The sequence below is a fragment of the Hydractinia symbiolongicarpus genome, chromosome 5 (assembly GCF_029227915.1).
Source record: "Hydractinia symbiolongicarpus strain clone_291-10 chromosome 5, HSymV2.1, whole genome shotgun sequence".
Lineage (NCBI taxonomy): Eukaryota > Metazoa > Cnidaria > Hydrozoa > Anthoathecata > Hydractiniidae > Hydractinia > Hydractinia symbiolongicarpus.
The window spans coordinates 9,826,663-9,970,841 of NC_079879.1; the positions used below are offsets into that span (position 1 = coordinate 9,826,663).

Sequence of the window (144,179 nt, forward strand, 5' to 3'; positions counted from 1 at the left end):
ACAAGACTACGTAAAATAAGCCAAATGACGTCGGAACTTACTTGCTTACTGGTAAAAAGAATATTATGTCAAATTAATTTAATTTTGTTTATCTGTTTCAGCAGAAATGACAATGAAGTTTGATAAACTGAAAGATTTTCTGCTGACAAATGCAATTCCACATTCAGGTAATTTCACTTATTTTACTTGTTTATACAGATTACGAAAGTTAGCCCATATTGAGCCAGCAATCTTTTGCAATCTGATTTAATTTTTCTTCCCGCAGACATTAAAGGGGATAAAAAACGAGATGTTAATCTCTGACTTTGGTGACTTACACAAAAGTCAGACAAAACAACATCATCTTGGATATTATATTGACGTCCGAATATACCTGAAGATGACAGAAAAGTACCTTATTTACCTAATTTATTTTACATAAGCATCCTTCTTCTATTTCACGTTTTATGGTAATAGAAACTTTCAACTTTTTGATCAGGCTCATTAGCTAGCTATTATTCTCTAACTTCTGCGCTAAAACGTGCAAAATTATTACATATAAAGGCAACAACAATGACTTTAAAATAATTTTAGAGGTATTAATTGGCTTCTCTCTGTATAAGGCTTTTAATATAGCATTTTTAAAAACGAGCCGAAAATTGATTAGCAAAAACAAAATAAAAGCGAAGACGTGATTATCAATCCGTAAAAAATTATTTTCGCTTGAATCATGTGTTCTTCTTTCTCTCTTTTTTAATCAATGGGTGGCGAAAGGCATGGCCCTAAAGAGTGTTAAGTCAAATAATCCATAGGTGCCGAGAAATAGGTGTGGGTGGCGGTCGAAAAATCTATGTGTAGCGGAGTTAAAGGGCAAGCAAAGTAAAAGTCAACAAGGTGCATGATATGTATCCAGTGAACAGAAAGGGAGCAGAATGTATGTATATATATGCGTATGAACAGTAGAGTATGACACTGATAATCTAGATATACATTCCAAAACATATGATAAAATCCTATCATATATCTAAAATAGTATTATCACGTAGCCACGAACGAAAATCATCATCAACAGTTCCGATATTTCCTCGGATATCAATTCTTTGGCATGTCAGTACATGTTGTGGGGTTTGAATTTCACCACAGACGCAATTTGGGCTATCAACTAATCCAATTCTATGCATGAAGTTAGCATATCTTCCGTAGCCTGAGCGGATACGATTTAGCAGCACCCAATGTCGGCGCTCGAGGTCGTGAACATTAGGCTTATCCGACGGATCTGGTATGAATTGTTTGAGTCGAAAGTTCGATTCTCGCCACCGTGTTTTCCAAGTTGCTGCAGCCCATGATTTTGAAGAACTCGAATCGTTTTCAAGGGCTAGTGAGTGCATTCGGGTTGATAGCGGTATTCTACTCATTAACCTGTTGTCCAACAATGGTTGTGTTCTTATGTCGGCAATCATATGACCGTCAGAAAGGGTACGTTTGTGGAGTTCAAGAATGTTTCTGTCTCTTCTTATGTCTGCAGGTTCAATTCCACACAGTATCGGTAGAAGTTCTGTCGGTGTGGCTTTTATGCAGCCACTTACAAGTCTGAGACACTCGTTCAATGAGGTGTCGATCTTGTTGCAGTGATGACTTTGACTCCAAACAGGGGAGCAATATTCTGCAACAGAATAGCATAGGGCTAGGGCAGACGTTCTCAGCGTTGAAAAATCTGCACCCCATTTGTTGCTGGCAAGTGTTTTCAGTAGGCTGTTCCTTTTGGAGACTTTAGAGGAAACTTCCATCAGATGCTGTTTGTAGGTCAGGGTTCGATCCAGTGTGACTCCAAGATATTTTGGAGTTTTGTCGAATTTCAGTCTCTCGCCATGGCTTACAACATTCAATTCGTAATATGCCTTACGATTCGCTAGATGAAACGTGCTCGAAACAGTTTTTGACATGTTGAGCTTCAGTCTCCAGTCGGTAAAATAGTCTCTAAGGGTATCAGTGTCTTGCTCCTTAGGTAAGAAAGACTCAGCAATCGGTTGAATGCGATTGTAGATCAGACGTTCGTAAAGTTTGTAAGGGACGCAAAGTAGACTAACAGGTCTGTAGCTGCTTGCAAGATTTGCTGGCTTCTTCGGCTTGAGTACGGCCACAACTTTCGCTAACTTCCATATCTTTGGAACTTTCGTTGTCTTTAAGCAGATGTTGAAGAATTCTCGAAGCCATTTTGTACAAGACTCGTCCATGTGGAGGAAGAACTCTGGGTGTAAGTTGTCGACACCTGGTGCTTTTCCGGCTTTGAGTGTTTTAATTGCGGTCGTAACTTCTTCTAGTGTAAAATCACAACATAGATTCAGATCTGCCGACGGAGCATTCCATGCCTCTTTCAGTTGGCGATTTACTTCCCTTGTGAATGGTTTGTTCGGGTTTTTGAACTTGCCGTTGCTTAGTAAGCACGATGCAACTGCATTGGGACTCATTGTATTGGTATTAGGAGAAACATTCTTACGACCAGTGAGTTTGTTTAATGTTGACCAAGCTCTCCTGCTTGAACGTTTCATGTCGATGTTTTCAACAGTATCGATCCATTGTTCTTTTCGCTTGGAGTTTAATTGTTCAATCAAGCGATTTTGATGCATGAAGCTTTTCTTCAGATGTCTGAGCTTCTTCCAACTGGGAAGAAAGATCATCACAGGTTGCGTCCCATTTCGGAATGTATTTCTTACGGAAGCCTCTCGGTATTGTCTCTTCTGCCTTTAAAAGTTTCTTTTGGAATGCTGTGAAGCAAGCATTGATGTCAGGTTCAAGTGGAGGAAGATCGTCAAACATGTTCGTTGTGGCTGTACGGAACTCCTCCCAATTGGCTTTGCTAAAGTTCCAACGAGGAATTGGTGTTGTTGGAGTATATTCGATCAGCGCAGGGTGATGTATGACCGTAGGTCGGTGCTGAGACTTCGGAAAGTTCCCAATAACGTTGTGAACCGGGTATGGTAACGGACTGTTGATGTCATGTGTGAAGAACGTTAAGTCCGGGTTCGTGAAAGTATTCCATGCTGCCGAGTGAAATGTTTTTCGTTGGTTTGGGTCATAGAGTAACTTTAGGTCAATCGTATTTGACCATTCGTGTAGAGCTTCACCGTCAGGGTTATTTCGAGCGTAACCCCAGGTTGTGTGATGGCAGTTGAAGTCTCCCGAGTATATAGCTGGGTGTTCATATCGAGAAGGTGGTTCGAAAGGAGCGTTTGGTGGCTTGTAGAAATCCGAATGGAAATTTCACCGTTTATTGAGATAGTAATCCATTCAGTCTCGCTACCGTCTCTGCTTCGTCCAATCGGAGTAGCGGGCAGATCGCTTCGAAAAAGTGTGGCGATTCCATGTTTTGCGTGGTTAATAGAGTCAATAAGAGTGTAGCCATAGATCTTTAATTTCTCGTTGCTGGTTGCACGAGATTCCTGGAGTAAAATAACAGATATCGAATTGTCTGTTGCAATTTTCTGGATGACTTCGCATTTCGGTCTCGTAAGGCCTTCAACATTGATTTGAAGGATAGCAGGACCAGATGGTTCGTGTAGCTTTGGACTATCAGATGGACTCTGCTGTTCTGGATTTGGCATTAGTTTCCAAGTAAAGTACCGGTACTTACAGGGTGGACCACGAGAAGGTTGCCAATACCCACCCCAAGAGCAGAATGTAAAATAGTAGAACAGAAGAAGGACATTGTTGTTCTCTTCCCATTATGTAGTACTTGGCAATGAGGATAAGGATTTTTTTGGTGCAGTTAGTAGGGCGTTGTTTATGGTTTGCTTCAAATTTTTCTTCTTCTTTGTTATTCCACAAGAGTTTGTTTTTGTTGTTGTTTTGATTGAAAATGGTGAATAACATTCTTGGCTCTATAGAACAGTTTGACGTTAAAGTAGAAGATTCGCATGCATATGCTGAAAAAATAAAGAAATACTTCCCGTCTAACGACATTGCTGATGAAAAAAAACAAAAAAACGCGGTATAATTATATCATGCTGAGGGTACAAAATATATTTAATAAACCTTTTTTTTCAATTATCGCGCATATAGAGGGAAAGTTATAAGAGGGTGAAATTTGCCATCAGGATGACAATGTAGGCCTTAGCTCATTTGAAACATTTGAAACAAGCAAAACATTCAACAGTTGATTGTTAATTAATTTAGTATCGAATAAACATTTACTGAGAGTTTAGGCTGTTCATTTTTAGTTCATTTTTTCCAAGTTACGTCGACGATACGACAGCATACAACCAGGTAAATCAGTGTTGACAACATTGATCTAAAAACACACTTCTTTCCTACAACATGACGGGACAACTTCCAACATACGAGATCGACAGTTGTCAACATCATTTTATGTACATACTGATGTAGGAAACTATAGTTTTTCCGAAATAACAGTACAACTTTTCGATGAAATATTCGATAAAAAGCGCACAAGACGTAATTTGAAGATTAACTGCACATTGCTGTATTCGACATGTACGCCATATCTCAAAAAACGCTTTAAAAGACTTTCGGATATGAGTATTAGTTAATGTTACGCCTTACAGCAAACGAAATACGAAAGATATTTCTAAACTGTTTAGGATTCCATGTCTACAATATTCCAGTAAAGTTCTTTTTATGTAACATGCAAGTGGTTGCATACTATTCTATTTTCAGTATCGCGCGTCATCAAAATATTGCAAGGTTTTCTAATCATGCCAAGATTTTTTTCTGCTTAACCTTACTGAAGTAAACGATGTGCCGCAGTGAATAGGCCACGATGTGAGTATTGTTACGAAATGACCTGCTGAACGGAAACAGATCGTTGGAGCGAGCGTAACACGGGAGTGCTGATATGCGACCACGAGTCGAAATTGTCTGCTCCGCGCAATAAGCTTTACCACGAAAGTTAATAGACTATGAGAACGCAGAGGAATTAAAATGAACAAATATGGCAAGAAATTTTAGATAATCAAAAAGATTAAATTAACCTCATAATTACATTTAACAGTTCATTTGATTTTACACTGATTTGCACAAATTCCAGGTATGAAAGTGTGTGAGATCAAGACCACCTAAATACAGTGTAGCAGGCCATTAGGTGGCCTGCCATCATAAATGCCATCAATTTATTGGGTTAATTTTTCACCAAAGAATACAAGCCTTAAGTTTGGATGAAGAAGGAGAATGTTTTTAAGAGCACTCCAGGAAGCTAAGTGGCAGTTTCGGTTTTACAATTAGCTAGCTGGTTATTAATTAAACTTAGAAAAAAAAAACCAAATAAAGCCTTATGAATGCTTTGAACAATGATTACTGTCACACTTTTGTGCTAAATGTCATATTTTAAACGCATGGAGAACAGTCTCACAAAAAGATGAAATAATCTAAGTTACAATATAAATTGCGTATTTCATTTCACAAGCATACAAAAATAAAAAATGTACATTATCAAAATTCGTTACAAAGTCTTCCAATAAAAGCTATTTAATGTGCATATTTGTGGTTGCAACAAGCATCCCAAAGGATTGAAACCATAAAAGAAGTAATCCATAAAGTGTTATTCACGCCACATGGAACCTAAAAAAAATATGACAGTGGATTTTTATTATTTACATTAACTTAACAGGATAAATTTTGAAATAAAAATATTATTACTGTGGAAAGTTTATCATTTCTTGAACATAATAGTTTAGTAGGCGACGTTTCGGGAGATCCTTCTCCCATCATCGGGCAAAGTAAAATGATGTTGCGCATGTTTTTATATAATTGCAGAGGATCGAAATTCATAAAAATTAACCAATCAGAAACGAGCTGATAATTACAGTTAATTACGGTAATTAACATTTTCGGACCTGGATGTAGGTAACTACTTCTTCTGTAGGGCTGGTAACCAAATCTCAGGAAGTTGATACGAGATGCTGTTTATGTGTTTGTTACGTTCTACACTGTTGATGGTTTCTTTAATCTTCCTGGCCGTTGTTCTGGATTCTCTGTCAATGATTTTCTTCTCATCCCAATTAAACTGATGACTTCTGCTCCAGCTGTGGTCCGCAATTTCGTTTTTCTTCACATCTCCGTTTCTCACTGCGCGCATATGTTCTTGTACTCGTTGCTTAAACTTTCTTTTTGTTTCGCCTATATACACTGCATCACAATCTTTACACGGGATTTCGTAAACAACATTGTTTTGCTCTTCCAGGTTTATTTTGTCTTTTGGTTTAGACAAAGTGCTTCTTAGGGTGTCTTTAGAGGTAAGAATGCATTTGATCTTGGGTTGCCTTAAAACTCGACGAAGGATCTCGCTGGTACCTGGTACGAAGGGTAGGAATGCTGATGCGATAAATTCCTCTGATGTTTCCTTGTTGTCTCCGTTGCATCTTCTTTTCATTTTATTTTCTACTTGCGTGATGACTTTATAACTGTATCCATTTGTGATTAATGCATTTCTTACACGTCGAATTTTATTTTCCTCTCCTGTTTGTCACTGACTACACTGTTGGCACGATTCAGTAATGAAGATATGACACTTTCTTTGCAAGATTTCTGATGGTTTGATTCGAAGTTAAGGTACTGGTCAGTGTGTGTTGGTTTACGATACACTGAAACTGAAATGGAACCATTCTTGCGTTTTACCAAAGTGTCCAGGAAAGCGATACTTCCATCGTGTTCAAGCTCAACAGTGAATTTGATTTGTCGATGTAGGCCGTTGATGTGTTCATGGATTGGTCGAATTGGATTTCCCTGTTTATGAATTTTGGGTACTATATTCATAAACAGGGAAATCCAATTCGACCAATAGTTTCCTGCACTGGAACACCGTTATACAATCTATCAAAATTTGTTGCTTCCATCCTCAGCAAATTCACAGCAAGTGACCACAGCAAAAACTCAAAAGAATTTTCGGAATACATCAGAGAAATAAAGATAGCAGACGACGAATGCATGGTATCATTTGATGTCACATCACTCTACACAAATGTTCCCATAAAAGACACCTTAAACATCATTAAAGACATTATCGAAAACGATGCTGCATTCGGTGAAAAGACAAAGATTCCAGTACCGGATTTTCTGCGTTTGGTCGAACTTGTTCTAACCAAAACATGGTATCTGTTTAATAAGAACTTCTACACTCAAACAGACGGAGTTGCCATGGGAGGCCCTGCATCATCAGTAGTCGCAGAAATATACATGCAAGCACACGAGACAACAGCATTAGTCACATCAGACAGACGTCCAAAGGTTTGGAAAAGATTTGTTGACGACGTATTCGCCATAATCAAAAGATCTCATCTAGAAGAGTTCCATGAACACATCAACGGCCTACATCGACAAATCAAATTCACTGTTGAGCTTGAACACGATGGAAGTATCGCTTTCCTGGACACTTTGGTAAAACGCAAGAATGGTTCCATTTCAGTTTCAGTGTATCGTAAACCAACACACACTGACCAGTACCTTAACTTCGAATCAAACCATCAGAAATCTTGCAAAGAAAGTGTCATATCTTCATTACTGAATCGTGCCAACAGTGTAGTCAGTGACAAACAGGAGAGGAAAATAAAATTCGACGTGTAAGAAATGCATTAATCACAAATGGATACAGTCATAAAGTCATCACGCAAGTAGAAAATAAAATGAAAAGAAGATGCAACGGAGACAACAAGGAAACATCAGAGGAATTTATCGCATCAGCATTCCTACCCTTCGTACCAGGTACCAGCGAGATCCTTCGTCGAGTTTTAAGGCAACCCAAGATCAAATGCATTCTTACCTCTAAAGACACCCTAAGAAGCACTTTGTCTAAACCAAAAGACAAAATAAACCTGGAAGAGCAAAACAATGTTGTTTACGAAATCCCGTGTAAAGATTGTGATGCAGTGTATATAGGCGAAACAAAAAGAAAGTTTAAGCAACGAGTACAAGAACATATGCGCGCAGTGAGAAACGGAGATGTAAAGAAAAACGAAATTGCGGACCACAGCTGGAGCAGAAGTCATCAGTTTAATTGGGATGAGAAGAAAATCATTGACAGAGAATCCAGAACAACGGCCAGGAAGATTAAAGAAACCATCAACAGTGTAGAACGTAACAAACACATAAACAGCATCTCGTATCAACTTCCTGAGATTTGGTTACCAGCCCTACAGAAGAAGTAGTTACCTACATCCAGGTCCGAAAATGTTAATTACCGTAATTAACTGTAATTATCAGCTCGTTTCTGATTGGTTAATTTTTTATGAATTTCGATCCTCTGCAATTATATAAATACATGCGCAACATCATTTTACTTTGCCCGATGATGGGAGAAGGATCTCCCGAAACGTCGCCTACTAAACTATTATGTTCAAGAAATGATAAACTTTCCACAGTAATATGAATACTGAACAGACAAACCGAAATAATATCTTCAATAAAAATATTATGTCTTGGATTTTTTTTAATGTATTTCATAGAAATTTCATAATGACTGGAATGTTAAGCTTTTGCAGGTAAAAAAGGACGCCCATAAAAACTGAACCTACTTGGTGGTCCTTTTCGTCACAAAAAATACTCGAACCTGATTGGTTGCATTATTACAAGACGACATTACAAGACGTTGCCCCAACAACAGAAACGGCATCGATGTCGCTTTGATCAAATTGCCGGACGAAGAAAAAAAGAAAAAGGTGGAAAATCAACTAGTTTTAACTGTTTAATGAAAGGAAAAAAATCTGTAAAACGGTAAAATTCCATACCAAAAATTCAGAGGTACTCCAAAAAAATGACAATAGAAATTATTAAAATCTCAACAGAATGTGAATTCAGCAATTAAAACGGCTATAATTTATATTACAATAACTTTTGTTCGCAACAATTTTTATCCTTACGTAGTACCTGTGAACGATACAGGGAGATTAACCTATCCAAACCCTTCACGAAGAAGATGAACAAGCATGTGCCATTAGTGTGACTCACGTGGTGATGTACCGGTTTCAATGAAGACTTACCGCACAAGGTTCAAAAGGCGGACACTGTTGATCTTGAAACGTTGCCTTTGTTTGAAGAAGACTCTAAATCAAGACTTTTCTTGGTACTTAGCGTTAAAGCGAAGGCACAGAAAACGTTTGAAATAACATGACAAAAACAAATTCCAGTTATTCACAATGAAAGTTGTCAAAAAGTCAACTCTTCTCTACAAACGTTTCAAATACCCTCACCCTACCCACCTAAATTATAGAAAGCTCTCATGAACGCGCGGTCTCGAATAAATGCTTTCGTCTCTCTATAAGAAGGGTCGTTCGTTGAGTTTTCCTCATGTAAACAACGTACAGGGGAATTGATTAACTATTAGGTTAACTACATTTCAAGTTAGTGAAATTATAAAAATGAGGAATAAGCCGTCTAAAACGGACATTATTTAAAGCGGACACCATCTGTACCGGATAGCTTTATAAGACGGATAGTAGTACTTAAAACGGATAGATCAAAGGCTAAACTGTTAAGCCAATGTCCCTATAAAGCAGACGGTTATAAAGCGGACACTCGAAAAAAACGGACAATTTCTTCGCATTAAATAAAATTTATCACTTTAAAATGCTCCCTATAAAATTGAAATTATAAAAATAGAATGGTGACAAAAATGTTTATCAATGCTTTTATATATTTACATTTCAGACATTTTTTATATATTTCATATTTCATACTTAATTTCAATCAATAAAAGTTTTTCTTTGCCTAACAAGTAGTTGTAAATCGGCATTCTTTTTTTTGGTAATACAAATAGGGTCATCGCAAAATTCATAAATTCTGTCATTATTAGACAGATCAAGATAACATCATGTAAAATTTCTATTTCGAAAGCGTGATTTAACGTTTGTTACACTGTTTAATTTTTTCTACAAAATGTTAACCAGTCACAGTAACGAGAGAAAAATGTTTTTTTTCAAACCTAGCTTCTCAGATTTATTCAAAAAAATAAAATGCTAAGTGAATTTGTAACTTTTGCAGATAAATTAAAAAAAAAAGCAGCATTGAAAATAAGTGATAATGACTTAGCGTTTTAACAATCTAACTTATGGTGCTAATTTTTCGTGCTTTGTGCGGAATGTGCCTAAAACTGCGAAAGATTAGATTTTTCCAATGCGCTAAATAATACCTACAAAAATTAGTAGTATTAAGGTAATAAATACAGATATTTCACAGTTCTAACATTTGTTAAAAATACATAGAAAATGAATATTCCTATTGTTTCTAATATGGTGATTAAAAAATAATGATATTAATACTTACGTATGCTAGTTTTCGCGCATTTTCGCAAAATGTTTATTTGTGCGAGAGATATAGCACATTAATTTGCCATAACTTTCGCGCAAAAATTAACACACGCGAAAGTATACTTTCCGAAACATTTTACAATTTATCTTGACGATGACTATGTCTTATTCAATTAGTGCTTCAGTTCGACTTTCTTTTTTATAATTTACAGTATTCGGAAATGTACCAACAAATACAGCAATAAGTAATCCCAAAATGGCCAACAAGTAGAAGGCAAAATATTGGTTGAATGGAAACCCAAGTGGATGTTTGTTTTCTTCGACATTCGCAACGTTTTTTAACGACCAGGAGAATATACTCCCAAATAATGGTGGACCGGCCATCCTAAAACAAACAAAACGAATCTTGTTTGCGTCATAATCTCCAAACGCATGCATACATTTTCAAAATTATTTTTAAAACCTTATAGTCATCATAAATATCAGTTGTATTAAAATGGAAAAATCCACGTATTCGCGTGTGAGCAAAGTCGCCCCTGCTTTGCTGCTATTTTCAATACACAAATACAAAATATTATCATAGACACTAATATTAAATTATTGTATTGTATTGTATTGCATTGTAATGCAATGCAATGCATTGCATTATATTGCATTGTATTGTAAATTATTCAGTGGCCCGTAAATAAATCCTCGGGTCCGCCTGTTCTTTATTTACCGCATTTTGTGGGTCTCGTTACTGCAGTTACATCTTTGCTTGACGCAGGCGTATACGGATATTATAGTATAGATTGTTGTTATGCTGTATCGTATATGATGTTATACTAGCGGGGATCCGTCATTGTAATCTAGATGTAGCCAAAAAGCATAACCCTATTGGTGCCCTTTTAGTTGGTCGCTAACTTATTTACAGCATATATTTTCTTGAACAATAGTCAAGCGGTTAACATATATAAAAGACAGTGGTTATTATATAAAAGACAAAAAATAATTTCACTGGTTTAACCGTAGTGGTCATATAGCCATTATTAATGAGCTGGTTATTGAATGAGCAGTTCAGGTACATCTCAGATCATCTCAAGACATATAGCATGTACAACAAAGCTGTTGTGGGTATACTCTAGATGTTCAGGTATGTTCCAGATCATCTCAAGAACTAACATATATCAAAGATGAACTGGCACCCTACATGCTCGAGTATGTCCCAGACCATCTTAAGACCCAAGTGCAATAACGCGTTGAGAAAGATCTTGAGGCTCGCATATGTTCCGGTTAGATTTATGAATCAATCCATGTGCAGCAGCTTCTTGAAGAGCATCCACCTGCGCTCTGGTTTGTTGCTGATCAATAAAAGTGCCAAAAAATGAGCTGGCGGTCTACACGCTCGAGTATGTCCTAGATCATCTCAAGACCCATGACATGTACAACAAACATGTTGAGCTGATCCCCTGGTTGCTCAGGTATGTCCCGGACTGGTTCGTTACAACTTATGTACCGAAGAAATGTGTGCTAGATGATTGGTACGACGAGTATCCTCAGCGAAAAGCGCAGAAAGCGCAAATAAGAGACGAACCACCACCAGTAGCCATCCCGACAGAGTTCTAGTTATTTACTTTTCTGGAGATAAAAAGAGAAGTCTTGAATAGTTATGGTAGTCATGGCAGTATTTGGTAGTTAATGTCATAATACTTCTCGCCGCTGAATGAGAGGGGGATTAACGACATTTCATACAATAATCGAAAGACTCTCGGATAGGATTCGTGGTCTAGAGGAGTGGTGACACTACGCAGGATATTTTTTTTCTCAGGGGACATAAGATAAAGCGATGAAACAACAATGGGATGACTGTGAAGGTATACTTGTTGAGTATGATAGATGTAAGTGTTTGTGAAGAGTTATAGTGAAGTATAAAATGATGTGCTGGTCTTGTTATCAGGAGCATATCACTTAAATGGAGATGGCCGTGCATGCAACGATCTAGGTCTGTCCATGACTTGATGCTGGTTGGACCCTGAAACCCATCGAATTAAGAATACTTAAATTTGAACATAAGACCGTCAAGACAAAAGATTTTTACAGTGATGTCACTGCGTAGAATATCAAGGATGTGAATATTGAAAACCTGGTCCTATGATACTATTCCTGCAAGACTCAATCCTTGAAATATTGGGAAGAATCAGAACCAAATCCAGGAAAAAAGGTACCTCAGGATCTTGTGAATGTACGGCAATCATCAAACTCGCAAGTGTTTATAAGCAAGGGCGTAACTACTATGCACAGAGTCATCTCAAAAAGCGCAAGTACAAAGAGTTCCCTAGTAACCTCGGCAACTCTGACGATGACGACGAATGTTTCCCTAAGCTGTAGTAGGGCAACAGAAGTTATGTAGTAGTTTGTGTAGGCTCCAGAGACATACACAAAAACACATAGAACAGACAAAATGCTTGCAATGTAAAGCTTGTAAGTTGGAAGAACAATCGTTTAAGAAACATAAAAATTCTGAAGAAGGAAGCGGCGAGCTTACGTATAAAAGGAAGATCAAGGGTGTTTAGGTTTGAACAGAAGAGTACCATCTGAAAATCCAAGATTAAGGATGCTGCAACACAAACTGATAAATTGACCATACTACATACCCTATGTAAAAAGTTGACACGAAGCAACGTACTGAAAGAGCAAAACGCATAGTCCATGATGCAGATCTACTAAGCTATTTAACTACAGGTTAAGCGATTGGTTCAGGAATTGGAACATGGTAGCTTGTCTAAAGAGTTCAGTAAGTTGTTGAGGCTAACAAAAAAACATCTAAGAGACCAAAATATGCACGATTTGGGGGTCAAGATTCGCCAATACTGTTCGACAATACTGTTTTCTATGTTTTAAGAGATTTTGACTAAGAGGTTTTGACTCTTTTGTGCCTTCAGACTTAGTCGTCCACAAGCATTTTGTCAAGCCTGCTTGGTCTAGACCTATATCTAGTGCAATGCCTGGCAGAGCTATGTGGAGTAGTGTCCCCAAAGCTGTTGTTAGTTGTTAGTCCAGCAAGTACGCATCAATGATTGTTACACCTAGTAGAGCATTGTCTCTACTTGACACATGACATACGTCGTTACCCTTTTTGCAAGTCCATCACGCTCTTTAATCTGTTTATCTCTTCCATCTTTCCCAGAATTTATACCTGACGTTTATCCTGCATGCTATCGTCCCCAGGCACAGTAGGTGAAAATGTCAGATGCAGCTTTATACTATCCGCCTTTAACAGATTTCATTTTGACAGACTCAAGTCAAATTCGCAGCGCATTGTGCTACTACAACATTAAGCATCTGTGCCAAGTATCTGTTACTCCCTACTGCTCATCAACAGTATTTCATGGCTACTATCATATGCAATATTCGGAAATATGTACCTATTCCTTTCGGTGATGGTTTAAGTTGGTACAACAGCCTCCACTTGGCGTGCAAGTTTAGAGATGTATGTTGCTACGTTAACCACCCGGGAATTCAGGCCACAAGTGGATGGGGAGTATACCAAGTTCATCATGGCTACAAGTCATGGTCTTACATCGCAAGGCTTGAAAAATCTTAGCGAGTCCGTAAGAGTGCACGCAGTGCTTATCCTCGGCACAAAAGCACAGAAAAACTGAACACTCAATATTCTCGGATTAAAAATTGGTCTTTGATTGGAATAAAAATACAGGCTGTCAATGAGCACAATAACTTGCCGTTGATTAAACAGTTTGTGTATCTAATATATAACACCCGTATACGTCTGATTTTGACGTAAAATGGTACTGCATGTAGCAACACGCATGCAATGCGGTATGAAAAGGACAGGAGAACCCGTGGATTTTCCTACGGGCCACCAACTAGTTCTTTTAAATTGCTATACAAATTTAATTTTACACTCCAGAGTGAGAGTAAAACACACTTGAATAAAAAAACCATCCAGGAAGACTTGGTAGCTAGCTAGGTATTCTCAGCTTTAAATAAGATGGGGATAAATATTTGCGTGGAATAAATTACGTGGTTTCGCGAATTTCGGCCAAACTCGCAAAATTAACAAAAAATTTTAGAATGTGAAATTCGCGAAATCAAATCCTCGCGAAATGCGTTTTTTGACCTCGCAAATTTAAGTCGTAATATATTTGCTAGCGTTATTCGAGAACATCAAACGACGGTACCTACAGCTTGGTAGACAAAAAATCATGTTAAATTATACAACGAAAATTTGTCCACCTTACCTTCCGAAACATGATAATGTTAAACCAATGCCATTAATTGTACCAATTGAATCTGCACTTGCAGAATTGTTCATAATCAAGACAGCTGTTATTACCGTACCTTCTATGCAAACTCTTATGATGATTAATACCAGGATTAACAGAATCCAGAATAATTTTCTAAAACATAGGGGTACAATATAATAATACAAGAAAACTTCTCCTTAAAAAAATTATTATGATTACTTCAAAACGTTATGAACCGTGGCTAAAATTGACCACTAGTTTGCCGCTTTATTCAATCAATTTTTCACCGAATAAAATTTCACCGTATTAAAATCACCGAATAAATTTTACCTGAATAACCTTTTATCGAATAGTAAGATATGTTATAATTGAATGAAATTATTACATAATTGAATGGGATTATTGCCTGATCGAATAAAATTATCACAATCGCAGCTATTTAGCGCATAATTAAATTGACGAATTAATAATTTTTAGCAAAATTGTAGGAACGGCGTTAAGATTGAAAGATTGAAGAATGCAAACTGGTGTAAAAATCATCACCTAAGGTGTCGTTGCTTAAGCAACCTAATTCCATTGACAGACAGGTAACTAAGTTTGCAGAAAAAAATACTTAGATGAAACCTGAGAAAAAACGCTTTATATCAATGATAGGATACAAATTTTTATGTTTTTTTGCTTATATTCCCATGCTAGCAAATTCCAAGATGAGCATACTCTGTCTAATTTCATTTTAAATGTTCTTGTAGGGTATTTTCTTATAAAAAAGCGAGTAAAAATTCAAAAAATATATCAGATATTCTTCTCCGCACTGTGCGATAACTATATAGACTGACCATTGGGTTAAAAAAACCCAATAATATGCTGCGAAAAACAAACATGGGAAGACACCATATTACGGAATAATAATAAATAGGATATTGAAGCCATTGCAGGTTTTTATAATATTATTTTGCATTTTATATAATTATTAATTTTATAAAATAAAACATAGAAGAACGTAAACATTTTACGTGGAAGGATCACAATACTGCTAAAAAGTTGACATTATAGGACAACACTTTGTCCCACTTTCCCTTCCCTCAGATAACATAGGGCTACCGTTGTAGTAATTGACCTCTGTTAGAGAGCGAGGCTTCTTAGTAGAATACTTATATATATGAGTACTTACGTGTTGTAAACAACTTTTGCCAACATTACTGGTACAGGAAATAATAATGATTGAAATATGGCACAATAGATGAAGACCTAAAAATGAAAAAGATATCAAATGTGCCAATTTCGTAGCATTTGAAAACAAATCCATTATTAGAAAGAAAAATGAATTAACTCACTTTCTTTGCACCGTATCTAACAATAAGCTAAAAAAAATAAATCTATATTATAATATACGTCTGTCTATACGCAAAATAATGAACGCATTAGCAGTAGTAGAGACACACAAAATGCGGTAAAAGAACGGCCGTCCATGTAGATTTATCCACGAGCCACCGTCTAGTTGTTATGTATTGCATTATTAATTATCTGATCCTTTTATACATATAATTTTTACTTACTTTTGAAAATAAAGATATTACAGCAAATATGCTAATAATTGAAACGGTCACCAACGCCACCCCAATGTTTGATGTACTAAAGCCGTATCCTCCTGCGTATAAGAAAACACTGCTATAAAGATGGAGTACAACTATTTTAAATTGTATACAATTTGAAAAACGATTACTTTAAGATCGAAACTTTAGATATGCATAACCGTCGCGAAATTCTTAATAGAAACTTTTTAAAAAATTCGCGAATTTGTTGATTTTTAATTTTTTGCGAAAATTAACTTATGAGTATAACTAATTAGTCCAAACAATGCAAAATCACGAAACTTTTTTCGTTATAGTTTCTACCTTATAACTATTATCTTACCGTATTTTCTTGAGGTTGCAGCAAAAACAGGAAACAGTTCGTCAAACACGGTACAGACTGGAGGATAAATGGTGTACAAAATGCTGGCTAAAATACACTCCTTTTGGCTGTAAAAGAGTGGAAAGATAATTTTAGGATTTTAGGCTTTGTTACTTTTAATTTCTTTGTTTAGCATCTAATAATGTCTAGTTTCTGCAATAACTAGAAAATGAAAGTACGAACTAGAAACTGCGTTTATAACTGACACTGAAGTTCATATCCTAGAGAAGATCGACATCTAAAGTTGATTCATAAAACTTGAACTTAAAGAGTGTTTTGACTACTTAAATAATTTGGAAAAAACTAATATCTCTTTCTTAATAGCCGTCGTTTGTCTGTCTGTGTGTCCGCGAAAGCCGTGTCCCGTAACGGAAACACGAAATATTTAAAATGCGCATCAATACCAAATGCGATATATTTCTGTCCACTTTGTTGCAACGGGTTAATTTAAAGGACGGGCGACACCGTGGATTTTTCCACGGGCTAACGACTAGTCTATATTATAATGCCCGTATACGTCTGTCTGTCTGTCATGCAAAATAGTAGCTTAGCTGTGCAAGTAACGAGACGCACGCAATGCGGTATAAAAAGGACAGGCGACCCCGTGGATTTTTCCACGGGCTAACGACTAGTCAATAAAAGTTTGATAACATAAGCTAATGATTATTCTATGTCTCTTTTTTAATATTATCGTTACAACGAAAAGTTAGAAAATAACGTCAAGTATACAGTTTATCAATGATTTCGCAAATAATAATTTTAAGGATAAAAGGAAAATTGCTTGATACAAATAAAACCATTTTTCTGTAAAAACAAATTTAATTAAAATAATGCGCAACGCTTCTTCGAGAATAAAAAACCAAACAAGTTTATCTTCAAATATTTCTGAATAGATTAAGATACATGTAAATCAGTTCGGCAAATCAAAAATTTGAGATTTCATAATAAATTTGAAAGCAAAGAACATTCTACAAGAGATTTCTAAATCGATATATTTAGACAGATAGCAAACTCAATAAAGCTTTCTGCCCAATGTTTTCTAACCTAAAATCAGGCTATGTTAAATGTATAAGTAGGCTGGATTAGGTAAAGCCCCGTAAATACTTTTATGAGGCCCGAAATGATAATTGAGCTCTACTAGTGTTTGGCAAAAGATTATATAAGTTTGTAAATGAAACAGTTCGTTAAAAAGGTTGAAATATTAAAATTTTAAACAAGATATACATTATCGTAATATGTTTGCATAAAAAAAGTATTCATTGTCGGTAAAATTTTGAAACTAAGAAGCAGATAGGTGAAAATTTCTACCAATAGTATCATTTTTAAAAATGTTATTTTGTTTTCAGTTTTTAATAAAAACAAAAAACGCTTTTGATGAATTTCGATCAACAAACGGTATTAGCCTCGCGTTAAAAACCATTCATTGTGAAATTTTAGTACACACTAAAGCTGGCGATAAAAAGTCAAAGTTTTGGTTGATTTCTAACATGCATGCTTCTTTCTACAATGTGCTAAATGTTGTTGAAAAGGTTTTCCTGTTTCTGCACCAAGTTGAACCTCAGTGTATTAGGTTACTAGGTAAGACTCATATGTTGATTATCATAATTGACTTTCTTAATTTGTGGTTTGTGTAATTCATATTCCTAGATTGCGAATTTCCTTGTAAACATTACTCTGTTCTAATTGATCTTGTGATTGAAGTGTTTTTAAGATATCAATTGAATATCGCTGAAAGGAGCCCAAAAAAAGATGATTTAGGTATGAGAGCGGATTATGCTTTTCTAAGAATGTTACTAATTTTCATCCAACACCGCCCATTTAGCAATAGCGTACTTTGCTTTCCATCGTAAGGATTCTTAAATTCTGACCCTGCTGCAACAAAATACACCATTTAAGTTTATTATTGTTAACCGTGATGCGGCTGCAGTGGTGGTCAGAACAGCATCTCTTATGGGTAACGTAAATTAGCGCACAATCAAAGCACATATACCAAACAGACGATAAATTCCATGTTGTTTAACAATTGTTTTAGTTACTTACTTACAAACTATACTGCATCCAGTATAGTAGGATTAGAAACGTAAATATCAATTAGTATTGAAGTAAAGTCTAGGTTATACACTTTCCTTTCTTCACGTTTTTCGATAGCAAAGCAATAATGCTTGCCTACTCTTAAAATTAAAAAAACGCCAGCGGTAACTGACTATCAGTGTTTCGTCATTTATTATTCAAATTAAAGACATGATGCGAAAACAAAAAAATTGTAACAGAATTTAATGGTATTGACACCTACCTCAGTACCTTCATGATCTTTGATTCTTTGAAGAGATTCCAACTAAACGAAACAGCTTTCTTAGAGTTTTTTTCTAGAAGAAAAAAAATCAATTCCTCCATTTAATTCAGTGTATTGTACAAACACCCCCTCTTCCCCTTATATTTTAGGGGAAATTTTTCGGACACGTAGATTTACTTAGCAAGAATCACACAAAACATACGAAAACCTTATAATTTAATTTAACCATTTGTGTATTTAAGTGTAATCGCTATGTGGACGCTGCTGTGATAGACAACGCACATCCTAACTGGATGGAAATCCAACTTGACATAAGTTTTATCAATATCTATACCTTCCTTCTTTTGAATAAGTTCATCAATTTCACTGTTTTTTGCATCTTTAATAACATCGACTGTCTTCTTTCTATTAATAAATCGTTTATTTTAACAAAACAAAAACAAAACAAAAACAAAACAAAAAAAAAATGAATATTGCTGTCAAACTACCAAACTACCAAAGAGATAGTGATGAGGACTACAACATTATTATAGTTTATTTATAAATCAAATGAAATTCGTTAAGCTAACAGTTTCAAGCCAAGAAATCAAAAGGAAGACAAGTCCTTAATCAAAGTACTAGTTATCAATAAAATCAAAATTAATTTGAAATCACTGTGAACTGTAACTAAGTTAGCACTAGTTAATTCGTGCAAATCCACGGTAATTCATCCATTTGGAAAATGCATGTACACACTGTCGAATGTTTCTAAACTTAAAATAAATTATGCTCCTTAGCCTTTTTTTTCCTTTCTTTTGTGAATAATAAGAGTTCAAAAAGGTCGGTGGAAAAAGTCCTTCTTTTTTAATTCTCACAGAAAATAAATTTGCCAAACACCATCTTAAATGCAGATATCTTTATAAACTGTGTATTTTTTAGGGAATAAATTCGCGAGTTTTAGTTCCCGCGAAACTTATTAGGAAAGGGTTTGTTAGTAAAATTCGCAAAAACGTAGCCTAGATATCTTATACCCTTAAAAAGCGGTATAAATCGAGAAGAGGAAAAAAATGCATAAAAAATACCGTTTCGCAAAATATAACTTTCGCAATATATTTGGACTTGACTGGCGAGAAGATTAATTCTCAAGGTATTTCTGTACATATTATCATCAAGTTGTAGGCTTGCCAGAATGTGTGAATTGACTGTGGCTGGTAGCGGTTGTAAAAGAAAGAAAGAATATTATAAATGTTCACTTTAATTTTTTTTTATACATATTACCTTCTTTTAGATGGGAGGGTGCAAACTGCTAGAGAAGTTGCTACAACAAAAGATACCACCAAAACAAGATTTGGAAGAAGGACTTGAAATCGTCCAAATAGAGAGTCTACAATAAATAAATATTCATTCTCCCAAATCGAATAACACAGCAATCAATATTTTTTTATTTGTCTGCATTTACGTTTTAATTTCATTAAATATATACCTCTATTTAACAAAGGATAAATGGCGAGGTTAAATTAATACGAATAATGTCTAGGACGTAGTATCATCCATACCTGCCTAACATTTACCTAAAAAACCTGTTGCAGCATTATTCTAAGATGACACAAAATCAGTTAGTTAAAGGTTTAGGGCCATTCGGTTAACTTCTCTAAGGTTACATGAGGTAAAACATTTTTAACGTACCTTTTGAAAACACTTTTGGATACTGTATTGTGGGAAATGCTAGGAATGCTGAAAAAAATAAATGTACATAAAACTATTACAAGATGTCAATTATTGTAATTTAAAAAAATAATTATTATTGCAAAAACCTCCGATACTTGGTCCAAGAACGATTCCAGTGGCGTATGAGCATGTTAATATTGTCATTCCTAACGCCTAACAATATGAAAAAGTGCTTTAGTTTAATTCAAGGTCTCTAACTAATATAGAACGCTGGCCGTAAGCATTTAGGTTCGTACCCCCGAATCTGGGGACAAATGTACCTTGACTTCTTTTAATACTTTCTAGGATGCTTATCACGATTTTAAATGTTACCAAAGCACAAAACCCGAATTTTTTCAATATAAATACCACCTATTTAAGTGGTAGGTATAGAATGGACGTTTTATTATTGTTGTAGATATGCTGAAGGAATTAATCAACTGAGGATATAAAGGTGGATGCAAAAAAAATGCAAATGTTTGAAAAACGAAGTGCACAAATTTATATCATTGCATGAAATGCAAGAATAGAAAAGTTTACAACTCAGAAACAAGCGATACCTGTTTATTTAAGAATCAAACGCTAACAGTCATGTAATATTGATGTTCTTTTAACAGAGTATCAATAACACATGATACGCTTTTGTGATAGCTCATTTTACTTATAATTTGCTGACACGATTGTTTTATTTTTGATGCTCAATTTCTCAAAAACTTCCAGGCTTGCGACATTTATATTTAAATTCAACATGTTTAAAATCGCTAAATTAATGTCCCGAGATATAGCCCAGGAATGTAAAGACAATCCTTGCCCCGTATAATTCGTTTTTTAGGAGGGGCCTGAGTTTAGGATAGTAGGGGTTCAAGAATGAAAGCATTGTTTTTATATTGTTAGGTACAGATAAATTTTTTTGTTTTACTTGGTTAGAATCATCACAAACGTCAGCCATCAAAGCCTTTGTCACCACATTTACTCCTAAATCACAATAAAAATGTTGTATTAATCCATTGGAAAGTCAACTTCTAATGCAGCAAAATAAATGACCACGAAGATTTTAAATTCTAGTACACTTTATAAGTGGTCATTGTAATATGTTCATGACCGACAATTTCAAGAAGTAAAGATAATTACCCATGAAGAATCCTTGTAGAAACCGCGTCACCAATGCCCATTTATAAAATGTGCTAAATCCAAATGCTAACGTAGCAATTGTTAAAGATAAAGAGGATAAGATGGTTGCAAATTTAGCTCCTTTCACATCAGCTAAATATCCCCACAAAATGCTACATTAAAAAAGAAAAAAAAATTATTTTAAGATTCGCAGCACTATTTATTCGTAACATTTTTAGTAGACATGTGTATACTAACTTTAATTTTGTTAAAGCATTAAATTAGATCAAAATTTGTACGGAATTGTCAAAAAAGAATAATGTGTCACGATGTTTGCCCGAACTTTTAATGCAGGTTCCACCTATATAAAGACTTTTTTTAACATTTAGTGCTGGATTTGCGACATGTGACGTGTCCATAATAAGTTTTCAAAACTTAATTCCTCAAATTAGTTTCGGAATGGACTGGTTAATGACGTTATCAAAAATTTACTAAATCCGTTTTCCCTAACTGCTCGTCAAAAATACATGACCCTTGCATTTCCTTGATCAGAGTTTTAAGATCTATGCGATGAAAGCAAGGTAATATGGTGTATTTTTGCTAACTTTAGATAGATTTTTTTTTACTGAAGAAAATTTAGTGTATTAACAGGTCCTTTTTGACGTCATCTTTTTATACGGACTTTATTGACTAGTTGCTATTTTTTCTTTGTGAATTTATGTAGCTTCATGATATCCTTTTATTTCATTTTTGGTATATATTAAAAATAATGTTAATTATATGCAATTACATCGTATAAAAAAATGTAAAAACATATATTCACACATATAATTGGAGTAACTATCTATATTATAATACCCGTATACGTCTGTCCGTCCGTCTGTCTGTCATGCAAAATGGTAGCCTAGCTGCGCAAGTAGCGAGACGCACGCAATGCGGTATAAAAAGGACGGGCGAACCCATGGATTTTTCCACGGGCTAACGACTAGTATGATCATAAAAAGTCAAATATGTATGCACAGCTGATGAGAGAATTTGTTTTTGCTTAGTTATTCTGTAGTTTAGTACAAATTGCTTATTAACTCTAATATTAATATTTATAACAAATACAGCATATAGTGTTTTTTATACTACCTTGAAAATGCAAGCCCAGAATACAATGATGCAGCAATTATGCCGGCATAATGACCTAAAGAATAAAAATTATTTACTTTAACTACTCAAGCTACCTAATTTGCACTCCACAGTTACGTTGATGAAACACAAATATGTAATACAATAAGTTTTGTAAATTAAAAAAGAGTCGAAACAATTAATTGCATTGATATTCCTAAAGTTTTAATAATTTATAGAAAGAGAACATTTTTTATGACAGTTCAAACCAACAATGACGTTTTAATTTTTGCGATATTTTAATATCATCTGCAGGTAAAAATACAATAGGAGAAAAGTTATAAAATGTTAAAAAATAAAACAAAATTTCAGACTAGGCACACACACACAGTTACGTTATTACCAGTAAAATCACAGTTTTCACTATTACAGTCTCATTTTGTTAATTTACGGAGCTTTCAGAGTCATCAAATATGATACTGATCGGATTGTCGATGCAATTATTTTAACATTATCAAAAGTTAATTAATTCACTGTTGCATGCATTGGTTTGTGTGTATATACAATCTTGGTCATAACATGTTAAGATCATTCAGCTTAATTTCGACGTAATTGCGTTGTCTATTTCTGTAATAGATTCGCACATTTCGAATTTGTCAATGCATATAATAAATAGTTGCTTTCACCAATAGTTTATAAGCTGTGTTCAATAAGAAAAAATTCCATCTCGCCTTGCCGAGATCTCGGTAGGAACAACCGATGCATGGCTAGGCAGACTGGCTTGCTTCTTATATGAACACATGCATTTTTATAAGGTTTTCTGAAGCATGGCGAGATCTTGCCAAGTGAAGCAGCCCGGTCAATCAGGCAAGCTTGCCTCCATAGGAACAGCTCATTAGCGAATTCTTGAATAAATTAAATTGAATAACAGTAGGACTGAATTAGCCAATCACAATTCGCTTTCTAACAATCAAACTAACTTTCCAGGCGTAAATTTAAATATGAGTCCGTTTACTTTGAATGCGCCACCTTTTTTTGCATCACGCATGATTTTAATAGCTATACAGAAGATATATCTCCTTGTCCTTTATACTTCCGTGATCTTACGTATCAATAAAAAACTCACCAACTTCCACTTCTGTTATACCAAATGACTAAATAAACAAAATAGCAGATGCAGTAATTCTGTATTTCTACAAATGCACTAAAAGTAAGTAGAATATTTCTTTAACCTTTATTAACTGTGGTAGGAATGAAAACACCATTGTTATTGACATAGAACCAAGAAGCTAAATATAAAAACATTAAAACATAATAAACTGACTCTTGATTTGTACTAAAAGATATTACGCTGCTAAGATATTACGCTGCTCCTCAAAAATGTATTCTTAACAATTGAACATTTTTTATCTTCAAAGTCAACGCAAATATCGAAGGGCTTCGTTGAGAATAAACAAACTGATGTGCCGTGATAAAGAATCACTTATATACACACACCATCAGAATTAACTATCGGCGCATCACTAGCACATTACTGCACAAAGTGTAGTGGTTTCGTCTGCGGCTCCCAGTTTTGAGGACCGCGGATCAAATCCCGCTTACTGCCAGGCCATATGTTAATGATGCGCAAAGTAGTTCTTTTTCGGTATGATTGAAAGACTCGTTTATACGTGTATGTAAATCCTAAGAACACAAAAAGTTGCCTATAAATCTATAATTAGTGTTCCAGAGTTCAATGTAGTGGTAATATCAAAAAGGAAGGTGTTTGTATCATAGCAGAATGTTGTCTGGAAAGAATGTGGTGCATAAGGGAGTGTAAGAAACTTACAGATAATATAAACAGAGTAGCTGTAATGCCAGTTGACAGTGGTGTTGTTTTATTGCCATATATCGCGGTGTTAACTTTCGACCTTAGATTCATTTTCAACGGTGTAAACTAGAAAAAAAAAAGTGCGGAATTTATATTTCAAGTATTTCCTCAATTATAAATAACCTGTGTTTGTTTGTAAGACTAGTTAATAACCCCTCCTTATGTTTCAATATAAAAATATTGAGTGCAGATGTAATGATTGTGAAATTCTAAAAAGACAGTGACCCACAATAAAGTAAATTATTGTTATTATTATTATTACTATTATTTACCCAGGATAGCCTCTTCAGTTCCTATTGGCACTGCTATCAACGAGGGTCCTGCGAAGGGGGTCCTAGCGCATTTAAAGCTCCCATTTGAGCTACGAAAGTCGTGCAAGCACAGCAATCGCTCAACTAGACAACCGCCTAAGATATCAATCCTATTTTCATGCTGAGCGCTAAGCAGAAAGGATAGATTCACACTTTTATAGTCTCTGGCATGACTCGGCTGGGGTTTGAACCCAAGACCTCCCGCACTGAAAGCGAACGCTCTACCACAAGGCTATCAGTCGGCTAAATGTATATCTACACCACGAAATAAAATAATCGACTTTCAAGTTCACTTTTCAATTAGAGCCTGAAATATTTTACGTAGATTGAAGTTAAAATTACCCTTCATGACGTCAACTTACTAGTCACATAATGGGTAGGTTGAACCAGTTTTAGGTACTTGGACCAATTTTAATCTGAGGAAGTCACTAGTGCCCACGCTGGGATGAAGTAACCTAAGTTATTTGATCACAAACTTATAAGTGAATTGGCAAATTGTAGTACAACGACTTGTCTTGTCACTGTAATTACTTCATCAAATCCAAACTAACGACGTCAATTTTATATCATTTGACCTTACGACATCGTGTTGTAAAGTTTAATGACGTAAAAAAGACAATACTAATTGGACTAGTGATAAATAAAAAAATGCGTGTTAGTCATCTTATTGGTCTTCTCGTTAATATAAGTTTATTATGTCTACTTTAAAATGGGTCATTTGTAGTCATTGGAAATGTTTTTGTACTACGCATGACGTTTTGAAAACCAATTTTCTAGACAAAAACTAAACGATTATTCTTTTTTTTTTTTAAAGTCGTCGTCAAAGGTAACTAACTTAAATTGTCTCTTGACAAAGCATCTAACTTAATTAGTTTTTTTGATTCATTGCATTCAATTGTAAAAAACATGATTTATTAACTTTTTACATAACATAAACAAGGATTTAATATGCCGAAATGTGGATGCTATTATAAATCTCCTCTTCTCAAAACAACTAGTTTTTATTCTTTCAGGTCTTTCAACATGCGGTTGTGATAACAATAGGAAATTTTAGGTTCATATTGGACCAAAAAAAGCGAAATCAATAATTTCTTTTAATGCAATGTTATAATTTAAGTAGCTATCGTATGTTACTGTTACCACTGCTTTATTTTTGCCTAAGTAATTAAAAAATCAAGAATTTTGAAAACTTAGCTTTTAAAACTTGCTAACAAAAATGTTTGTTTTTGTATAAATGTACCAATCTTAAAAGACGAATACCTAAATTTTTTCATATAAAGGTTTATTTTGTTTATTCCTTACGAAAGGATGGTTATTGTAATATACAGCATTATGAAATGAAAAAGAAAGTTTTGTTGTGCTTATTCACACACGTTAAATGTGTGAATGTGTGTGCATTTTGCATGTAAGGTTGACTGTCTACTACAACAAGGCCGATAAGACGTATCCTGTGAAACTTAGAAAAAAAACACCGGATAATACATTCTATGTGTCAATGTGTCATGTGACAGATGCATTAACCCTTCATTGATACTCGATGCTGCTCATATCCGAAAAACAAAGAAATTGCATACAGCAAGTATGCAAGTATGCAATTTCTATGAGTAGGCTACAAATACACTTATTTGGTGCCTGAGCAAGTAAATACTACAATCAAACCTAGGCTCTCCTACAGCAGAATTTATCTCTACTCTTCCAACACAAGTCTTCTCAAGGATCCCTATAAATTTACAACACTACAATGGAAAGTACCAAGCATGCATGCATCACATGGAACTAAATTATAATGTGTTCATTATACTTCAACAAAGTAATTTTTTTCGCACAACTTCTACTTCTTCAGTACTTCAGCATTCATTTTATGTTGCAATACATAATTTAGGCGTAAACACATTATTTCATAGTATGTAAACCTGAGCGACAGAAATAAATCTATTTTTGCATCATAGTTGAAAATGTTTTTTAAAAAAACGTACTTACAATATGTATAAAATAATCTTCAGGATACGAACAAAAATCCTTTCCAAACAAATGTCCTTGATTTTTTTAATTAAGTTCAATTTAAAATACTCAACTAGATATCTTTTCTTAATATTTTTATTATATACGATAATAGATTACAAAAGCAAGCATAATTCTCTGTCCGTAGTAAACAAGAGAGAGTAGAATGAGATAGACAGCCAAAGTAAGCGTAGTTTGTAAAATAATAAATGTAAAGTTATTTTATAACCAAGAACTGTTTAAGCATTAAATTAAATTAATTATTTCTAATTAAACAAGATGCAGGGGCTGCATAAACTATCTCGCATGGCAACATCAATTACACATCACTGCAACAAAATATTTTTAATTCATTAACGAGCTCATTTCACAAAACGCAACGGTCGGTCGGTCGGTCGGTCGGTCGGTGTTTGAGAAAACATATTTCGTAAAAGAGGCAGGGACAAACCGAAAGGGTATACACATTTATTTTGTAGGCCTCATACAATAGTTGTATAACAGAGACAAGTAAGCTCCTACCAGCGCACGTTGATGCACACTTATGAGCAGGTGGCATGCCACGCCCGCTTTGAAAGGCACTGTTCCGATTATTTTTAGCATTTTGGTATATTGATATTATAATGCACTTAAAATGTTAACGTTCAGGTTTTTATGTCGTAATTTGTCCAAATAACTTGCGCCCTTCGTTTTTACCGCCCTTTGGCACCCGCTGGCGTTATTTTTTAATTTTAGGTAACGCCCACACACGCCCTTTTTCTACTCTTTTTTTGTTTTTTGTTTTAGTTTTCACCGAAATTTTGATATCTGTGTTGCTTGGCAATATACACTCAATATAGAAAACAAAAAAAAACAGTTTCCCAAAAATTTAAATGGTCTTAAACTAACCCAAAATAGCTAAAATGTTTTATTAATCATTAAAACCAACATTATTTTCAATATTTACAAAAAAAATAAAAAATAAAGATCCATCATGAAGCTACACAAATGCTGACGTCAGCAAAAAATGCAGCATTTGAGGCATGATTCTTAATTTAAGACTGACATCATCCGTACTAAGTTTTTAAGTTAATTCCTAATACAGGGGAAGTTTTCTCCCCCCCCCCCCCCCACCCGCGGACTACACTCGCCCCCCTATACCCCGGCCGGATTAGGGTAAACACCTATGTCGAGTACCCATGCACAATTATAAACATAGTGCATCCATCGATGTTTAAAACACTGCGGCTCTCCCCAAACACTTTCTTCAAATACTCTCCCCAAACCCGTTGCTCATCGTCTCCATCGACGCACACGTGTATATCAACGAATCTTCCGTTCAAAAAATGCTACGACCGTTTATCCTTCTTCAATTTTTGGCGCAGTTCCATGAACATCGATGAACATCCTCGCTCCAAACTCGCTGCTTATAATCTCTATCATGAGTATCATAGGCTATCACAAAGTACACTTGTAAATACAGCTAGTCATGAGCACTGTTCTGTGGTCAGTTGGGGGTTCAACTCGTACAAGTCCCCGCTAAAAAGGTTCGCCTGAGAACCCCCTCTAGGAGAAAAGTTATCCACTGAATTTACTCTTCCAGTATACCTGGGAGATCCTCCAAACCAAGCAAAACCGCCTACTTTGCACCATCTGCGCATGCGCAAAAAATGACGTCATTATGCGCAAGGTGTCAATTTCTTTCCGTGTCAAAATGTCTTGACCAATAAAATTTTAATAAATAAAATGAGATGGTTTCAAAATGTTCCTATCAAGACACAGAAAATGTGCAATTGTGTGTTAAAGAGAACCCGAGCATGTTCCGGAGCATCTAAAAACACAGGACATGTGCACCGGAGGCTATGGCATGTGTTCCACAACACCCGGAGTGGATCCCAGACTGGTTTGTTACTCCGGATATATGTAGGAAGGCCATGTTTGAATCTGAACTGTTTGACGCCCATCGCCAGCGTAAAGCCCAGAAGGTTCAAATTAAGAAATTGCTGCTTGCGATAACATGGATCAAATTACTATAATAAATGTGCATCAACCATAAATCAAAATTGTGTGCTTGATGAATATGATAGATGCAAATGTGGGAGGAAATTTACGGTGCAAGTTAACATATTATGTTGGCATTGTTATCATGAATATACGTTGCATAATGGTGGTTTTTGTAGCTGCTTGACGAAGAAAAAAGATTTTTTTTATATAAATAAAACAGCATGTTTACATTTGGAAACCAAATGATTAATCGAAAAGATTTTACAGTAATGTAACACCGTACAAAATCGAAGATATGAAAATTCCTGGAAACAAAAGCAAAGATGAAAGGTTTGTGATTGCATATCATGACCAAGACGGCAACCTATCCCCGTTACTGATAAAAAAACCATTACAAAATCTACTCCCAGGGTTTCTTTAAATATAGTCAGAAATCAACGTTCACTATGTCGTTTGATCTTGGTGATTATCCTGAATTTTTAGAAAAAAATAAGGAGATCTAAAAAAGGTGGAGTGGGAAAGTGGGGCTTGCTTCACCAACCTAGGTGTGAAAAAAGATCGTTATCAACCCTAAACTCAAGGAATTTGAGGGTGAAATTAGAACCAATTTTCATAAGAATATATATATACCGCATATATACCGCATAAAGGTTGTGAATGTGCCGCCATCATAAAAATACGAAGTACTTATAAACAAGGGTGCAACTATTACATTATTTGGACGTATTTGGAAGAGTGTAAATATAAAGAAGTTGATAGGTATGGCGCTTACTTGAGTGAATCTGAGTATGATGATGATGAGAGCTTAACTATGCTATAAAGGTTTTATATAGTTGATGAGGAATTATATAAAAATAAATGGACGTATTTCGAAAAAAAGCAAAATTTATGAAAATTATTTTACACTAAAATAAGGAAGATCTTGTTTGTGCAATCCACAAAGCTAAATACAAGGATATTTCAACACAAACAGACGGTCCTTATTGTAAAGCTTGTTTGCAAGATCTCGTTAGAAAATCGCATCGTATAGTACATGATGGGAATCTACGGATCAATGCTGATCTGGTGATGTGATCGGTTGCGAGGTCGATTATACATGCAGCATGTAGTTTTGTAAGAATATATTTCCTATAAAACTTTATATCGAATCGGCAGGCGGGGAATCTAAGTGCCGCCTGCAAACAGTACAGATTGAATTTTTTTTAAAAATCCATCCTTTCTATTCTGTCTACCTTTTGCCTGTGGGCACGTTCTTTTTTATTGACATTATTAACAATACCCTTAACTTGTTGTCGTATTTGCTCTTTTAGCACCATATATCGCTGTTTTTCTTGCATGGTTAGACTGAATTTATAGTCACTGATAACGTCGTCACTGATTGCTTTCGAAATGAGTTTAATGACAGAATTCAATTTTGATTTAGCAAGCAATCTAATGCTTTCATGTTATTGTAATTTTGCGCTTAATCTTTTTGAAGCAATCCTCGGGCTGGCCTACCCGACTCCCATAGCTATTGCAATTCCTCCCATGGCAATGCATAAGGGAGCACCAAATCCTGTTGTTAACGTACCAATTTAACCCCTGTAGTGATGACATTTACACTTAATAGTCCATGGTCACAGTAGCGAACCCGAGTGCCATGCATCTTGAACTTTTTCGCGAGTCCATCCAGCTCTTTATTACCTTTTGAAAGTACTGTTCGATTTCTTCAATCCTCTGGTGCTGACTTTCACTATACTGCGGTGCGACTGGTGGTAAGGTAGGATATAATTTCAAACTATCATCCATGCCCTTTTATTTATTCTATGAGCAACTGCATTATGATTCCCGTAAAGGCAACATATTTTTCAGGTTGATACTGATCGGTCAGCAGGAAGGCAAGTTGATCCGTCGACCCTTTCAATGGAAGGTGGATTGGTGTTTCAAATTCCAGGTGAGCATTATTGTATACATCATAATTCCCCGTCATATAGTACTTTACACCTTTGGGTAGATCAGCTAAACCGATGAAGTTTTTGAAGTTCCTCATTACTGCTAACTTTAAAGCTATTACTCACACGAAGTCGGTAGTACCCATTATTTAATATAATTAACATGACCATTAGCCTGTTTCTTAATAAAAGCTGCCAGATCCTTGATTTTGTACAACCCTTTCACGGTAAAGATCCAGGTGTCGGCATCAGGAGATTCCGATTTCTCTTTCCATATAATATTCTCATTATCATTCCAAAGATTAAGCCAGCCGCCTCTAATACTGATGGATTTTAAAGCAATCCTCGTCTCCTGGCCCAGGTAATCATCAAAAATTGTAGGGTTTCTGATATCAGTGATGTACAATTGTTTGATGTTTCTTATAAGAAACGACGAATATTTTTTCGTATAAATAGAAGGCTAAGTATGCACCAAAAGGGCGATGACCTTACATTGCAGAATATCGTTATTGATAATAAAGATAATCACTGTAAAGTTTCCAGACATATTTGTCCATTATGAATTCCATTCTGGCACAAGCTCACTAATGAAGGAATGGAAGATCCACCCCTTTCGCCTCTGGTCTATGCAACTTAATTTTGCTGTCTACTGTGCAACATCTGGCTGCCGTATTTTCATGCAACATCTAATCTCCGAGTTGCCTGTAGTTCGTGCCGTATATCAATTCCATACCTTCTTTCAAATCCGTAAAAGTTTATCGGAGCTCGACATTTTAATACCAGGCTCAGAAATATTTCGATATTTAAACAACCCAATCAAGCAACAAAAACTCCAGCAATTGGTGAATGAATTTGGAGTATCTAGCTCTGAAAAAAATTGGAGGAACGAAAGCACTTGGACTAGTTAGAAACTCTATCGCAAGGATTATCCTGGTTCGGGTCCAGGCTATTTAAATGAAAGCTCGTGGAGTTGCTGGATTATTAAGAAAAGCCGAGCATTGACTCGTGTCGGTATCGAACGATTATCGCAAAGTGTGAGATTTTATGCTCATTAAATTCTCAATAACCAGGCAAAAGCAAGATCCGAGATAATTGGAAATCAAGTCAGTGCAATTGATGCTCAATGCTTGTATCTGACAACGTTTGAGGATCTGATAATCAAGGATAGCGATACAGGCAAAAAAATTGCTCAATTCCAAAATGTGTTGAAATATGCGCGATCCAAGGTGGATTTTAGTGTTGCTCATGAAGTTTATATGATCCCAAGTGATATGAAACTTCACATTGGAAATATTATGTATTTCACAAATAAAATTATGAATAGTAAGGATTACTTCTCTATTGGTGTCAATCCAAATATTAAGAAGGTTGAGAAGACCCCGAAGCCGCCAAAGGCGCGTCACACATCAGGGTCACGGAATGTGACGGCAACACCTCCCAAGCATGAAAAGCACGGAGTAATAGAGGCGGAACAACATGCAAATACTAAGGCCGCGTTGATTACAACTTGAATAGGTGTTTTTGTACTGTACATTTGGTTAAAGAAAGAAGAATAGTCTAGTGTGTTTCATCAACAAATTAGAATAACATTTTACGAGAAATTGCCATTATTCCTACCCATATAACCTACAACAAGAGCCACAGCGGCAGCAATTGCCATGTATAGATGCTTAGCCACAAAATCGTCAAGAAGGATACTACAGTGCCAGTGATTCCGGGTAATGCTGCACCTGCTTTTTTCTGCCAAATATTTTAATAATTTTCCCAATTTTTCCAGTTGTTTTTGTACAAAGTTTTTACTACCACCGCCAGTTCCTGCTGCAGCACCCGCTCCTCCTCACTCTCCTGTCACTGCCAGCATAATGGTAGATATCAACAATCCAAAAGCTGACACAATTCTATAGTAATCCCCTACTCCTTGATTAATATCTTAAGTTTTCCAAGCAGGGATGTGTCGTCTCCCGCGATTTTCATTAATGTGTCTTTAATTGCCCTCGGTTGTCTCTAAATCGTGGATGATAATTCACCATGAGCCTCTAATGTTGCTGCTTTTCTATCGGTCAAATTTTTAACTTTTGCAATATCGTTGTCCCAAATCTGTATCTCATCCTCAGACATCCCAGGCAGTGCTTTCTTCCCCTCCAGTTCCTTCACATTGGCCTCTAGTCTCCCTACCTCAGTATCATAAGAAGTAATTTATTTGATAATGATTTTAAATTCCCCCTTATAGTTTGAAGTTCACGATCGAGTCCCTTTCTTTCACGCTCCGTAAAAACTTCTTTGCCGCCAAAGAAAGTTTCCAGAAGGCTTGTCGTTTCATTAACAACATCCTCAAGTAATGACATCATTTCGATATCATCTGCATTCTCCACCATGAACAATCTCGTTCAGGATGTTTTGAGCCACGGTTTTGCTGCCTTTGTTGGCGTAGTATAGTCGGTAAACCTCATGGCTTCCAAGGGATTTGCGCCCAACTTCCTTTTTATCTACTCAGAAGATCGCAACTCGCCATTCTTTTTCTCTATACCATCATAAAGAAGCTAATTCCCTCGCATCCGGATTCCCCAGCTCCTTCTCAAAATGTCTATAAAGGGAATCGATCTTCGACCTTTCAACCCGTTCCTTCTGGGTTAGTTTCAGCGCACCCGCCTGTCGTTCTTCTGGTGCCGGCGTTGCACTGGTGCCAGGCCGTGCAAGGTCCCCAGGTCCAGTAAAAGATCCATTATCATTATTATCAATATCATCCTCATGTGAAAATTCCCCGTCTGGGTCATATGTTGGATTATCCATTTTATTTTAACAAAAAAAAACAACTAACAATAAACTAGCAATGAATGATAATATATATGGAAAAACGGTAGATCCATACGCCAATTTTAAAATAATGTTCACAATGAAAACGAAAAGGCAACGCGTCAAGGTGAGCCATATCCCATCTACGATTATTTAGAACGAAGATTTGTATGTGGATATTCTCAATATGGGACAGAACGATGTCATTTTTCCAGGGAGTCTTCAATTATTATTTGATCTGGAACTGACTGGTACCAATACGAAACGTACCATCATTTTAGATATCGGCAAGTGTCTGGTACAGAATCTGAAAATCGTACTCAATGGTAATGAAATTCAAAGCATTAACGCCTACAGAGTGTTACACGATAGGATTCAATTCGTTATACATTTTGCAAAGTATAAATATGTTATCAAGATAGAGGTACAGAGGCCTCAGGGTCTACGGCGGCAAAAGCGGCGGATGCTGCCTATAAAATTACTAACATTTGACTGGAATTCGACAAGGTGAATACTGAAGGCCTTGCAAGTGCTATGGTATCACGGTACAGTCAATTTCCCCTGCCCTTTGAGAGATTATTGCGCAGCAAGGTGATTACAATGAAAAAGGAGGATACCAGTTATAATTTACAAATCGACACCTCAGCAAAAAGTCTGAAGAGCGTTTTACTGCTCTTTGTAGGTCCGTCGAAAGTTACAAATTACTCGGGATGAACAACCCCAAAATTGAAAAAATAGCAATCACTGTCGAGGGCGTTGATTTTAGATCATCTCCTGATCATACTCTGCATGGTTCTGGAAGATTTTTACAGAGATTCAGTGATGGTATTACTCTGCATATAACTAAGAAAGAGAATGGAACCGGAAATATTCTCTGTTATATATATATTTGTTGAACATCTTAAGCGGGCCCTTTCACAGTGTGGAATATTGAACTAAATGAATTTAAACGTTGTTTTACAACCGCACACATCCATCTTTACAAGCCTGACAAGTTGTGGAAAAACTCAACGTGTTCTGGACCTTCTCGAAGGCGAATACAAGAAGCATTTTTACAACATTATTCTCCTCTGCCCAACCATACGATGGAACAGCACTTACCTCGAGAGATCCTCGCTTTGGCAAGATAACTATGTATTCCTTATTAATCCCAAGGATCAACTTTTTGAATGTATTGAAAAATTATAGCTGGTGAAAACACGCTGTTTATTATCGATGATATGATTGTTGGTGAAAATCTGGATAAGAAACGACAATCTTTGCTTGAATTAGCGATTTCAGGTAGACATCGAAAGCATATAGTCTATGGATGTTAACACAATCCTATACCGCTTTACCTAAAAATCTTCGGAGGTAGAAAAACAGTTGTTTCTGTGGTATCCGCACAAAAGGTCAGATATGAAATTTATTGATGATGAAACTAATTTGATCGGTGACTTGGAGGATATTAGGGATCAATTGAAAAAATCAAAACATGATTGTTGGTATGTGAGATTGGAGTATCCTAGAAGCTATAAAATTTTCGAATATTCATCAAATTTTAAATAAATATACATAATAAATAAATGCTCAACAACATTGTACTATTATTAGTTATTGTCTTACTCTGCGGGACACCGAGAAACGCTGCGGCACACCGAGAAGAATTGGATGAATTTAGGCATTGCGAATTACGAATTCGTAGGCTACCTGCCGTTGACCACCTGTCCATCAGCGGAACCAAGCACTTGTTTAGCGGTGAACAGGTTCGTAGGCATCCTTCAACGACTTGTTCCTAGATGCGGATAGGTGACGCTTAAAATCCTCGAGCGAATGATGTTTTGATTTGATCCACAAAACGATATGATGTTTATTAAAAAAATCAATAAGATATTTGATCGTATACGAACCCGAATGCAAGAAAAAATAGTTATTTTGGATCCATGACAAATATCAAATTTTTTATTAGGCAACGCCTCGCCCAAATGTACATCCAGCTCCCTTGCCCTATGTTGGGAATTGACCTGAAAATTTCCAAATTTTTTTTCTTAAATATATTGATAGTTTATCCTTACTCATTTGAAACCACAGCAAAGCAAAGTTTTTCATCATGCACCATACATCATGCGATACGATGTGACTTTTGATTCGGTCGAGGAAAAAAATTGTCGTTTATTTTACAAAAAAATCACAAGACGGTACCTATGTGATGACACTATGCCAGTACATGGATTCCTACGCTGATCTTGTTGATCCCAATATACGTTTCATATGCATCGCGAAGGGGCCGCTGAGTTGTGTATAGATTATTTGTCCATTCAAAAAATTCGGTTTTCAAAAAAAACTAACAAGATAAAAATGTCTTCTCAGCTTACCCTGTTAAATGCTGTACCTGATACTCCGCTCGATCAGCATTTACGACCTCTGTTCAAGCGTGCCGATCTCGGTAGATTATTAGGGATCGGTCATATAAAAGCAGCATACAGAGACGTGAAAACCACACCTGGTCGTGATATCCTGGGTGGTGACTCCATCGCATCCCTCAAGCAAGGTCAAAATTGGCACGATACCTTCATCACATTCGACGATATTTTAGAGATTGTGCGTCGTTTTAAAACACTGATGGCTATACAACTCACCATATGGCTTACTAAAAAAGGTGTTGAAAAATATCAAGATAAGGTGAGGAAACAGCGCAAGCTTATCGAAGAAAAAGATACGTCTCTGGCACTTCTCGTGGATGATCTAGATGACAGAGATAAACAAATTATGGTGCTGAAGGATGACATTGAGAATAAGGAGTGACAACTTGCAGCACAGGCCAAAGAAAATGCAAGGCTTCGAGAAAGGTATGTACCACGTCCACAAAGTCCCGGAAAAGATAACACGATTATGATCTACCGCAAGCATACCATACAGGACGACGACTTTCATCACTATCATCTACCATACCATTGTGCACGTATTCAGAGAAATGCCATCCCAAGAAAACAACGATGGTTCCGTTGAAGCTTTCTATAATCTGAAGAAATTGCTATTATAGAAAATCTTAATGGTATGCACGCCTGCAATAGATTTGAAGAAAAAACGCATGTGGAGCGAAATTAATGTCACTTCAGACTTATCGATCTTACTTGGGATGATTTGTATTTCATTTTTGTATAGATTCGTCGATACAAAAAAAGTTCGATTCCCAAAAAAATACCAAAGATAAAAAATGTCTCTTACTGTGCTACGTGTAATCGAGAAGAATGATCCTCATGAGGATGAAAAAGCTGGTAAACATAAAATTATATGAGCCGATGTCAGCGTAAACAGCTCACCGCGAGACTAAATTCTAAGAGTGAGGTACCCTAATATGATCGAGAAAACCAGATTATGACGATCCTAGGGCTGTTCAAGTCTGGTGCAGGTTTAAACAGGATGCTGTTGACAAGGGCGACCTTTTTCGCAACCACTTTACACTGCCTGACAATGATACGTGGGAATTTTATGGAGGGTTGTTTGGCATCGATATGGCATAAGCAGGTGATAATATTGTGACTCACAACGAGTCATAAAAATAATTAAAAATTGACCACTATGAAGAATTCAAAAATCAATTGAAATATCGAAACAAAATATGGAAGCATACGTACAACAATTACAATTTAACAATATCTACAATATCTACAAATTTTTACAAATAATTTCAATATCTCTGTACCTCGACTACAATTTTGTATCAAAGGAACGTCAGTTACTGGCCCGCAATGCTTGGAAAATTCTAGGTTTCGAAATGGAATATACTACGAAGGATTTGAGTAGACGGACCCAATTGATGAAGATAAACAGCTTTTAAACAGAGTAGCAGCAGGCGAAAAAGCATGGGCAACATTCGCATGACATGATATCGACATGGAGTTAGAGAGTGATATTACACGTCTAAGGCTGCATATGGTTTGTGCGGATGTAAATAAATATGATGTTATCTATTACGAAGTAATCAAAAATAAAGAAGCATGGCTATCAGATCTAGCTGATTTGAAAAAGATAAGCTGGATCCTAGACTTTCTTATAGCAGATGGGCGGTTGGTTGACATCAACAAAGTGAGCGAAATGTTATTAAAGGAATCGTCTATGGATATCCGTTCTATACCTTACATCCTTATGATTATTTGCGAGATCTGGCTGAAGATGATCCAGATGACGCTGATACAGATGATGATTGGGTTGAAGATGATCAATGAGGGCTTAAATATTTTTTTTGGCTTATCAAAGCCACAAAATTAATTAAAAATCTACCATTCTTTCACATATTCAGGAGGTATTTAACATCCTCTGGAATCAACAATAATTCCTCTGCGACAAAACTTCGATGAGGCCCGTCTTTCAAATAATACAGCACGCGACTATTTTCTTCTGCTACAATGCAAGCCGGCCTATATGTTTTCTTGCTCCACCATGCATCAGTCGCGCGTCTTTTGTGATTACCATGTTCTTCTCCTGATTGAAGAAGATAGATGTACAACTCATCTTCACGCAAAGGTGTTTCCTCTGCGTATTCTTCACTTTACGCAAGTGGGACATCATCCAACTTGATGGCTTTTGACGGTTTCATACCAATCATTGCAGTCTTGGTGTTGTTGAGGCCTTTCACTATAGTTTACAGGTGTTTCACCCATGTACTACTAGTTTCCTTACTGATCAACCCTTGTGCATAATGGTGCTTAAATAGTCTTTCTGCAAGGATCTTGTTGTACAATTGTACAAAGGTCGTAAAGGTATGATGATACTTGGTGGGGGCTCGTTTAATCTCAAACTCTTTACCCTCTAACAATTTTGTCACCTCAGATTTACATTCTGAACCATCATCACATTGAAGAATTGTAGGATAGCGTAGAGGACCCGCCTTTTAAATATCTTTAATCATGTCTGCAACCTTGCTGGCTTTTTTCGTGCGTAAAGGCCTCGCCACCTTGTAACGTGAAGCCGCATCAATTCCCGTTAGAATATATTTGTGCGTATTTCCATACAACTTCTTGTGTGGCATGTACAACAGAGAAAACTGATGCATTTGGTTCAGTTTTGTAATTGCAAAATGTGGATAGTCAATCTTTTTTGGCCCTCGAATATGGCGAAGCCGTAGGAGATGCCTGGATAACCAATGTACGACTCTTTTATGTGGTAATTTGCTCTCCTCAACCAATAGTTTAATGGCTTTTCTTCCAACCTAAAGATGTTTAGTCTGATTATAAATACTTCTTAATTTTTCTGCATCCTGCTCTGTTACGATATGTTGTTTTGGGATATTTATTATATATCAAAACGTATGTTGTTTATAAATACTTATACACCGCAAAACCTAGAAGTGCTAGAGAGTCAACGATGAACGCTAACGCACTGTCCTGCTGATGTTTGAAAGTTGTGTAAAAATCAGACAATTTTGGAGCTTTTTTGATCGTTGCAATGTAGTATTCTCGCATAAACTTACAGACTCCTTCAAATACTCACCGGCTTGCCTTTTCAACTGTCGTTGTTTATTGTACCAGTCGATCTTTGCCTTCCTCTCGCGCACCCATTTGGCCTGAGCGACTTGTAGTTATTCGATAGCTTTATCATACTTTTTACGTTTTACCTCACCATGCCCGGAAAGTTTACTGAATAAGAAATTACTGCCTGAAAAAACCAGGGCATTAATTGCTGCATTAGTTGCTTTTTTTATTTATACTTAACGGTTTCCTTTTCCAATAACGCCCGATGCACATTTTATTCTGTTGCCCATTGAACTTGAAATTGTCTAAGGGATAATAGTTTACATTGCGTGCATTTTTACTTTCTTCCATGTTCTTTTGTGTTGTGTTTGTCATATAGGCAAAGGCAAATTTCGCTGGATAATCATTATATATATTTTTAAGCACGATACTCACGGGAATCCACCCTTTTTCACCGCCATCTAACGACTTGCTACTATATTATCGCTCAATTGCTCATCGGTGATTTTCTCCACAAAGTGTTTTTTGATCAGGGTAAGATCATATTTTCCATAATTAAATCCAAATACAGGCACCTGATTTAATCATTCTCCCCATGCTTTTTGAACTTCATTTGGCAACATGTCAAAATCATCAGGATTTGCATACATTTTTTCTACTTCTGCTACAATCAATTGCTGCCTGCGTTCAAGATCGTCGACAAATTGACCGATCCAGATATTTGGATCTTCGTGCTCGATAAACGTAGGTTTACCATTAAAACTATCATGAGCCGCAACACATAACTAAATGCTGACTTTTGACCATAAAAATCCTTATCTGATTTGTTGAGCTGATGTGTAAATTTCTTCCCGTAGCAAATGATTTTCGTTTTATCTCCAGTGTATGTATCATCGACCATATGCCTGATTAGACTTTTGTTCTGTGTCAATAACCCTTGCACAGAACATACATATTTTTTAAATAAAAACAGTGGCCTGTATGTTTTCCTAGGTTGATTGTGTCTAATCCTTGTCGGTGTTGGTTTTGCCCATATATCAACCACCATGGTGCCTTTTCTGAGCTTGTTTTTGGCTCGTAAATCCTAATGTTTATCTTGAATTTTCTAAAAATACCTTCAATATCTACTAACTGCGTTGCAAGCACGTCTTTTCGTGTAAGCTTGTCATTTTCTCGCATCTGTCAATAAAACCTTTGATCTCATTGATGGTTGACAGCGACTTCTAGCCCTTGGTGTCATAATGGGTTGCCGTTTCGCCTCCTCCTTTGTGTACCATGCATTCAAAACTATAAACTACATTGGTTCTCATGTTAATGTATGGTGTAATTTTTCCCATAATTAGCTCTGTCAGTTGTCTTTTCAAGTTCTTGTTTATTCTCCAAGTTTTGACTTGCGTTTCATCCTCCAACATCTTCATGTCATTCTCATCAAATATGTGTTGGATATCGTCGAGACCTTTTTCGGTATTTGCGGTCTTTTTCGGAAATAGATGCTTGATGCCTTCAACTCCAGTGTAGTTTTCTTGGTTGTCTTCGATATGATAGTCCTCCTTTGCTTCAGCTTCAATTTCATCATGTAGGTTAAGTCGTTTTTTTGTTTCGTCCTTTATTTTGTTGTTATAATCGCTAACGGTATCCCGCATACTCTGCAATCAAGCGGTAAGAGCATTGGTAGTGGATGCTACTGATGCTGATACAGCATTGTATATTGCGTTGATTGCATCTCCAAAAGAACGCATTTTGTCCTTTTATTATATATTTTTTTATCAATAATTTTTTTTTAAATGGACAGATATTGACATTTTGCGCATGATGACGTCACACTCCGTTGAAGTTTATGCACATGCGCAGATGTTTGTCGGATGACGTCAATTTTTTGCACATGCGCAGATTGGGGAAAGCAGGCGATTTTGCTTGGTTAGGGGGAGGTATACTAGGAGAGTAAATTCAGTGATTAGCTTTTTTTCCTGGAGGGGTTCTCAGGCAGACCTTTTTTGCGGGGACTTGTACGAGTTGAACCCCCAACTGACATAACTGCACTCATAATTAGATAATACTCGATGCATACACCTTTGTGAAAGTATCATCAAAAGTCGTAAACGCGCATGCGCATATCTATCACCCAAAATCTTTTGAGTATAAGAAAATTCCCTTACTCAGAAATATTTTGTCCACTAAGAAAAATATTACTAGTTGATGGTGAATATATATGAGGTAAGTGCGATTTCGAAATTAGAGATTTTTGAGCTCATTCTAAAATGGGCTCAAAGAAATCTATAGCTTAAGCCGTTTTAATACAGCGCTTACTTGAAAAAAGGGCTAAGATTGGCAAAAATGATGCTTGCTGTAGAGTCACCGCCTACAAAGTTAAACGGAGTCTACAGGTTAAAAGGTACCCTTCGACAAAATAGATATGGAAATAGGTGCATGCAGGCAATTTCTGTCGCGTTTCTAACATTTTCTTGGTCGTTATGGATTTCGGGTTACAGGAACAATACAATTATTAAGAAAGAGACCGGAATTTTACAGGAGAGGATACGATAGGTTTAAAATTTTAAGAATTTACACTCTCTATTTATATGCCTTGCTCAATAAGAAAAGAAGCTCTGGGATCGAGGTGAGAAAGGGAGATTAAAGGTATTACGTAATCCACCATGCATCTTAAGTGTCGCTGTAACTACACTGTAATAACAGCGACACATATAAAAGTATTATAATAATTATAATAATTATAATAATTATAATAATGTTATGTTATCTGTTATTTAGCTGATGTGTTTAACGTTTTAACGTTTTTAGCAACAATTATAGCTGTCGACAGCGAGGTTCGTCCAGTATTTTACCCATTGTTTACGGTTCTGGGGTAAAAAAAATAAAAGTCTTACCTTCGCGAACTAGATTGTAAACAAAGGCAGATTACCAGGAAAAGTTTTACTGACGTCAACAGTGCAAAATGCTTTTTAAAAAGATTAATGTGAAAGTAATGTTTACGGTCATTTGTTTTCGAATTAAAGGGATTTAAAAGTTTGTTACTGACGTCATTAACCCGTTGACACCGAAACGGGTAGGTCGACCAATCTTTGAAATATGGGTTAAATTTTTGTGCAAACAGATCCTTAGTTGCCCAACCAATTTATTTGGCCTTAAAGTTATAAGCACAATACAATGGTTTCACTAATTTAAAAAACGCTAGTCGCCTCAGTCCATTGTATCGACTTGAAATTAATAACTTTAAGTGAAAAAACCATTAGTTAACATCGAATTTGCAAATGTTAAACAAACGTATTATTGCAGTGCTACAATGTTGATAGCAGGTTGATAGCCGGTTTATTAAAAGGCTTCAAAAATATTTCCCATTTTTTTTAAATGCACCATTATTGACCAATGCTTACTTGCAGTCGCTTTTATTTTGTTTTTGTTATTTTAAATTTGCACTTCTTTTGTCAACATATCTCGTCTACAACAGCAGTTACTCTGCTACCCTTTTTATATGTTTTTTATTTTAATTTTACTTACCTTGATTGATTAGTAGTAGATTTAACAAACTGTACTTTTACATTTCCTTTATGCTATTTAGATCAACTCTTTGCTTGCATTATTATTCTTATTCTTATTATTATGTTATGTATATGGAAACAAGGAAACTTGTTGTGCAAATGTGATGAGGTTTCTTACGGACTTCTGAAAGCGCTATTTATAAGCAAAAATTAATCATGACATGATTATTTTATAAACAGAAAAGGAAAAGATAATTTCTTGGATTATTTTATTCTTTGATTTTTGTATAACCGATAACAAAGTACATTCTTTTCAAATTTTATCATTTCAGTACTAATAGGAATTATTGTTAAAAGTTATTTTGTGGCCATCAAAAACACCTAATTAGGCATGATGTTTTCAGTTTAATTACATACATAATATGTTTCTGCAAACAGGTAATTTTGTCATTATCTACATCATATTACTCATACATAATTTACATATAAAAACCTACAAAAAATTGTCTGATAAAATTATTATTCATTTTGGTTATTTCCTGCCCTGTCATTTGATTAAAGAACACTATCTGTGCGCTGAACTTTCAGCTATGGAAATACAATAACACTGATTATATGCTACACTTTGATTTGAATGATAACATAGCTGCATTTTTTATTATTTTAATAATCTTGCAAATGACTATACCATAGCTAGTTAATGATATGCAAATAATGCTCATTTCCACTGGTTTTACGTGGTCTGGTTTTTGGCATTCTGACAGCATATCTGAGAGCTGTAATATTTTCTTCTTCCCTATCAGCAGTATTTAAACTTGTGCCATCAGCAATTTCTTCTGTAAGACATCTAGAGATATTGTTCACATTTACATCTGTACTGCTGCTACCACGTGATGCTGTGGTACAATCTTGGTCATTTACTTCCAGTGATCTGGCTTTATTTTTGAATTGTGACTTCACATGTTCTGCTGTGCTTACAGCAGGGCTGAAATATTTTCTCGTCTTAAACTGATTCGTATATTGACTCACTTTAGAAGAAGAAACCTAAATATGAAAATTTAAATAAAAAATCATATGCTTTATTCGTTTTCTCCCACCTATAGGAAAGTATTCTTTTTTTATTGATAATTTTTGTTGCCTACCTGATTAGTATACTGTTCTTTTAATTGTAACTTTTTTTGTGGGGAATTTGCTTCTTTTTGTTCTGACTGCTGTTGCTGTTGTCGTTGTTGTTGTTGTTGTTGTTGATACATTTGTTGCTGTTGTTGTTGTTGTTGTTGTTGTTGTTGCGGTTGTTGTTGTTGTTGTTGTTGTTGCGGTTGTTGTTGTTGTTGTTGCCTCTGAATGTGAAAGCCATTCTTACGAACATAGTTGCGATGTCTTTAATATTCATAAATATATTATATATTAAATTTATATTATTATATTTAGAAAATAAGAAAACTTTACACAACCGTAAAAGTACCTGTAAATACAGAGTGAAACAGTTGTTATAGCAACAATTACTATTAAAGCAACAACCAATCCAATTAATATTTTACCAGCAAGCAATGCATTGCTGTTGGATTCGTCAGTGTTTGTTGCTGGTGTTATTATTGTTGATAATGTTGGTTTGTCGGTGATGGTTATAAAAACTACAAATGAAATGGAATGAGAAAAAAATACTGTAGTAAGATAACAAAGAAAAAATACATTGGTAAGAAACAACAGATTTTAAAGTTTGGTATCTGACTTGCATCCCAGATGTTTTTTTTCGTGCACAGTTCTATTATCTGCGAAGTCTTGGCAGCTAATGTACTATTAAATTTATCATCTCTCCAAAAAAAATTTAATTGAATACATTACTAATTTAATCAAATGCTTGTCTGGTGGAACGGTTGCTTTTTTGGTTGATATCCTGGAGATGTAGTTGGTGCCAGTGTAAATGCCTTCCACCTTGCTTTTACATTGATATAACTGTTATCTTATTGATGTAAATTTGCTTAAATCTTTTTTGAATTTTTGAGTAAACCATACAAAGAAGTTGGTTAAAGTAGTATCAAGAAACATGTAACTGTTGTTTGGTTCGTTGATTTCACACAAATAAATGTGCTGGAACCTCTCTTACAGAAAAAGAAAATTGTTCCAAGCATAGACAGTAAAATGTAAGATTTACTTACCACTGTGAAAAAATTATTGGAATAGTATCATAACGTATGCTACATAAAAGCCTACTGTTAATGACTTTAACCACATTCTAATGTGCTGAAGCCTCTTTTTGCAGAAACAAAGTTTGTCCAGAAAATGGTTAGTAAAATGAATACTCACCATTGGAAAAGACAATAAAAATCAAGTAAAATTTGATAAAATACATCTTTAAATAATTCATGTTTTTGTTTCGTTTCGTTTTGTTTCTGATGTGATATACTGGCATGCCTTTTTAATAACAAATATTTAGCTTTTATTACCAGTTATGATGTAAAGCACATTTGGTAAATTATTTTGTCATTAAGTCTAATGGCCTTGAATTTTTCTACCAAGGTTCAGTTTTCTTTTTAAACAATATTTAGTTTTTGTTTACAGCAATATCATTAGCCTTAAATTAGCCTTAATATTTTCAGTAGTCCACCAACAGCCTGTTACTACTTTCATTATATGTCCGCCAAATAACAGGGAATATTAGGGAAAGTGGGTAATTTTCTTAGGCAAATCATGTGGAAGGAATTTTTTATGCTATTGGATGCGAGAGTGACAGTGTGGTAACATTTCTGAGAGAATATTGTCAATATTTATGTTTGCTTTTCTTCTAGATTGAGCGTTCCAAGGTTATCCGAGAACACTTTTGGTAAATTATCTTTATTAGGAGTGGGAAAGGTAGGGGAATTGGAGACAAGTTTTCTGCAGCAGTCCAGAAATTTCGTGCGGTTACCACTGACTTTATAGGAATCACAAAAAAAATCTTTATTAGAATTTCAATAGTTTTCACCAATTCTATTTTGTGAAAACACAATAGTCAAATGTCTGTATGCTTCTCAACAAGGTATCAACGCCTATGAAAAAAGTTCTATTTCGTGACCAAATGGTTACAGTAGTTACTGCAGTAGCTTCACCAGAAACTCTTGTAATAGCCAATGACCAATGGACATGTTGGAATACATATCCAGGGTCATTATTGTTGATGTGGTTATAGAATACGGAATCAGGAGGGAATGAGAATACTAGGTCTTTGTGCTACTACAGATTTGCTATGACAAGCATATTCTTCAAAATGAAAAAAACTAATTACATACAACTCAAAAGGTGTCCAACCGAAGTAGATTACATTCTATTCAAACAAAACAAACTTGAAGTTTATTATTGTTAAAGTCATAGGCCGTGGGGCTATGCAACAATATCGTTTAGTTTCGTTGTGCAAGTATGGTGACAGAAATTTTTTTCCAAATGTTCGAAAAACAATGTTCTATATGAGAAAAAATGATGTTACCAATTCTGTGAACCCGCAGTTTTTTTGAAAAATCCAATTATAATGACAAGTTTTTTCCACGATCTGCCACGTCTTTCTCCGCCCTATTTAGCAGTTTGCTCTGATGTAAGAACCACCTGCTACAATACGGAATGGCCGAAAATCTTTTATGCCCACTGCAATTTTCAGTTTGTAAAATATCATTTTGAAAAAAATGCTGACCACCCGATTGACAAAGTAAACAAATTTGAATAAGCGCGAAAGAGAAATGGAAAGCGAAAGCGTTTGCTTTATTCATTCGGATTGTGTAGTAAATGAAACCTTCGTACGTTGTAGTAGTGCAGGATATTAAGTACAATTATAGAATTTAAGAAAGAGTGGATCAAATTAAATAACGTAGAGTGTGCAATTGCCCAAACTTCTTACGATGTATTTCCTAAGAGTGAAGAAAAGAAACTAGAAAACAAGGAATTCCAGCCTCTGTGTTATCACAGAAAATGTTATCAGTTGTTTACCAACATCATTAAATTAAAACGAACGAAAGATAAAAAACAAAAGGAACTTGAAATTTCTAAGGTATGTGATGTTAAAGATTTCAGCTGCAGTGTTAGTTTAATTGTGTATAGCTATACTTTATACGTATTTTTTCTGTAATTCGATTTCTTCATAGAATTGTGCAGTTAAAAAACAAAAGATGATATTGTATCTCCTGCAAGAAAAATTTGAAGAATTTCCCAGCCTATGAAATTTTCTGAAAGATCGAAGCATGTTCTGGCCTCGGAATGTGTTATTTGTGAAAAGAATATCATTTATAAAACTGAAAAAGTAAGAACATTTATTTATAGCACATTAATTGAATGGAATAATATTCGAAACAAAGTCGCTCAAATCTCTTTATTCTCTATTTTTAGATTAGTGGCAAGCGAGACACTGACATGCGGTTAGTTGAAGGCTGAGGCCGAATTTAAAAATGACGAACGAATCTTGACAGTTCTGAGAGAGAAATATTGTTTTGCGCTCGAAGTACAATATCATAAACCCTGCTATAAGCTTTATGTTAAAAATCAACAAAAGAACTTGACGCAGTACGAGTCTTGCTATAAGGTGTTTTGTGAAACTATGTCAAAATGAAGTTGATAGAAGAAAAAAGATTGTCAATATGACTACTCTAGTTAGAAAATTTACATATATATTGCTGCTAGACAGGGTAGCATTACTTCCAATTATAAAGCTTCTAGACTGCGGTTAAGGTTACAAAAAAGACTTCCCTGAACTCGTCTTTTATCGCCCAAAATTTCGCAGAAATGGCTACATTGTCCATCTAAAAGAATATGAGGCAGGAGAAGTGGTAGAATCTGAAAATCAGAAAATAACGGAAAGTGGAGGTACAACATCAGAGAGTTCTTCCAGACACGAAAGTTAGTGGGGTGATAACCCGACGCGAGGGATTTCGAACAACTATCTCTACCATGCAACATTTTACTTGCACAATGTCATCAAGGCGTCAGAATCGTTCATCGTAAAATGGCCGCCCACTTCTTCTGATTTTAATAAAAGAGATGTTCGAGAATTTGTTCCTCCAGTACCGTACAATTTCACGGCCTGGCTACTCAATATGAGTGACGAACCTAATTTTGGGACACGCCTTAACATCAAGAACATGAAAGACGATCGAACCATTTTGTAGCACAAGATCTGATTTTAAGCGTGACAAATGGAAGAACAATTACACCTAAATCAACGAACTAACTGGTAGCTCCGAATGTTATATCCTATCTCCTAGTGCGGATGAAATTTTATTCTACTTCGTTGGTTCCTCAGCTTATGTGTAATCACAAAGAAGTGGATACTAAGTTGGTATTACATACTATCTTTGCATACTGATACACACTCTTGATACAGATGTCGTTATTATGGCTATTGCATCAGCTAAAGATTTTTATCATTGTTTTTATGTTGAAACTGGCGTTGGCGAACAAAATCGATTCTCGATATCCATAACGAAAACCAAGCCACTGTTCATGGATTTTTTTTCAACTTTCGGAGATACAGATGTTATTGAAAAAGAGAGCTATAATGAAGCTGCTGTCTTTGTGTGCATCTTATACGGTTCTCAGACAGTATCGTCGACAATCAATAGTACAAGGTTGTACCTTTTCACTCGTGAAAAATACAGCAAAGATCTTTTGCCACCAACAGACGATGTCTTGCGCTACCATATTTAAGAGCTATATACCAAGCTTTTATCTGGAAACGTCGCACTGTTCAGTTCATTCTGTTCAGTTCATTCCGACGTTGAATAACAGCTCGCTTGTAATAAAATGTTTCGATCAAAAACTTGCAACACAGGCATTACTATAAACAACAACATGCAAATTCATGCACCAGTAATGCTTGTGGCTACAGAAAAATCAGTCTTGAGTGTTCCCGTTTATGTACAAGTAGCGAATCATCTGATGACAACTCAGAGAGCGATGAGGACATATATTTTAACGTTTTTAATATATTAGAAGCAGCATTTTATTTTATTTTATCGGGTAGCATTAAGATCTTTGCTATGATCTTCTGTGACTTAACATTCTTACTAATATACTTTCTAACAATCATAAAAGTTTTAGGCAAGAATGTGATAACTAATAGCGGCAAAATTTTGTCCATTAACAGCTGAAATGTTGCTTTTTCATGTTATCAAGTATCGATACATAACAATATCACACGAGAAAGGAATAATCGTATGTTAAATGTAGTTTTTGAAAATATTTTTGCATTTAGTGAGTTAGTTGTACGTACTTTTTAAAAAATAAAAGTTTTGGCGTTGTTCTGATGTTATTATTAGTGAAAAACGCGTAAAATCGATAATGCACTATATCACACTATAACACATTTTTAAACCCTTAATAACACGAAAACTGCATGGTATTGAACTTGGTAACATCAATAATATAAATCAGTACAAACCAAAACTCTGATTTAATCAAAAAAATATTGGTCACCAAATAAGGGCAACGAAATTTATTTAAGAGAGCTTTTTTTAAACATATGCATGGAAAAGCTTGGCATTATTAATGATGACATCAGCAAGAAAATATGCTAATTTATTCCGTTTGCCTCATACTACAATTGTGGCAAGCTTTATGTTATAGCTATAACTCTGTCAAAAGTTATGAACAGCGGGCACTTTATTTCCCCCAATATTGTCGAGGCCTAAAAAACCCATACCAAATATGATTAATTACTAAGATGGCGTAGAAAGGGTGTGCTTCACAACCTGGGAGTTTGTGGTATTTTTGTGGTGCATGTCAAAAGTAACATAGTGACGAGTGTTTCCTAAAAATTTCAGCTTCTTAAACTAAAAGTTAAAGATTTAGCATTGCAACATTTATGGCAATAAAACTGGAATAATAGTTGTATTTTAAAAGACAGTGTATACTTTAAAAATTTAGCATATACACCGCTTATCGTATTTCTAGTTTCATTATGAGAATTTCAAGATATCTCTTGTGCCAAAAACACAAACACACCTTGTTTTAAGAGAAGAATTTACTCAATTTTAGCTAAGTTAAAAAACGGATATGGTTACTAACAATATGGACACTGAAGTTGTACAATAACCTATCGCTATTTGTATTGCATCCGGCATACAGTAGCTGATTATATAACACTAGTTAAAAAAACCATGTGTGAATAATAAAGTGGACTCTCTTGGTCTTTCCATCTCGAAAAAAATCCTGGTCCCTTGCAACTGTTTCTTTTTTTTTATCTGGAACTGTTTTGTGTCTAAGAGTTTATCTACACAGCAAATAGAACGAAACGTTTAAGAAATGAAAATTCGAATGCACTCAAAACATTCGAAATATGAAACTTGGATATAAACATTTATTTGTTTTCAAAAAACTTTAAAAAAACAATGATTTTTTAAACGTTCGAATCTGCTACATTGACATTCTTTTTTTAAAATCTAGTAAAGAAACACGCCATACGCTACGCCAATTAAATGTTTTATTTTTTTTCATTTCCCTAAAGCAGAGAAATTACAAATTACAGACTGATTGCAATGTAATGAACTGCTATTTTTCTTAGAAGTTAACAAAATCAGTCCTTTAATTATAAGTTTGATCACTATCCGTATAACTGAAAAATTCTGGTTCATTTAATATATTGATGTATTATTGTTTTTGCTTGACATTTCAGTTTGAAGTTGCTAGCTATAACAGGGTTATTTAATGGAAAGTCAATATTTACACCCTAAGAAAAGCCAGGAAAAAGATTATACGAATAAATCAAGTTTTGTTGTATATTCATTGTCAACTCGTCATTTCAGTTTTCTAAAAAAACTTCTCCAGAGTGTTTCAGGCATTATCTATGACTATGTTCATATATTGCGGATAGATGTCGTTCCGAAATGATTTTTGTTGCGGGTAGGTCTCGCGTTCACACGGTTTGGAAGCTATCCGATATGCGAAACGGGATGATTCCGTTCAGCTATAAATAGCGAAATGATTCCGCTCCTCTGTTTTTCGTAAAACATGTTCACATGTCATTCCGGAACAAAACGATTCTGAAATGAAACCTATCCTCAATGTGTGAACATAGTCTATGTGATTTTAAAGTATAAAGTACAAATATTCGACAACTTTGTCCACAGGAATTTAGAAAAATGCTAATTAGTATGACGAAAAATCCCCGCCCTCTTACTTGTGTCACAGCTTGTTTTTTTTATTTTGACTTGTTTTTCTCCGCCATTGGGATAACTATATTCTCGTATTTACTTGCTTGGTTGGGCTAATTTGATTAAACTTTTAAACACGTTTTTTGTTTGAAAGTTACATAAATTTTTGTCTCAGGACTGCTTTTTTGCTCTTCTTTTTCTTTAACTTATTTACCCACTTCATCCTGAGCTGTTGCTGACAAATGGTTTTATTTTTAAAATTGTTTTGGAAGCTTAAGAAACAAAATATTAGTTCCGCAGGATTTGCATGCTATGCTTTTGCTCAAACACATAAAAAATATTTTGATTACGTAAAAAATTGACAAACGTTCTGTTTATAAAGAAATCAATACAGCCTCTTTAAGATTCTTGTTGAAACATCCGATTAAAGTCTAATCTGAATTTAACACACTAATTTAACGCTGCTCCATAAAAATGCAAGTAATAGAATAACAAGTTTTGTTATAAGATTATTTGTGTCTACTCATAACACAACTTCATATTCATAATTATCCAAATCATTATTTTGCATACTTGCATCTTCTCCCAGTGAAACTTCGTATGCTGTGTTAAGTCCTGCTCGTGTAATGGAGTTTTGCAAACTTGCATTTTTCTCCACTGGAACCTCGTATGCTGTGTTAAATCCCGCTTCTGTTGAGTAGTCATGCAGACTTGTATCTTGCTCTGGTCTTGCTTGTGTAAGGGAATTCTGCATATCCGAATCATCCTCGCGTGGAACTTCATATGTAGTGTTAAGATTTCCTTGTGTAGGGGAATTTTGCGTATCTAAATCTTTCTCTAGTGGAATCTCATTAGCATTAAGTCTTGCTTCTGTTAAGGAGCTCCTCTGCAAATTTGCATCTTCTTCCAATGGAACTTCATAAGCAGTGCTATGTCCTCCTTGTGTATAAGAGGGTACTACATATGGAGCGTCTCGTGTATACTGACGATCCAAAGACTCGTACAAATGATATGATAAATTTTCGTCCTAAAAAAGTTAAGTTTTTATTTTTTTTAAATTCAAATTTAGCATTCCCTATTTTATAGGAGATTATCTTATTACCTGGACTTGTTGTTGTTGCTGTTGTTGCTGTTGTTGTTGTTGTTGTTTTGGTTTTTGTTGTTGTTGTTTTTGTTGTTTTGTTCTTTCCCTTTTTAATCTAAGGTTAAAACTACTTTTTATTTTATCATGCAACGCAATACAACACGGTTTCCACAATGTATACTTTTCTATACTATCAGTTACTATTGTTTAAAATAGATTACTTACTTTTTTCTGTGCATATAAAATAAGTAAATGGTTGAAATTGCAATCAAAATTATGATCAAAGTTGACAGACACATAACAATTATTAATGTACTGTTATTATTTGATGAATTTTTATTCACGTCAGCGTTTGTGTTTGAGGGTGGAACTTCAGTTATCTGTCCTAATTAGATAAGAAAAATGGTTGAAATTGCAATCAAAATTATGATCAAAGTTGACAGACACATAACAATTATTAATGTACTGTTATTATTTGATGAATTTTTATTCACGTCAGCGTTTGTGTTTGAGGGTGGAACTTCAGTTATCTGTCCTAATTAGATAAAAAAACGTATTATGACAATTAATTTATGCCGCATTTTAAACGACGTGTTTAGAAATACCTTTGCTAGGGTCATTGCACAAATCAGTTCGACAACATGTAGCCTGAAAAAAAAAACATTTACTTTGGATTATAAAAATGCTGTTAAGGTGTAGATATTTGTATGTCATTTCCAGTGGTTCATCTTTCTCTGTTTTTTACTTGCAAACAAAAAACTTACTTTACAGCTTGATAGTTCTCCATTTGTCCCATGCGCGTTGCAGATTTCGTTGCAGGTGCCTTTTACCTGTTGACATGCCATGGTTATCTGACGAGTTGTTGTAGTGAACAACTTCGCATCTGATACAACTAATGTACATATTCCAACATCACACGTAGTTGCACTTTTTGTTATTGGAATGTTCAAAAAATTTGGCTGTATTGTTTCACCACGATAACATTTCAATGTTGCTACTGAAAAGGAAAAATGTATTTGCACTTCTAACGCTACCACCCCTTGTTACCATTTTTTATTGTTGGAGTTTCTGTTGTCTTTCTTTTTTAACTTAGACATAACTTTAACTTAAATCTCTTTTCTTATTTCTAATGCGTGTACTCACCTGTCTTTATTGATATTAGGCACGGAAAAATATATTTGGAGAGGTCGCGTGGACTAAATCTTTTGTAATAGCATTTATTACAAGCTCGTGAGCTTGTTACAAGCTCGTGAGCTTGTATTAAAACGCAAATGTGTCCTACAAGAATGAAAATTTTGCCTCTCTGAGCACCGACACGGGAGTAGTCGTGTGTTCGAATCTCATCTTGGTAACTATTTTTACTTTTTTTTTCTTTTTATTATCTCGCCCGCGAGGACGTGTTTACAGACTGACCTAACGAAAATTGAAATTTCGAGAAATTTTCTATCAATATTATTGCCTATCCGAATAGCAAAATATGTCGTGTCTAACTTCAGCTTTTTATACACTTTTTTGGCGAGGTTGTTTGCGTATACCATACGTCTTGTTTACTTTAATTTAATGAATATACAATTGTTCATGGCGTAACAGTTAATGAAGCCTAATAAGATTTTTAATTTCTCGGTAAGCAGACACGCATCACTCGCATAATTTATGCATAATAATGCATCATTTTATGCATTAGTACTAATATTATGCATGAAAAATAACTTCTGGGAATTGTTTACTTGTTGTTTTTTATAATATTTATAACGTTTTCCTATTATTTATTGTTGTCATATGTTTCTTGTTAAACTTCCTAGTGATTATCTTATACTTCTTAGACAAAACCCTCCATTCTTTCTAAACATAATAAACTTGCGTAAATAAATCTCTAAAATTCATTTAAAGTCAGTTATAACCCATTAGGACTGTGTGTTTATTAGGCAAAAAATAGGACATTTTTGTCACAGAGATTGTTGTAACAGAAAAAAATAACTTTTGAGACAAAAATTCTAGGATTTGATTTCGTGTTATTGTTGTTCTTCTTTATGTTTTGTCTTACCATGCCTCCTCAAAAATAGACTTTTTTAAAACTTTCTCCTTAAATCTCCTCATTTTTACTGTTACGTTATATGGCTTGCCAAATATTTTTATTCTCAAAATGCATAGAAATGCTACATGGGTACAGAAAAAATTTGTCCTTTACTTGTGACGTTGCCTTTAAAATCTTCTCAATTTCTATTGGATAATATGAAAATCTGCTCAAATCTTTTTAAAATGTTTTTACGAAAAGACCGTCATCTTACGAAAATGCCGTCATTTTACGAAAATACCGACATCTTACGAAAATACCGTCATCTTACGAAAATACCGTCATCTTGCGAAAATACCGTCTTCTTACGAAAATACCGTCATCTTACGAAAATACCGTCATCTTACGAAAATACCGTCATCTTCTCAAAAAAAGTAGCAACCTTTTTATAGGATGTACAATTCAGATTCATTTCCATATTTTGTATTTAGTAAGTTGGGGTTCTTACTATCTGTTTCACATCTGTCATTTGTTCTTACCTGTCAGCAGTATTTGTACTTGTGTCTCTCACACATAATTTTGACAGCCAAACAGAAGGAACTTGATCAGAATAATCAACACTCTCCAACGGCAAAGCTTATCTCATTCTGTCATTAAACTTCATTTAAATGCACGAGAACCTTTTCAATAGAATAGGCTATCCTAAGTTCATTATTAATGTACAAGAAGTATATAAATTACTTACTTCTTGAGATGAAAAGAAACGCCAAGTAAACTTTGATACAATACATCTTTCTATATTTGCAGATGGTATGGTTTTCTTAAGCGTGACTTGTTTTTCTTTAAACTGTAATTGGTCATATTACACTAAGCAAATTTTAAACTGTTTGTTTTTCCTTTTTGCATGACAACAACGACACCTCTTTTGGGCGAATAAATATTTCTTAGCGATAAGGATTTTATTTATACTGTTGTGCCAACATTATCTACCACAGACGCTAGACATGAAATGTCAAACAGAAAATATATATTTTATTGCACAAACTTTTACATTTAAACATCGAGTTTTAAATATGGAACTATCAAAGAATTAATTTTGACTATAATAGCTCCATTGTCTCTTATATTAAAAACCGTATTATGTCTTTGCGCGATTTTATAGCCGTGCTACGGACACACGAAATGCGATATGTCAAGAACGAGTAAACCTGAAAGTTACAATTTATAAGTCGTCAAGTTAAAAAATGGCTGCCGAGACATTTGGAAATTATTTTTTATCTTTTGTGGTTTACAAATTGACTTTCTTAATGTTAACCGGTTTGTTCATGTTAGTGTTAGACTTCCTAGTTTTTCTTTCTTTTGCAATTAACGTTATGTAACTAGAAAGTGTTTCAATTTGTAGTATCTAATTATTATAAATATTTAAATTTTGTTGGCTATGAACTACTAAAATTCGAAACAAAAAAAAAAATTTAATTAGAGAAGTTAGGACCTCAAAATTTATTTTTAAGTGCGTTTTAGCTATTAAAAGTAAACTGCTAGTACTTTGAACCACATCGGGTAAAAAATGTTGCTGTATGTTGATATTTTTTTGCATATTTTTCCTGTCAAGTTTTATGTTAGAATTCTCTACAGGCTACTGTTACCTTTTTGAATCTTCATTTCTAATGCTGACTTGGGAGCTCATTGCCAATGCTGACTTGGGACCTCATATCGAATACTGACTTTGAACTTCATTCCCAATGCTCACTCGGGACCTCATTTTAAATGCTCACTTGGGGACTGTATGAAGCCTACTGAATTTATTATTAGTATTAATCTTAGTAATATCTTATACTGTTTTTTTGTGTGTCTGTTGTAGTGGTATTTCTTATCCTGTAAAGTTAAGCCTTTATTTATGTGTTTTAGTTTTTTTGAGCTTCCTGTGTGGTTTGAACTGACAATGAGCTTTAACTACAACCGGTTAATCATAAATAAACTTTTCCTTGTGTTGTTTTTAATTCTTCCAGTAGTTTTCATCTAAAATCATCTCACACCAACAGGTTTTCAAGAAACAGTATTGCAAGAGATACAAAGATTTATGTTGTAATTGTGAACATTCCACAGAACTTCAACGAATCAAAAATGTGTGTACGTACATTTTCAAAAAATAATTTGTTGACATGAGGAAATCAAGTGGGTTTTTTTTTTCGCTCATTTTATTTTCTCCTGATAAAATATTTAATTCTTTATAAGTAAAAAAATAGGCGTGAATCAGGTTAACAGAATAGTAAAGAAAACTACCCTAAATCTCACCAGGTTTTGTTTATATCTATGAAGTATTTGGACCAACATATGCGAATATGAATTCCAATGTACAACATAAACACTTAAACTAACGTATTCTAAACCTTTTAATGGAATTTGCCTGGACGGGGGTTATTTCTATGATTATAGGGGTAATTATAATAGAGTTTTTGATAACAAACATCCGGTACACAGACCCACGGATAGACAGCGAGTATTATAATATGGACTAGACGTTAGCCCCCCGTAGACAATCCATTAACCTGTCGTATTTGTTATTTAACCTTTAGATTATTTGCAACTTAATGATTTCGTGTGTGATTCAGCATGACCCGGTTTTGGCCGACATACAGACTGTGGACCAATCTCGGGTTCGCCGGTCCATTATATATTGCATTTCGTGTTTCTCGACGTTTTTTTTTCCTTTGCAGATGGACAGAAAAAAAAAGCTATCAGGGATTTTTGTGGCAAAAAAAATTGTAAGTACACCCAAATGCAAGTTGAGGTAAGATACTATATTTAAAAACAATTGTAATTAATGGTAATAAACCGGGCTTTATTATCACAATAAACATGCGCGGGTTGAAGAAAATTGATTAAGCATTTAGTTTTAATGGTTGTGTCATTAGACTTAAATAGATTTCTAGCTGACCGTTCTGTATAATAATCTGTCACATATGTAGCTCTATGGATATCGCTGAGATATTTGAATGAGAATTCAAAACCTAGGAGCACAAAAGCTGTACAAAGCTATACAAAACTAAAAAAGTCTGACTAAATTTATTTGCAAAGCAAAAATTACACCATTTGAAATTTTCTTTGGATCCCCCACCCTAGTTACAGAAGGAAAATTTTCCTTTAAATTCCAAGAATCCTTCCACCCAATGGAACTCAAAAGTATTCCTACTGTTGAGATCCCATACCCCGTTGTTAGCTAAACTTTGAAGAGGAAAAAATACAAACTTCACATACACAGAAAGAACACACAACAACAACAATATAAACAACGGACTATAAAAACAGCGAAAATTACATGCAACCAAATATTTACAACAGTTTTAAAAAGACAGGCACCTTTCAAGTTCAAGAAATTAAACAGGGATAATTTTCTTTTCTAACTTTATCTGCTCGTTTTTAGCGCTAAACAAAGATTTTAACATAAAGTTTAAATGGATTATAGTTTGCCAGACGGACGGGGCATGGTACAGGCCAATAATACCACGTCACCAGGCTCCCTGTGCCAAATTTCAGGTCTGTAGCTATTATCTCGGCGTTGGCACAATGTTAGATAGATGGCATGCTTTTTGCGGAAAAATAATTTTTTTCGAATTTTATGTGTTCTGTTCGATTAAAGTATTCGAAATACCTAGCACACATATGAAACATATTTATTTTATTATAAAGAAGAAAGGTAGATTGTTCTAATATTTTTTATTTCAGTAAAACTAAAATATTACAAAAAAGTTACAATATATAATTTAAAAAATGATAAAAAAAAATTTAAAAAATTGTGGAAGTCATTTTAATTTAGTCCACGGTTTGACCATAGCGGAACAGCCATACCATGCTTAAACACCTGCTTAATTGTCTTGGTTACTCAGTAAAAACACACTTATTAATAAAGAATATTATATTATGACACATTTTTAGCATACAACATTATACGCATGGAACGCAATTTGTAAATTTGGGGAATGGATCGGGATGCCAGGTAAGAAAAATAATTGAAGTAAGGCAGGACAGATAACGCATATAACGCGTCATCCTAGCAATCTTAACAAGGTAAAACACATCAAAATGCTTGCCCAAGGCAAAGAGGGTAATTACCTAAGAGTATGTACGTTTTGGTTGCCCCTCAAAAGATTATGTCCTCATGGATCATATATTGTGAATGGTTTCCAAGGCATGACCCATATCTCCTCATGCATGAAATACATTCTTATTTCTTCTGTTCACGTACATTTTACAACTAATTCATTCTGCTAATTTATTTATTATTCTATCATTAATTATTTAATTCATTAATTATTTACTAATTTATATAATAATTTATTATCATATCTTTCCTCTTCAATCATGAAGGTACACTTTCACTTCACTATAAACAGATAATCACATGGTGCCTTTCTGCACACAATAAACATGTGCTATCAAATAATTATAAGTTTAAAAGAATCATGCACAAGCTGGTCCAGTATTAGCTCAGCGTGTGTTACCACATAATAATAATACTATCAGGATTCATAAAAGGGTGTGTCTCACCGTACTGATAATAAGCCATAATAATATCAAGTAATAATAAAAGTACACAAGCCTAATACACGCATCTGTCCTAATTTTTTGACTGACGTAAGAAGATCGACATCCCTAAATTTTCCCCAGATTAGTGTAGGTATTTTGTAGGAAAAGTCGTAATTGTCATTAGGCGTACCAGTTTATATGTGTAAACAACATACACACAGAGCACTTGAAGTATATATGGACTGAATGTCCCACAACTTATGCACGTCATTGAGGTTGGCCATTTTGGAACACCATTGTGTTAGAACTTTATTTGAAAGAAGGATATAATCTATGATAGCAGTCGCTAGACCGTCTGCCTAACATCTTAATGGCAGAGTCTGAAATACCGCAAGATGCTGCGGCAGATGCCCCACCAATCCTAGGGATATGTGTATTGAGATCAGGCCAATTTTTTAAACTCGCTTTAACAGAGGCAGAGACTAATTTCCTAGTAACAAATTCGTCATTTGAAAACCAAGGGCCATGATGAGTACCTCGGTACACAAGAAATTGTAAGAAAGCCTTGACAGGGCATGAATCACACTTAAAATTTCCCAAAACTTAATTCAAATGTTTTCCTGAAGAATTCAGTCCTAGGGCTTTTGATAGTTATGTAAAGAATGTTGTTGCAAGGTGAAAAGCTAAAATCAGATGGGGACAAATTAATATTTTGATCAAAATTAATTTTTGAAGGGCAAACATATTCGGAAACCCTTAAAAGGTTAAAAAAGACAAAAAAATAAGCCATCGCTACATTAGCTGTGTCGCATAAGAAAAAACATGAATTGGTGATGAATCTTAACATTTCTTGTATGTGGGAGGACGTGATGGGTATGGTACAATTTGCCTATGTCAGATATCTTTTCAGAATAACCGCAGATTAAACATTGATACCGTATTCCGCACATGTAGACTCTGATAATGGCGTATTTGGCAGGCGTTGGCATAAAATTAACATAAAGGTTAGATTCAACGAGCGATAACATTTGGAATAAAATCGTGGTGATAAAACATTATGGAGAATGAGGATACTGAACGGTAGGTAGGTGAATCTCGTGTTGGTGACAAAGCAGCATCGAAGAAGAAATTCGTGGTCACACTGAGCAATTGGAGATTGATGAGAGGATAGGAGTAGGGAGCTGCTCGGCGTATTGGCACTGCTATTTGACCTTTTCGACCAGACTGTGTTGCGGACGAGCAGCATGGTTCACTGGGCGTATCGGTTGTTGGTACTTTGGTGTCATTTCAAGAAGGTTGTTTATATTTAGGTGCCATGTTGTTAATCAAACAAGATAGAAACGACTTAAAATCTGAGGACCTTTGGTCTCCAACAACCTCGGTTTCAGAGGCATATTGACATAAAGGTTATAACTCGACTTATAAGTTATAACTCGAATTATAACTAAAAACGAGCTAAAAATTGATATAAGTTGATATTCAGAGGCCCTGATATTGGCCATTACTCGAAACTACCCCTAAAAATCTCAATGAAATATTTATAATGGGGAAAACTTAATAACTGCTGTTAGGATTATCTTTAAAAATTCAAACTTGCAACACAACTTTGTTACATTAAAAAGAATCATTGTGCATATTTTGTACACATGATTAATCCGATTCCCGATTTTGTCGGGTTTTACCCGAAAATCGAAAAAAACGGATATTCGGGCAATCTTTGGCACTTTTTTATGCGATCCACGTATAAACCGGAAAATATCTTAAGTAACATTTACTTAGCTTTTAGAAACTTCAAACAGAATGCAAAAATTCGCTCTGGAACAAAAGTAATTAAAATTTAAGCAGATGGTGGCATTTATAACAAATTTCAAGCTTTTGATGACGTCACAGAAAATGTGCTGACGCAAGCAATATTGCTGCCATTTTGTTTCTTTTATGACGTACTATAAGTGTGCCAAGTTTGATTCGCCGCCCCCAGTCATAGTATATTCAAAGAACCCCGGACCGAATAGGATTAAGAGAGGTAGCTAAAACCTGTGGCAAGACTTGTTATCATAGATTACACAAAGCTGATCTTATCGCTTTATTAGAGACACACTTTGGTCAAGATCAATAGAAGAAGATCAACAGAAAATCAATAAGAACAAGAGATTGGAAAAGCCAACGTTGACGGGTGTATTGTCATGGTGAGAAATACAGCTGTTCGTGTGAATAAGGTGGAAAAAGAGGGTAGTGTCGGTCATCTTATCTCTCGTCACTTTACTCTGGAGGAAACGGAGGAAGCGGAAGATCTGGAGGGAGAGATCCTCGGGTGGGTATGTAAGGGTCAGCAAGTCCTTTTAGAACAATCTTACTTTCATATGTATATGATGTGATAGATAACGTATTCGCAAAGAGAATCGAGCTTTGTCAACTAACTCTGTATAACGGGCAAAAAAACTTTTTATTCGTGACAAGGAAAACTACCACCATTATAGGTGATGTGTTCATGATAGCAGGAACAGCAGAGTACTTTGGCCTGTATAGAAACCTACGCCCGGATACACCTTTCCTATGCACAGAAAGAGGAATCCTTATAAAACCAAGTCCTCAAAATACTCTCAATGTTATCTAAAACACATGTTGGGACAAAAGTAAATACCGGTCGTGTACATTTTGCAAATTGTTGTTGTGAAGTATTAAAATATAACGATGTGTGGTGTTGATCCTTTAAGTTGGTGCATCATTCCCTCCTCGATACGGCGAAAGGGTTTAAAATAGTATCACAAAATTGTGTATTTTGCTATTTGTAATGCTTATCATGAATGGATAAAGTTAAATGATTCGAAAGATACTCAATTCATGCTTGGACAAAACTTGATCAAAATGATTGTGATGTATCATATACCTCATTATCCGAGTACTAACAGAAATGGAATTGGATAACTCACTAATAATATACACAACCCATTGCGTCTTATCGAAAGGTATTTCATGTCACAAAAGATCACAGATTGTCGCAGGTGCAATCTTCCGTTGTCTGTGATTCCTTGCTTTGAGATATATGTCTCAGAATTATCAGAAGAATGCAAAGATGAACTTTAGAAGAATGTGTATACGACAAAGCATCAAAAAGTTATAATTAACCTCGGATATTTTTAGACCTGTGTGTATATTATGGTCTTTTTATAGACGACAAGTTGTTTTTTTTCTATTTTGAACTTCTTGAGTTACTGGTTTTGCTTTAAAAATTCCAAATCATCCAAAATGATCATCATGTTTCTACAAACAATTAGGAATTTGAAAAAAGGAGATTTTTTATAGATTTTCGTCATATTACTGTTTCTGATCAAGGAGTGTATTTCTATTTTATACACTTTTCCAATGTATCTTTGGATTTTACAGAAAATAATATGTACATGATGCTATTTAGCTTATGTCTGCATCTAAAAACTTTCCACCATTTTTTTAAAAAAAATCCAAGTTAAGCGAAAAAATTGATTTTTTAAAAGAATCAAATTTTTCGGATTTTTCAACTGTCGAAATATTTTTTGTGAATAACTTTTACAACTACCCATTCTCATTTCCTTGCGATAAAATTTGAAAGTTTCAAGAAGATCTAGGAATGAGAATGAACAACTACTCATTGCACCACTATAAAATATAGCTATTGCTCTTTCTAACATGTGTTTAACAAAGTCTGTAGCTTAAATCGTTTTCCAACAGCGTTTACTTGAAAAAGTGTCCAAAAAGGCAAAAATGCTGCCCGCAGTAGAGTCACCACCTACAAAATGAAGCGAAATCTAAAGGTTAAAATATACGCCTAGTTTTCATTTACTGAAAAATAAATATAAAAAAAGGTGTATTAATTCAAACTCTCGCTTTTCCAACTTTTTCCCGGTCGTTATAAATAATAAATCGGAAGACAATTTTCGGCGATTTTTGTACCCGCAAAGCTTAAAATTTAGCCCCCAGCTGCTAAATTCAAGACTTAGTCTTGACTAAGTCTTGAAAAGTCTGGATCCGTCCCTGGACGACTTAAAATTTTAAGAAATTGAGCTCTGTAATTATATGGCTGGATCAAGAAAAAATAAGTTGTGGGATAGAGGTAATATACTGTCATCTCTCAGAGAGGGGAGGGGGGGGGGGTAATAGTATTACGTAAACCACCATGCGCCTTTAGTGTCGCTGAATATACTATATAAATTATAATAATTTCATTAGACTGTTAAGGCTACGATGAGATGAACTGAAATTTTTTTTAAAAGCTTTTGAAATGACCTTCTGACGGTTTTAATTAATTTGTACCGGATAATAACAGTAATTATCTGTTGCTAACTGCAGAGTTAAAACTAAGCCTGTTGAAGATTTATATTAGATAAGCTGATCTAGAGAAAATTAAGTATCTTATGTCTGCATAATTATTGGCAACAAAGTAATTTGTACATGAAACGTGTTGAAAAACAACACTGAAAGAACTACTGATGGTGAGAGAGGAAACTCCTGACTCGTCACCTAGCTACATCATGTTTATGTAATGGTATACCAATACCAACTGAAGTAATTGTTACTTCAACTTCTTTGTTGAGATCAACCTTGAATTTATACTACAATCTCAAAGCCATTGATGTATCTGTTTAACGACGTTACGTATTCTGGATTGCAGTCAAATATAGTCAATTGACGTATCATTCTCATCACATCAATTAATTTTAAAATTCTTATTATCGGCGAAGCGATCTATATTTAATTTGCAAAGCTTGGACACAACAAGAAACATACGTTTTTTCTTTTCTAGATCAAAGGACAATGAACACAAGGAATTCTTAATGGTGCGTGTGTCAAATTAAATTATAGGAGAAATCGTAAGAATATGGGCCTGGGTACCTAGCTGATCGTAATAACTGGCTTATTCTTTATTTAAAACTAGTCGATAAGGCCCGTGGAAAAATCCACTTAGGCAGAAGGACAATGGAAAAATAGGTTGTTTTAGATTTTTTGCTGACGTCAGTAGTGCAATTACAAAAATTTTTGGCGAAATTTAGTTGATTCGTTGACTGTACTGTGCAGAGGTTAAAACGCTGACCAAGATGTCTTTTTGATAGGCGGTTAATGATATAAGGGTTAATGATATAAGGGTTTTAAAATTTTGCTGCCGTCAGCAATGGCCAGTCAAACCCCAAAAAATTTTTTTTAGAAATTTTTATACCTGCTGCCTTCCTCGTATAGATCTTGAAACGCTGATCAAGAAAATGTATAGGATCATGTACTTTTGACAAACGGATGCAGAGATATTAGGGTTTGGAGGTTCTTCGTGACGTCTTCAACCCGTCTATTCCCGAAACGGATTCGGGGACCCAGGTTTGGAAAACTTACCCAAATTGGTCCCAAGTGGTCCCTAGTTACCACACGGTGAAAAATCATTGACCTCGTTTCCAAGTTATTTGGCCTCAAAGTTTTAAGTGCACTGTAATGGCTTCACTAATCTTAATTAACTTTCCTTTGACGTCAATACTATTTAAACGTTAAAGTTTGGTACATTACAGAACAATTTTATAGGCGATGTTTTATAGAATTTGTTAAAGAAAATTGTAAAAAATATAATCCACTTTGCAAAAGTCACAGACAGAACTGGCGTATTATTATATAGATGATTAAAAGCGATTATATATACATTCACCACGTAACGTGTCAACACTGAAAACTTACTTAAAGCTTTTAAAAAGTAAAGAAACATTTCAACATGATGTGTGGCAGGCTATCAAAGTTCTATTCGTTAGCTCTTCGAAAAAATGGAAGGGTAAGTATATAATTTTCTTTTGACTTGGAAATCCAGTTAGCTTATTAAAGCACAACTAACGAAAAATATATATTTTTATTTTTTTATCTCTTATAATAATACGGAGAGTGTGTCTGTTTGTGTGTCTGTAACAGGCAAAGTGGATGTCTTCATTTTCCTTTGATGTTGCCGAAAAATGCATCTCTAATATGTCAAATTTTCTGACGTTACGGCGCGACGTCAATAACACTACTTTAACGTCAATATCCTATATTAAATTAATGAAGCCATTACAGTGCACCTAAAACTTTGAGGCCAAATAACTTGGAAACGAGGTGGTGACGTCAATGATTTTTCACCGCGTGGGTAACTAGGGACCACCTAGGACCAATTTGGGTTATTTTCCAAAACCTGGGTAGCTGGATCCGTTTCGGAATGGACGGGTTGATGACGTCATCAAAAAACCTTTAAACCCTAATATCTCTGCAACCATTTATCAAAAGTACATGACCCTATACATTTTCTTGCTCAGCGTTTCAAGATCTATACTATGAAGGCAACAGATATACAAATTTCCTAAAAAAAAATTTTAAGGTCTTGACGGGCCATTCCTGACGGGCCATTTAAATGACGGTTGTTTTTCTCTGTTATTTTGCCTAAGTGGATTTTTCCACGGGCCTTATCCACTAGTCTCTATAATAATAGCCGTCGTCTGTCTGTCTCTGCGCAACATGGCGGAGCAAGTAGCGAGACCCGCCGAAAATCCCCGCGGCCCTGCAGCTTTATTTCCAATCCCCGGCAGACCCCGTTTTTTTACCAGCCTTGCTTTGCCGCTCATTGTAATAAACCAATCACGAGGCTCCATTTCCACTAATGACCAATCCAAGTGCTTCGCGGCCTCAACATGCCGACGGGAGGAAACATGCTACCCCTACGAAGGCCATTTTGGTTTGGAAGTGATGGTGTGAAGTTTGTAGGTTTCCTTTCAATCCTCCTTATTTCTTCTGAGCACTTTTTATTCTATTATTTAGTTTGTTTTCACATGTTAAGGTGAATATTTTTAGCTCTACCTCTGGCTAAAAAGTGAAAGTAGCTAAATGCAGTTATAGGCAGCTACCAATTTTATTACTACCATGAAAGCTTATGCTGAAAAATAAAATTGCTGAGTATATATTTTTATTAACTGAACTTGATAACGACAGGTGGTTTCCTGATTTTTTTTAAACTGAAGTCGCGATAAAGTTTTTTTAAAAATGGTGTTATGCCTATACTCATGTGCGACACAGTCTAGCTGTACTAAGCGCTTAGTCCGGTGGTAACAACGGGCTGTTTCCTGTGTTTAAGTTTAACCGAAGTTGTGATAACGTTTTTTACAGAAAAAAAGTACACACTGTTTACCTATACTAAGCGCTCAGCTCAACATTTTTTTGAACTTTTCCCGAGAACATTCCCTGAAAAATAAAGAAGGTTGGCCTGCTTTCGCTATGACGGGGTAACATTGAGTTGTAATCTGGGTTTTTATTTTACCTAAGTTGTTTGAAAGTTATTTTTTGAATAGTATATTATACCGGAAACACCATAAAGTTGTGTGCACTTCACTTGATTTTCTACACACTCTATGGCTGTACTAAAGCGCTTTACCTGAATGTGTGGCACAGTTGACGGTTCTTATTAATCACTCAATCTGGTGTTTAACGCTGGGTAACACAGCTACTTGTGGCTTAACCCGGCGTTTCAACAGAGTGTATTCTGTGTTTTGTAAACCAAAGCTTCAATAGTTTTTTTGAATAGGGTCTTAAGCTTAAACGCATGTGTCACACGATTTACCTGTACTAAGTGCTCAGTCCAGTGTCACAATTAATTTGTTAACCTTTACTGAAACTTATTTCGCAAAATAAAATAAAATTGACCAATTGTTTTTCCTATGACGGGGTTACAAATGGTTGTAAATTGTGTTTTTATTTTGGCTAAAGTTACAGTAGAGTTATATTTTCAAAAATACACTACAGCCGAAACACTATAGTGTTGTGTGCGCTTTACTCGATTAACGACATGCTGCGTACCTGTACTAAAGCGCTCCACCTGACCGTGTAGTACAGTTTACGGCTCTTATTAAGCGCTCCACATAGTGTTCAATGGCACCTTGACTTGTGGCTTACCCCGCGTTTCGACGCCGGGTTTCCCGGCTAGTCTCTTTAATAATAGCCGTATTTTGTCTGTCTGTCCGCGAAAGCCGCGTCCCGTAACGGAAACACGAAATTTTGTAAATTACGCGCCGATACCAAATGCGATATATTTTTACCGACTTTGTTTTGACCGCTCGCGCGTGGAATACCATTCACAACGCCTGATTCTTTAAAAAAAACCCAAGATTTTCGCGACCAGAAAGAATCCAAGATCTTCGCGGAAGGAAGGCCATTTTGATAATGGTCGTGTTTGTGGTCAGTGTGTGAGGTTTGTAGGCCTGTTTGACTTTTTTATCTTCTAAAAGCCTTATATATTTGTAATATTTGTTTTCTGTTTGTTTTCAATGTTAGGATAAATATATTGTCACGTTTTTTAGCCACGTACAGATCTTAAACGCACCAGTTTTAGGATGTTTGGCTAGGAACGAAGATTAGCTAGCTATAGCTACTAGCTAGCTAGAGCCTCACTTATTGCTATTCTGTATGGTATAAGAGCTTTTTATCCTAGCCAAAATTTATTTTTATGCTGAGGCTGTGGCTATTTAGCTAGCTCCTTAAAAAGTGAAAGTATAAAAATGCAGTTTGGCTACAACAATATTCTTAAGCAATATATAATTTTTATGCTAAATGCAGTTAGCTAGCTAGGTATAGCTACATATTTTATTATTTTTCTGCAAACTTTTTCTGCAAATGAAATGGCTGAGCGATTGTTTTGGCTGGACGAGTAACGACAGGCTGTTCCCTGTGTTTTTATTTAAACCGAAGTTGCAATGAACAATTTTGGAAAAGGGTAATATGCCTTATGCGCCTGTTCAACTGTGTTTAACTGTACTAAGCGGTTAGCCCAGTGTTAAAAACAGACTGTTTTTTGTAAAAGCCTGTTACGCCTATGGGCATGTGCAACACCGTTTACCTGTATATACTAAAGTCAGCCCACCACTGTGACAATTAATTTTTAAACTTTCTTGGGAATCACGCCTGGACTAACCGCTTAGCCCTGTGTCTGCGAGAAAGTTTTTTTCAAAAGGGTATTATTCCTATACGCTGTACAACACGGTTTAACTGTACTAAGTGCTCAGCCCAGTGTCACGATTAATTTTTTAACTTTTAAAAAGACTTATTCCACAAAATAAAATTATATTGACCGATTGTTTTTGCTATGACAGGGTAACAATGGTTTGTAAACTCTGTTTTCATATCAGCTATTGTTGCGGGAAAGTAATTTAAAAAAAATATGTTACAGTCGCACACTATAATGGTGTATGCGCTTAACTTGATTTACGCCTGTGCAACACGGTTTAACTGTACTAAGCGTTCAGCTCAGTGTCACGATTAATTTTTTAACTTGCGCAAAAAGTTATTCCGCAAAATGAAATAAAATTGACGATTGTTTTTGCTATGATGGAGTAACAACACTTTGTAAACTCTGTTTTTATATCAGTTATCGTTGCGGGAAAGTTATTTTTTGAAAAATATGTTACAGTCGCACACTATAATGGTGTATGCGCTTCAAATGATTAATGACATACTGTATACCTGTACTAAAGCGCTCCACCTGATCGTGTGGGACAGTTTACGGCTCTTATTAAGCGCTCCACAGAGTGTTCAATGCCGGATCACACCTTTACTTGTGGCTTAACCCGGCGTTTCGACGCCGGGTTTCCCGCCTATCTCTATAATAATAGCCGTCATCTGTCTGTCTCTGCGCGGACCCCCCGCTGAGTTAGAAAATCATGTTACGGAAACACGATGATCAGATGCGATATATTTTTATCCGCTTTGTTGCGACGGGTAAATATAAAGGACGGGCGAACCCGTGGATTTTTCCACGGGCAACGACTAGTCTATATAATAATACGCTAAGTGTGTCTGTGTGTCTGTGACAGGCAAAGTGGATGTCTTCATTTTCCTGTGATGTTGCCGAAAAAAATTTTTGATGTTGCCGAAAAAAATATGTCTTCTTTGTCGTGAAAAGCTGCGAGTTTTATGTGGTTTGTTAAATGAAGTTCTAGCACAAAGTAACGGAAATTGTGTTTGCAAAAAAGATGGCTGTTCTTTTTAAGCAATTTCTACTCTTTCCTTCAAAATAAATCTTTACAAAAGCATTTAAAAAGGGGCATGGTATATAAATGAAGTATAGAAAGGTTTCTGTAAGGTTTGTTTATGTTTTTTTCAGTTTTGATGATATTATTGATGCGAGACATGTTTGTTAGCTAGCATCATAAAACCAACCACACCAACAACAACCTAATAGCTAGCTAGCTCGGACTTTATAAATATGTAGCCATGTTCTTTATACCTAGCTTAGTCTCCAGTTTATATTCAACTGACCAGCTATTATCTGCTGTAGCTAGCTTATGTTTGCTTCAGTTTTATGTTGCTTTTACATGTAGCTAAGCTAGCTACCGTAGTGTTATCTTAGTGGTCTTTGCTAAGAATGTGACTGTAACTTATTTCATTTGACATTTTAAGCTTAAATTACCAAGCCACAACAACTTTTAAAAAAGTATTACATAATATTTAAGAAGAGTTTAAGGACTGTTTTTAAGCAAATAATGTATTTTTCACATTTTGTGTATGCAAATAATGTATTTTTCACATTTTGTGTAACTAAACTTATATACATCGGTTACATGGAATTTGACGAAACGATTTTTATTTAACATGTAGTAGTTTCTTTACCTTAAGTGTAGTGATTTTTGTTGTTCTAGATGTTCTGACTAAAATGTTTTTGTTTATGACATTTTGTCTTATTAAGAAAAGTTTTAACTTTCTTGAGGGAGTGCAACACCGAAAAAACTTGTGTTTTTTTTATATTTTGTATAAATTCTTACCAGGCAGGACAACATACCCAAATGACTGATCCCTCTCTATTTATATAAAGTTTTTTGAAATTTTGAGTAATATTTAATGAGTACAAGATACAAATACTGATTTTTGTTGAATCAGAAGTATTTCCTAGAACCATTCTTTTTTTACACTTTTGTGGAGAAAATGTGTATGCAATATCATCAGAATAACTGATTTTGTTGCAAACTGTTTTTCTTTTTCACATTTTGGATTGAAATATTGTTATAAAGGGCATATATCAATAGACATATATATACCAAAATAATTAAATTCTGCAAACTTTGATTTTGTCGTTCACCTCTCATCTTTTATATTTTTATTAAACTTTTGAGGAAAATCATAGGAATTATTTAGAATATGTATTTTGTGTTGGAAATTTAGTGCAAAAATTGACGTAAAATGAACTGTTAAATTGATTGTTGTTGTTTTAACATGAATTATGACTCAAACTTTGTTTTTGCATTTCTAATTTGACTAATTAGCCTAAAAATTTGCCAATTGGTTTTACACTCTGTTCTTTTTTATATATATTTTATGTGAACATAGAAGTACACAAGTAAAGTTAGAAGCCACAAGAAGTTAATTCGAAAGTGAAGAGTGGAGCTAGAAGTAGTAAAGAAAAGTTAGAAGTAGAAAATAAAAGCTTGGGTTTAAAGTAGATTTGGATTCACAAATAGTAAGAACTTTTTAGATATTTTTTGCCAGGAAAAAGTCACTTAAGAGCTTCAAATTCTTTATATTTTACCGCGTTTTTTTTACACTTTCAAACAAATGTGCTAGCGAAACTTTTGGTTTGTTGAACTTTCTGCAAATGTCACAATTTTTATGTTGCTATTGTTTCTCTTTATATGTGTTTTACTAAGCATAAATAGCTAGCTGGCGTCTTCCCAGTTTAACTATATTTAACTGGGTATCTGTCTTATCTAATGTTACCTTCAAGCTCCATATCTAAACCTAGCTAGCCAACTGATGATTAATGTTGTTATTCCTCTTTTAGCTATTTATATCCACCTTAGTAGTCAAACTTAGGGATCTTATTTGAGCACGAATTATGATGTAACAAGCCACAAAATCTTTTAAAGACTTATATATTGAACTTTTAGGGTAGTGTGAGGAAATATTTTACTTTAAGAGGAATGATTTTGTAAAACTAAAGTGTGTGCGTTAATTGGAGTAAGTTTTATTGTTTTGTTGTTGACATCCTGTTAAACTTCTGTAAGCTCGCATGTAAGTTACAAGGTTATATATTTTTACAAGGGTAGTGGTTGATATTTTTACAAAGTTTGTTGACATTTTTTGGGAAATTTACCTGGGTTTTTTACATTTGTGGTTAAAATTTCTCAGCAGAGAATAGTATGGTTGCCGATTATATTGTTTGTGTTGCAAACTGCTGTTTTTTAAATGTTGTGTAAACTTTTGTGGAGAAAGACCACATGCAAAATACTGAAAGAACAAATTTTTGTACAATTAGACTGTGAGCTGAAGTTGGATTTTTTTTATATTTTGTTTTATAAACTTTTTTTAAGCTTTAAACTAACTGTAAGTAATGTAATTACGGGAATAAATATTTGGTGACGATAAAAAATTACTGAATGTTCAGACTGAAACTGTTTAACTTTTGTGAGGGAGGACCATATGCAAGTATATATACTAAAAATAATAATTTGATATTTTACACTTTCCAAGTTGTATTTTTGTATGCACTTAAATGACTGCTTTTTCTGAGTTGAATTTGATGGGTTTCATATCAATTTTGTGGAAGATTTTATGGGTGAAAACAATATAAAACATGCCAATTGAACTGATTTTTGTTCATATTTTGATTTGCTCCTCATAAACCTTTGTGTTCTACATTTATTGTAAACTTTTGTGAGGAAGGACCATATATATATATACAATGTTTTCAAAATAATGATTTTTGTTGATTTGAAATTGACTCCTTGCTCATTGCTTTTTCGACATTCCAGTTTAAAATGTTTGGTAAAGTCAGTAGGGATCATGAGACAAAAAAATTGTTTTGCTAACCTGTTAATTTTTACATTTTGTGCATATTTTTGCGGGAGAGGATGGTATGCAACCGAATAAATGATTTTTCAAAGTTTAACTTTTTGTTTTTTGGTGTTTTGGGTTTGTTTAAGTTTGGCTTTTTTATGTTGTTTAGGTTGTATTGTTGTATAAGCATTTAGGGAAAAGACAATGTTTAAAATGCATAAAGAACTTATTTCATAGATCTGTGCTTACTGTTGCAAGCCTTTCTTTTCGACATTTCAGATTAAAATATTGAAGGTTTTCAACATAATCACATAATAAGATGTATACATATTTGAGATGTGTTATTTCTGACATTATTATTATTGTTGTCGTAACTGTCTGGGTTGTGACTTTCAATGTTGTAACTTTCTACTAACTAAGTTTTACACCTTGCACGTCGTTGTTTTTCATATTTTGTCTGACGTTTTGTTGGGAGGATTTCATGCGATTTGACATTTCATATTTTGTGTTAGATTTTAAGATCTTTTTTGTTAAATTATGACTTATATACTTTCTTTTTATGCATTTTCAGATTATTTTTTTTAGTAAAAGGCATATTCAATATACTGAAATATTTGCTGATGTCATCAAAATTCAAATGACAGAACTTTTCAATTGTTTTTCTGCTTAAGTGGATTTTTCCACGGGTCTAATCTACTAGTCTATATAATAATACGCCAGTTCCGTGTCTCTGTGACAGGCAAAGTGGATGTCTTCATTTTCCTTTGATATTGCCGTAAAATGCCTGTCTAATATGGTAAATATTGAGACATTACGGCGCGACGTCAATAACACCACTTTAACGTCAATATCCTATATTAAATTAATGAAGCCATTACAGTGCACCTAAAACTTTGAGGCTAAATAACTTGGAAACGAGTTGGTGACGTCAATGATTTTTCACTGCGTGGGTAACTAGGGACCACCTTGGACCAATTTGGGTAAGTTTCCCAAACCTGGGTCCCCGAATCCGTTTTGGAATGGACGGGTTGATGACGTCATCAAAAAATCTTTAAACCCTAATATCTCTGCAACCGTTTGTCAAAGATATATGATCCTATACATTTTCTTGATCATCGTTTCAAGGTCTATGCGATAGAGGCAACAGGTATACAAATTTCTAAAAAAAAATTTTCGGTTTTGACGGGGCCATTGCTGACGTCAGCAAAATCTCTAAACCCTTATATGTCATTAACATCAAAATTTTTATCCTGCTTCAGTGGATTTTTCCACGGGCTTTATCGACTAGTATATAATAAAAACACTCTTATGTATCACGACAAAAACATGCCAAGTATAAAAATTAACATTTTTTGTGTCTAAATTTTGTCGCCACAAATCGATAATAACATTAACGGCTGTCGCCATTATCGAACAAAAGCCAACTTGGTATGCACATATTTAGTTGATTTGTGATGTCACACGGCGTGTAGACCTCACAGGATTTTTAAGACGATGGATGAAGATTCAGTCATTTCTTGGTCATCCCAGAGTAATTTAAATTTATCACGAGGTTCGAGCGATGAAGAAGACAAGCTAAATTCTAGTACAAAATAATCCTCATATGAGAATTTGACACTGTTTTTGTTTTGCACACATAACACATAAAACATTTTTTAATGAATTTGAATACACGTAATACATTATATTAGTAATATTTCATTCTTACACTATTATGAACATTTTAAGCACATCTTGTTTATCAATCGTTATTTCTTCTTTAAGAAGATGCACTATCACTTTTTCACACAAGTTTTTAAGACAATTTTAGCAGAAATATTGTTGTGCAGGAAGTTCACCTGAACTGCGGATAAAATAGGAATTAAATGTAGATCAATATTAAAAGGTATTTCGATTCATTCATTTTAAAAGCAGAGGATTTTTTTGTACTACGAAATTTTAAATTAAAGACACTTATTGCAGTTACCAAGATAATTTTTCTTGTATACTTTAGTCGTGAGACACCACAATATGTTAGTACTTTTTTTCTGAACATAAAATTCTGCCCGCTAAAAGTTCCTCCATAACATAACGTATAATCTGGTCATTTTTTTTGGCTAAAAATCACTTAACGATACCAGGCTATTTTTCGTCGTCTTCTCTCATATCAAAAAGACAAAAAAAACCTGGGGTCGAGGGTGTGGGCTGAACATTATCAATGCAACAAAGTATTGTAATTATTTTAACGGGTTATTTCAGTTCCTGATGTGAGGAATATGATGCATGGAAATGATTCTTACTGACTTTTTATTATTATTTACCTGCACGTGAATTTTTTAGGTCCCAAACCTCTGAGAGTCTTTGCGCGTTTATTGAAGCTGCCGCCTAAAAACTCTTATGAAATCCTTTTAATAGGGGAATTCATTGGGATTATTCTTAGAACTTGAAACTCACAACACAACTTTATTTCGTTAAAAGACACCGGTTTTACAAATGGTCAACTTAAAAGCAGTTGAATTAAACGTTTTTACTCAAGGTGTAATGGCTCAGTAGACATGAGCAACATTTCTGACTGGTGGTAAAATATGTAGAATATTAGCACCATCTTTAGTGGATCTTGAATTTAACGATATGCCAGGCGGAGCAAGAATAATCTTACCAAAAATTTCCTTACCTTTTTCATTATTTGCTCAAATTTTTAAAGGTCGTACCAGTTCCTCAAAATGCCTATATGATTTTTGTATGCTTCATACAGACTTATATATTTTATCACATTGGTCTAAAAGTGCTCCGTAACAAGTCTCATTTACCAAAGTTATTGCACTTATATTTTAATAAATAGGCCGGATACAAGTGCATTCAATAAAAAATGGATTTTTATGTTAACCAAAAGACATGTAAAGCATCACAACATGCTTGCTAACCAAAACCTTAGATGAGTAAGTATGATATATTGTGTCAAACATTTTCAACATTCTGTCAAACATTATTTTTTGTGATCTCAAACAAAAGGGCTGCAGCACAATTGCCGTCCTGATGGCAAAAAAATATACAAGAAAACCTATGAAAGAGGATTGCCGATAACCAGGAAGCGAAACCAATTAGGAAATGGCAAGCCTATTTTTTAATACTAGTCGGTAGCCCGTGGAAAATCCACGGGTTCGCCTATCCTTTTTATACCGCATTGCGTGCTTCTCGCTACTTGCGCAGCTAAGCTACCATTTTGCGTGACAGACAGACGGACGGAAAGACGTCTATGGGCATTATAATATAGATAGTTTACAGCTAGCTAATAGCTAAAAGTACTTCCCAGTACCACCTGCCGCCATGACAGTGTCGATAAGGTATTTTTGTCTGATAAATTTCTAAATTGTGTCAAGTAATTTCGCGGGAATGTAAAAAAGTCATTTAGAATGAACGAAGGGAATGCTAAACAGGAAAAAAACTGTGTAAAGTTTGATCATAAGTTTATCACTTGAATTTATTATTAAATTTTTTCAGTGTTATTTTTTGTGTTAAAACATCTTGAAAGATAACAGGAACTTGCTGGTTTGGAATTACGCGCAGTAAAGTGTACTGGAAAAGATTTTGTGAAAGCAAAGCAGTCAAACAAAACAGTCTCAGAGTTTTCATTTCTTCGATTGTTTTCGCACGTCAAGTTCTTGGATTTTCTTATTTCTTTTTACAAGGATGTTTTTCTAGTTTGTGGAAGAAATTTTTATTTTTGTAGCGTTTTAAATACTATAAAAAAAACAAGGAAGTGAAGGCAATGGCAGACTAATTTCTGGATATATGTATATATCCAGAAATTATGTATTCTGGATATATGACATTCTGTCATGTAAACAACAGAACTATTAAGGCATATTTGGGAGAATTATTTTTGCAAGAACTAATTTTCAAAATACTTTTGAATTTTTAGAACTAATTGTTTGCAAAAGTTAGCAAGTTCTACTCTTGTTTAAAAAACCTCCCTAATCTGAATATAAGTAGAAGTATATGTACTGAAAGGGATATAAGCTAAAGGTTTTCTTCCGAAGATGGAAGGGAGCAGCAAAATTTCTGAGCATTTCTGCATACTTAAAATGTGTGAATCACATGAAGATTAAATGTTCTTGTCTATTCTGCTCTGAGCGAAGTAGAATCGAGTTCAACTTTGTCTATGCGTTATGTACGAAAATGACAAGTAGAGAATTATTTAGCCAATACCCCTTTCTCGAATTTTTTTTTTATTGATGTGCCGCAGCTCTTTCTCAAATTTTTTAAAGAAAATGAATGTATTTTTCGAAATCCTCACATAAAAATTGATAAATCGTGAACTTTTCATATTCATACATCAAACGAACAACCTGCTACAACAGTTTTTTTAATTTTGTACTAATTAACCTTTACTCGAAGATGAAGCTTATTAGTACAGATCGAAAATTAAGAAGGCTTTGACCGTAACAATAATGCCACCAAAAGATCACTTTCCAATGTCGGATTAACTTGAAAATTTATGCATTAACCAGTTTACTGATGCTGAAAATGATGTTAAGGTCAAAACATCAAAATTCTAAAATTTTAAAAAACATTTAAATAACCTTGTTTAACATAACATGTTAATAACCTTGTTTTAGCTAGCTATCGCAATCTAGCTACAATCACTTACTAAAGTACAGTAATATTGTTTCTATTACTTCAGTAGTTTACTATTTTTTTAAGCGGGGTCAGAGTTACAGCTACCAACATTTTTATGCCGGTAACCTTTCCCTTTTTTGATACAGAAATAAACCCTCGTGCATCGAACATTCAGTCTCCTTCATTTTTTCAAGGCGTATAGGCTGTTCAGGCGTCTTTAAACACAACAGTTAGTTGCTCTCTTCCTTTTTTTCGCTGTATTAGCCATGTCTTTTTTTTTACATTAATGTTTTTGTTACATCCATTCTTGCGCACGCATCTTTTCGGGATTGCATTGCGTAACGTTGTATAATGCGCGCAAAGGAACAACACTGCGCTATAATTAAGTGTATTATCTTCAATTTCTGGTGACAGTTTGACAGTTAATTCAGTTAAATACCCATAACTAAACTGCTTGAATTTCAGGTTAGCGATAGCCTAAATGAAATGATTGCAGGGTTATATAGCTATAAACTTTAATTCATTAAGTATAACACCCAAAAAATTGTGCAATTGAGGGCTATGTTAGTCTCCCGTTCTAATGTAAAAAAGAGACAACAGGCGCTGGAAACGAGGTTGGCTTATATACTTTAAAAATTCTCCCTGTACCTTAAGTAAATAAAATCTGATTTAAAAAAAAATTGATTTATTTAGGTTGCAGTGAATTCGTTTCGGCATTACACGACTCCAGTGGTGAATTCCCATAATGAATGGGATCCTCTGGAAGAAATTATTGTTGGAAGAGCAGAAAATTCGTGTGTACCGCCATCAACAATGGCATTAAACTCTTGCATTAGTAAGAAACAATGGGATTTCTTCGAAAGGTATGGTGGTCAATCCTTTCCTGAGGAGCATCTCAAAAAGGCTGTCGAGGAAGTGGACACATTTTGTGAAACTTTGCGTCAGGAGGGTATTATTGTGAGACGTCCTGACGTGGTCGATCACCAACAAGTATGCCTTTTAGTGGCCTTCCTTAATAAAGGTGATTTGCATTTTTTGTTATCACTACTGTCAAGGTTGCGAATTTTTTACGTATATTTAGGAATACACTACACCAGATTTCAGTTCGTCAGGGATGCATGCAGCTATGCCACGTGATATAATAATCACCATTGGAAACGAAATTATTGAAGCCCCTATGGCATGGAGAAGTCGGTTCTTTGAATATCGTGCATACCGTACATTGATGAAGGAGTATTTTTCGAAAGGCGCTAAATGGACAACAGCACCAAAACCTACCATGTCAGATGAGCTATATGACAATGTATATGTTATAATGATGCCTTATTTTGTCATAACAGTTTATTTTCTACATTATTTTGATACATGATCTTGCATTAAGGATTATCCAATTGACAATTTTAAAGAAAGACTTGCATTAGCAAAGAAAGGAAGATTTGTAACAACAGAATATGAGCCATGCTTTGATGCAGCTGATTTTATGAAAGCTGGAAAAGATATATTCGTTCAAAGAAGCCAGGTATTAAAAAATTACTTGCTTCAAGTCACCTTCATTGAATTGGGTTTTTACTTTAAAATTCCCAGTGCAATTGAGAATAAAATTCTCTAAATTCTCTCAAAAAATATACAAATTTTTTAATTTTCAGATCTGGCCTACCAATCACATGTGTTAAGCTTTATTTCAAACTAAATTTCTTAAACTTTTTAGTTGCGAAACTTGCTTTTTTATCTCAAAATTTTTATAGCTATTAGTTTCCTGACTGGTAGCCTTATGGTAGAACGTTCGCTTTCAGTGCGGAAGGTCTTGGGTTTGCAACCCGGCCTGGTTATGCCAGAGACTTTAAAAGTGTGAATCTATCCTTTCTGCTTAGCGCTCAGTATGAGGATAGAATTGATATCTCAGGCGGTTGTCTAGTTGGGCGATTGCTGTGCTTGCATATCTTTCGTACTCAAATGGGAGCTTTAAATTCACTCGGAGGAACTGGACAGCCTATCCTGGGTAAAAGATTTCAATAATAATAGCAATGATAATAATATTAGTTACCCAGGATAGCCTCTTCAGTTTCCATAGCTACGAAAGGCGTGCAAGTAAAACAACCACCTAAGATATCAATCCTATTTTTATGCTGAACGTTAAGCAGAAAAGATCGATTTATACATTTATAACGTCTGGCATGACTCGGTCGACCTTTAGCGTTAAACGCGAACGCCTTACCACAACGTCACTTGTGTAAACACTATATTCAGTCACATGAGAAATACTTCCGATTCAGGTAACAAACATGATGGGGATTGAATGGATGAGACCCCATCTTGGTGATAAATATAACGTTCATGTTCTGTCATTTGACGATGTAAACGCTATGCATATCGACGGAACATTTCTTACGATTGGAGAAGGTTTAATCCTCGTCAACCCTGACCGACCATGCAATCAGATAGATTATTTTCATAAGGCAGGCTGGAAAGTTGTAGCTGCACCTAGACCAGTTATGTCTGACGCGTATCCATTATGGATGAGCTCCAACTGGCTAAGTATGAATGTTTTAATGTTAGATGAGAAACGAGTTGTTGTGGATAGTGATGAAATTCCTACGCAAAAGGTATGTCATCTATTTCTTGATTTTTTTAAGCAGATCTCATGGGTGAGCTTGTGTAAACTAATATTTAATTGATGACTGAACATTAAGCGTTGTGGTTGTGTTGTTTTATTTTTCTTTATCCTCCTTATTGCCAAGACAAACGCGTTAATCGTACGTATGAAGTCAAATAATTTACTTGATATTATACGTGATATTATATATGAATTTACATTTACGTGATATTATATATGAATTTCCTACAAAATCTTGTCTCCAATGAGGAGATAATTCAGAATATAAAAAGTGATGTTATAAAATCTTGTATTAGAAAAAAGAACATATGTGAATTCTCAACAGAATAAAAAAATCGAGCAGAATAAAATAATCTAAACAATATAGCAATAACTATTCGTATTTAGATGTTCGAATCCCTCGGCATCAAATGCGTCAAAGTATCGATAAAACATGCCAATGCACTGGGTGGTGGATTTCACTGCTGGACGTGTGACGTAAGAAGAAAAGGAGAACTTAAAAGTTACTTTTGAATATGTCAAAATAGTAATAACTTTTTAGGATTTTGAAGGAACTCCATCCATGCAAATTTAATTTTAAATAAGTATATATTCATTCATGACTTAATTATCGTAATTTTTATTCATTAAATCCAGTGAAGGTGGTAATACGCCAGTGATATCATCTTTTATATTAATACCTCTCTTTTCTTTGTACGCGCTAAGATGCACGCATAAGCGATGGTCAGAGAATGTCTATGCGCAAAAATTAGATGCACGGATGCATATGCATGCTTACAACGAGCAAATGTGTGGAGTTTTCCGTGGCATAATGCTAGTACTTCTTTATAATAATACCTGTCTTCTGGCTGGCTGTGAGAGAGATGAGTTGGTTTACAAACGCAATGACGAGAATCTACAACGCTGTATCAGCGCCTTTAACAGCTAAACTTGACGCTGTTGCTTATCAAGAGCAGAGCGTGTGAGATACTGTTACTCTTTACTACAATAGGGCAAAGAAACAAATTTGCTCCAGGACAACAATGCACGACGAAAGAGAAGCTGAATCCCTGAAAAACTACTACGATGCTGAAGACATACAAGAGAAATACACCAACACATATTCCGTCGGGAGAAAAAACAATACCTAGGGTACATTCTCTCTATGTTTTTATGATTATGGTCTGTTTAACCAACACTTTCGGGTTTTTTTTGTCTAACTCTGCTCTTTAAACATATCTGTCGAATTATGTGTAAATATCTTTGAATAAGCAAGATTTTTTGTCTGAATATTGACAGAAGCTCGTAGAATGTTGTATGACTTTTCACAAGTTATACACAAGATAATATTGAGAAAGTATATACAAGTCTCGAATTATTCTAGAGTCGTATTGGCGTAGGGGTGATGAATGCTATGGTTATTTTCTTGTTCGTACCGGTTAATTCTAGATCGAACAATAAACTGAGACTTTCTAGGTGCGGTATGTCCACGTATAGGACCTCGTTCTGATTAATCGTACTCAGTAAGTGCCTCATCTTGCTGTGCTTCCTTTTTGCTTTTATCGCCATCAATGTTTTGATCTCTGTGTAAGGCTCAAGCTACTTGTCAAATATACCACTCGTGTTTATTCAGGTAGTATTGGAAAAACAAAACAAATAAGTGTTAGAAATCCCTGGTGATGCAGATTTCACACCAGAGCTCGGTCACTGGCACAAAGTTCCACTCTGATATAGCTATCTTGATTGACATCTCGTAAAGCAATGATCCACTTCTTTCGTTTTTTATAGTTTCTTAACACATTAGGGAAACAGTAGTATAACTTGTAGGGAAGGGGGGACATATACACTCCTTTCTAGTTTTCAACAAAATATGGTAAAAACACGAAAAGATTCAATAATGAGAATCGGCATACGCTCATGAACAGTATTCCCAGAGAGATGATCATTGAAACTTATCAAAAAGGTACAAAGGAGATGATGATATGTTCTAGTTAAAGGAGAGGCGAACAAGAAACTATTTTGTGCCAGACAGAAAATAAATTTTAAGCGAGAGAAAAATATATATAGTTAGATTTCTAAATTCTAAAATCTGCTTAAATAACTACTAAGATAACTAAAAAATTATATTTCACGACTAACTATCTATATATCTTTCTAACAACATTTGTACAGAAATTTCATGGGGGTGAAAATCAGTAGGTTTTGAATGTACTTTTCAGTAACTATCAAAAATAACATCTTTTACTTGAGATAACCAAGAATATTTTACGTACTATAGTAGTAACAGCTTTTTATAACCTTCGTTTAAACTTCTTTGAACTAAAGAAATATTTGTCATAACCAACAACAATATTTTTTCATGTTTTGAGTCCCTTTTCCACAACATACTACCAACTATTAACGATAAAGTTTGTTATCATGAGATGGCGCCAAATTTGAATAATACACACCAGAAACCTTCATAACAAATCGAACGTGCAATATGGTGGCTTCATCTTTCTTCTTTGGTTTTTTACTTTCTTTATCTTTACTCGCTATTTTATTCGCAAGTTAAGTAGTACAAAATAATAAAAATATGTTCTTTACATGTTGCTCAACATTTTTGCAATTTTGATCTTCAACTTTTTGTTATTAAATCACTTTCTTGTGCACACTGACCCCGTGACCATCACAATAGACAAAGTCTATAGAAAAAAACTCTGGTCTGGAAGCGTATTGTTTTAACTCTTTGTATAAAGTTCAAATGGTCACGTGACCAAAGTAGATGCACGCACGCTAAAGCGACAGTTCACAACAGAAAGCAATTAGCTAGCGACCTAATCGTTTCATCTAAACTATCAATAAAGTTGTTGTAATTAAGTATATATGGTGACATCAATCAATTATCTTTAAAATCAAATCAAATTTGACTGTGAATTAACTGCAAAAATGCCAGGGGCTAATTGTGCATTTCCTGACTGTGGTACCACAAGACGAGCCAGCTACAGTGACGTGGGTATATTTCAAATACCGAAAAGAAAGAATGATTTTTATCAAGACTGGAGAAAGAAATTATTAGAAAAATTATCTACGTATCGGGCAGTTGATAGAAGCACGTCCCTTTCCAGCGTATTTTTTTCTGTTGAAACGTTTTTGTGTTTATTATTTTGATGTCTTATTAAACCCAAAGTTGTTACCTAAAGAGAAATTGAAAAAGACAGCATAATTTTCACTAGTGTTTTTATTTTTATCCCCCTAAATAGGTTTATATTACCTGGACAAGTGCGTTATCAATATCTGTATCGAAATTTTCATCTAACATATCTTCATCAAGAAACTGTAACAAAACATCTAGCGTTTCACCCCAAACAAACCCTTCCTCGTCCGCCATTTTTGATCTTTGTGCATTCACTTTGATCACGTGATGTATTTTTAAAATTTGCGTGAGTTATTTCACAGAACAATGGTAAAAAACAATGCGCTTCCAGACCAGAGTTTTTTTCTATAGACTATGCAATAGAGAAATATATCCCATTGTTTTTTAATTTAGCCACCCGTTTGACAAATGCGTAAGAATAAACAATAAATAAATAATAATAAACAAAAATATAAACAAAATGATGTATGGTTTATAGTTATAGTTTATGGAGCAGGCGAGTAAGCAAATTAGTCTGGTCTTTAAAATCATAAACCTACATACAGCAGCCGTGCCGCAGCGCAGTTCACCTCTCCTTTAAGAATGGGTTTGTATGATGTTTATTGCGCCTGCGTGTGTAGCCGGAACAAGCGATAAGCATCCGTGCGGACTCGTCAAGAAACTCGATTTCCGACTATCTTAGAAAATCCCGCTTTTTGCGATTACGAAGTTTATTGACATTTTGGCGCCGCAAACTGTCTTCCTCATCAGCTATTTTTTAAAATTTAGCACCCCTTAAAATTTATCTATGATGGCGGGAGTATGAGCGTAACAAGTGCTGATGCTAATATTTTTTGTTTCTGATAATTACTATTATTTATCAAACTTCGAAATTTTTTAAAAAAGAATTTTATTTCGCAGAAATGTTAAAACCAGGGAGTGAAGTGAACTGTTTAGCTGACTGGCTGCGAATCCCCCCTGCCCCCTTACAACACATTTAAACATAAAACAGCAGCCCCTATGATTTTTCAATGTTTAGCTAGCGCCAGTTAGTAACGTTTTTGGAGTTTTGTATATATTGTTTTTCTAAAGTTTTTTTCTGAAACCGAAAAACCGAACCGAAATGATAGCTAGCTAACTAGCACACTTTGCTACTTGGCTACTAGAGCAGCGCAGATACCATGCAGCTACTACTGTATGTAGCTAGAGCTGCACGCACAAACATCTAAATTAGCTAGCTATATATATGTTTTATTTACTTTTCTTGTTAACATTCTCTGTTTACTAGCAATACACTAGATGATAGATGTGCATATTTTACATGGCTGGCCTCACAAATATCGAGGGATATACCTTGTCTATTATTTCCAGGACAGTTAGGGAAATCCTCTTAACCCCTTAAGCGTTATATACCTTTTAAAACAAAGTCCATGTTTTTTTTCCGGTTATTTTGGCGAAAAAGTACATTTTTGACAATGACGACTTCTAAAACTCAAGTAATAGTAATAATTTAATAATAAATATACTATTGCAAAGCGTCATGAAGATACCTTAATCAATTTTACACATTTTGAAGACAAATTTGCAGCCCAGTAATTAAAAGTTGTCCTCCGAAACCACATTTTTCATTTATATATACGGCTAAATTTTAGAGAATTCTTTGCAATTTCTGACGTCTTATGTCAAAATTTATGTAAAAACTTGAGAGAAGAGTATCAGCAATTGTAAAAAGAAAGTATTTGATGTTAATCATTGTTTTCAACTGCAATATAAAGCCCAACCTTTATTATACAATTGTACGTATCATATCATTGTACGTAAACATAAAATAATGTCTCAAATAAAATAACAACAGTGCCAGTGCTAAGAAAGTGTAGTCGTGTTTTTTCAATTGATGATATCTTTCAAAATATGGTGCTGCACACAGACCAACATCACAGTGCAGGCTTTCTTTTCGTACACACTATACATCTGCGGGTAGCATTAGCTTTCTTCTCCCTACCAGGGACATATGATGCAAAATGCAGTTCAACTAAAGGGTCATCTACAAAATTCGAAGCAATTCGTATCAAAAAAATTCGTATATGCTATACGAATTTTCTTTTGCCATACAGTAACTAAATTTGTATGAAATTTTTCTAAAATCGTATAAAATTCGTATGAGTTTTTAATTAAATTCGTATGAGTTTTAAATTAAATTCGTACGAGTTTTAAATTAAATTCGTATGAGTTAAATTCGTACAAGTTTAACAAAAAATTTGTATGAGATTTTAATTAGATGCGTATGGTTTAAAAAAAAAGAAAATCATTTGACATTGTATTAAATTCGTATATGAGTTTCAAAATAAAATTTGTTTGAGTGTTTATAATTAGATGCTGCGTATGGTTTTTTTAAAAAAATGTGATTAAAAAAAACATTTCTATCGCCGTTTTTCGTTTTTAAACTTTTAAAATGCGATCTAAAAAACATTTCTATCGACGTTTTTCGTTTTTAAACTTTTAAAATGCGATCTAAAAAAACATTTCTATCGCCGTTTTTCGATTTAAACTTTTAAAATGCGATTTAAAAAAACATTTCTATCGCCGTTTTTCGATTTTAAAACTTTCAAAATGCGATCTAAAAAACATTTCTATCGCCGTTTTTCGTTTTTAAATTTTTAAAATGCGATCTAAAAAACATTTCTATCGCCGTTTTTCGATTTTGAAACTTTCAAAATGCGATCTAAAAAAACATTTCTATCGCCGTTTTTAGTTTTTAAACTTTAAAAATGCGATCTAAAAAAACATTTCTATCGCCGTTTTTCGTTTTTAAACTTTTAAAATGCGATCTAAAAAAAACATTTCTATCGCCGTTTTTCGTTTTTATACTTTTAAAATGCGATCTAAAAAAACATTTCTATCGCCGTTTTTAGTTTTTAAACTTTAAAAATGCGATCTAAAAAAACATTTCTATCGCCTTTTTTTTGTTTTTAAACTTTTAAAATGCGATCTAAAAAAAACATTTCTATCGCCGTTTTTCGTTTTAAACTTTAAAAATGCGATCTAAAAAAACATTTCTATCGCCGTTTTTCGTTTTTATACTTTTAAAATGCGATCTAAAAAAAACATTTCTATCGCCGTTTTTAGTTTTTAAACTTTTAAAATGCGATCTAAAAAACATTTCTATCGCTGTTTTTCGTTTTTAAACTTTTAAAATGCGATCTAAAAAAATCATTTCTATCGCCGTTTTTCGTTTTTATACTTTTAAAATGCGATCTAAAAAACATTTCTATCGCCGTTTTTAGTTTTTAAACTTTAAAAATGCGATCTAAAAAAACATTTCTATCGCCGTTTTTCGTTTTTAAAGTTTTAAAATGCAATCTAAAAAAACATTTCTATTAAAATTAAAGTTTCAATCTTTGTTAAAATATAATAATTTCTATCTCTTAAAAGCTTTATTTAACCCGCGCAACCAACAATGCCTTCTCGCTAGTTTATTTAGTTTCCACGCAAAACAATTGTTTGATAAAAATATTAAACAATGGCTCTTCGTGTCACATTGATAGAGTTGATAACATTTGCAATTATGCTATTGGAAATAGTTATGTTAACACTATTTAACAATAGTTACGCGCAGTTATAATAAGCTATTTTTTCTTCGATAATCTTTTGTTTATTACGCGCAAGTTAATGACTTACAAGACTCGCAAGATAATTAATAAGAACAAAAGACAAACAACTACCGCCTCCGAGAAAAAGGTGTGAAACTTGAGCGTACGCGTACGCTTACATCTGGACTGTACTGTACATGCATATAAACATCTCTAATACGTGAGATTTTTCATAGCACCCTGAGGATCTGCTAAATTTGAAGTTTTAAAAATGTTTGCTGTGACGTGACATTCTAACTATTTTGAGGCAATTAGAAATTGGAAGGGCTTAAAAATGGCCCATCTCAACATTAATGGTCTGTCATCCAAACTAGACTATGTTAAACTTCTGCTACATCAAAAAAAACTTGATGTATTCTCAATCTATGAAACCAAAAATTGATGACACCATCACAGACAATGACATTAAAATTGATGGCCATGTTTTTTATAGGAATGATTGAAATAGGGGAGGTTGGGGTGTTCTGATTTTTGTTAAAGAAAACTTGGATAGCCACCTTTTGAAGCACTTATACTTCGAAAATGTTGAAGGGGTGAAAGTGTGCCTGAAAAAACCTAAACCTATTTACGTGTGTGGGGTTTAGAGGCCACCTTGTGGTAGTTATTTGCAGAGTACCAAAAACCTGTGTACTCATTTTAAACAGTGTTTTAATAAACTCTCAAAAGAAAAAGAAGTTTTTATCTTTTTGGAGATTTTAACTGTAACATGCTTTCAAAATATGCTCTTTTCTCCAAGGAATTATGCTCTACTCTTTTCCCAAAGCAACATATATTTCGGAGCCAACTCATGTCACTGAAAAACTAGTGTCGCGGATTTAGGCAACAGTGATGACAATTTAGTTTATGTGATCAGAAATTTCAAAAGGCCAAAATTCGAACCTAAAACTATCAAGGTTCATAGCTACAAGAACTTCAGGGAAGAGGCTTTCCTGAAAGACCTCAGGAACCTCAGGAAAAAATGAGTGCTATAATGAAGTTTTGCAGGACTTTCAAAAACAGCCAATAAAACTTTGGAAAACCCTAAAAAAACTGGTTCCTGATATAAGTCCGGCAATACTACCAATAAAACGAGTAGTCCAAAACAATGGTGCAAAAACTTCTCACCCAAAAGAAATTTCCAACACATTTAATTCATTTTTTGTCAGTGTTGGTGCCAAGCTAGCCTTTAAATTTTCTTCTGACACTACCAATATAAATCAACCTGTTAGCGGACATGATTTTCGGTGGGCTCATATTGAGACCAAAAGTATCGAAAAAATAATTAGTTCACTAAAACTTAATAAAGCTACAAGCTTGGATGGAATTGGTTCACGACTGCTAAAAGCAGGTTCGTCAGTTTTAATTTATTTAATTTAATTTATTTATCAAGTCTTTTCAACAAATCTTCTAAATGTTGGAAGACTAAAAGGGTCTCGCCTATCTCCATTTGGCAAATTCCTATGAAAAATTTTAAAAAAGTTAGTGCATGAGCAAATGTCTCATTTTATTTCTGAGCACAACTTCCTAAAAGACAGTCCGGATTTTGAAAACTATTTTCCCCAGAAACTGCATAGGTCAATGTCTCTGATTTTATTCTTACTGAGCTTGACCAACATAACTTTGTTTGTGCTGTGCTCATTGACCTTAAAAAAGCTTTTGACACTGTTGAACATAAAATTTTATTAAAAAAACTATGGTGTTTTGGCATCAGATATGCTGCCTTTGAATGGTTTGAGTCCTACTTAACAGGCCAAATGTAGCTGACTCTTGTAAACGACACAGGATCAGATCTGCTTCACAAAGACGCTTTTGGGGTGTTGCAGGGATCTGTGTTGGGACCCCTGCTCTATATTGATGACTTAAAATCTGTCATCAATTCAAACTACCACCATCTATATATGCAGATGATACAATATATAATTATTGCGTTCCATAAAAACTTGGATACCCTTGTCCCGCAGGTCGAGTTAGAACTTTCGCAAGTCAACCTCTGGCTGAATAATAACAAAATGACTATTAATACGGACAAAACTAAAACAATTTTTTTCGGCAACCACAGCCAGTTAAAAAAAGTTGAGAACAAAACTATCAACTTTTATTATTCCTTTGAAGTGGAATGAAAAAGTTAAATATCTTAGGGTAACATTCGATCAAAAAATGCAATGGAAGAGCACATTAATGACATAAATAAAAAAATATTAAATAAATATTTTAAAATTAGAACCATTGCATCCTGTTTAGCACCTCACACAAAAATCCTTTTAATTAATGCACTTGTCATGCTATATTTCAACCACTGCTCCTCGGCATGGGCTTGTGCCACCCAAGGTAGATTGGGAAAACTAGAAAAATGATTAAAGTGTGTCTGTATATACACTGTATATAGGAAAGAGAGGGAATATTCAATAAATATTTACGCATCAAAAAAGATGCCATATTAGTCTCAAAGCTATGAATCACATTGCTCCTGATTACATGCGCTCAAAATTCATTTTGACAAAAAAACTGTCATAATCATAAAACAAGAGGAGCTTTAAAAAGCAAGTTCGCACAGTTCGTGTGAATTAAATCATGTAATCATGTAATTAAATCATTAAATCATGTATATAGTTGAAGTAAGATTACGTAGATATAGGATCGAGAATGCAGTATAAACTTTACTGCATAAATAAAATAATACTGCATAATAAATAAATGTATAAACTTTATATTTCACAATAAATGACAGAAAATATGAAACTTACCACATAACCCGCACCACAATATAACCCATACCAACGGTGGAAGTCGTAAAAATCAACTTATACCTGGCAGGTTATATACCGGGAAATACATAAGGAACCATAAGAAAAATTGTCCTGCAGTGACAAATTTATAGCCTGCTTTCAAATAAATTATATATAGGCCTATCTACTAAAAGAATTTGAAAGTCCACTAGAATATTTTAATTTTCCAAAAAAATCTGTTTTAGCTTTTTTGAAATGTCTCACTTTTTAAAGAAGATCAAGTGTAAAGCTGAAGTTTTGTAAACTTTTAAAAATACACTTATAGCAACCTCAAGGCTGAAATCAGAGTTGCTTATAAAAAGTGTATATTCCATTCACTTTATCTACAAAACATAAAATGTGGGAATTTAATGTAAACATTCTTTATGCCTCCTTTTTATGCACCTGTATGATTAAGAAAGCTTTCGGGATGGCTTTATCTTTTTTAAAAAAATACGTTGTACGTGCTAAATCTATTTCACCTTTTTTGTCTAAGAAACAATACACCTACTAGGGTACAATGCAAATTAATACATCCCACCAGGGTACTATGTCCATCTATACATACACAATACACCTCTGCTAGTAATTAGTACATTATAACATTAACAATGCATTGCTGTAGGTCAATTACCTGAACCTTATTAATCCAATTTTTAAAAGTAAGTTAATCACAAAGTAATTCTTTTGTATTATCAATTTTCGTGTGCATTTTAATTATTGTTTTAGCCTGATACTTTTTATTTAAAGCCTAGTCTAGTATAAGACATCATAAATAAATAAATATCACAGTGTACTTTATAACTTTGGGTTGTGAGCCATAATACTGTGGTGCAATGTTAAAGTTGTGTTTTTGTGGTTATAAACCTGCACATGTCAAATCTTTTCAGTATTTTTATAATCCTTGTGTGAAAGTGAGAGAGATTGGATTTTAAGAAGTGTGGAGTTATTGATTTTAGTGTAAACTGCTGCTTATTAGGTTCAGTTTAACAACCTGGACAATTAAATATCCTTAAGGGAAGGAAAGTCCACTTTTTATAAATGCTGCTTTTTCCATGTTTTCCATATCACTAGTGTAAGCTAATTGAATAACACAAAAATAATAATTTTAATTTGCTTTTCACCCTACAAGAAAATTTTATGTTATAATCAATTTTTAATGTCCCCACAAAAGTAACTGTGGGAACATTATGAAAACTGTATTTGAAAATGAGAAGGTTTTAGGTTAGGTTACTTATCACTATTTTATTTTTTAGAAAATATTTAATAGGGCGCTCTCCATACACAATAAAAATGTAAATTTAGCATTTACAAAATTTGTATAAATAAGTTTTTTTTTCCTTAAGGACACGTTTACAACCTTTAAGTTCAAGTACATAAGCACTACCATGACAACTGATAAAAAAATGCACATTTTATTGCTCCCTAATCTTTCTTTTATTTTTAGAAAATATAATATTAAACTTCATTGAAATAAAGTTTTCTAACTCTAAATGGGAAATAAATCTACTAAGAGTGATGTCAAAGAAGTTAAACTTCTGTCTAACATAGATTTGATTTCAGCTGCCCAGGCTGAATATGATTTTCTTCGACTTGTTGACAAGCATCCAGCGTTATATAGCACCACTGTTTTAAAGAATGCTATGCATCGTTACGAAACCTACTGGTTGCCATTAATAGCAGAGCATGATGACTTCCTTCCTGCTCCCTTGGACATTGAATGGATTTGGCATTGTCATATTTTAAATCCAAGAGTTTACGTCAAGGATTGTGAAAAGATTGTTAACAAAGTTATTGATCATCGTCCTATGATGCTTATTAAAGAAAAGTTGCAAAAGTCTAAAGAATTATGGCATAAAAAATATCCTGAAGTAACATTTGATGCTATTATAAGCACTAACTCTCCTCCACTGCTGTATAGTGAACCTTTACAACAAAAGAGCACGTATGATGTTGTTAAAGCAGCTCAACGACAGAGAGTGTTTAATTATAATTCTTCATTCCCTCATTTCAGAGATGCTACCTTTTTAAGGAATGCTGTGTCGAGATACTTAACTATGCTTGAAATAATGAGAGACAATCCAAAAAATTTTGTGGTACCTTGTTATGATAATGATCTAATATGGCATACACACCAACTGTTTGTTACATATTACCAATCAGATACTGTATCAATATTAGGGAGAGTTCTTGGTCATGACGACTCGACGAGTGACCGAACACCTGGCTCACAGTTAGAGAGTGGCACAAGTGCTACTAAAAAACTATGGAAAAATATAGGTAAAAGTTTTGGAGTGCCTGGTGGAATGTACCGAGGAGAACCTCCTGTTCCTGACATTCAAAACTCAAATGATGTTTTTGGTATTGCTAGTAAGGTGAGTTCGGTTGCTAGTAGTAAAATATTTTAATTTGTTTTTTTCTGTTTGTTTGATAAAAAACCTCTTTAAGTGTAATTATAGTTTTTCATGATTTTGACCAATTAAAAAATTGCAATGTCACAGTTGTTATTATTCTGGCTAGAATTGAATAGTTCTTGGTCATGAGGCAAAGTTTTCTGCAATATATATGTATACTATAAATATTTGTAAAAGAACATTTTCACAGTGCTTTAAAAATTTATTGACAAAAATTAATTTCCTTGAACTAATCGTCATTTTTAATTTGTTATGAGTTTTTTAAGTCTGTTTTGGTGCTACACAAGGTGAGTTTTATAACATCAAGAATAATTAAAGGGAAGCCCTTTATGCGCCTTTCTTTGATGCCATTTAGGGTGTCTTTTAGAAAATCAAACTGATTGTGGAACGAGTTTTATATTTTATATTTAAAATAAGTTGTATATAATCATTTCTTTGTTTTACCTACAACCGATTAATGCATTTTTATGGTTTTGCACATTTTCGTAGAATTGTTATTTTCTTTTAATATAGACTTTAAATATCCACCTGAAGTCTATAAAACTTCATGATGTCACCAACGCAGAAGGGAATTTTTATCTCAAAATTGTCAAAATAGCATTACCTGAAACATCGGCTAAAGACGTGGAAATATTTGAGAATCTTGACTTTAAAAAAGATGATGACAATGCATTAGTTTGCCAGTGCCTTGGTAAGTGTTAACCTTAGCTTTTCGCAAATAATTATGTGGTAAAGTCTTAATTTTAAATGCATGTGATGAAGTTCTTACAGACAACACAGTATTTTAATTACGTGCAAAATGCCAGTAGCCTTCTGCTAAATTTAGATTTCTGTGCATAATAAAGTGTTTTTCTAATATGCATAGGTATCCAAACTAAAGCATTATGAGTGTTATTAAATCTTTTGTCACAAATTCACTCCATTCATTAAGTTTTTCCTCTTTTCCCTTTTCGTTAAAAAATTCCATAAATACCTTTGACAATGTAAGATTTAATTTTGTTATTTGAACATATACACCCCCTATTTTTTTCTCACCTAATTTTTTAAAAAAACAATGCGTATTTGTGAACTTTTTTAAAACTTTTGATAACGGCACGAACAAAAAAGTTGTTAACCATACATTTCTAAAAGTTCTCTGTAAATTTATATTTTAAAAACCGACATATTTTTGTGTTGCCTATAATATTTGTCTTTATAGTACTTAAAAATTAATCAAGTATAAAAATATTTAGCATGATTTGTGTAAGACTGGCTATATATTTAATTTTTACAGTTTGTTTCCTGGAATATATCTCCGAAAATGTTTAAACAAAATGGCACAGTTTTCTTAAAGAACAAAAATGGTTAAAATACACTCCTTTTTCAAGATTTACGGCGACTACCAGACATGTCTGCTGCAGTTGATTGTATTTGACTGTCTTTTGCAGAATATTTCTTACAACCCACAGCCGTTTAAACTGCAATTCCACCTAAATTTCCCAGTTCATCAGACAAGTAAAGCTAGTTATACTATATTGTTTTCGGCTGGTGCAGAAACTAATTTTAAAACTGCATTATAAAGCTAAAAGTATGCTTAAAACGTCATAACTATGCTTGAAATATCTTCAGGAAAGACTGCGTATTTTATGATCCCAGGTTTTTTATAACCTTTTTTAATTTCAGACGTTTAAAAGAGACTTCATTATGTAACTATGCAAAAACTATTAGTGATCCATTTACTCTTGTTTGGCCTTAACTAAACTTTATTATTTTTCAACATAATCAGCTATTTTTATTAGATTACCAACTGTCAGTATGGATTTAAAAAAACTGCTAATATATACCTGTAATATTAAGAGTGGATTATATGTATAGGTTAATAATATTTTCATAGATATAATGTGATAACTGTTTTGTTTCACTTTAGGTATTTTTATTTCATTTTTAGGTGAATTTTTACTTGAAACTGAAAAACACAAAGGCATCAAAATTACTTTCCTCGACGAAACAAACGAGTATAGCACGATTCTTACAGTATTTGATTTATGTTCAAATAACGAAAAAAATCAAATATTAGACTTTCAATTCAAAGAGGAATCGAAAGAGCTTGCTAAAAATGGTAGTCTTTGTTTTAAGCACACCATCATAGAAGATAATAATCACACTTTTTTAATTAAAGAAGTATCACGTGTTGTAAACAAGGCTGATCACGTAAAAAACGTTGTAAGTTGTATTTCGGTTGTTTCAGGAAATACTGTGCACCAAGAGTCTGTCCCTTGTCAGTATCTTGAAAATGTTTTCCACACAGACAAAGCGGAGAATGTTTTTACTTTGAGAGTTATACATTGTCAAGAACCATCTATATCTGTGGTGGAGATTTTGGATAAAAGGGGTGTGGCTGTTGCTACCTCGCATACTATTGGTAGTTTTCAATTACCAACTCCATCTCAAGTTGCGGATGACGAGAAATGTTTTGTCCACACTAAAGCTTTTGAACGTGCTATGCTGATTAGAGGAAGAAAAGGCGATTGGGCAATTTTGAAATCCAGTTGGGTTGGGTATCGTGAGGGCCAGGACAATGCAAAAACTGTCCCCGGAAATTTAAAATTATCCCTATTTGTTTTGGACGGTAAGGATTCTGCATGGCATCCTATTAGTACTTCTAAAAACTTGATAGGCTTCGAATGGTCAATCGAAGGCTCTGCTGGTTGTGTTGATTTAGAATCTGGAACGATAAACTTATCTGAATGTTCGAAAAATATTGCAGAATATGCATGTTTAGCTTGTTCAATAGCAGTGTCCTTTCTACTTTGTCAACCCAGACGACCACCAACTGAAGTAAACAACGTTGTGATGCCTTATGCTAACGTTGCTGATGTTGAACCAAGCTTTGATATAGACACGATGAAGCTTTTAGTAAGAGTTGGTTTGTATTCTACCACGCTACCACGTTGGTATCATACCACATGTAAGGGTGATTCCATGTATCAGTTTCCTCCAGAATGCATAAAAAATTGTCAGTCTGTTTTTTGGGGCGACTTTGGCTATATCTATCGAAAAATGGATAGCTGAGGTGATGTAAAGTTGTGTGCACCGTATGCTTTGAATAAGACCTGGGAAGTTTATTAAAATTGATATTTTTATTCTTCTCTTTCCTCTCACCAATGGAATACACACTATTCATATAATATCTACATCATCATCAATGTCATCGTCAGTTAAGTTGTCACTGTCTTTCAATATAAATATTTTTCTAAAACTTAGAATCCAGGAGCTTCTAATAGAGGATAAAAAGGTGCTTTTATTTGACACATACTGTTACATGAAAATGTTTTTAAAATTTTTGTGTAGTGCACCTGTTGCTTGAAAAGTTGTATGTCCCAGTTTTAAATTAGTTATAGATCAGTTACAATTAGTACTCAAAAAAAAATTTCCAGAAAAGAAATATTAGATTAAACAAAATGCTTAACAACGTAAGAAATATTGTAGGCTCGAATGTATTTTTTAAGAAACATTAGCCTAACTTGCAAAACCAGTTTCTTGAAAGTAAAGTGTATACTAATGAAGCGAGTACTCGAAGCCTTTAATAAAGAATACGTCAAACTATTGTTAGGTGTCTTGTTAGAAAAATTTACTGATCATCGAGTCAAGCCAATATCCTTGCTGCTGTAATATTTATTGCGTGTGTCTCTTTGTTGAAAACGAGCCTCTACTGTTATAAATGTAATTTTTAGAATTTTTATTGAATATGAATTTATGGTACTATTTAAACATTTTATAAAATCTGTAAATAAATTTTTATTTGTAGTTTATTAATTTTTTTTATTTTTATTTATTATTATTGCTAAGGCACGAATTTTTTATATATCTACAGAAATAATACCAATTCTTTATTCCTTATATTAATACTTTGTGGTCAGCAAAAAGCATCAACTTAATATCCATCGACCGAAAGTTAGAAAAGAAAACAAAGAAACTTAGACTATAAGCGGCAAGAACAAGGGAAACAAGAGGTCCAAAGAAAACGAGCAATTTGTGTTATTTTTAAACGTTTAATTGTTTGTTCCCATTGGGTATGGCGTGTTTTATTTATATTTGAACGTTGAATATTTTAAAGCAATTAGTGTGGAATTGCGAGTTTTCAATTTTGTATTTCAACTCTTTAATCTTTGTCTGTGATAATCTAATCAAAAATCTAGCAGTAGCACCAGAATTGAAAAATGGTTGTAGTTGTACAGTGCAGAATGCAATAAGTTATGATATGCTGGATGGCATAATTACTGTGAAAAATTTTTGTTTTACTATTTGGGAAATTGTCACGAAGCAAATTGTGAATTTTAACTGGAAAGAAAAACATGTGGCGAATTGAAAATACTGAATGTGATGACTCTTTTGGGTATTATAAACGAGGCAGTTATTTTGAATTCTTTCAAGTAATAAGTTTTTCTGAGAATAAACACTGAGGATTGCGTTCTGATTGGTTAAAAGTTTACAGCGAAATCTTCCGCTGCTAAAAAGTAGCAACTGTTTCTACTTTGCAAAGAAACCAGTTTTTTAAATCAAAATACATACAAACACTGCTAAAATACATTTCACCGGCGAGTTCTCCGTCTTATTCGCTTCGTGAAAATCCCCCTTAACGTTCTTTTCCTTTTTTCAACAGTATTTATATAAAAAAAACTCATTTTCCTGGAAACTGCATATGGGAAATAAACTATTCAAGCTGCCATCCGAAATTGATTTAATCGTTGCCAGTCAAGCTGAATATGATTTTCTTCGCTTCGTCGATCAACATCCGACATTATACAGCACGAGCGTTCTTCAAAACGCTTTGTATCGGTACGAGAAATATTGGCTACCATTAGCAGCTAACCACGATGGCAATGCTTTGCGAGCTCCGTTAGATATACAATGGATCTGGCATTGCCATATCTTAACTCCTGACTACAGAAAAGATTGTGAAAAAATCGTCAACAAAATTGTTGATTATTCTCCTATGGTGTTTATTGGAAAAGATGAAGGTGAGAATGAGTCGAGAAGTTTATGGGAGCAAAAGTATCCTCAAGTACCCTACGATGCTGATCTGGGTAGTAACAATCCAGTTTTGTTGTGTGAGGATGGGTATGTTCGAAAAAGTACCTGTGATCTTATTAGTGTGGCAACACATCAAAGGATATTTAATTACAGCGTATCATTACCACATTACAGGGATAAACAGTTCTTAAAAAATGCCATGGCAAGATATAGTATTATGTTAAGTTTGATGCTTGAACATCCAGAAAAGACAATATTTCCTTGCTACGATGTTGATTTGGTTTGGCGTGCGCATCGCCTTTTTGTTTTACAGTATCACGAAGATATGCTATCAGTTTTGGGCAACCTTCCAAAGCAAAACACCTTGATATATGATAGAACCCCAGGATCGACTTTACAAGAGAATATTGCCACAACGAAGAAACTGTGGGAAGGTAAAGGAAAACCGTATGCTGTTCCTGGTTGCATGTTTCGGAATGAACCATCCCTACCTGAAATGCAAAATTACAGTGACGATCTGTTAAAAATTGTAAATAAGGTATGAATTCTGTCCTTGCAGTATTTTTATATTTTTTCTGCCTATTAAATGCTTTGTTGTGCCACAGCCAGACTATATCATTGAATCATCTTCTAAAGCTGTCTAAACAGATACTCTTAGACTGATAAATATTAAAAAACAACCCTTTCGAATTCACTAGTCTGAGAGTTCACATTTTGATTAATTTTTTCTTTTAAAAATGTGGCGTTATTCCACTGCGACAAAATATAACTTCTTTTTTTTTTGAAAAACTCATATTATAATTTCAAACGGATTTTTTACGTTTTTAAGACCATCAATTCTAATGTAAGCTTCCTAGACCAATTAGCGAAATATCTTTGCCTCTCTTTCATTCATAATATGAAATAACATACTACTAGGAATTCTTTTAAGTGAATTGTTCGTTGTAGCCCTAGTTAAATGTTGGTGAAGAAAGGAAAAGTCTGAAAATTAAATGCATTTCCCTTTGACGACTACATTACATGAAACCCTGTGTGATGTGTGTAATATTATTAGAACTCTTGTTTTAACTTGTAGTTTCTCTTACAGTTCGTTTTATTAAAAGTCACGTTACCATTGTGTATTAAAAATTAAAGCATTTTTACTTCGTCATATTCAAGTATGTACTTTTTCTGCTGTCTCTTGTCACATGATCCTGTGATGTTGTTGTAATTTTAGACTTACGAAATCATATTCAGAGACATGAAGATTTATCATTATGCAGAACCCGACGAGAATGGGGATGTTGCATATTTTCAAATACTGAAAGCTGTTGCTCCTGGTGGAAATTTGAAAGGTGTGAATTTGTTCGGTAAAGTACCACTGAAATCGAGTGAAGATAACGCATTGTCGTACTCCTTTTCTGAAGGTATGCATTTTTTTCTTCTAATTGGAGTACGCAATATCACTGTCGTAAAATGTATAAGTGGCGCATTTTACCCAAGAAAGAATTTGGGCTCAGTAATAAATGGTGCCGAATTTAACGTGGTGTTTGTTTTTTGCATGCATTTGAAGCTGTTTAGTAATATCTAGGGCATTAACGAAAAAAAAAATCATTCTTTTGTTACTGTAGACGCATATACCTTGGATTCGTCACAACACAATGGACTGATAATTTACTGCCATCAAGGGACAAGTGAAAGCAGCGCTGTCCTTTCACTACCCCAACTTTTTCCCGATACTCATAATATCTGCTCTATTAGCTTAAACTTCGAAAACGACAAAAACGAAAATGTTGGACATGGTATTCTCCAATTTGAATACGCAGAATTATCTATCGGCGACTATGCATTTTCTATACACGAACTCACACGGACTGTGAGACATGCCAATCACATGAAAACAGTTCTGGATCGGGTTGAAGCTATATCGCAGAGTGTATTGTTTTTAGTGAAAGCTCCATGTGAGTATATCGACAATTTATTACAAACTAACATTGGACAGTACGTTTTCACTTGGAGGACGGTGCACTGTCAAAATCCAGCCCTGTCCGCAGTTGAAATTTTAAATCACAATGGTAGCGTTGTTGCGACAGCTCACACAATCGGCAGTTACCTTTTACCAAACAAAACACAAATTTCCGATCCAAGTAAAGCGTTTACGCATAACCCTTCAATAGAACGTGCGATGCTTATCCGTGGGAAAAAAGGAGATTGGGGCATTTTAAAATCCAGCTGGTATGGATTTCGGTTACCAAGTAAAAAATCAAAAGGACGATTGGGTTATTTAGAGGTTTCTTTGTTTTTAATAAATGGAAGTAACTCAGCCTGGCACTCTATACAGACTTTAGACATACATAAATACACACAATTTGACTGGAATATTAACGGAGGCAAAGGGTTTTTGGATATTGAAAGTGGACTAATCACTATAGCTGGTTGCGTGCAAGAAGTTTCCGAATATATCTGTATGGCTTGTGCAATTGCAGTATCATTTGTACTATGTCAACCAAGACCACCTCCACCTGCTAAAAGCAAGCCTTATCCGACTCTAGCTAAGAAAGACCGTCTTCTTCATCACAAATTGCATGTAGACTCAATGCCTTTCTTAGTTGCAGCTGGCTTGTATGCAAACCTGCCGCGTTGGTATCATGCGAGCCACCGCGGAGAATACATATATCAAATACCCCCGCAGTGTATCCAACCATGTCAAAAAGAATTTTGGGGAGATTTCGGCTACATCTTTGATTCAGAGGACAGATACACGTCTGTATTTTATGAAAATAAAGGTTTATTTAGAAGAAAATCGCAGTGGGATGTCAAAGACAGTAATCAAAATTACAGTTCGCCTTTCATAAAAAGCGACGATATTAGTTATTATAGGGGAATTATAAATCCAGATGATGATTCCCCATCTGAGCAAAAGAATAGCGGGAAGTGTGATGATAGGAACAACGCAAATAACAATACTGATGAGGACTTTGTCAATTCTTCTGGGAACACGCAAGATACAATGGGCAGTTATAACAAAATATTCAATACAGATGACCAAAAACCAATCGACGTAAATCTTGGTGAGCAGGAAGATTTCAATGATGTTGATTCTGTTGGTGAAAATGACGGAGTCATTAAAAAAGATGTTTTTGGAAATGACGCTTCAGGGGAAGACAGAACCAATCACAAGAAAGATGTAGAAACAACGTTAACACAGAAAGGAAGTTATGACGAAACCCAATACGTCCCTGAGGCGTTCGCTGAAGGGAATTCTAACAAGTTGCAATATTTAGACTGTCTGGATCATGTGGTCGGAAATAGAGATGATCTAGATAATGACGACGGAACAGTGGTTGAAGAAGTGGAAGCAGTTAACAGGATTGATAATGCTGATTCAAACATGACTTGTGAAAATGAAGCACCAGTTATTAGTGACGACGATGCGAATCAAGTTACTAACAGTAGCCCCGATAGTAAGGGTGAATTTAAAGTCGTGAATGTAGACAATGGTAGCTCGATATTTAAGGGAAACATGAATGATACTGGTCAAAAAGTTGGGGGAATGGATATAGTTGAAAATAATGTGGAAGATTTTAGGAGTGTGCGTGATGTTACTGAGGATCCTGCTGCTGAGCCAAGTATCGCTGAGATAGAGAAAGCTAACTTTATTAATCAAAGGGCTGGCAAAGAAAGTGTTGATGTTTTCCAAAGCGTTTCTGATGTGGGCCAAGATGAAAAGGAAACTAATGTTGAAGTTGAAGATGAAGATGCATATGGGACGAGCTTATTCGACGAGGATACTACCTTAGGAACAATGAGTGGTGATGATCAGGATGATATTGTAATCACGAATAATATCTCTGAAGAGCAAATTCAAGATGTGAACATGACAAAAACAGAAGCCGGCACCTTTGATTCTGATCAGGAAGTGGAAGAAAAGGATTTAATTGAAGATAATAGGGAAGACGATGAGCATATGATAGATGTAACTGAAGATTCTAATGCTACCGATGGAGATACGAAACACTCGATCGGCATTGAAAATATACATAATGTTTGTGATGCAAAAGAAATTTCGCCGTTTCTTAATGTGAAAGATAGTGGCGAATTTACGGTGGAGAGTACTTACAGAAATTCAAAATTAGGGGAAGACTTTGGGAATGAAATTCAAAATCTGTCATATGATATCGATGTCTTGAATGATAAAAGTCAGGATAAGGAGAATAAAAGTAAAAGTTGTGTTGCTATGGAGTCTACGGGTGTGCTTGACGTTGTTCAAGTTGTCGAAGAAAATGAGAATGAACCTGTTGAAGATGGATATGAACACAGCAGCAAATATGGTGCTACTGATGAAGATGACTCTAACACTCTACATTCTGTTTCTAGTATCAGTTTTTCCGAGAGAGGTGCTAAGTTAGGAACATCGATTGGTTCTGATCAAGGTAATAATTTAATCAAAGGTAATGTCCCTAGAAAGCATATTGAGGATGTAAACATGACAGAAGCAGGCACTGGTTCCATTGTTCATGAAGATGTCTCTACAAGAGATTCTGCTTTGTTTACACAAACTGTTGACATTCCCACTACCATGGAAAAACCAAGTGACAGCATGACTAAAGAAGAAATTTTAAGGACTAATCAAGATGCTTTTACTCATGGCGATGAGGCCATTATTACCAGTGAGAATGATCAAACTGGGAAAAAAACAAGTACTGACGACGAAGAAAATGATCAGCATGTCTTTTCTGATGAAAAAGCAATAGAAGACAATAATTATAAGGCAGTTGAATATATGGTTTCTGATTTGGAAAAAAGTGATAACATTGTAGTTATTGATGATGCTTTACATGAACGTAATAGAAATAGGCAGAGTTTCTCTGTTTACGATGAAAATGAGATTACAAACATCGAAGTGAATAGCAAACAATGCATTGTAGGTGATATATTAGAAGCAAAGAACATGACTACTCTGTGTCAAGATAATAGCATTTCTGATGGTGACATTAAAATTCTTACGGAGAACAAGAAAACAGAAACTGAAGCTTTGAGTAAAGAGTTTTCTTTGAATGAAAATGATCACAAAAATGATGACAACATTTTAATGGCCGATGAAAAAGTAATGGAGGTCAAATCAGATGGTGGTACCTGCAAAAATGAAATTACTGACAATGCACATGAAGAGGCTACTAAAGAAAAAGTTGACAACATAACCAGTAATGACAAAGAATATGATCGAAACAGCAAACAAGAAAATCATGGTGTTGACAAAGAAAGAAAAGATTTAATTCTTAAAGTTAATTCTATTGCCACCAAGAAAATGGAACTGCCAAAGTCTGTTGCAATTGATCAGATTATTAGAAAGAATGGAGATGGTAATGCAACTGAAGATTTGAGTAATATCGACTCTTTGAAAGTTGAAGAGCTCACTCCATTCAATATACAGTCGCGTACGTCAAACTCCTCTTCAGATGCAATGCACAATATTTTCACAAGGCCTGTTAAAGGTTACATCGATCTGGATGAAATATACGATGAACGAGAAACAAACGATGTTATTGTTGAAAATGGCGTGACGATGGACGATTCTTGCGGTGACAAGGAAACAGTTATTATTAAAGATGAGTATAATGATACACTGGATACTAAAATCGAAGTAAACAATATTAATGGCATCGACAGACACGAAGACGGTTATCCTCACGCAAATTACGTCAGCAAAGTTACCGAGAATGAAATAATAAATAGTATGCTTGAAGACCCTTGTAATCACGAGAGCAGAAATAACAACGTCGATTTTGTCGATCATGATGAAGCGTTTTATATGGAAAGTACCGACGTCGGTAATATAAAACATCAATGCGATAAACAGACTTGTTTGAACGGTAAATGCCCTGATAATAATGACCACTCTCATGAAAATGGAAACGAAACATTTTCCAACAAAATGATAAACATTGACAACGAACAATTGAATAGTGGTATGTTTTTTATTTAACATTATTAAATTATCAGTAAAAGAAGCCGAATAGAAAAGTCCACAATATTTTTATTTTCTAGCACAAAATTTTACAATTTTTACCGAATGTTACCTTACCATGTTAGAAACACCATTTTTTTATAAGCACCAAGAGTTAGCTGAGGCATTGAGATATAAAAAATTGATCGACAGTCGGACTGAATTGACCAATCACAATTCGCGTTTAAAAAATCAAACTAACTTCCCGCGGGCAAACTTAAAGTTGAATTCTTTTCTTTGAATGCGGCACCTGTTTTTGCATCACGCATGATTTCAATAGCTCTAAAAAAGATGTATCTCCTGTTCTTTTATATCTCCACGCCACAGTATGTCTGTATTTTACATTCCACCCCCCCCCCCCCCCCCCTTTATTCTGTATTTTTGTCTATCTATCTACTAAATTCACGTTTTGGTATGCTTAGTTTAGCTGGTGCACCATTGAAAATCAAACTTCCTCTTCAGTTTTGTTTTCGTATAAAGCTTTGATGCCTCTTAGAACAAGAAGTCTCAAATACTATTGTGGTTGTTGTTGTTGTTGTTGTTGTTGTTGTTGTTGTTGTTGTTGTTGTTGTTGTGTAACTATTGTTGTTTTGTGATCCGTGTTTTTTTGTTTTCATATTTATTCACTTCAGTTTGGAAGCTAACTTACAAGCTGCTTTGTTTTTTTTTAAAAAAATTGGCCATCTGTTGCTTTTAAGATGTTGCTATACAAAAGTATATTTTACACAAACTCTTTCAAAAAAGATATATTATTCGGTATAAAGATATTCATTGTCAGTAATAGAAGAATTGAGGCCAATGGAAAAAAAATGAGTTTTCTCAGTTGCATTCCAGGCTTAGCGAACGTTTTTAGGTGTGTTGTTTGAATTTCAAATGTAATTTAGGTACATCTAATATTTTATATTTAATAGGTTGTAAAAATAATATTTTTTTATGCATTCAATTTTTTATAGTGTATACACCATTCCTATTTATAGTTCAAAACTGCACGAAATTTATATATGTTTAAAGACAAAATAGAATTGTATTTTTTACGTTTTGATATAAGAGTTTTTGTTATTTTATTGTTATTTTTTTACGCACAGAGCAACGAAAATGATACTACCGAATTCACCGCAATTTATTTCACCTCACAAGGACCCTTCAATTTGCTCTGAGCCTCAAATTTCTTATTTCTTAAACTCAAGGAATCTTAAAACAGTTCTACTTTATTTTAAAGCTATGAATATTTTTATTTTTGTTTATTGTACTAAAATATAGTTGTTATTTTTGCTTCGTAGATCGAACCCTGTATATTTTTGTTACCAATACATTTGACAATGTTATTCCGTATTTCTTTATTAAAGCTATGTGCTTTGCGTGGAGAATTTCACGAAGTTGATCCTGAATCTTGAAATAGCGTGAGTATTATTATAAAGCTTTTTTCACCTTGGCTGCCTTGAAATTTTACGTCATTTTACAAATTGTTAAAAGAATCATCAGATTTAATACTTAAAAACGCAAGTACAAGTATTTTGCCGTCAAATTTTAAAAACTTTAAACGTTTAAACTCCGAGATGTTATTTGTTGTAACCAATCGGAAAATATAAATACAAAAGAGTATCAAGAAATTTGCACAATGGAAAAATGATGAGACGATGCTGACAAAAATAACTTGCGTGGACTTTGTTTCAAATAAAGTTAGATATCATATCCCTTGTAGAGTCAAATACCAAAAAGAAGCCGAATGCATTAAAAAGGTTGGTAAAAAGTGCAAAAGTGCACAGAGAACGAAAAAGAATACATTCACTGATAATAAAGTGCCCGCGGCATTTTCAAAGTCTAATAACTGGATAAAATGACCTGAAATTTTGTGACTTTTCCTAACTTTTATTGGACTTTGGAAAATAAAAAAAAGAATATTTCCAAAAATTGTCCTGTCAATGTCACTTTGTCCTTTTTGACAGGTGGTCATATCAACTTTTTTAATGTAGTGCTAAAAAAATGCTTTCTAAACTAACCAGTTGTATGAATATGTGATTATGTATGTGATAGTGACAAAAAGTCATCATACAATATTGACATGCATATTGTTTAATTTGCAGACCGGAATATTGGTAATTTACAGGCCAGAATGGTTGTAATTTACAGGCCAGAATGGTTGTAATTTCCTATTTCTCTATTTCTATTGTCATATGATAACGTCATACGTCATTTTGTCCCATTTCAATCCAAATTTATTGAGTAGCTACTAACGTAAGTGCTAATAGATATACCAAGTTTTATTCCATGACAGCTACTAACACTAAGGTTCTCAAATATAGATTTTTGAAAAAAAATTCTTGCAGATTTGGTTTCTGATCGATTTCTATTTTCTCCTTAGAGAAATCCTTTGTCTTTATACCACCTGTTATTGTTCGTAATAATATCTTACATTCTTATATTACTTTTTAATGACTAGTACTGTAAATAGTTTAAAAAAAGATAACAAAACGAGAATTTCCAAGAAAAGATTATTTTCTTCAACCATTGTCTCATCATGACGTCATCACTTTTTGTGATGACATGTCAATCTAAATATTTTGTCACTAATTAAGTCACAACATATTGATGCTTCTTTGTGTCAAGTAACCAAACTGAACAAAAGTTACATCCGCGGGCACTTTATGCTCCTTCCCCCATATTTACAAGGATCAAAAAAGCCCATACCAATTAGGGTTAAGTAGTCATGCTTAATGACTCCTTTTTGTTATTCAATTCTGGCTATTCAAAATTAGGAAAGTCAATTTTTTATGGCTCCTGCTTGAGTTTATCCCCACAGGCATATACTCAATAAGTCCGTGAAAACCCAATAAGTAATAGTTTCAGTTACGCTTTCATTGCGCAGAAAACAACAGTTAGTCATTACATTTTTTTAATTTAATTAATTAATTAATCACAAAAACTAGACAATCATAATTAGCAAACAAGTATGTCTTACAAAGTTTCTTATCGGAGATAGAGAAGAGAAGTTTAAAAATGCTAATGCAACGGTGACCAACTTATAGGAGAAACTAATTCAGGTGGTCCATACATTTTAATTGTGATGTTTTCGCAAAAGGTGTTTTTTCGTCATTTTTTTCTGGCAAACATAATAGATGCAAATGGATTCGTGTAATCATGTCTTTAGCAATGGAATCTTTACATTTCAATTATGTCATAAGTGCCCCTGGAGCTAACTTGCACCCTTGCTTGACGTCGCAGTTATAGCTAAAAACGTTTCGATAGTTCGCCATCAATTATAAGACGCGCTTTAACTGAATACAAAAGTTTTAAAAATTCGAGAATTTAGCTGGACATCCAATTTCCAATAATTGACGAACAGTAAATATACCATCAATCGTATCACGACCAGTTCAGTTGCCATATTGTGAATAAACATTGGTCTCAAGAATATTGATTCACTGTAGAATAACATCAACAATGACTTTCCCGACAACATTCAAAAGCGAGATCCCACGATAATTGCCGCAGTCAGCACGATCACCTCATCTCCAGGGTGACTTGTCTTTTTGGAGTAAAGCAAGCACTAGCGACTTTGACAAATATCCAACAAACATTGGGAACGAGCATGTTTAAATAGGAGTATAAAACTGTGCTGGTCGACAAATAAGAAAGTAAAATATTATATTCCATCTTACACTTTATTTCTTACATTGCTTGAGTAATGCTTTTCTGTTGTACCGTTTTCTTATGTTTTACCTATCTTGTCACCAATGTTGATTTAGTGTCAATTCTTAAAGATAGCAAATCGTGTTGCTTAAATTGACGTCAAAGTTTCAACTTTTTACTGCTTTAATTTCAATGAGCGCTGTTTTGAAAGACCTTATATTTAAAAAACTTTCAGTAAGGTCAATATTGCTTGCAAAGCAAAAGAGAAGAGAAAAGGTTGTCCAAGATATTGAAAGTAAAGCATAACCATCCTGTTTAGTATTTATTTATTTTTCTGATATTAAAAAATAAGTTTGGCGCAAAAGTATAAAGAAATATATACAACTGAGTAAAAAGAAATATTTTCAGTTTAATTAAGCAAGCATGATTCATAGGTGGGGATCATGTACTTGATGTTTATAAACGCATCTTCTCCGCCATGTTTTTCAAATGCTTCCAATGTTTCCTGTATCAAATCACCAATATTTTCCCGCCTTTGTTGACTGTAATCAATTCCATCTCCAGAATTTAAGTTTTTGTTTTTAAATATATTAAGAACTGGCAAAATTTGTCTGTAATATGGAACAAGAGCTTCTCCCACCATTTCTCCTGATACAACCAAATGTTGCAACACTTTTAATGTTGTGCATACAACAGAAAGGTTTCTTGTGTCAAGTGCATCTCGAATTGGTAAAATCAACTGCGGAACAACTGGCAGGATTTTGCTTCCACCGTGTTCCAACATATCGTGAACACCTTGCCGTGCGAAAAACTCGTAAGGATGCTCAATTTCTCTCAATCCTTCGAAAAACATTGGAAGATAGTGGTGGTAATCTAACTTCTCGATTTCAACTTTCCACGCGATTTTATTGCCTTTTGTGTCATGTTCTAAAGCGATTGGCAAATCTCCTCGGTCGTAAAATCGACGAAATTGAGTTTGCTTTGCAGGTCGTTTTTTAAATGCACCCGCTTCAGGTGGACCGACAACCTAAGTGGCAAGAAACGGAATTTTGCAATATTTTAAACATTGTAGAAAAATGCGACATAAATTACATAAGATTCTTTTTTAAAACTTTCTTATAATGTTATCAGTAGCATTAGATACCTCAAGTCAGTCCTTGTTGGAATGTTTCAAATGACTTTGAAGTCAAGTATATGGTACAAGAAACAAATGTGGTGGCAACACAAACAAACTTTTAAATTATACTTTTTGTTCAACAGAAAAAGGATTGCAAAGAAATACATGGAAACACAAGGAATCTTTGTCGAGAAAGAAATAGTGATGGAGAACGCATACGCATGTCATTCTCATAATAACAAAACTCCATAAGCCCCGGGTTTAGGCTTGTCTTTTGATTTTATAGCTTCCATGTCGGTTTAGTATGCTACATATACAATACTCTTATAATTTGCTGATTATTGCAAACCACTTTTGAAGTTCTTTGCCTAAATTAATGGTGGAGATTCAGCTTCGAGTGCGAAGAATGTTACGGGTTTGTTCCCTGGCTAACCTAAATTTATGTGTATTTGGATAATTTTGCAAAAACGATAGATATAACACTTGAATCAAAATGATTAAAGTTCTTTCTTATCTTAAGATAATAACAAACTTCTTACCTTATACAGTTCAATCTGGCTATAGCAGGCACCTAGGGTTCCTGAAAATAGTGTCAGATATAAGCAGGTGTTCACTATATGGCGGTTCGGACTTTTGGGAGAAAAGACACTTATAGGTGCATGTAATGCGAATTAAGTCTGCACCTTATCAAACTTTCGTACACAGCGCTTCTTTTACTTTGAAAAACGAAAATAGCAGTGTGTACGAATTTAAAGCTGTTACAAATTCACTTCTCAAAAACGTCAATGATGTGTGTTTGCCTCAACTGTTTCAGTGTTTAATGTCCCACTTTCACGATTACGAGATATATGGGGGACCTGTTTTATGGAGACTGTAAAATTATAGAATGGTTCAAAGAACCCATTAATAAACTTGATTAATGCTTTGATGTGATAGCAGGCAAATATGTCACATAGCTACAAGTAATTTACTTTTCGTGTCTTTTAATTTTCACAAAAAATGTTAACACTGTCCGGCAATTTGTAGAGGTTTTTATATGACTTTGACTATGTTTTGGCCAGTTCCACTAGAACAAGGTTGGACTGTAGTAAGGATTTAGCCGAATACTTTTGATCAATCACCTCTATTATTCACCAACAATACAGCTTGTACTGTTTCCAAGTCACATAAAACTAGATTACTTTAGGGGCCATTATTGCAAGGGCTTTTTTGTTGTATCAGCTAAAGTGGGAGGAATTGTTACGTACATTCTCAAGGTCCTATTCGAGTTGACATTCGTAAAAAAGAAGCAGGAATATGATTTATTAGCATGCTAAATGAGAGAAAACTGCAGTTTCTCTGAAACCTAATTGAACATTGTATTCCATGCTGCAGGTTAATATATCATCGCAATGAAGTTGTGAAGATAAATGCGTAATGCGAACCAATGGCATTAAAATTTGGTTTTTTCTTGTTCCGTAATTTGACCGCATTTCTACAGTTAGCTTAGTTATGAGCTTCATTATAAAAGTTTTTATTGATCGATATATCTTTTATGGATTCTGAAACAATAAGTTAGGCAAAAAGTGGAATAAAATGTGTTTATCATGCCTGACAAAGAAAGAGCAAAACGAAATTGATGTAGTACATAGGAGACAACTTAGAAATAAAAAGATAAAAAGATCAAGAATCAAAAATTATACGAAAAATGCAAAGAGGAACCCATAAGTAAAACTATGAAACATGCCACATGGAGACTACTTGGACATATCCCTAGACTACCAGAGACTACACCTGTACAACAAGCTATGAAATACTACTTCGAAATTCCCAAAGATGCAAAGAAATTTCCAGGAAACAAACGAATTACTTTACCAACTTCTATAGATCAAGATATCAAAACAACTCTCAAAAATAACGCAACACTCCCTGTTAAGCAATTTACAACAACTGATGACTTTCGCGCCCTAAAACAGATTGCACAAGATAGAAAACGATGGAGTGATTTATTTAAAGTCATTTGCCTCGCCTAAGATAAATAAAACACTGTTTTTACAAATCGAAAAGGCATAGAAGAAGAAGAAGAAAAAATATCATGCCTACCTCGACATTTTTCATCCACGACTTGGTTGTAAAACCTTGAGCACAAAGACTTTTGTTCTGATAACAACAAGCTCTATCAAGTTGACAGGCTGCCATATCTGAAAAGACAACACCCTGCACTAAATTGTCCTGTTCAGAATGGTCCCTGTCTCCTGAGTGTTTTGACAAGTTTCCCTTGTTTTTCTTCTGGCGAAAAGAATAGAAACCGTCCGCTGGTACTATGACAACAACTTTAAAATGACGTAATTGTTAGCTGAAGCGCATGTCCAGAATGTTCAAGATGTAAACAAAAATGGCGTCCGAACCTCTGCCATCTGAGTTAAAGCCCATAAATTCTTTTTTAAAATTAGCCAAAGAATATGACAAGAGAGATCCCACTATTGCTTATTTCTGTAAGATATTTTTATTATTTTTTCCCTCAATATCGCAAGCTTCCTATAAATTATAAATCAGCATAGCTGATATATATAAGGTTTTAAGTGTTCTTTCTCTGTGTTTGTGTTTGACATACAAAAACTTTCCCCACTATCAGTCAGGAAAAACTGCTAGCTAATCGGCTCTGTAAATTTGATATACTGTCTCTAATTAGCAGAACATGGAAGTCTAATTAGGGTAGCCAACTGGTAAATAAACCCCAGAAAACATAGCTAAGTCATTGATTAAACCAAAATAAAGCCCAGGCCGTCAATTATATTATTAAATACGAGTAACAAAAGACAAGAAATGTACGAACAGTTAACAAACAATGGGATTTTATATGAAGTAGTACAAAACTCAGGTACCAATTTGAATGACAAATATGAAAATTGGGAGAAGTATATACATCTAAAGAATTGCCAATAAATGTTTTCTACAATGTAAGATCAACCAATATACCAACAAATCAAAAAATCATATCCTCCTAATGAAATTGAATAGAAAGCTTACGAAAGAACTAAGAAACAAAAAACAAGACAAAAAAAATATATTAACATCACGACTTAAGGTAATAACGGAAATGATAGAAAAACAACAGCAAATTCATAACACTAAAAAGAAGATTGAAATGGTGTCAAAGATAACTAAGTTTGGAGGAGTTAAAAAACCCTAAATTTTGGAGCGTTGTAAAAAATAAAGACAACAACAAGGAGACAAAAGTTGCTATGCAAGACAATAATGGAATATTCAAAAAGAGGGTGCCGATTAGCTGCAAACGCCCGCATATATATGGGCGAGTTCGGGCAACTTTTCAAATAAAATTGGCATTTGTCCCCTGAAACCACCTGCACTTTTGCAAACTTGCCTGAAGCATTCCCGAAATGCAATTCCTTGTAACATAACATGCGGACGATGGGAAGAAGGCACTTGAAAAGAAAGGAGTTAATAAAGTTTAATATAAGTTATTTATAAAGTAAACTTTATCAAAAACCAACAGTTCTTTTAAGAACTTTGCTACCACATAGTATGTTTGTTTTAATTTTTATAGTTTTTTTGAATCCGGGCATTGTTGGGGTGTATGTAGGTTTTTTTAGGCGATTGCTTGATTTTTTTTCAAAACGCTGAACTGGCCCAAAAACGCCTGCACTTTTACGGGGTATAAGAAGGTGCTGTTTGCCTTGATGTTTTGTTTTTTTGATTGTGTATAATTGCTTGCCAGAGCAATCAAAAACAACTGGGTGTTTGGCGGTGTTGTGAGCCCCACATTGAATCCAGGGTGGCATCCTGTAAGCCACTGCCCTTTAACACCCCCTGGTGGTCAAAACTGTTTTAAAATCAACTCCCTTTACATTAGTCATTGATGGGCTGCTTAACATGTTATTTTTACTTTAAGTCACATAAATTTTACTTATTCTACTTTTATACAACTTAGAACAAGAATTAAAAACTTCAAATCGTCCTATATTTTTTTTCAACAAGCTTGTTCTATAATATTATCTAGCCGTATGTGAGATTATATTTTGTTCAAATTAAGTATTACTTTTATTAAATATTGCATATCATTTTTGACGCAACTGAGTTTTAACGTCGCATATAGTAGATGCATATGTTACCACTGTAGTCAAGTTTTGTCTTTGAAGCTAAAACAGAAAAAAGAAACACTTCTGAAGGTAACCTGCGTTTGCAGCATTTTCTGCACAGAATGCAAAATCAATTGAAAAAAAGCGGCATTTTTAAACCAATCAGCCTGATTTCACAAGAATTTAAACCAATCAGGATACTTTAAGATCATAACAAACTGTTTTATATATTACTATGTGAAGTGAATTAAACTTTTGTTGAAAATGAAAACTTTACACATGTTAAATGACTAAAAAACATCACAAGAACAAAAATATGATTTGCCTTACCCATAGTGGTTTGAAAGATTAAATATATAAAGACTCAACAAAATTGTGAACTGCCATTTAAATTGACAACGTTTTTACAACTTTATGCTAAAGAAATGTAAGAAAATTTGTGGATAGTTTTTAACACAAATGCTAAAAATAGCTAAACAAAAAATAACAGCCTGGAATTAAATATAGCTAAATTTCCCACAAATTGAGTGAGAATAGCTCTTCACAATCCAATTTATACCTGTTTTTATATTTCTTCCACTGTCTCCTTCACTTTCCAAATATATTGACAGCTTTACGAAGCTTTCCAAAGATTAGGGTTCTCTCTACTACATCCACCGAAGTTGCTCAGTTTAAAGTTTACGCGCTGCTCACCTGTCCTCAACCAATATACACCAGTTGGCTACACCAGAGAAATACACCTGAGAAATTTTTTTCCAACTAGATGGGCAGCTTATACTAGCAAAACTGATGTAAATACTGAACCAGCACTGTCACAAAAAATATAAGGAAGAGCGACAATTGAAGTTTTTTGACAGAAACAAGACTGCCGCATTGTGAAGCGAAGAGGCAGGGACTCCAAAATTCAGTTTATACGTGGCAGAAGGTTGCATGGGTATTCTTCTGATTTGTTCTAGGGTGTAAAATTCAGACAAAAGGCTACACCCTAAGTTTTTTTCAACGGAATTTTTACTGGTGTATTTACATCAGTACACCATAGCTATATCAGCCCCTGAAGACATTCGTTATTCTATTAAAAAGCTTCCCTACTCTTTTCCATCTTTTTATTACCAATTCCAAAATTTCCCTTATGTTCTTAAGGAAATCCACTATGTTTAAATAAATGTTCCAGCTGCAATATTTCTTCTTTGGGAACTATCTAAAAGTGATGGTTAGAGGTTGCATGTGACTAATTGGGTTCCGAAAAAGGATATAATCACTAAAAGAAAGTAGTTCTACGGAATATATAATCAGCACTTTAACTTTATCAAATAGAAATCACTAATAAAGATGATTTACTTACATTTTGTTCCTTATAGCTTTATTTTTTAATAGGCATGTTATACAAATTTTTAATAATTCACAGAAGATGGAAGTTAATGTGAAAAAAATAAAATTAAGTGTTTTTCTTGGATTATATAAATACTGAATTCAAAGACTGATTTTTCATGACAATAACCATTTACCTAGAGTTTCACAATATTTTTACTTTAATCTTTTTTCTCTAGATATATATTCAATTTTTATTGAATATTTTCTGAAAATACGACAAGAAAAATTTTTTTGATATTAAAATACATTGTTTTTTATGCCTAAATTGGGCCCTACTTGCTAGAAAAATAATTATGGTTCACATTTTCCACTGGATTTGCGAACTTCTTGACTTGTTATAAATTTTTAGGTCGCCTATATGCTGTTCAAAAAGGAATCAAAGTTGCGTCAAAAGCTTCTGCATGTAAAGTTTACTTACTTTCTTTGATGGATGAAATAGAAAAGGTAAACCAAAACAGAAAATCATTTTTTTCTGTTATTTTCAATCAGCAACTATACTGGCAAAGTTATATATATTTAGGAAAAGAAAGCCTTACTGGCAAGAGGTGATGAAGCTGTTGGTAACGATATAGTGGCACAAGCTCATGTCGAAAATGTGTCAATAAATCTATTTTCATGGGCAGATGGAGAAGACAGAAAAGGAGTTTTCAATAAGTATATAGGTTTTAAAAGTTTTAAAATATACCTATAGGAAAACTAGGAGTTTTGCCAATTATTAAAATCTCCAATTTTCCTGATTCTGATTTCTTAGGACTTTTATCAAGAAAATCAAAGAAAATCAGTTTGTATTTTTTTTTTATATTCTCTTGACATAATGGAATACATATTTTTAAGAATTGTAGCTGCATTCCACAAATATCATCAAGGTCAATGTATATTAAAAGCTAATGTAGCATCCACCATATCTTCTCCCAATAATCTCGATACCTATTTGCATTATGTTTCAAATAACTGTTGTAAAGGGAACTTTTAATCAAGGTGGTGGTTAGTAGAAGAGGAGTGTTCATTCAAAGCATTAAGATGTGGGTTATAACGCATAAAAACAATTGTTTTCATTATTTTAGAAGTGTCACAAAAGCCTTCTACTCCGCAAGTTTATTATTTGATGTATTGTCACAATTCGAAGATATAAGTGATCAGGTATGGCAAACTTGTAGTGTTTATGTTTTACATTACTTTTGAAAGCATTTTAATTTTTTTTTGCGGAGAGATAGGAACAGTCAATCAAAACAAGAAAGCAAATTGCAGTGTACAAATTTTAACCTGTTTCTAGCTTTTCCTAAAGTAGTAAGCGAGCTTGTAATATTTCATTTGAGTTTCTTCAGCCATTTCTGGTGGTAGTAAATATACGCGTACAAGTAAAATTTCTTTAATACGAGAAATTTATTCACGAAAAAGAATCTATGAAATCTGTGAAACGCTGACAAGAGTTCCTTTGTTGTTACCAAAAACTGCATGTCACTACACTTGTTTGCTGGCTAAAACTTTTTCTTAAATGGCAACTCCTCCTTTTATAACAACAACTAGTACAAAATTGCGGAGCAAGATGGTGAAATTATTTTGACACTTAATGCCTTTTTTGTCAAATTTGGCAAGCAAAAAAATGTCACTGTGATAAAAGAAAACATTTTGGAGAGAATAGTTTTGCCGAAAGTTTACTTCGTCATCTACACACACTCTTCGTAATTTGGAGGTGACGACTACAGAAGTTCATAATGTCATAAATAGACACGTCAAATAACGAAACACGTGCGAGCACGGTCACCTGCTTGATACGCAGTTTAGGGAAAATTTGTCCGAAAAAATCTGATTTAAAACTGCAGGGTTTCAATAACACTGACCACTCTCGTAATTATGTTGGTTAACTGTTAAAATTAAAAAGTTTTTTGCCCTAATTTTCACAAAATAGCTCATCTTAATGCCAAGTTAAGTCATTCTAGTTTACACATATTTATCATCAAATTTATTTATAGTGTAAAGTTCAACAGAAGTACGCCAAATGGAAAGCGACCTATCTTCATAAATGTATGCAGAACGGTGAAACTCCTGTGGCTGGGCCAGAGGGTTCTGGCTTCGAAGACGATCTGAACGTAAATATGCCAGGTGATACCAGCAATGCGTTCTTCAACTCTGGGCCTGGTTATCCAACTGACTTCAATGCTCATTCTTCTATGCCACCACAACCAGGCGCATTCTCGTATACCCAACCAGAACGACCGACGCCTGCACCGAGACAGGTATAAAACTAAAATTTTGCTGTACGTATCATACCTACGTGAAGATTCCGTGTTGCAGCTTTTTATTCTAAGCAATAAAATGTTTAAAGGGGGTGAGGGTAAGATTTGGGTTACCTAATTTAATTTTGGGAAAGTCTTCGGACGTTTGCAATTAATAACGAATTCCCGTTTTTGTCATTCACGAACGAAGTTCATATTATCTGTATTATGATTTCTATCTTTTTAGCCTCCTCCTCCCAGCGCTTCATCATCATACGTGGAACCGGCACAAGACACTTCATCTGTTGATACTAGTAATGTAGATTTTATGCAAGCTACTAAACTTTGCAAATTTGCTATGAGTGCTTTACAATACGAAGATGTCGATACTGCTGTTCAAAACCTTACGAAGGCTTTACATCTTCTGAAACCAGGTGCACGATGAACTGGTTTACCGATTACATGGTCTAGCTTCTTTATTTAAAAGAGATCAAGGAAAAGCCAAAGATTGAATCAAAAGACGTGATTATGCGTTGATATTCATAACGTAGTTACTACGATATGTTAATCTTTCTTTAAACTTTGTTGTAGAATCTTACTCGTGTTTTGGTTTGTTGATAGACAAGAGAAATTTGCTGACATTCTTTGTATTAATATTTTTGAAAAAATGCCAAAGTAATGTTCACATAAAATATAATTTTGCAGTTTCTTTATGTTTCTTTGTCTCAAAATGATATCAGAATGATAAGTTTTTTTCAAAAAGTATTCTTTGCACGAGCACGTATCACTTGTGGCAATTTGTTTTTTTGGAGAAGACATAAAACAGACTGCTGAATGATTGTAGACCACTCGATAGCTTGAAATGATCCTAAAGACCGTGCAATTCTTTTTATGCCTATGTTAATATATTTTGGACCTGCTAATGGAATTAGGCTAATGCACCATATTTGTGGTAATTTGGTTATGTGAATTTGTAATGTATTTACTAAACTAGTTGTAGAAGGATACATAAAAAAATTTCATTTTTGCAAACACTGACTCTCGAGGATTTTAGGGTCGAAAGCTTGTCACGTTCGTCACCATAACGTTGTAGATGACATGTCAACAAGATGCAAAAGCTGCGGAAACTATTGATCAATTCTGTTGTTTCCCTTCTGCTCGGTTTTAGGAATTTGGAGCAGAAAATTTTTTGCTTTCGAGATAACTCAGATACACTACAAAACCAGCTCACTGTTCCTTCTTAATACTATATTTTCACAAAATAGTAAAAAGTAGGCTAAAAGTACCGTAATAAAAACAAAACCATAATAGTTCTTAAGCCTATTCTGTCCGTTGGTCCTAACATTCGGGTTAAATCTGGAAAACCGGATTAATCACGTCAAAAAGTGTTTTGAATTGTTACCCTTAAAAAATTTAAGTTTCGTAACTTTTAATTTCTATGCACAATCCTAACGAATAATTACTGTTCCAACGCAGGTTAAAATAAATTTGTTTGGCTTCAAAAAAAGTTTGCTGCCATGTCGGTAATCTGAAAAAAAACACCGTCATAACTGCCAAGGGCCATCACCGCTTTGCTTTCAACGACGGGAATAACAATTTCTCGTGAAAATCAAATTATTTGCATGATTCTCTTTTCCATTAGTATTCAATCAGCCGTGGTTGGCAATGCCTTATTGTCGTAATAAATACCCACAGAACCCGTTTTCTAAGATTGATATTACGCAAGAGGACAGTAAAATACAGTTTGTTATTATAGTTCGAGGGTGCAATTTGCAAGAAATGCAAGAAAACACTTTACTTAAGTAACGTCATCAAAGAGGCTAAATTTTTTTTAGATATATCACATCTTCATATATTAGTCACGCCTACAGCAATTAAGTTACATGTCATAGCATCACTATGACTCATATTACATGTCAAACTCAAACGCTGTAAATAAAGGAAATACGGTATGCATTGAAGTGTCTCCGTTTTTAAACTGATAGGTACACATAATAGGAGGTAAATCTCTAATTACAAGTGATTGTGGGAATAAGCTTCTGGTAAAACGATCGAGTCTATCTACCTTGAAAACTGTTGTTTGCTATTTGTACAACAGTTAGTACATTTACGTGTGCATTGAAGCTATATACACTTGGATGGTGTTGCGCCTCTCAACTGTATTCACGAATTCGTTGTTAGCACACCATCTTTTTTCTCGTTAGTTGATTGGCTAGTTTTAGTTGGTTGACGAAAGCACAACAGTCGCCTAAATTCTCTTCTGAATATCTTTCCGAATATTGAATATATAACACAGTTCAATGAAGAGCACAGAATCAAACCAATCTTCGATAAAATAAAATTAGCATTAACAAACTTCCAGACGCTGCTTTATTTAAGGTCAGCACCATATCGTAACACAAAGAAGCATTTGGATACACATTGCCAAAACAGTAATGTGATGAATGTGAAAGTGACAACGAGCAATGATACGGTCATTTGTCGTTCATATTTGCTGGCTTCTTGTATGACAACTACAACAAAAAAATCCGTAGAAGTAAACAACACGGACAGAGGAATTATTATATAATTACAATTTTACATTCTTGCCTTTACAATATTTATTAGCAACCAAGTGAGATATGGTAGTAAATATTGCAAAGGAGGGTCATTCTTTGGAAGAGGTTCTACGATCATGGTAAGATTGCTTTCCTCATTTTTAATTCTTTACATGAGTACTGTTTCCATGTAACAAGCGCCTTGGGATGGGCGTGAACATTCAAAATCATACGCTTTCTTGTGTCACTGTTGTTTTGACAAAAAGAAATGATGACAACACCCAACTGTCTGATACAGAAAGAAAAATCAGGTATATTGCGCAGCATTTTCGAATGCACTCTTTACTCTTTGCAATTCTACACCAAACAAGTATGCATATGGTGTTTCCAAGCAAACCAAGCACACATAAGGTCCCACTAATAGGAACTAAACATATCCATTCAAGATCCTACAAAAAAAAGTTGTACACTGCACAGTAAAAATACTAATAAGCATATTTCAGTTGCACAGAAGAACTTTAAAAAAAGCTTAAAAAGGGTCCATACATATCTAAGATCTTTTGTCTTTTTTTTCTGTTTTGTGATTTTATAACAGCTATACAATGTATATTTTTATTCCATTAACATAAATTTAAAATATACTTAATTGGAAACCAATAAAAATGAAATTTCCTTGAAAAATTTAATACTCTCATCCAATAATTTCAGTGTACTTCTATTGTATGTTTTGAGGGAAGCCAGCAATTTATAGGAAAGTAGGACCCAGTGCTTCGACTAAGAAATTTATATAGTGGGTTATCTGGATCATAGAAAGCATTACGCTTTTGTGAAAATCAATTCTATCTATAAGAATTTATTTTTGGTACTTTTATGTCCCAAGCAAAAATAAGGCTGTCTACAAGACATAACAGTGCAAAACAATCTTTATTTTTATATTCCCGGCTTTTCTTTGTTAATATGAACTCTGAAAAAAAATCACCGTTTAGTTATTAAAAAATTAGTACTGGCTATCATGCATTTTTAACTGATATTAATAAAATTGTACTTTCACATGTAGGATATAAAAATGTTCTCTTTTAAATATAGGATATGAATCCAGATGCAATTTTCTAGGTTGGTCAAGTGTAAATCCTGAAAACTTTTTTGTAGTTTTGGCTTAAAATAGGAACGCCCTTCATGAACTTTTCAAAATAGAAACTGAAAGCTATTAAGAAGACTACTGAACCTTCATAACTTCTAATTTAAAATTCCTTTCAGTGGGAGGAGATTTCTCCAACATGGTTTTTATTACAGTTGAAAAGCGTTGAGATAGAATTATGTTAAAACTCAGTTTTTTTCACCGATTGGATTTATTTTTTATTTACGACTCTTTCTTTAACAAAGAGATTTTTAATTTTTTTTAAATCGTATATGCCGTTTACCTCGTACGTTATTATCTGTTCGACATCAGAAAGTCAACTCAATCTACAGATAAGAGGAAATAAGCATAATATTGGTATTTAAAGGGTTTCAAAACAACGATTCTTCTAAGTCTATTATGACTTTGGAAAATAAACCAAGAGAGAGAGAAAAAATCGGTAAAAATCGGCCGGCCGGGAAAGGTCGCTTTGCGAAAAATTTGTCATATTTTACTCTTTTCTTTTTAACGTTTAACTAACTTTAAGTACTAAGAACTGAACAATTTAGGTAGGGCTTTTTTCGGGGTTTGAAACTCCGAAAAGAGGAAGGGTAAAGTAAGAGCAGAAACTTTCGTGGGCACAAATTCATGATATTCTCCCCAGTTGTAAGGTCCTTTGTTCTCTTTCTTTCATTTGATCAACATTTCCTGATTTCTAGAATTCTTCCAGCGTTTACTAATGCTGCAGCTATTTTCTTTCTTTTTATTTGATGCTAATGTTGAGGCGTTTACCACTGTATGGAATTGGTCAAATGACGACAGCTGTCCTTTTGATGCTTTTAAAAAAGTAACCATAATGTATCATATATGTTTTTGCTAACACGACATCCAAGAGTATACTACCACTGATTTAATTCTTAATAGTTATACCGAACGTATCTTAATACGCAAATTAATAAATGGTACTCAGATTAGGCAAAGATTCAGCTGGATTGTGGTTGACGATATTCCAGTCATCTAAAGTTGACCAGTCAATTCAGCTAATAAAATCACTTGATCACATTTAAAAAAAGTAAGTCATCGATAGTGGCTGGGAGACTGACTGGTGTCTTTGATGGTATTCTGTTTGTGTAAGGGAAAATGCCACGAATTAATTCGTTTCACGAAATAGATTCAATGCTAGTTAAGTGACTTTGTATAACATTTTTGCCAATTGATTCAATGCTAGTTGTGCAAATTGTATAACCTGCCCACGAAGGTTTCCGTTCTTAGCGTAAACATAATTATTTTTTCCTCACTACTTTTCTTCTTTTTGACAATTCTGATATTTAAGACTTTATTTTCATATGTTCTAAACAGACCACTGACCATCGACCAGGTCAATAAGATTTTCATTTACCTAATTTTTCATATATGTATAAAAATAAAACTTAAAGTAATATTCATTCCAATAGAAAAGGAAAGAAAAAGAACTGGATAATAATTGATCCAACAAATTTCCCACCAATAAGATTATTTTTATTTATATATATATTTTTATTTTATATATTCAGAGTATTTTAGAAACAATTGTTTACACTAAGGATTGAGAAAAAATAGTGCCGTACTGAGAAAATTAAAACATTTTTGAATTCTCTTAAAACAGTTTATTCAATTACCCCTCAGCCTCAAAACAATACGCTAATTGACATCTCAGCAAGGCCGAAAGACCTTCTTCTCATAGCTGCTTTATGTTTTGGTTTGAACCTTATTGATTATGCAAAAAAAATGCTTATAACGTTTACTAGAAGAAATTGGTGCACTAACCAAACTTTCAAACTGGAAAAATCAAAAAAGTTTGCAGCCTGTAGCTAGCGAAACAGCTCCACATCAACTACAATTTAGTATTCTTTTACATGAAACAACGGCTTTTTGTTTAGGGAAATCCAGGGTAAACATATACAGAGAACCGTGGGTTTAACAAACCTTTGATATGGAAATTTGGGGCAAGGAAAGGATAAAAGTACTGTTGCTAATGCGGTTGCTAGGGAGAAATTTTAATTCAGAACTAATGGTACTGATTTTAAGTCCTAGAAAAGGCAGATTTCCTGACTTTTTTTTATAAAAAATGAACTAGACTACCGTTTTCTACATAGTTCAAAGTACCTAAAACTTATATTTCTGAAAATACCTTAAACGGTGTGAAAATTCTACTTAAAAAATTTGAAGGAATAGATATTTTGACTTTATCAGAAACGCACATCAACACTAACACGTATATAACTCTAATTCAGTTTTATATTCTATTCCGATGTCTACTTTTATTCATCGTAACAGGAAAAATGGCAGTTGTGGTGATGTCAGGTTATATATTTCTGACCGCGTAATTAGAAAAGAGGAGATGACTTAAAACATCAAAGTTTAGAATGCATTTGGATTGAAATTTTAATAAAAAATGCGAAAAGATTTTGAAACGTTTCTCAACAACATGCTTTTAATTGTTACATCAGAGAATAAGGAAGTTAATCTCTTGGGTAATTGAATGGCTGGAGTCAACTTTTCAGCAAGGCAACAAGAATAACTGAAACATTCCGAACATTGATTGATTGCATTTTAATAAAACGTAACGATTGTTCTTATGAACATGATGTATTCCAACTTTGAGAAGCGACCATGATCATGGTATGATTTATACGGAAAGTTAAGAAAGATAAACGACCGTCCAGAACAGTGAAGAGTAGAAATTATGCTGAATATAACCATCAAAGCATAAAGGTTGATTTACATAGAATGGGACCCGTTGTATGAAATGAGTAGTGCAAATTCTGCTTGCTTATATCTAAAAGATGTTTTTTTACAAACGTTCAACAAACATGCGACATTTATGAAAAAAAGAGTAAAGCCGAATTTCCACTAGTCGTTCCAGAACGCGCTGAGCGAGGCGGCTATTGTTTTTTCAGTCCCAAACCCGCTAAAAGTCGTCGCTACGCGCGTTTTCAAAGCGCTATCCAATTAAACTGCTCCAAGGCCACGTGATATAAACAACTTTTTGCGAGAGCCATCAAAAACATCACCTGTGACTAGATATCTCATTGTGACACAAGGACTTTCATTTGCACTTATGGCTCTTTCATCTTTGTTTCGCTTTTCGTAATTAAGGGAGCAACCCAAGATAAAAGAGTTAGTTTAGTGGGTGAAGTTTAGTGGGTGAAAAAAAAGTTGACTGTCATACAATTTCATATCTTGAACGAGAAGATTGAATTCTCCTTTTAATTTTCGTTCTTGACACAGCCGTCTTATCTATAACTGTTTTGCATACTTCTTTGTTTTGTTTTGTTTTTTTCTTCATTCAGCAACAACAATAGTTTCAGAAGATTTATTTTGTTAAACAGCAATAATTTTCTACGTTGAACGTTCATGTTTACAATTTTTTGTCGTTTAAAAGTTTACACGCTCTTTTTGTTGCTTTTAACAAGTGGAAATCAAAAAATAACATTCGAAGTGGATTTATAAGCGGCTATTGTTTTAAAACAATAGCCGCCTACGCTCAGCGCGATATAGACCGCCTAGTGGAAAATCGCCTTAAAAGGGGTAACTTTTGTCCTTCTCTTAACACAGACATTCACCAATTTATGAGTGAAACGTATCAAAAATATACATCGAGAAACAGTTGAAAAAATTAAAACGAAACAAAGCAACCGGAGCTAACAACCTTCCTCCTGGACTTCTTAAAGATTGTGCATCAGAATTTGCACAACCACTAGGTTTTATCATCAACATGTCATTACAGCATGCCGACATTCTCTTGGATTGGAAGCTACTTTGATACCCCCTGTCTTTAAATTCGGCTCTGTCAGTGATCCAAATAACCACCGACCCATTTTCAATTCCTGCCAGCTCTAACAAAAATCTCTGAAAAATCGGTTCATCAACAACTAATGAAATATTTGGAGGACAATAAGCTACTTTCACGTTATCAATACGACTACCGTCGTTTAAGAACGACCGGCTTAGCTGTAACCTTATTTTTAGATTACGTCAGAAAAGAAGTCGACAAGGGCAACTTGATGGGTGTAGTTTTCATGGATTTATCAAAGGCATTCGACACTATTGCACATGGTACTTTACTTGAAAAACTAACAACTTATAGTATTAATAACAACGAACTCAAATGGTTTACATCATATTTATTTAATCGTTCGCAGCAAGTTGTTTTAGATAATGTAAAATCAGAAGTCGAACAGGTTCATTGTAGTGTTCCACAAGGGTCTATTTTGGCCCCTTGCTATTCCTAGTTTTCTTTAACAATTTTCCAGAAATCTTATTAGGCTCCCCTATCTTCCAACTCGCAGACGACACGGTGATTTATTTTTCCAGTGATAAGTTTTACGTAATTGAAAATGTTCTGAACAATAAACTAACGAACGTTGCACAGTATCTACATGACAAAGATTTAGTAATTAATTTAAAGAAAGGAAAAACTGAATCAATGTTAATTGGAACAAGGGAAAGTTAAAGTGCGTACCAAATGCTTTAGTTTATAAGTTGGTGGAGATGCACCAAACATTTAGCTATAAATACCTGGGCTCCATTGTGGATTCTAAACCTTCATTAAATGAAAATTTTAGTAGTGTGTATAAAAAAGCGTCGGATAGACTTCGGTTGTTGTCTGCCTTAAAACTACAGTTGGAAACAAATACAGCAATTTACAACACCATGGTCGTACCTGTTATAACCTTCAGCATTATCACTTTGAATTTAAACTTAGTTAAAAGAACTCATTTCAATTAATAATCGAGCAAGGTGCATCCAAATAACCAAGATCTTAGTGGAATCCATATCAAGATATTGAGAAACAGCTGCTGCATTGTACGTAAATGCATTGACGGGTGAAACTTGTTATGACTTTATCAACTACTTCGAAAAGGTGAATCATACAAAAAGTACGAGAAGCAATCGATGCATGTTAAAACTTCCACGAGTTAAACCAGAGCTTGTAAGGAACAGTTTTTATTTTGTAGGAGCAAGTATTTACAAAAAACTACTATTACGTAAAACTCACAGTTTTTCATGTGTGAGATTTAAAAAATTATTGAAAACTCACTGTTTTTTAATCTGTTATTTTAAAATCATCTTGTATGTCTCGATATTATTTTTATTTTTACATATACGATTTAATATTTTAACATTATATTTTAACATTATAGCCACAAGACACATTTGTAAAGCAGATTGTAAATATCCTGTATAAATATTGATAATAAATAAATATACAAAATTAAAGAATATAAGTTTAAAAGGTTTAAAGTTTATTTTATTAGAAAGTTTGAGTTACAACAAGGTAAGTAATTATATTAAACAAATAATGGTATGTAATATATGTAGGAAACTTTTCTGTCATTTTCAGTTATATTTTGACGCCCAATATGATATTTAAAATGATTTAAGATGTTTTTGTCCTTAGTGATCATAAACTTTTAACCGCAATTTTTGACTTACGTGTAAGTCACTAAAGTCGAAAACCAACCGTTTCATAGCCCCTCTAAATATTAAAATATATATAATATATACAATGCAATATACGAGTTTTAAAATATTGCTTTTTCTTAAAAATAATTGCTAACAAAATTTTCTGTGTTATCTGAAAGAAGCTATCTGTACACTTTAACATAAAAAAGAAGAAACTTGTTGTTATTTTTTCACCTAATTATTCTTGGTTTGTTCTGACTTTTTAGCATTTCAAAGTCTCATTGTATCTCTAAAAAAACACTAGCTTTAAATCTTTTCAGCAAGTCAGCAGCCCTTCCACTTCCACTATAGATGACTCTCTACGTTTTGTTTCCGTTTTTGGATTTTAGTAAATTTCCCACATGATTACATTCTTATACTCTCTATCTTATATTCTCTAATGACACGTTTACCTCTTTGTCTTTATAGGGGCAATAAATATTCGAAATACACTTTTACTGACAAAAAGAAATATTTATGGAATCTGTTTTAACTGGAGTCGTTATATTCCCTAACACATACCAGCTTACTTCAAATTTTCGGAGCAAATTTGTTAACGTATATGGCTAAAAAAGTATGTAAACATCATCCTTAGATTCTGAAAACGCGAAATAAAAATGGATAAAGAAAGCAGTTAACATCTTATGCTCTATTTTGAATAACCTACAATATTTTATACAAAATATTATGCTAAAATTATTAAAATTCGACCGTCAGTAGAATAATTTTCATTTTAAAATAACCTACTAAACGGGTGGAGCAATATTTTAAATTTGTTTTTTATTTTATTTTTTACCGTCAGTAAGATGAAATGGACGGACACGTTCATAATAACCACAGCAGCATTAAGTTTTTTGCTTCACTTGTTTGGTGTAAAATGGATGATGACACAACGCGCGACTGCTTTGCAACAGAAATACTTCTTAATCAATTTATCGGTTGCGGAGATGGCTAAATGTCTTGCATCGTTAATAAGGATAACATTGCAAGAGAACACGACAGTGTATAAAAACATCAAAGCAGGAGCTTCCATCCATTACATCCTTGTTACAAACACTGCGTTACTTTTTCCTTTCTTTACAGTGATGTTTCTTTTAACTCAAGATCGATTCTTTGCAATTTATTTACATATGAGATATCCAAGCACATGGTTTTACAGAAACAAAAACAAACTTGTATTAATTGGTTGGTTTTTATGTGGTTTACATATTTTTTTAGTCACATCGATTACAGAAATATGGCCTGAATATTTAAAACATGCAAGTAAACTTCTAGTAAAACTATTTCCATCGTTTACGATTTTGTTGATTGTACAATTTCTTATTGTATATGGCTACATCATTATTTCGGTATATGTGATGAAAAAGAGATATAGGAGAAAAAGAAGTGCTAAATTAATACAGCCATTTATTATTGTAATCAGTTATATCATACTCAAAGGAATTCCAGATGTTGCTTCGCTGTTTTACAACGAATATGTTCCACAAAGATGGAGAGATTATTATGATGTTGGCACTCGTCTAAACATACTCACTGATGCTTTAATATACCTTTACATGCATTTTGTTTTTCGAAATCATGTCCGAAGCTCTGTAATAATTATGCTAGCTTCGTTTGGGGGTAAAACACATGTTTGTTCGCCAAGGAGAGGGCCGATTAAAACAAAAAATGATGTCTTAGGACCTTCCTCCCAACAGACGTCTATATCTTTCAACAATTCCTGCTGTATATCCAACAGTGTAGATGAAGTCAACTTATAAACGTGTGAGATGCAAATGAAAACTTTTATCGAAGGGTTCGAACCAGTGACGTTTAGATTGGCGTGTAATTGCTTAGACTAAGTTATCAGTGCTACAGTAAGGTAAGCGTGAATTGGCAAGCAATTGTCCTTTCCCGCCATACTGTATCGAGTACAAAACAACAACGACTAGTTTTTAAATCAACAAAGTCATGGTCAATTACTGTGCCGTGTGTTTCGACATTTTGTCTTGTTTAGCATATTTATATTCATATCAGAAGCTTATAATAACATTGTTATATATACCAATATCAAAACTTTCACACGAATCACGCCAAAACAGAACTATAATTTTTAATAGATACATACTCGCAAACCTAATATTCAGAAACAATCAACAGTCCAGGATCCATTCTTTTTTGTTTGTTTTTATTGTAATTATCATTCGATTTTTCAAGAGTTACGTTATATTATAACAAATCCTAAAAATTCAATAATATTTACATCTTTTTATATAAACTCGTAAAGCTAAACCCTGCACAAGTAGAAAAAATGATGTAATTTCTGCCACAGAAAAATGTCAGCCTGCCTGCCTGCTTGCGAGCCAAAACTATAGCTGTGAACAGCGGCTCGCTTTAAAACGAAAGTTGTTGTGCCTGAATTTGTAATAATTGCCCGAATTTGTAATACCTGCCCGAATTTGCAATAAACTTTTCCTTAATTTGTAATATCTGTCTCAATTTGTAATAACACCTGTCTTAATATGTAATACCTGCCCAATTTGTTATAACTCAAAGCTGCCCCAATTTGTAACGACACTTGCACCAATTTGTAATAATTTCTTTTCTCGAGAAAAGAACTTATTTGGAAAATCTATTGTCAACCGGGCCTTTCATTTATTGTTAAGAAACCCTTGGTACAGGACCAGTTGGAAAATAAACATTCAAATTTTTCGTGTAACTTAGTGGTTTATTCTTTTCATATTTACCGCGTCTGATATTAATAGAAAGAAATAGAATCGTAATTCATAAAAACCAGGTTGCATCGTCATGTTCGATGTGTTAGTGAATGGATGAGATTGGCGTAAACAACAACATTAACAACGAAGTTACTTTTATTCTTTTTTATCTTTGTATCTTTAACATTATCGAAAAATTAGTTATACACACCCGCTTAGTGACGAAGAATACTTGCACGTGGTAGATTTAACACGCCTGTAAAATATAGATCGATCAAGGATTGTAAGAAGCGCTGTTGTGAAATTTAAATATCACACTGGGACATTATCCGAGGTACAAGGTATTCCTTATGTCACCTTATAGAATGAAGTATTAGGGAAGGGAGTTGATAGCAGAAGAAAAGTGTTCGATGAAAATGCACTGTTTGATTAAGGAGATGATAGCGAAGAGGTGTTTAATGACAATGGATTGGTTGATGAGGGAGATGATAGCGAAAAGGTTCCAAAAATTTATTTGGAGTTGGTTAAAAATTAAATACCACCTTAAATGATGGTCAGAGCGACACATTTAATTGATGCCAGTGGTGGTAGATGCAGTGGCATTTCATTGTATTTAAAACAAATTCTATCAAACGACCATAAGCAGCCACGGAAATGCAGAACAGTTAGATTGATAAGATGGGATCAAGCCGTGCTAGCGTTGCAAGCCTTACCATATGGATGATACCCAATTTTGCTTATCATATGGCTAAAAGAAAATTGATCAAACATTTTTACTTTTGTATATATTTTGCTATTTGTTCATCTTTTTAAAAAGAAACTGTTTTATTTTTTGAAACATTTTTTACGTTATTATACCCTTGACAGTGCGTGTGCTGCGTTAATAAAAAAATTCTTGGCGGATAGTGTTTCCTGTCAATTCGGCTAGCTAAAACGGCGGGAAAGTAATTATAGTATTTTTCATGTCATTGCAAATTGGGGCAGGGCGTTATTGCAAATTGGGGCAGGGCGTTATTACAAATTGGGACAAACGTTATTACAAATTGGAGCAACTCTATTATAAGAAATTGGGTCAGATGTTATTACAAATTGAGGCAGATATTACAAATTGAGGCAAAGTTTATTATAAATTGGGGCAGGTATTACAAATTTTTGCAATTATTACAATTTGGGGCACAACAAAGGTTATAATGGCAAGTTACTCAACGTCTGTCTATCTATTAACTCCCTCAACCCTTCTCAGAATATGTGGTGATATAACTTCAAAACCACTGCAACTTCTTTATGTTCTTTTAAGATCTCGAGTTACTATTGCTAGCGTAATACGTCATTTATGATTTTTAGCTTCTATCGTTTCTTATTTTATATTCCGGCTGAAAATGAAAATATCCAGTTAGCTAGCTAGGTAGCAAGCCACAGAATTCTTTAATGGTTCTGTGATGCTTATGCTTTTTACTCTGACAATGTGAATAGGTACACTTTATTATGAAATAGCCGGGAAACCCGGCGTCGAATCGCCGGGATGAGCCACAAGTAACTGTTGTTGAACGCCCTATGGAGCGCTTAAAAAGAACTGCAAACTATGCGACACAGTCAGGTGGAGCGCTTTAGTACAGATATGCAGTATGTCGTAAATCAAGTGAAGCGCACACACCATTATAGTGTTGCGACTGTAGCATATTTTTCAAAAAATAACTTTCCCGCAACAAAAGCTGAAATAAAAACACAGTTTGCAACCGTTGTGACTCCGTCACAGCAAAAACAATCGGTCAATATTATTTTATTTTGCGGAATAAGTTTTTGTAAAAGTTAAAAAAATAATCGTGACACCGAACTGAGTGCTTAGTACAGTTAAATAGTGTTACACAGGTGTATAGGGATAATACCCTTTTGAAAAAAAACTTTCTTGCAGACTCTATTTAAATGATAACACAAGAAACAGTCCTTCGCTTCTTGCACAGGGCTAAGCGGTTAGTCCAGGTAAACATTGTTGGACATTCGTACAGGCGTGATTCCCAAGAAAGTTTAAAAATTAATTGTCACAGTGGGCTGACACGCATAGGCGTAACAGCCTTTTTCAAAAAACAGGCTATTGTTAACACTGAGCTGACCGCTTAGTACAGTTAAACAGACTTGAACAGTACCCTTCTCCAAAAACACTTTATCACAACTTCGGTTTAAATTACAACACAGGAAACAGCCTGTCGTTACCCCTCCAGCTAAAGCAATTGCTCAGCCATTTTATTTGCAAAATATTTTTTTAAGAAAATAATTAAAGATGTATAGCTACCTAGCTAAACTGCATTTAGCATAAGATTTATTGCTGAGAATATTGCGATATTGATAGCCAAACTGAATTTTTATACTATCACTTTTTAGGTAAATATATGAGATAGCTAAATGGCTATATCCTCGACATAAAAATAAATGTTGGGTTGGAGAAAAACCTCTTATACCAAACAAAAGTAGTAAAAAGTAAGGCTATTAGCTAGTAGCCTTGAAAATATTCGTTCCTAGCCAAAAATCCTAAAACTGGTGCGTTTAAGATCTGCACGTAGCTAAAAAACGTGACAATATATTTATCTTCACATTTTAGAACATAAAAAAAAACAAATATTACAAATATAAAAAGCTTATAGAAGACAAAAAGGTGAAACAGACTTAGAAACAACACTGACCACCATTACTTTTTTAAAACTAAAATGGCCATCATGTTTCTTCGCTGGCATGTCTAGGCCGCGAAAGTCTTGATTGGTTTTTCTAAGAATCAGGCGTTTTGATTGGTATACACGTGCGAGCGGTCAAAACAAAGTCAGTTAAACTGTCAGTAAAACCATCTTATTTGTTTTCTGTGGCTCCTGGGCGGAATCGGCGATTAAGGTCACGGGGGTAAATTATTATTAAAAATGGCGCATTTAAATAATGAATTCATTTTAATCACTTAATTTTGTTTCTTAAATTGGAAGTTTATCAATTAAATTAATTAAATTATGTAAGGAAATAAATTAATTTCTGAAATTCATTTTGATAAATCATAAGATTTCCAATTAAACAACCCCCTGGTTTCTAAAAATTCGCGGAAAGATCAAAAGAATATCCTTTTAAACACGCAAAATACGGCTATTATTATAGAGACTAGTCGTTAGCCCGTGGAAAAATCCACGGGGTCCCCGTCCTTTAAATTTACCTGTCGCAACAAAGTGTACAAAAATATATCGAATTTGGTATTGGTGCGCAATTTTTCGTGTTTCCGTTACAAGACGCGGCTTTCGTGGACACACAGACAAAATAAGGCTATTATTAAAGAGACTAAGTAATTTATCTCAGCATAGCAATTTAAAAGAATCCAATGTGTTTTTATGCCAATCAACGACCCTTTGTGAAACGAGTTGCGAATACTAACAATCCGTAAGTTCTAGCTATAATTTATTTATTTTTTATTTATTATTGAATTTTTATACAGTTATACACTTCAGTTACAGTTATACACTTCAGTAAGCCAAGTACTGCTATAAATGTGTGTCCATTTTTATTTATAATAATAAAAAATATGCAAAATAAAGAAAAAAAAGTATCTAACAGAAAGTAAAAGAGGGAAGATAAAATTTATTTATTATAGATACTGAAAAGAAAAAAAAGAAAGAAAAAAACTAAAAAAGATAGGCTTTCAGCGCATTCTTAAATTTTTTCAAAGTCCTCAAAGTTTCTTAAATCATTTGGTAGTTCATTGAATATTTTTGCACCTTGGAAACTTTCACACAACCTTCTGTCGATACATTTCTTAACAAATAAGCAGTTGCTCATTTTCATGCAACATTCAGGACTTTATAGCGGGAGATTAACTCTACCAATGATTAAGGAGGCTGGATTGTAGATTGATTTGAGTTTAACAATTTGCGTTTTCGATTTGCTGGTGCGAATTTGACCACAATATGTTATGACAGGAATAATGAGCATGTTGTAGATGTTAACAGCAGCAGCTTTTGTAAGATGCGGTCTAACTTGAGCCATCAGCTTGATTCGATTCGAAGCTTTTTTGTATTTTGCTTCAAAGTCAGTTGACTTTGCCCGTTTTTATTTTCGCTAATTACTCGTTTTTGTAGAAAAAGTCGGAGATCGAAGCGAGATCTTTATTCAATAAGTTCGACAGCTGGTGCACGTCTTTATGAGCTGTACAGATGACACTGCCATCACCATATTGAAGACTCTCGGACTATGGACAGGTTAGATGCAAGCTTTCTTCCATATTTCAGGGTAATTATCATGGCGTAACGAGATGTTAATTATGTGGCAAAGTGGTTTACAAATTGTAACAGTAGTGTCTTTCAACAATGATGCTGCTAAATTGTCGAAACCTGTCGCTTTGGAGCACGATAACTTCTTTAGTTGTTTTTGAACATACACAACAGAGACGTACACAAATCGAAACACGGTGTTCGAGAAATCAGACAGTGGTTCAATCCCTACACAAAATTAGGGAGGGGTATCGCCTTTTCCTTTGGGCGTTTAAGCGCCTTAGGCCAAGCATACAATACTTAATGATGTACTTGTAGTGAGACTACGCTGGGGGTGTAATGCACTTTTGATAAACTAACTTTGTTGTTACCCCTATCATAGCAAAAACGGTTTGCCACATTTTTTACTTTGCGGAATAATTTTCAAAGTTCAAATAATAATTGTGAGCTACACCGAGATGTGAACTTAGTACGGACAAAACGTGAGTTTATATTACAGTAAAAGGTGTAGCTACCTCACTGCATCTAACTAACAACAGTAATAAATAATACTTTGTTGCAACCAACTGTGTTTAGCTATACTTTCCCTTTTTAGCTGCAGATAGCTAGGTAGCCACAATTTAAGTGTCAGCCTAGTAAAAATTAAATGGTGAAGATAACACAAAAAGAAACAATAACAATGGCTGGAAAAAAAGATCACTTTTTTTTTTTCACATCTTCCTGACAAACACAAAAAACTAATTTTTTGGTGAGCATTGGTATTTTGCGTTGGCTGAAACCTTTCGCGCTTGCACTAAGACGATTACTTTTATTGTAATCACCTCCTACTCCAGGATAAAAATCACTGTAGTCTGTAATAGCCCAATTAGAGGTTGTTATACTTTTTTCGGTTGGGAAAGCCTTTGAGATTGCTACTCATTGACGACGTAAGCAATTACTGACATAATTTCCTATTTAACAATGTTTAGACGGAATGATAAATATTAAACTATCGTTGTTTGTTGCATCATCCTTTATCTCGAAGATCTGTTTTGGGAGATGTCTCTTACATAGTACATAAAAGATAGAAAACAGTTGTTAAGTATTAAAGTTAACGATAGCAGCTTGTTGCGAGAAAGAAAGAACAGTATTTAACTGTAATTTACGCACTAATTGCAGTGCAGAATCCGAAAAGAAACTTTTGTTTCCCGAAATCTTCACAAAAGGGAAACATCGCTTTTACCAGATTGAATGAAAGTCCTCAACGCGACCTACGTTCGTACCCAAAATCTTAAAATTGGTGTATTAAAGACCTGAATATTTGCTTTAAAGTTTGGAGTACATGAATTCAACTATTCTTAAAATACAAGGTACAGAGAATAATAAATTGAATAACAAAAAGTAAAACTCCTATATCCAATATTACTGCACTATAAAAATAGCCTTGTAGAAGCTATCATACATACGTGCCAGCGACCCTCGGGCAACAACAACGACGCCGAGAAGAGTTCAAGAAAGTTGATTAAATAAGTATACATCATCGCAGCCTTCTGGTACAATGATTGCTTGTGCATTTTTACACCAGAAACAGACAATTTTCAAGCAAATTTGCTATCCTTTCAAACCCATAAAACAACAATTTCAACACGTGTTTTAAAGACCTTTTTATTGTTAAATGAAAGAAAATGTTTTTTCATTATCGTGCTCTTTTGTAGTTAGCCTCAAATTTGTTTTTACTATTAAAAATGTTAAAATTTTTATGATAAGTAAGATTATTATTATTGCATTTCTTTTACAGGGAAGGTGTTTCATAAATTATTGTTGTACAGCCCTTGTGTACTCCTACAGGATTCGTCACATGAATAACCAGATTTCGCATGATTAATTTTATGAAATTTAGGATTCATTAATTAAATTTAGGATTCAAAACGTCTACAAAACGGCTCAAGCAAGATCTCCGTCATTGATGTTGCTCTCCATATCCTTGTGCATTTTGAATTACATTAACCATTGAAGAGACCAGACAAGAAATTATACCCACTTTATTGCAAGAATAATGACAACTTGTTGATAAATAATTCAGTTTCATGACTTCGATGTACTTTGTTTACTCGTTGCCTCAATTGTATAGATCTTAAAGCGCTGATCAAGATAATGTATAAGATAATGTCCTTTATGAACAATTGCAAAATTATATATTTTAAGTTTTAAAGTTTATTGATGAAGTATCTGTTCTGAAACAGGTGGGTTGAGTCAGGTTTGGAATATTAGTCCTGTTTTCGTCCCAGATGTTCCCTAGTTACCCATGCAGAAGTCAATCATTTCCACCCCTATCTTCATATGTAATAATTTGGTATGTTTTATGCAGAACTAAAAAAAATAGCTAGGCAGCTAGGTCCAAAAAAAGTTTCTTTCGCCAGAAAAATTGACTTTAAAGCAAGGTTAGCGCTTATAGAAAATGAATTATGGATATAAAATATTTGTAAAGTTTCTGTTGTTTTTAGTTATATTTTGGTGTCAAATATGATATCTAGGATGATATAAGATGTTGTTTTTGTCCTTATTGCTTATAAACTTTCCACCCGCCATAAGCTCGAGTTTCATGTAAGTCACTACAGTGGAAAATCGACAGCTTGCTTTTCAGCCCCTTTAACGTCGTTTATTACATGGAAATTTAAAATCTCCCGAATAAATTGGTCAATTTATCCCAATTTTCTATGCCAAGCATGGTATTACTAGTACATATTTAACGTTTTTTCCCTTTTACATACACGACATTTTTTATGAGCAACTATTTTAACTGAACCGGGTTTAAAAATTATCAAGCAATTTCAGTTCTTAAGAAATATAGGCACATACAACACAAATTTTCTTTGCTGGTTAAAATATGAATAGATACGCTTTCAAAACAAAATAAATGAAACTCCAAGGTAGAAAAACTACAATAACTTTTTTGTTGCGCGCAGTTTAATTTATTATAAAACCTTTCTTTCACACATAATATCCATATTCTAATATCCCATTTCTATTTTTTAAATAACGTTGCTATTGCACTTCGTGTGAAATATTTCTACAGAAACCAGAAAAGTACAGCTTTTACAGGTGAAAAAAGATTTTATTTAAAATCTTTATTCTACCGCAGTAAGATGGAATTGAAGGACACGGTCATACTCACAACAGCAGCATTAAGTTTTTTACTTCACCTGTTTGGTGTAAAATGGATGATGACACAACGTGTGACTTTTTTAAAACAAAAATGTTTTTTGATCAATTTATCGTTCGCGGAGATGGCTAAATGTCTTGCATCCTTAACAAGGATAACATTGTTAGAGAAGACAAAAGCGAAGCAAGACATAGCTAAGCGTGAGAAATGCTGGTAGTTCTATTGCATTCTTACTAATTATATTAGAAAAAGGAAACAGGTGACATCAACCTTTTACTGCGTACTTAAACGTTTCAAATAAAATCCCACACCTACATTATCATAAAAATAAATCTAATTAATTGATTGAAACAGCTGAAACAGAATAGTAAGATACGTTGAAGACATTCAAGCCAGTCATTCATCACATGCAGCAAAGATGGAGTGGAAGGATATTTTCATACTCACCACAACAACAATAAGTTTCTTGCTTCACCTGTTTGGTGTAAGATGGATGAAGACGCAACGTGTGACTTCTTTGCGACAGAAATACTCCTTAATCAATTTATCGTTTGCTGAAATGGCTAAATGTCTTGTATCCTTAACAAGGATAACATTGTTAGAGAAGACAAAACTGTATAAAAACATCAAAGCAGGAGCTTCCATGCATTACATCCTTGTTACCAACACAGCGTTACTTTTTCCTTTCTTTACAGTGATGTTTCTTTTAACTCAAGATCGATTCTTTGCAATTTATTTACATATGAGATATCCAAGCACATGGTTTTACAGAAAAAAAAATAAACTTATTACAATTGGTTGGTTTCTATGTGGCTTATATATTGTTTCAATCACATCAGTTACAGAAATACGACCTGAATATTTAAAACACGTAAATAAACTTGAAATGAAACTGTTCCCATCGCTTACCATTTTGCTAATAGTACAATTTCTTATTGTATATGGCTACATTTTTATTTCGGTGTATTTGATGGTAAAACGACAAAGAAGAAGAAAAAATGCTAAATTAATGCAGCCGTTCATTATCTTAATCAGTTATATCATATTCAAAGGAATACCAGATATTGCTAGCCTATATTATGATAAATATTTACCGCAAGGATGGAAAATTTATTTCGATGTTGGCACTCGTCTCAACATACTTACCGATGCTTTGATATACCTTTATATGTATCCGATTTTTCGTAATAATGTTAGGCGATTTTTAATCTCCGTGCCATTTTTATTGAGAAATAGAGCAGTTCTTAATTTTTAATTTTGAATTAATCTACACCCTCCCTTGCACCCTCCTCTATATCTAAAAACATAATATCGCAAACAAAGGTGCTTTATTAAAGTGAAATATGTAAGCACCGTAAAAATAAAAAAGGTATATTTCAAAAGTTAAAATTCAACACTTCCTGATACAATATTGCATTGTCTAATTATAATCAGTTTTTAAAAAAAAATTGCTTCAGTAACTAAATAATGTTGAAGGATTGGTTAAAGACAAAATGTTGTTGTTGGGTAAGTTGGTGATATCATTTTACTTCGCTGTCATGCATATGTAAACAAACATTGTACAGACTTATTTTGTTTTTAATTTTGATTGGCTAAACAGCTAAAGTGCGGGGGCTCTAAGCGCAAAAAGTCGGATTGAGTCAGCTGCAATTTCTATTAACTGCACATGCGTGGTGCAATATGAGTCGACGCTTCTATTAAGAACTAATCTCGTAGCAGGAATAATAGAGTAAATGCAGTTTGTTATAATTTCTTAAACTTCCTCTGTAGTAGCTGTGTTTTTTATGTTGATTTCCAATAAAATTTGATGTGTGGCTGTCATACTACAATCTGACAACACATTGGAAACACCTGTCGTGCAATATTTTTTGGTTGCAAGAAAAAGCCGTAGAGATGAAAACATTAATGCTGCACGACATAAAACGGCTCAAGCAAGATCTCCGTCATTGATGTTGCTCTCCATATACTTGTGCATTTTGAATTACATTAACCATTCAAGAGACCAGACAAGAAATTATACCCATTTTATTGCAAGAATAATGACAACTTGTTGATAAATAATTCAGTTTTATGACTTCAATGTACAAAATATTTTTCGAAAATTTGTTTACCCGTTGCCTCAATTGTATAGAACTTAAAACGCTGATCAAGATAATGTATAAGATTATGTCTTTTATGAACAATTGCAAAATTATATATTTTAAGTTTAAAAGTTTATTGATGACGTATCTGTTCTGAAACAGGTGAGTTGAGTCAGGTTTGGAATATTAGTCCTGTTTTCGTCCCAGATGTTCCCTAGTTACGCATGCAAAAGTCAATCATTTCCACCCCTATCTTCATATGTAATAATTTGGTATGTTTTATGCAGAGCAGAGCAAAAAAATAGCTAGCCAGCTAGGTCCAAAAAAAGTTTCTTTCGCCAGAAAAATTGACTTTAAAGCAAGGTTAGCGCTTATAGAAAATAAATTATGGATATAAAATATTTGTGAAGTACTTTTCTGTTGTTTTTAGTTATATTTTGGTGTCAATTATGATATCTAGGATGATATAAGATGTTGTTTTTGTCCTTATTGCTTATGAACTTTCCTCCCGCCATAAGCTCGAGTTTCATGTAAGTCACTACAGTGGAAAATCGACAGCTTGCTTTTCAGCCCCTTTAACGTCGTTTATTACATGGAAATTTAAAATCTCCCGTTGGTTGGTTAATTTGTCCCAATTTTCTATGCCAAACATGGTATTACTAGTACATATTTAACGTTTTTTCCCTTTTACATACACGACATTTTTATGAGCAACTATTTTAACTGAACCGGGTTTTAAAAATTATCAAGCAATTTCAGTTCTGAAGAAATATAGTCACATACAACACAAATTTTCTTTGTTAGTTAAAATATGAATAGATACGCTTTCAAAACAAAATAAATGAAACTCCAAGGTAGAAAAACTACAATAACTTTTTTGTTGCGCGCAGTTTAATTTATTATAAAACCTTTCTTTCACTAAAAACATAATATCCATATTCTAATATCCCATTTCTATTTTTTAAATAACGTAGCTATTGCACTTCGTGTGAAATATTTCTACAGAAACCAGAAAAGTACAGTTTTACAGGTGAAAAAAGATTTTATTTAAAATCTTTATTCTACCGCAGTAAGAAGGAATTGAAGGACACGGTCATACTCACAACAGCAGCATTAAGTTTTTTACTTCACCTGTTTGGTGTAAAATGGATGATGACACAACGTGTGACTTTTTTAAAACAAAAATATTTTTTGATCAATTTATCGTTCGCGGAGATGGCTAAATGTCTTCTATCCTTAACAAGGATAACATTGTTAGAGAAGACAAAACTGTATAAAAACATCAAAGCAGGAGCTTCCATGCATTACATCTTTGTTACAAACACTGCGTTACTTTTTCCTTTCTTTACAGTGATGCTTCTTTTAACTCAAGATCGATTCTTCGCAATTTATTTACATATGAAATATCCAAGCACATGGTTTTGCAGAAACAAAAATAAACTTATTCCAATTGGTTGGTTTCTATGTGGCTTATATATTGTTTTAGTCACATCAATTACAGAAATACGACCTGAATATTTAAAACATGTAAATAAACTTCGGTCAAAACTGTTCCCATCTCTTACCATTTTGCTAATAGTACAATTTCTTATTGTATATGGCTACATTTTTATTTCGGTGTATTTGATGGTAAAACGACAAAGAAGAAGAAAAAATGCTAAATTAATGCAGCCGTTCATTATCTTAATCAGTTATATCATATTCAAAGGAATACCAGATATTGCTAGCCTATATTATGATAAATATTTACCGCAAGGATGGGGAATTTATTTGGATGTTGGCACTCGTCTCAACATACTTACCGATGCTTTGATATACCTTTATATGTATCCGATTTTTCGTAATAATGTTAGGCGATTTTTAATCTCCGTGCCATTTTTATTGAGAAATAGAGCAGTTCTTCCACCAAATTCGATACTGATGACTACAAAGAAAGTCGATTTGGAACATCCTTCTCAAATGATATGTATATCCTTCACCAAGGCTTCTTCGAGTGTATAACTGTAAAGATGTGGCTAAAAAAAATAATAAAGGCACACTATATATTTCCAGGGCTATATTTTTTAGACTTAGTGACGCTGCCTATATTTGAATGTAAAACAAATATAACAAAAAGGAAAATGAAAACAAATACTGTAATTATTGCAGTCATGTTTGAATTTGATGATAACCACTTAAAGTCAAATAATTTATTTTAATTAAAAGTTATTTTTCTTTCCACTTGTTGTTGTAGAATTGTTCATTTTGCGCTATAAAATGTTGCTTTACAAAAAAAACTATTTTATAAAAATCAGTATTTTTAAAAACTTAGTGTGCTTCTGAAATCATAACTCGAAAGATTGGACATTCCCACGGTTATCAATATCAATAAGTAACCGATGTGTACAAACAAACGTAGAAATATATAAGAGAAAATGTAGGGAAAATCAAAGACACTCATCTATTTTTTAAACCATAGCTGACTTTTTTAAGACATATAGAATCAGGTTCACGTACAGTGTTATGAAAATGTAAAAGCTTATAACGGTAGATATCTTTGAAATCAATCTTGGCGTTCCAGTCTATCTTTTTTTGCGTAAAATTGGAAATTATTAATGTATTAACACCTGTGTCCAGAAAGATATTGACTTGAAAATTACCATGCGATGTTTTTAAAGGGAGTATGATAAATTAGTAAAATTAACAACATTTTCTTAGCTCTGATTTTACACTTAATATTTTTATCTTTTTTATTTAATTTTGATTATTTTTTGTTTAAAGAAAATTATAAATTTTTTGTTATTATGCCACACTTTGTAATTTTTGCCCCACTATTTGTAATACCAGCCTTATTTTGTAAGACTTTTTGACCTACTTTATAATTTCGAAGCTTCCCCGCTTTGTAATTCATCGATGCCCCTCTTTTATTGTGGAAGCTACCCAATTTAAAATAATGTCTCGCCCATTTTGTAATTTTTATTTTATTTTGCTTATGAAAAGCCTCCTATAGAAAAAAATTTAGGACGCGGTTTGCGCACTATGAATTAAAAAACGGAACACACTGTAAAAGGACTCAAATTGGATGAAATAAAAGGTTGGTCCTACACACTATTGGATTTAGCACAATACCTTACCTCTTTAAAAAAAAGGAATTGTTTAAGCAGGATAAGTTGACCACAGGGCAAACTAAGCGTGAATTTATTTCTATTACTTTACCTTATACATTCTTGTTCGCTATTATCGTGACCTTACTGCATTCAATTTTGTCCCACTGATTGAGAACAATGGCAGTGGAGACTGTAATTCTCAATCTGTTAGCCAAATATTATTTTTGCCTAGTAGTGTCCTTGTGCTGTTTTCAATATGGCATAACTTGCCTTTTGTTGTACACTAAGCATTTTATCTATTTTATTATTCTGTTGCAGCGTGATTTTCCAATACACTGCTCTACCTGACGTTCTTTATTGCATTTATTCCTCTGGATTTACAGGTCCTATGTTTGTGACATATTTTAGATTTTTCCTGTTACATGATAGTGTTTTTATTTTTATAGCTGTACTTGCTTAAATAGGATTTCACTTTTTGTTATTTCATTTTGCATTAAGTTAGTTTTTATTATTATTGAAAACAAACAAAAAACAAAGAAAAAAGAAAGAAAGCGAAAAAAGAAAGCGAAAAAAAAGTCCTATAAAATCGTCCTAGCCGAACTGTGCCATTTTAACAACCTCATATAAAAATTACAATTGAAACAATATTTGTTTCTATTCGTTCTAGTTTGAGTCAGCCTACTTCATCGACCTTGGAATTGCTATGTTTGTTGTTGTTCCCAGTTCCCTATGTTTTTACTTGACTTTGCTGTGAAAGTTGATACACCATAAGAGCGCATGCAAATGGTCTGAGCTACCCTAAGTAGGCTTATTCATTCAACTTAGGACATTAAAGATGACAATCCCAAGGTCGCGCAATGCATTGTTGTTGTTTTAGTCATAACATGAACAAAATTTGCAATGAGAAGACACACAAAACTTGCTTAGATTCAATGCACCTTTATCTCGACACGGAGTCAATCACAATAGATTCGGCATTATAACACCCCCGCCCGCCATATAGCGAACTATTGCTAAGGAAATCATAATAAATTTTCCTCTTGTTGTAATCCATATCGAAATATCGCTGTCTATATAACCGACTCTCCACATCACATACTATTTTTGCTTTCTCGAGGTCGCTAATTGAGATTTGGTCTCAGGCTAGATCGTGTTCTCAAAGCAAACGCGGAGCAACTCTACCCATATTAAGAAATAATTGTGTTAACTGATCTATCATATTGAATAGTAAGTTTTTATTAGTTACAATTATAGGTAACTAGTCTCATTCGCGAGTTCAACAATAGTTCTATCATGATTCGATGGCAGGAGTTATTAAATACGTAAAAAACTTCATGAAAGTCGAAGAATTTTCAAACAATAGAGTATATGTTACAATCACCATGTTCTATTAGTGATTTGAATAATCTGAATAAACGCTAAGAAAGAACTTTTACCTTGTTTGAAGAAAGTTAACTTTGACAAAAACAAAACAATGAATTGCAGTTTTTAATATGTGAAGTAATCGCCATGATAAATCGAGATTAAGAAAATAATGAGGATGGAAGTTTCAGCAGTGTATATCACACCTTTGATGTTTCAACAATGTGTTAATTCCTTCAATAACACACCCATAAACTGGTCTTCTTTCGATATTTTTTTCGTTCTGACTTCTTTCTAATAATAATCTTTTCTTAATCTCTCAGTTTTACAATTTAAAAAACCAAAGGGATAAAACTGTTAAAATAGTTAAAGGTATCCTTAATCTTTCGGCTAATGAGCATATAAGATATAGTAAGTAGGTATATAAGTAACGGAAAGTTTTAAAGGTTCTTCGAGGTTCCATCCAAAACGTCGGGCTCTTTCTCCCCTCCAACTGTAACTATGTTAAATTACCGTCAAAACTACGTACATCATTGCTCTAATTGGTGTTTTCAACTGTTCCCACTGTCAACATAATCCTATGAAAGGGCTATCTATGTGTGACGTGAGCAAATGCGATATTTTCAATTCCTGTTAAAAATGCATGAAGCACCACATGGTTATTTTATATTACTTGAAACCTTATAATTCATAGAACATTTATTATAAATAAAATTTATAAACATTTGACAGGAAAAAGAGGAGGAGGAAAAAATACGAATAAAATTTAATTGTGAACAAATTTTAAATATATTTTACTCAATACACCTCCACATATTTTGCTAAAAGGTCAAGCATTTACGAATATATATACATAAAAAAATGAAATATTTATTATTCTATAAATGTTTAGTTTGGTAACTGTTTTAATTGTAAAATATTATCACAGTGTAGAAATAAAAAAGTACAACGGAGAAGTACGAAAAATATACCGGGTTCAAGCTATTTTAACTTGTTGAAGTTCACTTGTTATTCTTTACAAGTGACTAAGTGTGACTTCCGATTTTAAATTATTTGGTTAGATCTAAACCCTTCAAATTTGGTAATTGTTGCTGACGCTCCGAAAGGCGTGCAAGCACAACAATTGCTAAACTAGACAATCACCTAAGAAATCAGTCCTATTCTCATGCTGGAATTTAATCGGAAAGATTACATCCACACATTTATAGTCTCTGGCATGACTCGAGTGGGGTTTGAACTCCAAATCTTCCTCACTGGAAGTTAACACTCTAAAACAAGACCACCAGACAATAATGATAAACCTTACCAAGCTCTATTGGGACGAACAAATTTCTTAAAGTTGTCTTAGTCGTAAATCACCCTCACCCCCACACCCCTTTCTCTATTCTAATATTGGCTATATAAAAATCGAAGGAAGAGGAATTTGTGGAGATATGTAGTAATAAACAAAGTAAATTTGCGTTTGTACACATTGTAACATATTCAGATTATTTTCGTACAACTTCTTCTCCGTTATCCATTCCATAAGGAGATTTTTCATAATAACAATTTTGCTGATTAAAAAGATATCCAATATATCCAAAAGATATCCAAGATATCCAGTAATTATACATTTTTTCCACCTGATTCTTCTAATAAAAACAGTGTGTGGTGATTATATCAGCATGTGGATTTTATTTATTTAATAATTGTGTTGATCGTATATTCCAGCCTCACCCAATTTAAGGCGGGTTTCCACTCAAACGAATATGGTCGAATCAATCGACGTCGATCGAATCGATCGATGAAAATGTAGTATCCGCTTACATTCAACTATGCCTCGATCGATGGCGATTCATTCAATATTAGATTTAAACAATAACACAAATTTGATATGAAAGAATGATATTGAGCATGTACTTAGAACTTCATGACATAAATACGATAAAACTATTTTTGTAGCTTTCTTCTAAGATTTCTCAGTGATTTGCCTACAAACTCTTTGCGAAGTGAGACTGTCTTTAAAACTTTTCAAGGAAGTGTCCCATGACATTGAAATTCGCCAACTTATTCTAAAAATGCTATCTCAAATTTAATTATTTATAGGTATTGCATTTTCATTTTTTAACGGTTGCTTGTGTTAAATAGTGTATTCCTATAGCCGCATTAAATATGCAATTAAATGTTTTCAATCATTTTTCTTGCTATTTAGTGAATGTTCATTTCTTTATCTCTTGGTTATAAATCAATCTCATTGGATAAATTCAATCAATGGACGAAAAAGTAGAAATAAATCCTACTTTCAAATTCGATCGAATTTGACTGGCAGGTCGACGTCGATCGGCAATCGGCATTATGCAATGTTCTATTTTTAGGAACATCGATGCGATCGACGTCGATCGATTCTACCACATTCGTTTGAGTGGAAACCCGCCTTTGTATGGCTCTTTGTGCGTATAAAAAAGTTTTAAAAACAAAATATATTTTAATACAATTACAATCTTTTAAGAATTTACTAAAGAAGGGAGCAGGTGACAAATTCTCACAGTCCAGTGCAACAACAAGATTCAAAATGTAAATTATTCCAAAAAAATCGTTATTATTTTTTTTTTTTTTTTGAAATTTTAAGACTGATGAAACAAAGAAGACAAAATTACATTCAGATCAATTTCATTTAATCATTTTTCTCCGACAGAACATGGAATGGAGGGATTATCTTCTACTTATTGTTGCTTCATTAAGTTTTCTGCTGCATATAATTGGTTTAAAATGGACGAAGACACAACGCGCCGCAGTATTGCAACAGAAATCTTTTTTGATAAATTTATCAATCGCTGAAATGAGCAAATGCCTTGTATCATTAATTTACAAAATTCTGCAAAACAATTCCGCGCTACATGAGATCGTAAAAGTAAGAGCATCTATTTATTATTTAAGAATTACAAATACGGCATTGAATTTCCCATTATTTGCAGTTATGTTTCTCTTAACACAAGACCGTTTTTTCGCTATATATTTACACATGAAATACCCAGGCACATCGTATTACAAAATCCGAAACAAATTGATATCAGTTGGGTGGCTGTTTTGTGGTTTATATATTGTTGTCGTCACATTAATATCCGAAATAAAGGCTGAATATCTTAAATACGTTTCTGAAATTCACGTTAAACTATTTCTATCGCTTACTATCCTGTTAATATTGCAATTTTTCATTGTGTACGGTTATATTGTTGCGAAGATTTGGTGGCTGCAAAATGGACAGACCCGACACCTGAATAATAAATCAGTTCTAACTTTTGTTATTGTCATCAGCTATGTCATATTCAAAGGAATTCCAGATATTGCAATGATGTATTATGGACATTTGTCAACAACATGGGAAGGTTATCACGATGTTGGTACTCGACTTAACATATTAACCGACGCCTTAATGTACATTTACATGCAGTCCTTTATCCGAGAAAAAATCGGTAATTCCGTACGCTTAATCCGGTCATTAATAAGAAGTCAAAAAAGTTCGTCTGTTGCAACAAGACAGAAGTAATTTTTATGTTACAATAGAAATACAAAAATGTGTGACTCTAAGCTTTATTTGGATAGAATAGTGAATCATACATCATAGAATGGGGGATTTTTAACGACTTAAGGATTAAAACATTATCAGTATAAAACTCCACAAGCAGACAATGACTAACAGAGATGATGCAAAAGGCATCCTGAAATTAATATGTCTTAAAAATCAGTCAATCGGTTCTCCTATCTTATGAACCACATCAAAGGCGTCGTTGGAAAAAAACAGATAAAAAACGGCTAGTCAGTTGGTCTGTACTTGGTTGGGACGAAAAACATGTGACTTAAAAATCATTACAGTCATTAGAGAAATATAAAACGATTGCAGAAGTCAGTTTTGTAAACAATATTTAAAATAAAGCATTGTTTAAACACAGTGACATGTATTTTGGTAATAATCATCTCTATATTAATATTATCCGTATTCTGTATTTTTATGTGCGATTATATGGCCTTGTTACGGACACACGAATTACGAAATATAAAGGACGGGCGTGCCAGTGGATTCATCCACGGGTTAACGACTATAATAGGCGCTATCAGTCCGTCTGGTGCGAAATCCATAAAATGATCTTAGAAAAGTCCGAAAAACGGCGGATTATTTTAATCAAAACATGGACAAATTCTTAACTGCAAACCAACGTCCAGAGATAAGACAAAAAGCTGTCCCGAAACGGTTTTTCAAAATACGGCCAAAGTTTCGCAATGCTGGTGAATGAGCCATACAGCAGGCGATAATATTTTTTTTATTAGTTCTCGTGTGTCGTTGTTCCTTCCAAGCGGCACGGGTGCACGACTTTTTAAGCGACAGCAATAAGAGGCCATTTTATATGAAAAATACTTAATGGAGACACCAAAATCGAGAATTTAAAAATATGGCAGCGACACGAAATCTTTGCCACAACAAACAGTACACCTGCAGCTATTTTACTCTTTGTGTACCTTCACGAATTTTGGATTAGGTGATAATATTTTTTACCGACCAAAATCTTTAACCATCATTTGACCATCTTCGAAAAATCATAAAAGTTATATATAAAGTATATCTGGGTTAAGCGTTAAGCGTCAAGTACGAAAACCATAAATTTATATAACAAATCAGCGCTTACAGCGGCGCACCTTTTTAGGCATAATGTTCCTTTTAAAAAACTTTCTAAAAATTTTTTTTTTCGAATAAAATCACCATACCCCATCGAGCTAAAAAAAAGGAGAGAGAAAACCTGTAGTCTTGAGGTCCCAGGTACTGAAAAAGAGTCAATATTTTACATCAAGGAAGTGGTTTCCTAAAACTTATCTTCACGTTTTATAACACATAATAGTTTACTTTTTTGCTAGTTACTTGTTGTTGCCGATGTTTGTATCAAAGAC

General features: G+C 34.1%; 8 protein-coding genes across 10 annotated transcripts; 5 read left to right on the plus strand and 3 right to left on the minus strand.

The window, feature by feature from the left end:
- Positions 1–9,914: 9,914 nt before the first annotated feature.
- Positions 9,915–27,022, minus strand: LOC130644670 (uncharacterized). Its single transcript, XM_057450369.1, has 18 exons — positions 26,793–27,022; positions 24,460–24,567; positions 23,864–23,920; positions 23,758–23,785; positions 22,653–22,707; positions 21,540–21,691; positions 21,328–21,383; positions 20,516–20,582; positions 20,388–20,435; positions 19,980–20,085; positions 19,057–19,127; positions 18,723–18,795; positions 16,391–16,497; positions 16,033–16,124; positions 15,811–15,837; positions 15,648–15,724; positions 14,471–14,629; positions 9,915–10,617 (listed from the first exon to the last, which is right to left on the minus strand). The coding sequence occupies exons 2-18, from the start codon at positions 24,550–24,552 to the stop codon at positions 10,398–10,400; spliced, it is 1,488 nt and encodes a 495-aa protein (XP_057306352.1). The 5' UTR covers positions 24,553–24,567; positions 26,793–27,022; the 3' UTR covers positions 9,915–10,397.
- Positions 27,023–50,797: 23,775 nt separating this feature from the next.
- On the minus strand, positions 50,798–55,107 carry LOC130644671 (probable basic-leucine zipper transcription factor Q). The gene is made up of 7 exons (XM_057450370.1): positions 54,422–55,107; positions 52,427–52,659; positions 52,268–52,310; positions 52,129–52,197; positions 51,888–52,047; positions 51,681–51,777; positions 50,798–51,605 (listed from the first exon to the last, which is right to left on the minus strand). Exons 1-7 carry the CDS (start codon positions 54,465–54,467, stop codon positions 51,102–51,104), a joined length of 1,152 nt encoding a protein of 383 aa, XP_057306353.1. The 5' UTR covers positions 54,468–55,107; the 3' UTR covers positions 50,798–51,101.
- Positions 55,108–63,383: 8,276 nt separating this feature from the next.
- LOC130644672 (glycine amidinotransferase, mitochondrial-like) lies at positions 63,384–79,956 on the plus strand. 3 transcript variants are annotated; one of them, XM_057450371.1, is made up of 6 exons: positions 63,384–63,982; positions 76,282–76,578; positions 76,670–76,891; positions 76,970–77,107; positions 77,862–78,191; positions 78,590–79,956. In XM_057450371.1, the coding sequence occupies exons 1-6, from the start codon at positions 63,926–63,928 to the stop codon at positions 78,713–78,715; spliced, it is 1,170 nt and encodes a 389-aa protein (XP_057306354.1). In that variant the 5' UTR covers positions 63,384–63,925; the 3' UTR covers positions 78,716–79,956. The 3 variants fall into 3 exon arrangements, with proteins under 3 accessions (XP_057306354.1, XP_057306355.1, XP_057306356.1); XM_057450372.1 differs by lacking the exon at positions 63,384–63,982 and adding an exon at positions 65,318–66,415 and having other exon boundaries at positions 78,590–79,954; XM_057450373.1 differs by lacking the exon at positions 63,384–63,982 and adding an exon at positions 67,992–69,673 and having other exon boundaries at positions 78,590–79,954.
- A 9,153-nt stretch (positions 79,957–89,109) lies between these two features.
- LOC130644675 (uncharacterized) lies at positions 89,110–94,573 on the plus strand. The gene is made up of 3 exons (XM_057450375.1): positions 89,110–90,065; positions 90,618–90,795; positions 92,032–94,573. Exons 1-3 carry the CDS (start codon positions 89,184–89,186, stop codon positions 93,153–93,155), a joined length of 2,184 nt encoding a protein of 727 aa, XP_057306358.1. The 5' UTR covers positions 89,110–89,183; the 3' UTR covers positions 93,156–94,573.
- Positions 94,574–94,724: 151 nt separating this feature from the next.
- Positions 94,725–102,875, plus strand: LOC130644674 (uncharacterized). Its single transcript, XM_057450374.1, has 3 exons — positions 94,725–95,655; positions 96,334–96,523; positions 96,728–102,875. The coding sequence occupies exons 1-3, from the start codon at positions 94,786–94,788 to the stop codon at positions 101,080–101,082; spliced, it is 5,415 nt and encodes a 1,804-aa protein (XP_057306357.1). The 5' UTR covers positions 94,725–94,785; the 3' UTR covers positions 101,083–102,875.
- Positions 102,876–105,047: 2,172 nt separating this feature from the next.
- LOC130644677 (parkin coregulated gene protein-like) lies at positions 105,048–108,228 on the minus strand. The gene is made up of 2 exons (XM_057450378.1): positions 107,933–108,228; positions 105,048–105,760 (listed from the first exon to the last, which is right to left on the minus strand). Exons 1-2 carry the CDS (start codon positions 108,026–108,028, stop codon positions 105,143–105,145), a joined length of 714 nt encoding a protein of 237 aa, XP_057306361.1. The 5' UTR covers positions 108,029–108,228; the 3' UTR covers positions 105,048–105,142.
- LOC130644676 (vacuolar protein sorting-associated protein VTA1 homolog) lies at positions 108,171–114,225 on the plus strand. The gene is made up of 6 exons (XM_057450377.1): positions 108,171–108,324; positions 111,650–111,744; positions 111,821–111,954; positions 112,365–112,440; positions 113,274–113,537; positions 113,764–114,225. The coding sequence occupies exons 1-6, from the start codon at positions 108,225–108,227 to the stop codon at positions 113,959–113,961; spliced, it is 867 nt and encodes a 288-aa protein (XP_057306360.1). The 5' UTR covers positions 108,171–108,224; the 3' UTR covers positions 113,962–114,225.
- A 6,862-nt stretch (positions 114,226–121,087) lies between these two features.
- LOC130645947 (uncharacterized) lies at positions 121,088–121,665 on the plus strand. Its single transcript, XM_057452075.1, has 2 exons — positions 121,088–121,416; positions 121,527–121,665. Exons 1-2 carry the CDS (start codon positions 121,088–121,090, stop codon positions 121,663–121,665), a joined length of 468 nt encoding a protein of 155 aa, XP_057308058.1.
- The last annotated feature ends 22,514 nt before the right edge of the window (positions 121,666–144,179 follow it).

Excerpts from the sequence above, each read along its gene's own strand:
- LOC130645947 (XM_057452075.1), top strand. The coding sequence starts at position 121,088 with ATGAAATATTTGGAGGACAATAAGCTACTTTCACGTTATCAATACGAC. Across the intron at positions 121,417-121,526 it reads CATTGTAGTGTTCCACAAGG|TGATAAGTTTTACGTAATTG; the intron begins GTCTATTTTGGC and ends TTATTTTTCCAG.
- LOC130644674 (XM_057450374.1), top strand. The coding sequence starts at position 94,786 with ATGGGAAATAAACTATTCAAGCTGCCATCCGAAATTGATTTAATCGTT. Across the intron at positions 95,656-96,333 it reads TGTTAAAAATTGTAAATAAG|ACTTACGAAATCATATTCAG; the intron begins GTATGAATTCTG and ends TTGTAATTTTAG. Across the intron at positions 96,524-96,727 it reads GTCGTACTCCTTTTCTGAAG|ACGCATATACCTTGGATTCG; the intron begins GTATGCATTTTT and ends TTGTTACTGTAG.
- LOC130644675 (XM_057450375.1), top strand. The coding sequence starts at position 89,184 with ATGGGAAATAAATCTACTAAGAGTGATGTCAAAGAAGTTAAACTTCTG. Across the intron at positions 90,066-90,617 it reads TTTTTGGTATTGCTAGTAAG|ACTTTAAATATCCACCTGAA; the intron begins GTGAGTTCGGTT and ends CTTTTAATATAG. Across the intron at positions 90,796-92,031 it reads ATTAGTTTGCCAGTGCCTTG|GTGAATTTTTACTTGAAACT; the intron begins GTAAGTGTTAAC and ends TTTCATTTTTAG.
- LOC130644672 (XM_057450371.1), top strand. The coding sequence starts at position 63,926 with ATGATGTGTGGCAGGCTATCAAAGTTCTATTCGTTAGCTCTTCGAAAA. Across the intron at positions 63,983-76,281 it reads CTCTTCGAAAAAATGGAAGG|GTTGCAGTGAATTCGTTTCG; the intron begins GTAAGTATATAA and ends TGATTTATTTAG. Across the intron at positions 78,192-78,589 it reads ATGAAATTCCTACGCAAAAG|ATGTTCGAATCCCTCGGCAT; the intron begins GTATGTCATCTA and ends ATTCGTATTTAG.
- LOC130644677 (XM_057450378.1), bottom strand. The coding sequence starts at position 108,028 with ATGGCAGCCTGTCAACTTGATAGAGCTTGTTGTTATCAGAACAAAAGT. Across the intron at positions 105,761-107,932 it reads CGTGGATGAAAAATGTCGAG|GTTGTCGGTCCACCTGAAGC; the intron begins GTAGGCATGATA and ends CTTGCCACTTAG.
- LOC130644671 (XM_057450370.1), bottom strand. The coding sequence starts at position 54,467 with ATGTATTGTATCAAAGTTTACTTGGCGTTTCTTTTCATCTCAAGAA. Across the intron at positions 51,778-51,887 it reads TTTTATATGCACAGAAAAAA|ATTAAAAAGGGAAAGAACAA; the intron begins GTAAGTAATCTA and ends TTTTAACCTTAG. Across the intron at positions 51,606-51,680 it reads AGCAACAACAACAAGTCCAG|GACGAAAATTTATCATATCA; the intron begins GTAATAAGATAA and ends TAACTTTTTTAG.
- LOC130644676 (XM_057450377.1), top strand. The coding sequence starts at position 108,225 with ATGGCGTCCGAACCTCTGCCATCTGAGTTAAAGCCCATAAATTCTTTT. Across the intron at positions 111,745-111,820 it reads TGATGGATGAAATAGAAAAG|GAAAAGAAAGCCTTACTGGC; the intron begins GTAAACCAAAAC and ends ATATATATTTAG. Across the intron at positions 112,441-113,273 it reads TCGAAGATATAAGTGATCAG|TGTAAAGTTCAACAGAAGTA; the intron begins GTATGGCAAACT and ends ATTTATTTATAG.
- LOC130644670 (XM_057450369.1), bottom strand. The coding sequence starts at position 24,552 with ATGAATCTAAGGTCGAAAGTTAACACCGCGATATATGGCAATAAAACA. Across the intron at positions 16,125-16,390 it reads TGCAACCTCAAGAAAATACG|GAGGATACGGCTTTAGTACA; the intron begins GTAAGATAATAG and ends TCTTATACGCAG. Across the intron at positions 14,630-15,647 it reads GCAAAAGTTGTTTACAACAC|AAAATTATTCTGGATTCTGT; the intron begins GTAAGTACTCAT and ends CCTATGTTTTAG.